Here is a 118,212-nt window from a genome sequence, read left to right on the forward strand (position 1 = left end):
TAATAAGAATGTAATGTTTAGTATAGAATGGTTAATAAGAATGTAATTTTACCGGCAGCATCTAAAATGTGAGAAAAGTGATTTTTTCCTTGGTTACTAGTACTTTGTATTTGATGGAACATACCTAAAACTGCCAGAGTATTAAAAATACTTATCAAGCCTGTACACACACATACAGGCATATCTATGCATGTAAGTAAATATATAAGCTGCAGAGAAGTTTGTAAACAGATAGATGATTGGCTCTAAGTAGCAGGTTGTACTTGCTGAAGTTGATTACAAAGCATCTATTAAGCATCAGCAGGGAAACAGGCTGGGATTTGAAAAGAAAGGAAGATATCATGCAAAAGAAACATTGCATACTGCTTTGATCCATTCATACTACAGTCTAGCTTCATTTCTTATAATGATGGGTAAGCGAAGGCCTTAGAAAGAATTTAGATCATTCTTAGAAGAAAACCAATAGATGCTCACTGCTTTCCTTTCATGGCTTCTTGTTTGCTACGTGTTCCTTACAGCAGTGCAACTCAGTGAGATACATTGGTATAGCTTGCGATGATAGCGTCATCAAATGCATATTGTTTTAGTGACAGCATTTCCGAAGGTTGAGATAATGGGTTAAGATACAGCATGTTAATGATTTCCATGTTATTGTCAGATGTTGTACTTCTTTGGATTGTTAACTATTTGTTAAGAGACAACGTGAACTAATGGCAAATTTACCAAGTGTGATTACTCAACAGTGCAAATGATTGCCCATTTCTCTCTCTTTAGCTGTTGATATGCCATGGTCGAGTTACTTCCTTGGAATTCTGCTGTATCTCTTGTTGATGACAGCAACAAGGAAACCATTTTTTTCTGATAATGCACAGAAGTATTTTGAAGATCTGAGAAATGGAAATGATTTGGTACCACTTCAGAGATAAAAACTGTAGATTCGGCCACTTACTATCACTGTTCTGCAGGAGGTGCATAAAAAAATAGTGAATGAGTATGTGCATATGAGCTCAAAACCAGCTATGGTTAAGAAAATTTGCATACTTTTAAGGATTTTAGTTCAATCACTGCAACTATACCAGCTTTCCAAGAGAGAAAATACTCCTAGTTTTTACGGGAATTTTTCTGTGATTACTAGGAAAATAAATTTGGTCTGGGTGAAAGCAAAATATTTTTGGAAGCTTTGGGGGAGAAGTCAGGTAAATTACATATTCTGAAGCTTTGTTTCATGTATAATTAAACAGGGTTTAGGCTGATGTGATTGAAAAGGCCAATGAAAAGCTGCTTAGCAGAATGCTTAATTTTCCACATAGATTTTCCTGGTCTTGTATTTTTCAGAATGAATTATAATCACCAAGATAAAGGGACTGTCTGACTCATTAAAATGGCTAGAAGTCTTGTTTTCTGTTGGTAGCACCTCAGCCGCCTTCTTGAAAGATGTTACACTATGGTAGTGACGGTAATGAACATTCCTGGTTCTTTGTGCTAGTTTTGGTCACAGCAGGCCTTAATTATACATGCTGCAAACACTCAGGAATTACAGCAACAAATAATGGTATGCAACTGGAAGCCAACAAGCAGTTTGTCTCTAGCAAAGGAAGGGTAAAGAGGGTGAAAAGTAAAGAAACTAACTGAGGGAGAAGGACCCCAGGAAACAAATAGTGATGAGGTCACTAGAAAGTGGATACACCCATATTATCACATATAACAGAATACAGTGTGAGATAGAAGCTTAGCAGCTTTTGCAATATACCAGTGCCAAGACATACAAACAACAATCCAAGGAACTTAACTGTTGATTATGGGAAGATATCCATCAGCTTCTGATGAGGCTTTAAATCTCCTTCAGAGTGAGTGCATCTGAATTAAAGTTGTTTGGAAACAGTGACAGCTGACAAATACTGGTTTGGTCCGATGCAACACAGAGCAGGTCTGGAGCACAAATTCTTACAAATAGATATTCCTGAACCACCGTGAACTCTTACTTCATGGCGGCGCATAAAGACTCAAGGAAGTGTTTTCCCATGCTAATAAGCAGTTGTTTAGCTGTCAGGTCCCTGTAAGATGAAAGGGACAAAATCCTAAGGCTTTTATTTTGTTGTTACTCAGTTCAGCTGACAATGAAGCAGCCTCAGTCAGACATGTTCATCCCATCCTTCTGCTGACACACTCAGGCTGAGAAACAGTAAGCCAGGAACAGTATCTGCAAGAACAATCCTAGCTCACCCCAAGATCTGCCATGGAGTTTACAGGGGAGATTAGTAGGAGGCAACATGCTGTCTTTAACCACAGGGACATTTTGAATTTTTCCCATACAGCAAATCAGCTTGCACCTCATACTCACAGCACTTGTTTTTTCTTAACACAGCCACCCTAGAAGGCCCCAATTTATAGTGAGTGAATCAATAGCAACTATCAGCATCATCCGATTGTGTTTTCATGCCAGATTGTTGAGACCTGGATAAAAGCAAGCAAGACCTAAGTTATAAAATAGAATTGAGCTGCAAGACCTTCAGAGAGAAAAAATTGCCTGAGGTAGGAGTTCCTTTAAGAACTTTATCACTTGCCAGTTTACATGTAATTAATTGCATCCCCTTTTTTATTTCAGCACAATTAATAACACATTGTCTCCTTTACATTAGTAATTTCCAAATGTTCTCCATAGTGTGACCTATGCTAGAGATTCTTCTGTTTTCTCTGTCTTTCCTCCACATACTAATCCTTTCCTGCCCATTTCCTCAAAGGCCAAATGATGCTACAGCCTGTTAATTAAGAAGCTTGCTGAAGCAGACAAGTATTGCAAATTTGTTGAAGCTAAACATCAGCTTGGCCCATAGTGGTATTTCACCGTTTCTGCTGCTATCTGAAGGGAGGAAGGAAGCTACCAGCAGCCCTTTCCTAGGGGATCCTGTTGTTACAGGTGGGACGTATCTAAATTGGAAACACTAGCCTGTTCCCAAAGGGCCCTGTGGCAAAGCATCAAAGATAAACAGTACCTGTTCAGATAATCTGTCTGGTTTTACATTTTCTAGAGCTTGAGAGCATATGGGAACAGGTAACATCTGGTCTACTACAATACCAATCCTACTTGGCTGAGGCATCCAGCCCTTAACATGCTCTTTGTCAGTTGCTGGTCTTAATAGCTGTAGGGACCGTGGGTGAAGACTGTGTCTCTTATGTTGATACAAAGCTGTGCACAATGGCACTTTTAGATATATTAATATAATTTAGATAATTAACCACAGTAGTGCAAGAGTGAGCAGATCTGTTCTAACAATGCTCTTGTCTCCCTCCCACACGGTAGCAGAGCACCCTTGTAGGCTGTGGCTGCCAGCAGAGGCAGCTGGGGTGGGGTTGCTGAGTACACTAAACTGTGTGTTTCTATGCTCATCCTGCTTTAGTGTTCCCTCATCTCTTGAACATGTAAATGGTTTGTTGCATGCTTAACTTTAAGCACAAATTCAGTGCCATTGAAGCTGATAGCCTTCTTATAGTTTCTTGTCTGCTTCCATAAGATCAGGATTTTGTATTTTGTCCAGGCCCAGTAACCATTTTAAGATTTCATTTATACATTTTGCTGCTTGAAACTATTTCTGCAAGTTGATGAACACACAGCAAATGAGTTTTTCTTTGGGTATTTGAAAAAAAAAAAGCAACCAAATATTGCCACATGCTCAAGGAAAGAAACTTCGAATGAGCAACTAAACGTAGTTGCCCTGGAAAGCTGAATTTTGCAGTTACATTCAGGCAGCCAGGACATGGAAAAATTTCATTTCATCAAAGCATCAAATGTTACCTGCCCAAAGTTATGTTGCATTTGTTTAATATCAAATTGCCTATTAGAGTTATCAATAACAGTCAAAGGAAACTGATTTGTCTACAAAAAACTTGCAAACTAAAAAAGAAGCAAATTCAAGTTATGTATGAGAATTCTTTTGATTAAACACTTTAAGTGAGAATGTGTAACATTTGAAGTGGCATTTTTTATAAGTGAAAACTTAGGGAAAATACTGTAAAAATATCTTGTGAAAACAAAGAGAGGAGCTGATAAAACCTGTTAACCTTTTACTTTTTTGGAAAGCTGAAAACATTTTTGGAAGGTATTTTTAATATAAAAATATGTACTACTTTTCTTTAGTAGGATGATATCTTTCAGCAGTGGTTGCTTTGTACAAGTATACAGCTATGCATATAATAAAACATCACCATTTTGACTCTAATCCTGTCTTGGAGCTAGTGGAGGGTTTTGGCAACTTCCTACTCTGCTTGTCTATGTTTTATTGAAGGATCAGTTGTTTCCTGTTTTGGCACCCAAGAGACAGTAGTTTGAATAGGTCATCACATGCATTATAAAAAGCCTGATGTACACACAGATTAAAGTAGGCAACTGCTTATAAATCATGCAGTTTATTAAGGAGACTAAATTCATAGGTAATTAAAAAAAACCCCACAGGTCCAAGTTAATCAGAGATACAGTGCTCATAGTTGTAGGCCTTCTTCCGCCATGTAAATTAACATCAATAAGGATTAAAATGCAAAAAATAAAGAGAAGTAGTTAAAAAATATCTACAAATCAAGATCTTGGACTGAATGTGTCATTTCCTCTTTTTCCCTAGCTCTCCAATGATTCTTCCAAGTACTGTAGATCTACTCTTATGCATGTGGATACTTGTTAAATCTTCAAAGGAGTCTTTCTTCTTCAGAACTGGCAACATCTGAATATGAGAAAATATCCCTGAAAAGTGACATGAAAATGCATATAAGTAATCAATTTCCAAACAGCAAAGAGCAGCTGAATACTCAGTTTCCCACATCCATGTTTCCTCCATCTTTAGCTGCTACTGGTCCCTATTTTATCAGCCTTGCCCCCGAACATCTTGTTTTGGCGATAGCCATATCCCTCCATTTGCAAGTTGCCTTTCAGTGACAAATTACTTTGGTCTTTTCCCCCAGCACAGGCCTTTTCCTTCAGTCTTCCTATAAAACTCTTCCACTTGTAATTAGCAGAGTCAAAGCACTTGAGTCTGCTCAGTCTTACTGACTCACCGGCTTGTCATCAACCTCCTTGCACAGTGGATGAGATCTCTCATGCTATTTAGTAGCACATTTGTTATTTCCTTGAGGAACTATGGGGCATTTTCTTTGCAACAATCTCCAAAAGCCAGCAGATTGACTTTATTTCTTTCAACACATTTGTCTTCTGAAAAAGTAACTGGTTAACACAGTATCTGTTTATTTACCAGACCTCAAATGCATAATCCAGCAGCCTTTGCCCCACCACCCTCCTTGGCACCCTGCAGCCCAGCAGAGTTGGGACAAGAAGTTGTGCCTGTCCCTGGCAGTTGGGCCAGGTGCAAGGGCTGATCTGAGCCCAATTGCCTGCACCTGTGAGGGAGGTGTGCACAGCTGTGGCCACTCTGAGTGGTGAGGTAGCAGGGGGACTGCTGGGTGAGGGGAAAAGAGGTAGAGAGGTTTTTGTGTTTGTATTCTTCAAATTCCCCCCTTATACTGGGGACATGCTACGTGCCTACATGAGGAAGCTGCTCTTCAGGAAGATCTGCTGTGAGTACAAAAGCTGTATTTTCCTTGTGATTCTTAAGTCTTATTTTGGCTCATTAAGAGTTGTTATAATGTATCTAACTCCAGTGTTGTAATATATTGGAAATGGTTTTATGAAACCTGCTTTTTCATGGTGTTTGGCTTTTGTTAGGGGAAAGGAATGAGCTACTAAAGATACCTTAGCCAGGTAACTGTAAAGGGCTCTCCCTACTTGTCTCAGTTTAAAGCTGACTAATACTTCTTTGCAGGATACCTAGGGAAGTTGTAATGCTGTTGCGTTAAGTAGGGTGTTAGCTGGCTGGAGGTAGTTTGTCAGATAACTCATATACAGCTGTTCTGATTTTTTTTTGTGTGTTTTTCACGGATTGTGTAGTTTGAAGAGTATTGTCAGACCTGTTAGTAACTACAGTCAGGAGCCTGGCAGTACTGGATGGGTTCAGAAAACAGTGTTTGAACCTATAAGTCTGGACCTGGGCTGCTACTTCTACTGTCTTGGTGTACACTCAAACACACTTGTTTCCCAGGAGGGCAAAGTATGGGGAACTGTGCAAGTGCTTCTTAGGTGTGATGGAGTAGTTCTGTTCAGTACTACTGAGAAGCTTTACCAAGGACTTCACTAGGTTTTTTGGCTTGGAGGACTTTTCTGGTTTTTCTTAGAAAAGCTCAATTCCTGATACTCAGTTTTCACAATGACCTCATGGGATTTATTCTTAAGTTCTGAAATCTGATACTAGAATAATAACACCCTAACATCAGCATTTCTGTACCAAGTTCAGATCTCTGTCTTGCTTTTCCAATTCAATGATATGTTTAAGGAAATACAGTGAATGCAGCTTACAGATTGTTCCTGATTTATGACCCTGTTTGCAATTAAAAAAAAAGAAAAAATTGAAGTTGTGAATACTTAAGAGGAATAAGATGAAAAACTTCAGTATGGAGTGGAGCAATAAACATGTTATCAACAGTTGCAAAAGTAACAGTATAACACAAAACACCTTACTTTATTGTTTGAGTTCTAAAACAAGCCTACTGAAAGCTATTCATACCTGCCCATGGACATGGAGTGAAGTACATAAGGTCATTCAAATGCTGTTAGTGCTGCTCTTTGGGCTAAGAAAACAGGCTTGTGCATCTCTCTACACATAAGCAGCAGTAATTCTATTCCTCATCATTTGCTAGGATGTGATTTCTATCTGCAATTATTAACAATTGATTTCTGCTTTCACTGACAAAACAAGGCAGTAGGGTCAAGGGTTACAAAGATTAAAACAGCTGGCTTTGTTAAGAAACTGGGAGACTTGGATGAGAGGCTACATAGCTCCTCCAAAAAAAAAAAAAAATTTAGGCTGTCACTGCTATAAGCTGCCTGCTACTGACTGCTGTTAATCAATTGTATGGAGAAACCAGATCAACTGATTGTAATTCACAAAAAAATAGGTAAAAGAATAGAGAAGGGCAGGAATCCTTGTTTGTCTTAAAGTTTGAATACTTAGCAGTGGCTTAAAACGTCTCTGTATAGGAGTAAACAAAAGTCAGTATTAATCACAAAACCCATAATTTGATTCTTCAAAATACATTGGACTGTTACTCTTAATCTTGACTGGAACAAAAGCTCTTTGTTTAGGAAAATCACAGTGTGACATAGACATGAAGACCCAGATGTAAACAAAAGGCTAAGGGGGAATTTAGACAGTGGCATTCAAAGCTGCAATCCTGAAAACAAAAATTCATCTGGTGCTTTAGCCTGATGGGTATCTCACTTTTTGATAGTCCTACTGCCTCGTGTGTCTAAAGCTGCATTCTGTTTGCACCCAAAAGTGCATCAGTCTGGTCAGGACTGAGCAACTTGTTGCCTTTGTGATGTCTAAGGCCACTTGGGAACCAGAAGGGTGTTCTGCGCTGCCTGCTATCAGCATATCTCAACACAGCGAAGATCTTCTCAGAGCTATGTGATAGCTCAGATTCTTTGCAGAGCAGGATAGGATCCACTCCTTGCTTTTAAAATGTAGATAGTGGTTGTTTGGCTCAGAGTTCAGAAACTGGCCCTGCACACATAAGGACTTCTTTAGTCTGAGAGGATTGGTTCAAACGTAACTCCTGTCTCCTACCTTAATGGCTAGGATACTCTCTGTAGGTAATAGGAAGGATTGAGAGGTCCTCACCCCCATCTCAAACCCTGTCTTTCAATACACAAAACATTTTAAGGTTTGTGGGCAAGAGCTGGACAGTTCAGTGGTATAGTGTCCCTGGGGTGGAAGAATCCTGAGTTCAAGTCCCTTTTTTAGAGTCACTCTAATGGGTAACTGCCCAGAGAGGTTCTTCATTATTCCATGGACATTCCCCCCAAACATCTTAATAACTAAGACACTGATCTAGGAAGTAGAGATAAGGGTTTGAATCCATTCAAGTGGAAAGGCAGTTTGCCTTCTCCCCATGGGCCCTATGTGCTACAGTGTTGGTGACGGCAGCAGCACTTCTACCCCTCCATCAAGTTATAGCACCTGCCCCTTTCTGAAAGTGGACATTCTCAAGGGAAGGATGCATCTGTTGGTAGCAGGATCAGAACTGAAGCCATGGAAGGGACTGAGATTGAGGAAAACTATGCTGTATGTTCCTCCTGGGAATGAGGAGGTTAAGTGACATGCTACCTTTTGCAGATCCTGCTGTGAGGTGCCAGCTCTCACCTTACGGCATAAAGAGACACTTACTTTAAGCCTGGGGATTCTGCTCTGGGGCTGGGAACCTGGAGATTAGGAACTGCAGCACTTGGTGTCATCAGTAGTGTTCTTCCTCCTGAAGCTGTAGCTGTGCCTGAAAGCCTGCATGCATCTGAGTCCTAGGTCTGTTTCCATTGTGTGTTGGGCAAAGTTAGCAGTATGGAAATAGGAAATATCTAGTGGTTGACTACGAGATAGTGAGTGAACGTATCCTTACTCTTCTGCTGAAAGACTGTCGCTCTCCCCAGCAGCACCAGTGCAGCACGCTCCTGGGGTGACGTACCTCTCAGAATGAGGAATCAGAACTAGCCTGTCCATGGCACAATAGTGGTAAAAATGCTGGTGTGGAAGACTATCTTTGTATGTTCAGTTGCTGAGCTGCCTCCTTTGTCTGAATCCTCCTATGTTTCACTTTCTGCTGCCCCTCCTCGCCCACCAAACTGAAACTTAAAAGCTGTCATTAGAGTTTAGGTTATTTGGAGGCCAGATTTTTACTGAGATCACTGTGAACATAAACATAGCACTGTACTGGATTGGGGTGAGCGGGGGGCAGTTGTGCAACACTGTCCTCTGTTTCTGTACTATCATGACATAACACAATAAGCCTGTATCTCTTTTCTTTCCTATTAGACTCTAGTTACTGCCCATGAGACATGTATTAAAAGAGTAGTAACCTTGGTTTCTCCCTGTGAACTGAGAATGTAGAATAGCGATCTTCTGTTCAGCTTCTGCTAGCTGCCTTCTTCCTAGGCCATGGGTTCTGGAGAGCACGCAATCCACATAGATATCCCAGAAGAGCTGAGCCAGGTCCCAGAACAGAGCCCCATGTTTCAAGTTCTCTGATGATTTCAGGAAGATCATGAAGTCCCAAAAGCCACTGACAGAGTCAGAAATGCGAGGCTTCCTCATCTCCAGTAAGACAGCTGAGGAGGATTCCCAACACTGGGGGTCTGCTCGCCCAAGAGCTAGTGGATCAATTTGGCTATGGCAGAGGAAAGGTGTCACGCAGAACACTCCCATGATTAGCAGAGAGCAGGTGAGTCTCATGTTGCAGTGGATTCTTCCTCTGCTCCCAAGGTCCATTGTGTCACTGAAATGTAACAAAACCAAAAGAAGCTGAAAAACTTCTCATTGTTAGATGCAGGAACAAAGCCCTGGTACCTTACATGATATAGAAGGCACTTCAGATGTTGATAATTGTTTCTCTGCGCTTTGAAAATCTGCTTTTTTGCATGTATGAATATAAATACTAGTGGAGTTGCATTACTCTGTGCAGCAGAAGCATGTGTTAAAATTTCTTAATCATCCTCAAATCCATATAATGAACTCTTATCTGGAACTTCTTCGTATTGAAAGTTTTTGGCCTTTCTTGACTTACAGATCCCTAACCTTTTTCAGTAAAAATCCATTCCTTTTTACAGAGAATTTAAGCCTTTAAGCAGGCTTGCTTTCCTCAAAATTTTATGACCCCTTTAAAATAGTCTGCAGACTCACAGAGATCTATGGACAGCAGGTGGAAATCTATTTGTTGAAAGTGTGTTCTAATGAATTAATGGTAGGTTGCAAAATCATCCATTGAACAGGGGTGTTTTACCTGCTAAAATGCAGAACTGTTCTGAAAAGAAGGTATAGGAAAGCCACAGCATAGCAGCTGTATTATACAGCACGTATACATGTATATAGAACGGTTTGGGTTGGAAGGGACCTTTAAAGGTCATCTAGCCCAACCCCCCTGCAATGAGCAGGGACACCTTCAACTCCATCAGGTTGCTCAGAGCCCCATCCAACCTGACCTTGGATGTTTCCAGGGATGGGGCATCTACCACCTCTCTGGGCAACCTGTTCCACTGTTTCACCACCCTCATCGTAAAAAATTTCTCCCTTGTATCTAGTCTGAATCTACCCTCTTTTAGTTTAAAACCATTACACCTTGTCCTATCGCAACAGGCCCTACTAAAAAGTCTGTCCCCATCTTTCTTATAAGCCCCCTTTTTTAAGTATTGAAAAGCTGAAGTAAGGTTCCCCCGCAGCCTTCTCTTCTCCAGGCTGAACAGCCCCAGCTCTTTCAGCCTTTCCTCATAAGAGAGGTGTTCCATCCCTCTGATCGCTTTTGTGGCCCTCCTCCGGACCTGCTCCAACAGGTCCATGTCTTTCCTATACTGAGATATATATGTATAAAAGTACAGATGCTTATTGCAGATCACTGTAACAATTGTCTATTATGTTAAAACTGTGAAACTTGATAATTAGCAGCTATAGTGGGAGAAATCCTGAGAATTATAACCTTTTGCAGACAGAAAGACCCATCTGTCTCCATCAGATTTCATTTCTAGTATGTGCTTCTATTGTGCATTTTCTAAAATGTTTCTAGTATTACATTTCTGATACACATTTCTCATGTGTAACAGGTTTGGGAATTGGTTTTAGTGTAGCTCATGGCATATAGAGGACCTCCCATTTGTGGAAATCGGCAACATCTGAGATCAGCTTTTAGGACAAACAGTTCTGTTTAATGTGTGTGCTGATCTGTTGAGTATTCATGCTTTTATGTTTTCAGTTTGATTGCTGGAGGGTGTTGTGGGGGGAGAAGCTACCTCTCTTAATGAGCTTAACTTAATAATCAACTGGCTTTTTGTGTCAAAAGCCTCTTCTATGAGTGATCATCAAGAGCACAAACAATGTAGCTCTGCTATGTGAAGAAAAATGTCGAAGGCAGGATAAGTGTGTGCAGATGGATTGTGTGTGAAAGGTAGCCCAGCCACAGCCAGCGTGCAAGACCAGGGAAGGGTAGGCTGCTTTGTGGAACATATTTCATTGTAAAGCTAAAGGACTCTTCAGAGATTTCAGTCCTGGCAGTGATATTCTTACCTAGCCCCCTTTCTGGCTACCTGGTCAGGTTGTGGGAACGTTTTGGAGGTATGCAGACTTTACTTTCCAACTCCTTACAGTCACTTTTTAATCTGAGTTGGGATCTCATGAGGAGAATTGGTTTGACAGCCTTGCATCTGAACCTTGCATTTAATGAATAGGAGAGGGACAGCACACTCTTCCTACACTGCTCTGCCCAGTGGGATGTCACTTATGACAGTGGTGGTAGTAATGTGGTTGTCCCCATGCTGCTCCCAAGATCTCCAAAAGCATCATTCTTCTGTACCCTGCTGCACAAGGCAGGTTTTGATTGCTTTCTCAGAAGCAAAACCGAAGACATCCTGTGAGTCACTACTCTACTCTTACTTGTTTGTGCATCAGAGCCTCTCCGCTGGGCTGCAGACACCTGTGCATATACGCTATGCAATATGCACGTATCTATCTGTTTACCGAGACTTTTTCAAGGGACATAATTAACTTTGTTTATCAAGCTTCTAGTTTTCAAAACAATTTAGCAATCTCAGATATGACCATGGGGAGGACACCCCTCCACCCCCCAACAGATAGTTCAAACAAAGGAGTAATACTAAAATTGACTTTTAAGGATGGTTCTGTCATTTGGACAGGGGCCATCTGGTTTGCACTGGTAAATAATTGAACTGGTTGCTTTGCCTTCTCTGCCCCCCCAGCCCCTTTGGAAACTTTGTAAGTTACAAAACTGGGTAAGACAAGGACAAGGGTTCCGGATTTGTCAGAGGTGTGAGCAACGGGAGCTGGCAGGGCACTAGTATGAGGGTGGGTGCCGTTTCAGGTGTGGTGTGAATGGCATTGGTCAGGGCCAGTATTCAGGACTACTAGTCCTTATGGTCTGGTCAAACTCCGGCAGCATTTTGCTCTTAGTCTTCTGTGAGGTTCAGGATTCTTTTTAGAATCATAGAATCGTTTAGGTTGGAAAAGACCTTTAAGATCATCAAGTCCAACTGTTAACCTAGCACTGCCAAGTCCACCACTAAACCATGTCCCTAAGCACCACATCTACACATCTTTTAAATACCTCCAGGGATGGGGACTCCAACGCTTCCCTGGGCAGCCTGGTGCAGTGCCTGACCACCCTTTCGGTGAATAAATTTTTCCTAATATCCAACCTAAACTTCCCCTGGCACAGCTTGAGGCCATTTCTCTTGTCCTATTGCTTGTTACTTGGGAGAAGAGACTGACCCCCACCTCGCTACAACCTCCTTTCAGGGAGTTGTAGAGAGCGATAAGGTCTCCCCTCAGCCTCTTTTTCTCCATACTAAACAGCCCCAGCTCCCCCAGCCGCTCCTCATATGACTTGTGCTCCAGACCCTTCACCAGCTTTGTTGCCCTTCTTTGGGCACCCTTTAGAGGATGCTCAAGAAACATCAGTTTTCCTTAATGTCTTACCTGTGCTTGTGGTGAATGCTTCCATGTAATTCCCCCCTTTTGCCCTCCAATCTTCAGGTCTTACTGTCCATAAACTGAAGTTCGTGTGTGTGTGTGCGCTATTTACACCTTCTGGCTCTGACTTCCCCCCCCCCTGCAGTTGAACCCCCCATTCCACCTCCCGTCATGAATAGTGCCTTACAATAACAACAATAAAAAAGTTAAGTAGCTCATTCGTTATCACTATTTTGCTTGGTTGGAGCTATCCGTTATGCCTAGGCACTCGACCCTAGACCTTAAAGACGCCGAAGCCGGTCCCGCGGAGCCGCGGCGGGTGCCCGCATCGGCGGCGAGCGCCGTTTGCCGAGCGGGGCGCCCGGGGGGCTCCGTCGGTTCCGCGCCGCTTCACCCCGAGCGGCCGGGCAGCGCCGCCGCTCCGCCGCCGGCTCCCCGCTCCCAGCCCGTCCCGACCGCTCCGCTCCGGCGCCCGCGGCCCCGCCGCCGCCCGCGGCTCTTACCTCGGCGCTGCGGCGTGCAGGGCGGGCCGGGCCGGGCCGGGCAGGGCTCTCCGCGCCCGCCGCCGCGCTCCTTAAGAAGCCGGAGCCGGCAGCCCCGCTTCGGTTTTACGTCAGGGCTCGGGGAGAAGCCCCCACCCCCGGGGCCCCGGGCGCTGCTCCCGGGCACCCGGCCCTCCCTCCTTCCCTTTGCAAGGCGTGCTCCGCTCCCCTGCTCCGCCTGTCCTCCTCTCCCTACGGACCCCGGCCCTCCTGAGGGCCAGCCTGGCAGCGGTGTTGCCTCTGGCCGAGGGGAAGCTGTGAGCAGGGGTGGCGGACGAGTAACCGACCCGGGCGCTTGGCAAAGCTAGCAGTGCCGCATCGGGAGGGCCAAGGATAAAAAGCAAGTCCCCACCTTGGAGCTCAAGTTGTCTGGACCTGGCTTGGCTTCCAGGCATCTTGCTTGCTGCGCTTGGCTGCTGGAGATCCCTCTACCCCAGAGCAGGAGTCTGTGTGGCACAGCTGGAATTATTTGCTGGCTAGGGCTCAGCCCATATAGCAGCAGATCCAGCTCTTCTGGGAACTGAAGCAGAGACCCAGAGAAGAGCAGAGTCCCAGAAGAAAGCCAGTAAAAGCATTAACTGCAGCAGTGGGGCTAAGCTACTCACTGCAGCTCAATTCGCACAACTTTAGGTAAAGGAGAGCTGCCTTGGAGGGCTGCAAACCCTCTAAAAGGAGAGGGCCCTGTCTGCATTTTCCCTCAGGAAAAAAAAAATAATAACGTGGTCTATTATTGTTGCATTTCCTCTCTGTGAGGTTCTCGGCTGCAACCCCTCTGCACTGCACCCCCTTGGAACAGCTGCAAAACCTCTGTATGCATTAGGGAAATAGGCCAAGCTAGTAGGGAAGGGGGCAGAAGCCGTTGGTGAAAGGGCCATCTCCTGGTACAGGCAGTGCGGAGAGGAAAGCCTGAGCTCAACTCTGCCTACGTTCACTGTGCCTGCTGTGGCCACCCCCTTGCACGCATAAAACATACAACCCAAAGAGCTGGGGCTCTGGGAACAGGCTGCTAACCAGTGTCAGGCATAACTTTTTTAACACTAGCTATTTGAAGCAATAGCGAGGGTGAGAACATTCTTTTTTTCATAACTCTGTGTAGTCTATAGGGCAAATCACGTAGCACTCGTCTGACTGTCTGAAGTCAGTGCAGCTGCACCAGTCCATACCAACTGGGCAGTAGCCCATTTTTTTCAAGACTTTCACTGACAGCTCCCTTCTGTCTTTGGACTTTGAACCGAAATCCTTTCTCCATGAAGCATCTGTGCTTCAGTAGCACCACGCTTATCTTTGTTGAAGTCAGTGGGGCCACATGGGTTTATACCAGCTGGAAAGTTGGCTTGAAACACTGATTTTTCTGTTAGTCATCTATATCCTTATAATTTACATCCTTCTGTGCATCCAATCCATGTAAACGAAGCATGTTCCTTTCCTAACCCATGATCTTACGATGCGTCTATGACAAGAAACACTGTTGGGTTTTTCTTCTGATGCTTTATTTCCTCTTCTCAATGAGCAATCCATGTGAAAATATATTTTGTGTAAGTAATGTTATTTTTTAACAAAAGCGAAAGGAACTTTTTGGGGGTGAGAGACCATCTGGCTAGGACCAATATAGATAACTATATTGTAGGACTTTGGCACATTTGCACATGTTCCCTCTATTTCTCAAGAAGTGTGGGGTTGGGAATGGGGGAACAGTGAGCACCAACTGCTGAAACAGACTTCAGGAGGAACTGAAGAGTGCAATGCCTTGCAAGGAGTCCTTGCAACATGGCGGGGGAAGCCTCTTGTCGCATGTAGGATCTCCAGTGTTTCTTCTCTCTGCTATCAAATGCAGGCTGTTCCAGTAGACTTCCTTCTCCCTGGTTCTAGGGCTAATATGATCCTTAGCATTTTTTTTTTTTTTTTAAAGTCTGCTCTGTAGGAGCTGATTCTGGGCCCGTGTGCTCTCTGGAGCCCCCTTGGCAAGTGAGTTACCAGTGTGCTTCTCCTAGCCTCTGCGTTTGGGGGTTGAACTGGGTAAGGGAGAGAAGGAAAGTGCGCCGGTAAGACGTGGATGTTGTGATGTAACCTAAAGGCAGCTCCTGGGTAGAAAAGGCTCTGAGGCTGCTTGTGTTTATGGCTGGCCTGGGTGCAGGAGACCAGACCAGAGCAGGACTAAGATGCCGTAGGAATGTTTTTTGCTGATGCTGTTGGATCTGTGGTGCCTTGCTCTAAGGACTCTGCCCCATGCTGTTAAGGGTAGAGCAAAAGGCTGCAACTGGAAAGGAAAAGGCAAAATGTTTCTTGTGAGTTGATACATTTCTGCCAACCTGGACCCTTTCTGGATTCATTGTTAAGAAGTGAGTTTATTTAATTGAGTCCCCTTCTGGGGAGTGCTTTATCTGGTTTTGGATCAAGAACGACATTGGTTTCATTCCACTCGGAATCCTTCTGGTAGACCCGAGGGTGCTGAACCAGGGGCTCTCAAAGGAATGAGAGTCGCTGCTCAAGGGAAATACTGCTACAGATAAAATACTTGGCTCCACAAATACTTACTGAGCCTACTACACTCTGTTCCCTCTGAACCAGAGCACTCATATTCTATTTCTGGGAAAGAGGTTTTTGATAATTGGATTCATCACCTCAATCTCCTAGTGGAGAAGAAACATAGAAGGACTGGCCATCTCACTCAGTTCCATGTACTCTCCCTCAGTAAAGCTTTCTGTGCCCTTTTTAGGCTATCAATAATCTCTCTTTCATTGCACTGCATGATGTATTCCCCTGACAGCCAATGTTCACATCTTCAGTGGGTCTCCATATCTTATGAATGAATTTAATTCAGATGGGCTGTAGGTCATATCCAGAGTCATTTGCAAAAGGATATTTTTATCAAGAAAAGTTGATTCCTTAACTCGTAGATAAGAGAGAGATTTCAGATCATGTAATGCTATGGAAACGCCATTATTTCTACCAGAAAAATATCAACATAAAATATAAGCAAATGTTAAAATGATCAGGCTATAGGACTAGGGGATGGGAAGAGAGAAAAGTAGGAGGCCATCTCATTGGTATTTGTATTTTTGAATAGAGTAAAGGCATGAACAACTATGTGCAGAGTTGCTTCCTTCCTAGACTTGCTCCCTGCAAACCCTCTGATGTGGTTTAACATTAGCAGTTAATAGGCAATGGCTTATGGTTGCTTGAGCTAAGCAAGCTCAAATTAAAAAAAAAAAAATTGGATTCAGCACTGAGACTGAGAGGCAGCCATGTGTGATGGTACGTAGAGCTTGCCTGTTACTTCCATAAGCAGCCACACCTGGACCCAGTGCTAAGCTTTGTAAAATGATCTGCATGATAAAGAGACCTGTTTAAGCCTTAATCCAAAAAATGCTTTAAAGGCATATTCTTAGCTGAAAGTTTGTGTTTTGCTGAATTGGGTTCCAAATTATCCCAGCTTTGTGTGAAACGTGGCTAAGTGACAGCAAAGGCAAAACTTGTGATTCTCAGAGGGGGGAAAACCCAAAGGTCTGTTAGTTTTTAAATTCATAGTACATGGCAGAGACTTGATTTTTCTTCAAAATTCGCAAAGGCAAAGTGGGGAATCTAACTCCCATTTATACCTTTTAAAATTCTTTTTTATGCAGGAGATTAAACTGTGCTTAAAATTGGCTCCCTGACAAATATATCTAAGCGCTTCTTGGAAATGAAATACTTACGCTTGATCCAAAGTCTGTTTGTGGGTATTTTTTATTAATTTTTAAAATGATATTTAGAGGGCTTTGAGTCAGGACTGTGAGTGGACTCACAGTTACACTACTGCCTAGTAAAGAACAATGAAAGCCTCTGAATGCAGATCTTGTTTGAAAAGTAGAGTACCTGTTTCAGAAAAAATAATTTTAGCTGGGAAATCATATAAGAGAGTGAGCAGTCTGTATCCTATTAGCAGGATACTGATGTTTTATAAGTGGAAAGAGGGGCAAAATGGAACAAATTCTTCACCCAATTATTTGACCACACCCATACCCCCCATCCAGGATGGCTTGTGTAACTCTTGACAGGCAGTCTATATCAAAGTACTGGTATCAAAACATGGTTTTTTACACTTTCGATATTAAGTCTTCCAATTTTTTTATTTTTTCTGGTGGATTGAATCTGCAGTCACAAAGTGTTTGGTGACCCCACACTGCTCTAAACAATCCTCTGAATCTATTCTCTATTGAAATGGCCAGCAGGAAAGTCAGTGGATGTGATGTGACGCTTAACTAGTTCGAACTGGTAGAAAGATGTAGTCACTTAAACATAGAAGTCTTCGGTGCTAAACACTCTTGGTGATGAGGTGAAACATCTCCATGGAGCTAGCAGACATGACGCGGGACAGGCAGGAGACCACGATTTCTGGGCCAGGAGCTGGAGGCCTGTGGGGCACCCTAGGATGTCTCTGGCCTGTGCCTGAGAAGTGGACTCAAGCCCCTGATGGCTTACACAAACTTTGTGGAGCTCTGCCTCTGCTGTTTTCCTCCGCCAGGACATACTTCTGCGATCTGTTGTATTTCATGGAGTTCAGGAAGTGTTGGTGAAAAGTCTTCTGGAGGTCTGTAGTTCAAACTTCTGCTTGAAGCAACACTAGATGAAGTCAGCTGTGGCTGGGCTCCTGCTGGAATTTTTTTTCCCTCCTAGCTAGCTTGAGTTTCCTAATTTGTGGCTATTGTTCCCTGTATATCTCTACCAAGAAGAATTTGGCTCTGTTATCTTTGCAATTACTTGAAGGGAAGTTATAGATGTTTTTTAGATCATCCGTTGGCTGCCTCTTTACCAGGCCCAACAAGCCAAGTTACCTCAACCTATCTTCATGAGGTATCAGGAGCCTGTCTTGGTTGCTGTCTGTTGTTTGGCCCTGTGAGAACATATATCACCACCATTGGTGATATCAGAGGGCTTCAGCATCTCACTTAACAGCTTGTTAGTACCTTTGCCTTGTCACCTTTTCTGGCTAAACCTTAGCCAGTTGTAAGTTGCAGTATTCTGGTTTTTCTTTCCTGATGCATGCTATATCTAGCTATTCTCCTTGCCTGTAACTTTAAAAGGCAATGTTTTGATTACTGTTAAGTCCTACCTTTAAACCTGCCTAGAATGTAAAGTCTAATTTCTTGATTAATTTCTAGACAATTTGAATGCATAGATTTTTGTGACACTTAAGTTTAGAACACAGCTTGAGTTATAAGCAAGTGTTTGTGGTATTTGTCTGGAATACCACTGGGTTTTGCCAGTTGCTACTGATTAGTAATATCTTGTGTACTCTGAGAAATGTGTGTGCGCATCTTCAGTGTGAGCTGGTGCTGCAGTCAGTATTTCATATAAAAAAAACCTAAGCCAAAGCCTATCTAATTTTTTACAGGATTTCTAGCTCTTAATATTTTCTTGATAAATCTGATGTTAGGTGATTATTTGTGTGTCATGCAAGCCATGCAGCATGTTTTGTTTGTTTCCCCAGTTGTCATCAAATGGCTCATATTCCTGTTCTGGTTTTCCTACTGTGTGGCAGATATCTAGATCTTAGCACTCAGAGGTTTAATTCCTACTGCTAGATCTTCTCGTCCTGTTTCAGCAGTGTGTAGGGACCTTGTTTATTAAGGCCTTTTGAATCACTGGTATATTTTGGCCTTAGTGTAAATGGGTTGAGTGTGTGTGCTTTTATCTCCCCAGGTTTCTGCTTCCACTAGAAGGAACTGCAGTTCCTTATTAGAAGAGATCTATGTTTCTTTAATAAAGAAGTTTTCCTATCTCTCTTTGTCTACTAGCTGTCGTATGTGAGCAATTCTGTCACCAGGGGCGTATTTGGAGTGTTTTCCCAAGAGTAAATTTAGGTGCCGTTAGTCAGAAGTTTGAAGTGGCTTCATCATTGACAATGATTTAAATTAATTTGTGAAAGAGGTAACATTTCTTGTGGCAAATGTATTTAACACAACCTTTGAAAAGACATTTGTAGCAGGTATTTTACAAGTGCAAATTAAGCAACGTTGGTTAGAAAATGAATATATATTTTTGAAAATGTAATTTGGTGACATGTGACACTATAAATGCAAATTACCTCTGTAAAGAATGTGACTATGAACCTCCCATATTTCTACCCAGACTGAAACATTCAAAGAAAAGAATAAAAAAACCCAAACTGATTAATATAGTACATTAAAAGTTAACTGTTCATGTCCTGTGAGCAGGTTGTCTTATTTTAACCATTCAGTGCAGTTTTTAGGGAGCTTTTGATTAATTTTAATGGCATCCAGGATATTTATATCCAGACAACTATTAGGTTTTGAATGAAGGGATTCATTGCCATTTGGGTGTTGCACTGATACCTCCGTGCTCAAGAATAAAGTTGTTGGTTCTTCCTGATTCCCCAACCCTCGCCTCCTTCCTCAAGTACACACAGGCAAAGAAACCCTTCTTGCCTTCAGGCCCTCCAGGCAGAAGTGAGAGGCACCCTGGGTATGTCACAGTGAAAAGAGCAGTTCAGTGAAACATGTTTTCATGAAACTGCCATTAACATCTAAGAAAGCAAACCTGTTATGGGATCAGTTTCTCCTAGCGTGTTACAGCCAAATCTTCTGGGGAAGAAAACCACTTTCACAGTGTGTTCTTGCTTGAAGATGAGTAGGATTGTAATGATGTCGTCTCCTACCTTTTCATGCTGTAAGGCTGTTTCTTTCCTGCAGCTCTTTGGAGAAAAGGGTGTTTGAGTGTGCTTGCCTCAGGGCAGCTTCTGTGCCATGCCGGTGTGCTAGCCCTGCCACTGTCACGCTCGCTCCGCGGCACGGGCACTCCCCTGGCAGCCGGGACCCGATGCCAGGAGCCTGTACATTCAGATCTGAAGCTGTTTGGGGAAAATAATCTGCAAAAAGAAATTGGGGGGGGTGGGGAGCAGCAAATTATTTAGGGCCAAGAAATGGTCCATGGAGGTTCTGGAGAGTAACGAGGATAATTCTGTCTCCTGTGAAAGGGCTGGACTTGTGGGATCTTCAGCTTTCATTAGTTACCTGCTGATTCTCAGATAGTCCAGCAAACAAGCTGCTTTATTTTATGTTCTGCTGCTAGTTCTGGCCTAGAGTTCCTTGGCACTCATGAAGTACTTCCATCTCACTAAACCAGAGATGTGATGCCTTATACATACACTAGTGCTACTGCTGTCATCAGAGGAAAATGGTTGTTTCCATGTAAAATCTGATTAGAAGTGTTCATATGTTGTCATGCATAACTTATTGGCAGGGAAATTCACCACCTTGAATGATTTTTTCCAAGTGAAGTAGTACAAGCTCTGTTATTTAGTATACTTAGTCCAGACAAAACCCCGTACATTTTCAGTAGGAAACAGTGTGATAGAGGCAGATAGAGCATTGGGTTGTTTTTTTGTTTTTGTTTTGTTTGTTTTGTTTTTTTTTTTAAATTTATTTTATTTTTATTCTTTATTTTTTTGATAGCTCAGACCACTCAGCCTTTGAAACCCCCATTTTTATTTCACAAATGTACCCTTTGAAACCTATTCTGAAAGGAGGTGCTGCAAAGGTGATACTAGAGTGGAAATTCTACATAGTAAGTTTAAATCGGAGCTTCTGGAGAGACTGTAGTTTGATTTAACAAGGTCCTTTCTCTCCTGTTCTATTCTTACTTAGGCATGCTTAAAGAGCAGCATATTTGGTGAAGAATTACAGTTGTTTTGGATGCCTGTGCATGGGTTTGTCATAAACGTATTGGCCAACCAGCTCTGCCTAAAATCAGAGCTCGCTGGGCTAGGTGCTAAAGGTCACCTTTGAGTAAGATAGTTCCTGTCCTAGAGATCTTATGTTTGAAGCGAAAAATACCCAGCCAAGCCAGAGGAAGGAAAGCTGAAGCAAAAAATAATGGGACCTCAATGTTTTACCTACCTGTCCAGCCCTCTGATCCAACAGCAGGCAGTCAGGATCCTGCTGTGTAAGGGAATTGTTTCTTTCTTCCTGCGAATGAGGCAGTTTTGAGTCTTGAGTTCAGGGCTTCCTCACTAAACAAAGCAGAACTTAAAATCTTTAATTTCCTGAAGCTTTTCAGTGAATGCTGGGGAGTACTGTAATAGTTCCAGTTTCTTGGAACTGCTTTCTCATTACACAGAAATCCTAGTCAAGCACGCGTTGTCTGTAAACTATGTTATTGTTAATAATACCTGTAAGAGTAACTTCATAATGGAGCAAGCCTTGCAACAGCAATAGGGAGTTCAGGTGTGCCTGAAAGGAAACGGGAGAAATGGCCGACTCCAAAGCAAACGGGCTTGCTTGTGCACTTTGCATCCATCTGGCTTCCCTGCTGTCCCACCTCACTTGGAGGGGACATGTTGACAAGGGAATGGGTCTGGGGAGGAAATGGATAGTCAGAATACGTCAAATGCCTATGTAAATATATGAATGGAGTACGGAGGCTTAGGCTGGGATCCTTGTATTATAGAAGTACCTTGAGCTTTCTCTTTGAAAGCGCTGATTGAGACTGCTTAACGCGACCACGAGCACTGCAACAGCAAGTTCTGTACGGTCATTCTCTAATTGTATAGTTATTGCTGTGTGTTGGAGCAAACTAGACTGCTATAAATCATGTTTTGGGAAGAGGTCCTTGTTAGGAAGAGAAACGTATTTGTTTACGTACGCTGTAGAGATGACTGGAAGCATACTTTGTGTGACTGCGCTAAGGCCGATATTCAGGCTTTGCCAAAGGTAAGTGCTACAGACAGTTGGAGCTTTAAGTGTCCGTAGAGCTGCTGCCGGCAGCTCAGCACACTGACCGGTGGAAAGCAGGGCGGGTGTTGTGCCAGCGTGATCTGGGCTCTTCCTTCAGCTTGACAGCAAAAGGTGCCATTCAGCACAGCTCCCATCCCTTTGTGCGCGGGCAATTAGGATGTGGTCCGTGGCGAGTCAAAGCTGCAGGGTCACAGGAAAGTCGGTTGCTGCTGCTAGTGCCATTTTCTTCTGTAAGCCCCTGGGTGAGGGGACTTCCCCTTGAGCAGGGCTATAGCTCGGCAGCCCCCGGAACAAGCTGACCTGGCAGGCCGGCAAGGAGGGCGTCGGTCACTGCGGGGAGCACCGCGGGTTTCCCGTCTGGGCCCCGCTGCGGCAGCCTGCAGACAGGGAGGGCTCTCGCAGAGAGCAGCGGGGTCCTGCGGCCCCCGCCTCAGGGGAGGCGCTGGCACTTTGTTCGCCGTGACGGAAGGTGGCCTGGCCCAAGGCTGCACCGGCAGCACTCGTTGCTGGCCTCTGGCAGTGATTGGGAGCCCCTTAAGGGACTTTGCCCCAGGTGTGTGCTCGTACAAAGCAGCTGGGAGGGGAAGAGGGGTGGTCTCCCTCCTCTCTCCCTCCTCTCTCCCTCCTCTCTCCCTCCTCTCTCCCTCCTCTCTCCCTCCTCTCTCCCTCCTCTCTCCCTCCTCTCTCCCTCCTCTCTCCCTCCTCTCTCCCTCCTCTCTCCCTCCTCTCTCCCTCCTCTCTCCCTCTCATAAGAAAATGCCTCTGCTGTTACAAGTACCGTGAGTTAGATCTGTGCAGTTTTCTGGAATACTAAATGCTCCTTTCTAGGAACAATAAAGCTTTCATGTACTTATTAGGAGTGTTTCACGGTTCTGTGAATCCATAGCATCCTAAGTAAGATGTGTATTGGAGAGTCTCCTCTAAAGAGCAGATACATAGTAGATATTTAAAACCTCAGCCGTGACAGTCTGAGGACCCCATCTATGGATAACTGTCCTGAATAAGGTCAGTGCTTATTCTGTTCCAAGGCAAATTGTCAAATTTACATCTTGGATCTAACGTGTGAGGGCAACATGCATAAGGATATTGATTCTTGTTTCCATATAGCCATGACTCTGCACAAAATACTTTGAAAGGAATCAAATGGGAAAACTCAGAGCTGTCAGCTGTTAGCCCAGTGCTTCTCGCAATTGATACGGAAGCAAGTTTGGCACAGCTGCCGTGAAGTTACTGTTTTTTAATTTCTCTTACTTTCTCTTAAATTAAAGCTTATGTATAATAGCACTAGGTTTCAGGTAGCTAGACAATTCTCATTCTTGAGAAAAAAAGTGGTTGTCATCTTGGCTGGAGATAGGAAACCAGTCAAAAGTACTGTTTGCTTGTGCCATTTAGCTGGGCACCGCCCAGGTTAGGCGGCGGAGAAGCAGCGCACGGTTATGTGTGGGAACGCTTCCTTGCTGCAGAAGAGGGGAAACTGATGTTGCGGAACCACAGCACGTTACCAGTCTCTAATGTATCAGTGTGCTGTGTGCTCACGCCGTGGCCTTCAGTTCAAAGCATGGCTGTGCTCCTCTCAACTTCTCCCTATGTCTGCAGGACTTCAAGCAACAGACATGCCAGAGGTAGTGCAGATGAGAACCTATTGCTACACAGCCCCAAAAGCAAATTCAAAGCTTATATTTGGTCTGCTGGCTGAGGAATTCTGTCAATGTACAATATATGAACAATTAGAGAAATTTTTAAAGCGGTGCTGCGTTGTGCTTATGAATTCTGAGACCTGGACGTGGACCAGGAGATTTGTTCTGGTTTCTGCCTCTCCGCAGTTAAGTGCCTCGTAGCAGCGCGTGTCCTGAAGAGGACCAATTCCTGGGTCAGCGCTGCAGGCTAAACCCAGCCGTCGGTGGTGGGGGGCTACGGGGGGACTGAGGCGTTGGGTAAGTCAGTGCCGAGGGCAGCAGCTTCCCCCCAGGCTGTACGATGGGTGCTGGGCACAGCTGCGTCCTGCGCGCAGGAGCAGGTAAAAACCGCTGCTAGTTCCTTCAGGCTTTGAGTTACCAGCTTGGCGGGGAGATTCTTAGGCTGGCTCAGAAAGTGCCACACTAAAGCATGGCCTGTTACAGTGTTAGTGGTAAAGAGGAGGAGCATCCTGTGACTTATGACAAAAACAAGCTCTTTTAAAAGAAAATTGTAACAAGAACAAATAAACTGACACCCGATTGCTGGGTTTCTACAAATCGGAGCATTCTGAACTGTGCTACCTTCAGCAGTTCGTGGTTGCTCAGAAATAACACACGTTAAGTGGATGTCTGTGCTGGTCTGATGTGGAGCCCTTGTACCTAGCTAGAAGCCATGCGTCCTCCTGCACTACGCGCTTCCATTAAATAACTTAACAAACCTACAAAAATGTGAAGATGTGCTGCTGTGCTCGCTAAGTTCTGAACAATAAATCTCCGAACGGAATTGTAGTATGCACAGCTTTAAGATAATGTCTTTGTGACCTTTTGCTTTCAATAGCATTGGTTTGAGCATCACTACTACTAAAATTCCTAGTTACTTACTTAATTTTTTTCTTCAAGCTTTCTGAGGGCACTTAACCAGTCTCTATTGTATTTCTGAGGGATGATTCACGTTAAATTAATTTTTCAGCTCTTGTAGGCAGGAAGCTGTAGTAAGTGCATTTGGAACAAAAGAGGGGTTTTGGGTTTGTACAACACGACTTGCTGTTGTGTTGTGTTGGTTTTGTTCTTACTATTAAGTGCCCCAGCAAGATCACTCTTCAGTATTTCATGCTGTAATTGTGAAAGTTTTCAAAAACAACTTGTCCTGGTTTCAGCTGGGATAGAGTTAGTTTTCTTCTTAGTAGCTGGTAGAGTGCTGTGTTTTGGATTTAGGATGAGAATAATGTTGATAATACACCGATGTTTTGGTTCTTGCTGAGCAGAGTTTACACTGGTCAAGGACTTTTTGGCTTCTCGTGCTCTGCCAGGTGCACAAGAAGCTGGGAGGGGACATGGCTGTGCTGACCCAGACTGGCCAAAGGGCTATTCCATACCGTATGACATCACGCCCAGTATATAAACTGGGGGAAGAAGAAAGAAGGGGGGGATGTTCGGAGCGATGGCGTTTGTCTTCCCAAGTAACCGTTACGCGTGATGGAGCCCTGCTTTCCTGAGGATGGCTGAGCACCTGCCTGCCGATGGGAAGCAGTGAATGAATTCCTTGCTTTGCTTTGCTTGTGTGCGTGGCTTTTGCTTTACCTATTAAACCGCCTTTATCTCAACCCACGAGTTTTCTCACTTTTACTCTTCTGCTTCTCTCCCCCATCCCACCGGGAGGGAGTGAGCGAGCGGCTGCGTGGGGCTTAGTTGCCAGCCGGGGTTAAACCATGACAGTCCTTTTTGGTGCCCAACGTGGGGCTTGAAGGGTTAAGAATTTTTCTTGTAAAATCAAAAGCAGATAGGCATCTATCTATATATTGCTTTTGTATTCATATACTGCAAAAAGCTTAACTCCTGTTTTAGGAATGACTGTCTACTATAATTATAGCCAAAATGTTGCATGTTCCTATCGAGTTTATGGCTAAAGCCTCCTATATTCAAATGACAGGAAATAAAAGTGGATGATAGTGGATCCGTTAATGACAGTGTTCCCTCAGTCTATAGTTCTAAACAAGAAGCAGGCTTTCATACATAACCTTGGGAGAGATTAAGACAAAAGTGTATTTCGTTTCCCTGTCTGGAGCTGGAGAAAGCAAAAAACCTCTCGGTAGTTATGTGGTAACTGTGTCATGCATGTGTTTAGTTTTCCCAAGCTGGCTTTACTTGAGTTAGTCTGGCAAAAAACCAGAAAGGGAAGCCGAGCTTCATTCAGTAATCCATTAAAATGATGACCACATTATTTGGTTATTATGAGGCCTTCAAACTATTTTTTAAATAATTACATCATTTCAGACTTTTTGCAATTACATAATTCAGACTTTTGAACTGCAAAAGGCTTCCCTCAACCAACCAGTGCCACAGGGCTCGTTCGCTCAAGTCAGCGAAGCCAGCGGACGGGACGGCAGCAGGCCCAGCAGCCGCCTCCCGGCCGCCTGCTCAGCCCGCGGGCAACGTCCTCTCGCTGACAGAGCCTCCCTGCGAGAGATCTTCAATAAAAGAAAACTCCAGTCAATTTCCACTGCTATCAAGGTGGTGATATCTTGAACACAGAAATCAAATAAAATGGAGAATAAATAAGGAAAAAATGATTGAAAACTAAAAACTACTCCATTCCATGTTCATGACGTTTTTAATACTCATCTTGCTAAGATGCAGAACAAGGACTATTGAATTTCCATTCATTAGCAGCCAACAAGATATGAATGAGTATTAACTTCAAACAAAAACTGATTTATAACATCAAGTTGTGCACTTAAAAAAATAATTACAAAACATTTTTAAAAGGAAGAGTAACAGTGGAAGCAATAACGAATATAAACCATGACTGATTAGGCTTAAAACACAACTTCAAGTATTCTATGGCATTTCCTCAGACATTTGTCTTAAATTTGTTTGTGCAATACCCATCTTTGCATAGTAAAGAAAAATTGGTTGAACTCCAGCCTTAAGTAATCTGTTTCTTTTTAACATGCCCCTACACAGCTGTTAATTTGCCTAGGAGACTTCTCTTGTAGGAGGATCAGACCAAATCAGTGAGATCACGCGGCGAACTGGAACGAGCCATACAGATACCACAGGTTCTTGTCCAGATGAATGGATAAATAATGGAGCGAATGTATAGTGGATGTAAGGGAGGCAGTGCTGACCAGGTCTTCTTTTGATGATGCTTTGCAATGGACAAATTAACGCTACACGGATACGTACTTGCCAAAGCACAGCAAAGGCGAGATGTAGGAAACCAACGCCTACCCAAGCCAGTTTTGTAATTGCCTGCCACCGCAGAAAGCACTTCAGCCTGTACCTACTCTCAGCCGTGTTGCCACTTGCGTTGCGTACACACAGGGCAGAAAGCAAACGTGTTCTTGCACACGCACACAGCGGCTGATGAGTGGAGCATAAATTCAGTCAAGAAATCATAATTCCTATGAAACTGCTGGTGTAAATAAAAAAGTTAGTCCAGCACTGAACATCCGTACGTAGTAGTTGGGGACCACTGTGGTCTGATTTAAACATCACATCACACACTAACAATGTTGTTTGTGAAACGCTTCTCAAAGGTTTATTACACAGGCAGTTTAGGTATATCCAGTTGATTTTACCGATTTTAATTTTTGGTAACCCCTGGTGTTTCTGTTCTGGGTTACACTTGCGTTGGAAGCGGAACCCTAACAAAGTGCTTTTAGAGGACGATAATACAGTTGCAAGTATTTCTGGTTTGTCGCAGAAGTATTGTCACTAACTTCATTCTGCTTGAAGCCAGGCAGGAATTTTTCAGACTAAGATTTATAACATATACATCAATGTTGGCTACCTGTGTGCAGCACCTCTAACTCATAACGTAGTAAGTGTTAATGTGATTATGTTAAAGCTGTTTAAAAATACTTAATAATAACTGTCAACCAAAAGAATATATTGCAGTTCTCTTGTGAGACTGTTAGATTGAACATTATACTAAGAAACAGAATTGAAATGAGATTTGTTAAGTCACAGGAAATCTGCAGCATTTTCTTAATGTTTTGGCTCTTAAAGCTAACTCAGGAACTGGATTTCCACTGAACAAAGATGGCGTAAGCAGTGTAACTGGACTGCTGTTGTTACTAATATCCAACCTTTAAATTAAATCCAAAATTATAGAAGTTTTTAATTCTGATTATCAGATGCAGCAATGGAATTTTCAGGTCACTTCGCTTACATAAACTGAATTACCTAAGTTTTAAGTCAAGATCAAAAGGAAGAGCCAGACTGTACAGCCCTCTACTTTAAGGGAGGCCTAAGCTAGACCTCTGCAGGCCGTTCTCAAGCCAGACGCACCCAGGCCAGCCTGGTTCCCAGGGGAGCGGTACTGCTGCCCAGCGCTCCTCCGCAAGAATCCGTCTTTGTAGACAAGGTGTATCTAGAAGTCATTGCAACGCAAAACCCCCCCTGAAATTACAGGGGCTTTTGCACTCTTTGTGATGATAACTAGCTATCAGTAGCCAAGGGTCAAAGTATTAATTTTGCATTATACGTTGAAGAGTGAGACCCATCAAAGAGATGGAGGGAGCGAGTCAGAAATGTCAGTCACCTTTGCAAGCCGGTTTGGGTGGGTGGGCAGAAGGCAAGAGCAGAATGACTCGTTCCAAGCTTTTAACCTTTTGTCAGTATTTTAAGGCTTATTTAAGTTTTTATTTCACAGGATCTAGACAGGAAATAAGTAGCTATAGTTTAAAAAAAAAAAAAAAAAAAAGCTTGGCACTTCTGTGATTAGTTTGAGTTATGGAAAATCTGTATAACAGCCAAAAAAAAAGTAATCCAGACTTACAGTCAATACATAGATATGCGTTTATACATTTTAATTGTTTTTGGTTTCAAGCATACAAACTTCAGATCACATCTGTTCGGTGTCAGAACTCCCTGCATCTGCATGCTATTATCTGCCTTTTTTGAGCAAGCCCAGAACATCCGCTGTACAACATGCTACAGGAAAAAAGGGGAGAAAAAAAAAACCCAAAACCAAACCCAACATCAAAAATAGATTTACATAAAGAATAGAACCATTTTATATGGAAATCCTTTTCTCTCATATATATATATATTTATATATAATCTGTGAAAACGATACGTCAAAATCTTATTTCCATATTTACACTTTTTCCTTCTTGGAAGAATTGCATCCATCACTCGATAGCTTCCACACCCAACAGACTCCTGGCCCAGGAGACCAGAAGAAGGTGGACAGTGAGCTCACAGAGCAGGGAACTCTGAAGCCGAGCGGCAGAACGCCCTGCATGGCTGGCACAGCTATCGGAGCCTGGCATCCGCTTCCCCGGGGTTTGTATCGATTGGGCTGCAGATTCTGCTTGGGGTGATCTTGCTAGCTTGGTTGGTTGTATGTGAGCCATGCAGGTTACCCTTTCAAAATTAGCTCCTCATGCCACTGGAGTTGGATAAGAAAAAGGAAGTCATGCGAACTCAAGTGAAGTTAGAGTGCCAGCAGGCTGGGAAAAAAATCTTCTGCTGTTTCATTGTTTTGGAACAGTTCTCTTATTGCACTTGGTCTGTGTGTCTCCTCCTTTGTTTGAGGAAAGAAAAAAACCACCTGATTTTGAAACAGTTTGCTTGTAATCCTTGTCAGTTAATTTTAACAAGAGAAAGGTGAATGGAGGAAGTATTTTGAACTTCTCTCCAAAAAGGACAGTCTTCTACCACCTCAAATCCTAACATCCCAACACTGTGTTTATAGTTACTATTTCTCATGTTCTTCCTTACTGGTTTAGTTCCTGTGCAGCTACAGCAAAGACATCGTACCCCAAATCCAGTAGTGCAAGAAGAAGCTTTTTGAACTGCATTTCTTCAGATAGGGCCTTGTTGACTTGGATCGAACCTTCGTTTTTTGACATTTCTTCCAGGTTGCATCAAAAGGAGTGAAAAGAGAAAAATGCAAGACATTAGTTAGATATAACAGGAACAAAGCCCTTGCCCAGGTCATAGTAAAGTAAAAGGCTCACGCTGAGACAGTTTAACAAGTAACTTTTCCAAGGGGTAACAATTTAAGGAATTTGGTTGCACGCTTCCTGTAGCGTAGTATCAAGTGTTGCTTTCCTTATGCAGCTTAAAGATCACGCTGGCATACAGAATTCAATTATTTCTGTAGTACTTCAAGTGGTGCTCTAAATTTGTAGCAGCTTTCAGCCCACAGTAACCCGTGTGTCCACTAGGCCAAGAAAGCATGCGTGTACCTAAAGGCAATGAGTCAGAAGTGCCAGTACTGGCAATACGGAAGCACGCGGAGACTTGAGTTCTCGGAGCAAGTGCCCATCTCTGGCTGTACCAGCATACCACAGCTCGGTTTACGTATTCCAGTGTGACAAAAAAGCGAGTGCCTCTGTGAGCTCTTACCACACTATTGACCACACGACTGCTGTGAATCTTAGTAAGGTGCAAGATATAGCAAAGACATTGCAATCGAAGGAGAGTGGACAGTTTTGTAAATTGTGTGATTAGAATTCAACGTTAACAGCGGATAGCAAGCTGGTCAGTGGTATCCAGTCTCCTGCGATACTGATGTCCTATGTCAAACAGCAAGACATTAGGAAGCGACAACAAAAGTTGGGTGCAACCTCCCCAGTATCTGGCTTTATGTGGGGCATCAAGCAAGGGGCTCATGCATTTAGTTTTAACATTGGGCATATGCACCACTACCGCCACCAAACTGACATGCAAAAATACAGAACAGGAATTCATAAATTCCCTAAAGCTACATACCAGCCCCGGGATTTTCTGTTTTCTGCAGCCCTGCTAACTACTACCACTGATACAATATTTATAAATATACCATACACGAGGTTTGCCTGGTGGTTTAAGAGACTAATGGATGTATGCAAAGGCAACTTCTTTTTGAGCAGACTTCCAAAGACTGGTAATTCTTGGGCATCCTTGGTTTTGTTTTGTGGTTTTTTGGTTTGGTTTTGGTTTTGGGTTTTTTTTTTTTTTTTTCCCCCCTTGGGTACCCGTGCCTACACTTTTGCAAGGTGAATGCTTGAGAACTGCTGGTTTCTGAATGATTGCTATATTCATCTTTCAATCATTTCCCCTCTAGGAGTACTGTACTAATGGTCCTTCTGAATTAGGCTGGCATTACTTCAATATCTCACTCCATCCTCCACTGTACTACAGGTAAATTTGAGATGAGCAAATCATTTTTTCAGGCCAACTCGCAGAACTGCATGATAGGAAGTATGACTATAATATAACTGGGTTAAATGTGAGTTAAAATCTGCTTTGCGTCTGCTTGTCCTGCCAGTTTCAACAGGGAAAGGACTTGCCTGCTTCTCTTCCTCCTCTGCCCCCCCGCTTTAAATACGGTCTAGCATACTTGAATTCAAACAACTAATTAGTCAGTCCCCCTAAAACAAGTCATCAATGCGTGTAAAAAATCCAGATGATGTAACTTGTCCCCCTACTCTAGGGAAAGTACCATATTCCAGTTTGCTCGAAGAGGACAAGTCATTAAAACATACACTGAATTACACTCTGCTACCTAGGCTTATTTTAATTAAAGAAATGGACTTTTTAAGCCTTAGAACAAGGTACAGAGGACAGATGCTATGCTTGCTTCCCAGTGCAGCTCTTGTAACAAAACTCTTTTGACTTTTATCCTATCAAATCTTTTCTAACCTGATCTCCACCAGCGGAGTATTCCAGTAAGGACCATTCGGTTGTACGACAGCTCAGCCAGCACCTGTGCCGCGGGGCAACAGGCAAAGTCGGCTGTGCCCTCGCCACGCATTCTGCGATCTGTCCGAACCACATATTTTATCCAGCAGAAATACACACTGCAAGGAATAAGGTACTAACCAAACCACCGCCTTTCTTCACTTAGGATATTCTGCTAACAGTGTTGCATGAGAAGGAAACGTGGAGAACTAAAAGAACATTTAACATAGGAGCCTCTGAATGGTCTCTGCAACACGGAATATCAGGTACAGTGTCAATGAGGGAACATAGTGCACACGTGCAAAGCGTTGACAAGAGCCTGCCGCCTCGCTCTGCTGCCATCGTAGCACTTCACAGAGGTGGGCGGGCAGGCAGGCGTTACCCTGCAGGAATCGGAATTCTATTCTGATTCCCCAACCTGCTTTAACAACTTCATCCCAAATTACTGACCATTTTAATACTGAAATGAAGACGGTAGTCTTGCTTAAATCAGCAAATAGAACAAATCTCTCTCTTCCCCAAGAAAATTACAACAAAAAGAAAGGAAACGAGATGAGTATCAGGTCCTGGGTATCTGCACCTCTTTATAGCTATGTATTATAGTAGTCCAAGGTTCCTCGCGGTATGCTTCAGTAAAACGACAGGGCGGGGGGCAGAGGAGTCCTCCTCTATGGAAGGACACATAGGAGAATGACGCTGTTTCCTAGGTCTGTCTCATTTTATGCGGAAGATCTTAGAGCACCAGCTTCTTTCTGCATTTAATGTTTTAATGCCTCTTTAAATAACGAGGGTCAGCCTTTCAGTCTGTAACCCAACCAGAAAGAGTGTCTCTAACAACGACAAAATTATAGGTGACTCTGAATCAAAAAAGCGCACCATGCTACAGCACATCACTGCCTCTGTAACACGGTCATCTTTACAAATGAAAAATACTTCCGAAAAGAAAACTGGTTTTGGAAAAGGCTGGATGAATACAAGAAATACCTTGCTGCAATCCTCTGCTTTTTTTTTTTTTTTTTTTGCAACTAATTAGGAATGCGGTTACACAGTATATTACTTGCAAATCTGTGCCTTTGTCTGTGATCACATAAATACAAAGCTTTACTTAAGTATTTAAAATTTTATCCAAAACTGGTATTTTAACCACTTGAAATAGCTGATGTTTTCATAAGCATTCCTAAAGCATGGTTCAAATGCTGAAGAACAGGTTAAATAAATGACCTTTTGCTACAAAACTGATTCAAATTAACAAAATGAAGGACTAAAATTAGCAGCTTAAAATAAGACACTGACCTGCCACTTATTCTAGTAGTTGGAAAAAAGTGAGAAAATCTCTCACGTTTGATTCTAATGCTGATGTTTGTGGGGTGATGACTGTATTTAGGGCCACAATCCATGCTCTACAGATATGCTGGTAGGGGACCGAAACCTCCTTCCTCACAACGTCGCTGTCAGCATTCCACTGCCTTATCTTGCAGAAACTTTTGGGGTCTAAATGCATCTGCACAGACCAGTTAAAAACTTGGCATCTGTAAGGACCGGGTAAGTCTTTGGTCCATCTATTAATCTTCCATTAAAGGGACAGAAAGCCCTGCAGCTAAGAAACAATTGCTGGAAATAGAATTGTGCCTACAATCAACTCTTCTCTGTCAGCCTCTTTTGCATTCTGATACAACGAGAAGCAGCTTTTCATATGCATTTCCACATCACTTTTGCTAGCCCTGCCTCTTAGCAGTGCTGCTTTATTACCAAAAATTGCTTTAATACTGTTAAAGTCAGCAACAAAAGCATTTCATTGGCTTATGTTACTGCAGTAGCTTTGCAAAAGTAAGTGAATATGTGCTAGGAAAAAAAGTGAGCATGGGCCCCTGAGACTGCGATCGCAGCCGATGCGCAGAAGAACTACTCTAATGGTAAAGATGCCCGTCCTACCATGGTCCTGTATTCAACACTGTATATCGAAATCTTGCACAGACCTGCTACCTCAAAATGAACTTCACATTTCATGAATGCCGTACTTCTGAACGTTACCCAGCAGAGTTCAGGTAGAAATATGTAGGGCTCCTTTACCGCAGTCTAAACACCAACTGCTTTAAAAGTACTACGCAAGGCTCAACTGAAGTAAAATCTACTTCTTAACAAGGTTTCCACCCACAGCCTCTAACTCTAAGCCACCTGAAATGTGTAATGAGGCTCTATACCCCCTAAAATTGTCAGTTAACTTTTTTCTTTCCTAGTCTATCCACACATTAACTTGATTAGAAAAATTAACCTTGGATTCATTCTTGAAACTGGAAGTTTTGGGTTGGTTTTTTTTTCCTTTGTTTCTCCAAACTTGCATCAAGCCTTCTTTTACACTCCCCCTCCAACCCCCGCCCCCTCATTTCATGAACAAAGTTTGCTTAGTTGCAGCTTACGTTTGATATGGACTTGACACCACAGTACCGTATGTTCATATGAACATCTGATAACCTGTGAAACAGAAATCACATCTCCCAGTTTGTAAAGCATTAGCTACCTTCTCTCATATTTGCAGAGACTAAACATATCACTTGCTTAAAAAGGAAAAGTTAAAATCCTCTTTATTATCCTCATCTGTCCCTCCAGATACATCTGAAGCAAAGTATCAGAGGGTCTACGCGTGCTAGCCCTCTTCTGTATACAAAAGCTGAAAAGCCTTTTCAGTTCCCCTCTGACCCCCAGAAGAAACATGCACTTCAAGCTGTGAGCTAGGCCAGGCCAGTGTATTTGAGGTTCTGCTACAGAATAAACACTCGTATCTTGCTCTTTTGGGAGTAACAGCTCCAAGAGACTTCTCCAATACAGATGCTCTATGGGGATAGCGAGCTTCTACATTTGGGCAAACAAACGACACCAGGATGCAAAGCTGAACACTCGTGAGAGTAGTCTGGGAGATGTGGAACGCAAAGAAGAAATAAACAATCAATCAGTTCAATGCTGGATTGTTTCAGACAGGGAGGGATTCTTCTAAAGATCTGCGGTCGTGCAAGCTCTCGAGCGTGGGCATCCCCAGGGGGCAGCCAGACTGCTCGCGCAGCTGCTAGCGGGTGCTGCAGCACTGGCGTAAAGGAGCCAAGGTGGTTGTGGCGCAAGACAGATTAAAACGATTCCGAGGAAGAAACTGCCTGAAGTTTTCATATTTTAATGACTTGTACCGTGTTTTCAACAAGTTACCTTCTGCAATACAAATGTAATATTTAGGGATGAGTGCTCTGTGTCTGGAAAGTACATGAGTTGCTATGTACCAGACATGTGTCTCTGATAGCAGAAAACTGGTCCGAAAGTATAATCTGACATTTATTTTTTCCAACAAAATCTAGCTTGGTTAATTCCCATGGGAACTTACAATATCAATGTTTCTAATATTATTGCTTTAAATGTGCATGCATTGTTGTTCTCAATAAATAAATAATTTTAACAGAAATGTTAACGCAAGCCTTGCAGAAAATTTGGCTGTGTTTATTTAAAAAAGCTAATTGCAGTGAAGCGCAGGGGAAAAAACCCTCAGTTCTGCAACTAACTGAAACCTTCATGTATTGTTTATATGCTTTATTTAGGTTAAAAGACAGCGCTCTCCTATAATTCTGCATCTAGTAGGATATGGTAGAAAAAATGTAAATGTACTTCTATTACTTAATGCTACAGAATATGTCCAAGATTACAGAGAGTCTGTAAAAAAGCTTTATTCCTAGAGCAGGCCTTTACACAGGAGAAATCTTTCAATCTATCAAATGAAAAGAATCCCAGTTCCTTCTTGTGTTAACACCAGATGCAAATCCACGTCTCTCACTGCATATTCTAACATACACGCCTCATTTGAATTTCTGCCTTTGAACGTAGATTTGATGAAACAACATAACAAATCAAAAATGCATAAATATTGAATTATTTTACTGTTTATAAATACGGAAAATACAAGTCTCAACCATATGAGAGACAATGCAAAAGACAGAGGACTGAATTAAAACTACGTTGTTTAGAGCTGCCCTGTAGTAACTTATAAATACTGGAGGCTGACTTAAGGGTATTTATTGTACAAATAAGTGGATTTAATTTATTTAACTGAGAAGAAGCTGTAAGAAAAAAAAAAAAAAAAAACCAGCAGCTCAAGGCAAGTCTATCAGCAGGAATTAGAAAGGCTTATGAAGATCATACACCTGTGCTTAAAGACGGATGTTCTGATACATTTTGTATGTAATCTTTTCTTACCAAAGCCCACAAGGAGCACTGACTCCCACAGCTGATGCCGGCAGCCCTGCAGCTCGGGCCAGCGTAGGCAGCGTTACTGCCCTCAGAACAAGCATTTAGAGAAAAATGAATGTGGCAGGTGCTGGCTCTTTCTGAAAACACCGACAGTGGCAGGCAGTGCAGGAGGAGGTAATCATTGCCTTGTCCAGAAGAAAGGGCAAAGTCTGTTTTCAGCAGGGCTGAAAGAGACTTAGAAATATTTTGCTTCTATATGCACGTGTAATTAAGGCCACTGGACACTATGAAAATGTAACAGTCTAAACCAGAAGTAAACACACATGTTTAGGTGACCTTTGAAAGTGAATTAACAGATAAACATCGCCCAATCACTACATTCTACTTTGATAGTCTTCGTTATCAATTAGGGAATAATTTTTTTTCTTCTCAACTCAGACATGGAACATGAATATAGGCCATATAAAATATTCTTTTAATTGTTATAAAAACCTGCTTGAGGAATTACAGCTTATTGTTGTACCATGGCTTAATCTTGATTCATGTTGTTGAAAAGAAATCGCAACTTGAATACCGTGAGAAATTACTTTGTTCTTTTGCTTAACACTTCCATGATTCGTAAGGTTATAAACACTGATTCTAAATTTAGATCCTTTTTATGACTTAGACTTGACGCTACAAAAAAAGGCAAGAATTAAATACCTTTGTACAAGACTCCCTCTTTGCTTTAACGGTCACAGGCAGAATAACTAGTATTTTACTCTTCATACTTATAAACCACAGTGAACTAGAATTGGGTGAGAAACGTTTTCATCTTTCAGGAGACAGTTCAAGATTTCAAAACGTTCTCTCTAAACCTGATTTTTTTTTAAAAAATTGTGAATTGATAATAAAAAAAAAATCAGTAACCACAAACAAAAGTTAGCTCTGGTACTTTGGAGTCAACTGTGTCAACACATTTGTTGTTACTGAAAACTACTCGGCTACTGCCACCACTTACCACGTACACATGAAGTCTTTAATTATAAAAACACGTACCAGTTTGAAAGGACTACTGCATCCAAAATAAACGCTCCTCAAGACACGTATCTTTTGAGGTTTTTAACCGCTGTAGTCAGCTTCTGAGAACAACGCTACTACTTGGAGGTGAAAAAAAAAGACCTTGTTCCCTGAGTGTTAGGGTGAACTCATGACAGTTAAATTCATTCTTTTATTGTTCTTCAACTTTGCACCCTGATGACATCTGCTAGTTTCAAATCCACTTCCTCCTCTCGTTCAGTGCAGACGTAATTCTTTCTTTTTAAAGCAGTTTGTTATAGTTTGGGGGGGAGTTACCTTGGAAGTCTTGTAGCAGGAACTCAAAATTTAGTGATGTAAGCAAGAAATAGAAATGCCATAGCCACTGAAGAGAAGACATGCGGCATTGCTTACTTAAAGCCCCATCCTGTCCCCCCAAGGACAATAGCTGCTACCAGGATGGCACCAGCGATGGAGCCTATTATAAGATTGGTGGCACTAGGACCTGTGATAAAGGATTATGGTAAGACAGACATACGAACCAACCACTTTATTCACATTAAGTGAAGCAACTGAAGGGTAGTCAAACAATTCAAGGAATACAGACAGCACACAAGGTGATGTCTCTAGACAGTTTCAGCAAGCCCAACTTACTTTGCTTTAACAGTAAGAATGAACAAAGCTGTTGCTCTCTGCATTGTGCTATGTTGACTTCTACCACAGACAAAAATCCAGTGTCGGACAGTAAATTCCACTGTGACTTACTCCATTACCTAGTGAATGAACTGGCAGCTGAGGACACTAAGATATTTGTGAATAATTCCTTAACTTAAAGGAAAAAGTATGAACATTGTATGACTACGGAAAACGAGAAGAAAAAAAAAAAAAAACATCAAAAAGCCTAACTTTTTTCATGGTGGTCCTGAAAGGTGGCAGATATTTTAATGTGAGCTGCGAGCATCTAGCACCGCTTGCTAATCAGAGTCCAGACTCCCTACAGTTACGTCAATGCTAAATTTACAAACAATTGTTTGACAAAAGCAAAGGATTATATAATAAGGAACAAAAGTTGAAATAAAAGCTGTATTCCCATTAAGCTTTCCAAACATCAAAGCATCTCTTCAACATTCCCAAGAAGCTACTTAACAACAAAGTGGGGAAGGGTGGAGCAGGAAAAAAGAGCAACAGAAAGAAGCAGCACAAAATATATTTGTGCAATTTTCTGAAGAGGGCAAGAGAACACCTAAATAAGATACTCATAATTGACCCGTAAGTGCTCTGTTTACACCGGGTGGAGGAAAACTGACAACAGGCTTGAGTAACATTTTAATTGCTCTGTACAAAAACTTCCTATTGAGCAGTCTTTGATGTAAAGCTAATTGCATCTGAGCTCAAGGCAAAATGAAACCAACCCAACAGTTCTTTTGCAGCATATTGCACTTTTTGTTTAAACGTTTACATACCCAGGAATAGCCTTCAAAAACAGTTCTTACCTCCTACCCCAGTCTCCCCAAACCAAGCAATTGAGATTTTCCTATTTTAAATGTTCTGAAACTGAGTTTGGAAAACTGTTGGACAGCTAACATAAGGAAGAAAAAGGAGCAGCCAGAGATCAGCAAAGGAAAGAGCAAGGGCAGCTGCAACAACTGAAAGTTTTAAGCTGTTAGGTGGGTATCACAAGACCTTCTGCCCAGTCCCAGACACGACAGTAAGTACGGGCCCTCAGTTTTAAAATTCACTGCAGCGACCTAACTTGATTGCATCCATTACGCGTTTCCCAGATCAGTGCTTCTGGAGATCAGATTAGCTAAAAGAAAACCAAGGTTTAAAGATTGCTTCCTGCAATTCCTACACAAAGAGTATTCGGGAATGTGAATAAAAGACTTGGACTGAAAAGAAATACAGTGAGCTTTACAGATATGAGCAGTGCACAAATTTGACAACAATAATTAATAGGTAATTTTTCACAATTTGGAAGAACGTATCTTACTTGGACTTACCTTTAAAGTCACACCTGGCTCAAATTGACAGGAGTGAGCATGGTGGAGCGTAAATGAATGCCATTCCACCGGCATTCTATCCCCAGCTGAGGCCTGCTTTCAACAGCAGCCTAATGAGCTGCTGTATCCGACTCAGATCTATGGCTCACTCTGGATTTTATCAAATGACTGCACACAACAAAAGACTGAAAACACAGCAACTAATTTATCTGTAATAAATTTTAGAAGCCTTGAAAAATTCCAAAGCCGATTTCTTTCTAGCCATAGAATGCTATCTTCCCACAAAAGCGGTACAATGATTAACTGAGAGTAACACAGTCGTAATTTAGATAAGGAAGTACCAAATGGCCACTTTTTTACATCCCTCTTCATACTATGTTCCCTGGTTGTTAAATGCTCAGGGGCGGGGGGCGGAATCTACTTCATAGTGCACATCCATTCAACAAACAACAGTTTGTTCTTTCAATACAGAAAATCAATATTGGTCTTATTTACTATAAATATGGAAGAGTTCAATCAAAATTTAAACAGACAAGGATAATATACAAAACAATTAGGTTCAGTTAATAGAAAAGTTACTAAAGCTATGTTAAATAATAAATGGGTCCTGACAAAAAACACTTTTCGGATCTGACCCAATTTTATAAAGCGTCAGTGACTAAAGAAGTGACGTTCATTTTTAACACAAAAAAAAACCCCTGAAAATCAAATGCCTGTGAGAATTAGCTTATCTGCTAGAGAGCCTAAGAGCAGAGTAAACAGATGGCTGTGGATAAAGGCATGGCGGTTCCTCTGGAAAAATTTTAAAACTGTTTCACACCATGCTGGGAGTGGCAGTTCCTATGAATGCAAAGAAACAGCTATTTTTCCTAGTAAAGAACCTGAAAAGGCTACGTTCAAAGTAAAATTTCACTGACAATCAACAAGTCTATCATCTCATTTCTGACTTCAGTATAAAAACAAAGCAGGTGGAATAGTTATGATTACTAAACAGCAACCACTTGTTTACCAGAACAGAGTCCTCCAATTAATAAATTCCAGTTTCAAAACAGAGAGATTTAAGAGGATTATTGGTAAGCCGTTTTAAGACCATAACAGACTGTGGACATAAAAGTACTTACAATAGAACTACCTGTACCTGTTATACCTTTACCTTAAGGATGTATGGCTTATGTTTTATTAAGTATTATCACGGAAATTGTGTTATTAATAAACCAGAATTTTGCTACCAGTATGAAGCCTACTTTGCCTCAGGTCGTTTTAGTTAGTGACATTTATGAAGAAAAGTATAAATCAATACGTTTCGGCTAAATAAGCCTCTCTAGTCACTGGACTCGGATACCTGACACGTAAACCGAAATTAAGAGGAAGGTTTTCACAACCACCATACCGTGGGGTCATTTTCCATCCGGACTATCGCAAGACGCAACACTTGGGGTGTACTTGTTCTTTCCGCCACACTGCTGCTATAACCTGCGGGCAGGGATTTATCAGGAGGAAGCTCCTGCAACCAACTGCACGGAAACCGCCTGGCACACCGCCCCTTCCTGCAAGGCGCCAGCTGCTTTGGCGTGGCTATCGCGGCATCTCTAGGCATCTTTTAGGACACTGATATAAATCCAACTGAAGGTGTTAACACACCTGTAATTTCAGTGGACTTCAGACTATTCCCTAAATCTTCATCACCATCAGACAGATTCCACAAGAATTAATACCCACTGCTTTGAAACCATTGCTAGTTGTAGAAGAGGCAAGGTTACCGCAGATTGTCCTCCAGGTAACACCACACTGTGGCAGTTTGATGTTTTCTTTTCTTGCCTGTCACTTTGCCAGCCAAATCCTCTGGTTTAAGTTATCAATGTTAAGTATCCATTTCAGGATGAAATCTGGAAAAAAACTACTCTGCCATTTTGTCCCCCATGATTACTAAAATAAATTCGTAAAGCATTAAGAAACTAAAGTTATTTCAGCACTTTGAAGAAAAGTTTGCCATTTGCAAGTGAAGCGCCAAGGAAGGAGGAAGAAGGGCAGGACTGGCATCAGGCTGTGATGAACACAACCTCCCCTGCAGCCACTGACGGTAACAGCCACCAGGGCCTGAAGGGCGTTAGGGACAGAGAGGGTATGTGTGTTCCCCACGTGCTTTCTTTAAACCAAGCAACAGAAAGTAGCAGCGGCTTGCCTTGAATGTACATTTGTATCTATCTGAAGGAACCAGAGGACAGAGAAAAGACTGATGGGATCCAGGAAAGAAGAACTGATAGAAACAAAAAGAAGAATGAGTCAGGCAGCGAGTGACAGAGGAGAGGAAAGATGAAGAAAAGCTGGGATTAGAGCAGAAGGATACAGGAGCAAGAACAAATGGTCAGGGTTGTTGGTCAGAGCTGAGTGGATTGAGACAGCAGGTAAGGGAAGATAAAAACAGAAGGGTACAAGGCTGAACGTAAGCGAAAGGCAAATGGTCCTCAACCTGTAGGTTAATTAATATTCTGCTCCAGAATCTGGGTCCCAAACCTCTACAATCTTCAGAGTCTTCAGTTTTTAGCAAACAGCTGTAAAAGCCACCAGCAGAACAGAGATGTGATCCTTCTCAAGCAGATGACCTATGACCTTCTTCCTTCTATTTGTTTTTCTATTAGTTGTCCTCTGTGAGTGCAAAGGTCTCTTCTGACAATCTAAGATGAGTTTCATGTAACAGTCCAGTTCAGCAAAAGCTAAAAAGGTTGTATCCAGGGCTGCAAGCTCAGACATGCAAAATGCTGCCTACCAGAAGACTGCCCGTGCAGCCGTGATTAGACCTGTCCGTGACTGCTTTGTCACGCAGCCTGATTAGAAATCACAAACTGTCTTGTTATGATTCCCCCTCCGGAGAGATGGCACTGTTGGAAATCCGGGAAGAGCAGAAGCACAGCAATTTATTCTGTAGTTGCACAGTGAATGCAGAATGAAAAGGGTTCTTATATGGGCATTTTTATATGTGTATACATACACATACACAGACACACGTATATAATTCATAGCCACTGTTAAAATTGAGGTAGTGGCCTAACACTTGAGATTACAGTTTCCTGAAACTATGAAAAGACAATAAAAATTGCACATACATATTCTTTATATATGAATTCTATACTTCAGCATTCTACTGCCTTGAGGTAACAGAGTCCTAGCAACGGAACATTCAGAAGCTTTACTGTAAAATTATCTGTCTATACTATTATCATCAGCTTTCATCTTCCTAGCTAGATCGTGTGACCTATTATTAGACTGAAAGCCCCATAGATTGTAATAAACAATTTCTGCGTTTTATGAAATAGTCCACGTTACTCAGTCTATGTTGCAAAATAATCACAAACTCCCATTTTTTCCCATTATTTTTATAATTTGGTGTAATGGAAACATTTAGACATTTCATTTTACTGTGACAATGTAAAAATTCACAAACTTATTGTTTTATGCCCCACATTATCCCAGACAGGAGAAGGTTCAACACTGCATGAGCAAACCACATGACACAGACACAGTCAAATCACATGACAAATACGGTCACCACATGACAAAGCTAATGGGGGAATACACAGAGGGCTCGGGTGCGTACGGTTACCTCACACACTAGGCACCAAACATAAAACTCAGACTAAGAAAAATGCTTACTCTATTCCCCACCCTGTGCCTCCAAAAATCACCCCCAAGGCCAGAATGGTCCCTGCCACTGCACCTATTAGCCTGTTAGTGGCCATGCTCACTGTGTGGAGGGAAAAGGGAAGATTTTTTAAGGAAATGATCACATATATGTCTGAAATGAAAACATGAAATAATTCCTCAAAGGAATATTTTATGCTATAATCCATCGTCGGATAAACAATTCAAACCTCCTAACAAACCATTATTTACCAAATACTGTAGCTTTAAAAATTCTGAAATGAGCTAGATTTTGTTTTCTTTGAATGAGTGCAAATACTTCAATGAGAAATTTTCCTGTAAATGTAAGACTATTCCTTTTAGCTTGTGATTCTATTATTTAGTTAAAAAGGGAACATCCTCAACCTACTGCTTATGTAGCCAAATGTAAATAAATCACCAATAAGAAAACTTTCATTTAATCACCAGAAACTTACTGTATCCATAATATAACTAAGCAAGTGAAAACTGTTTGGAAACAGTTCCATCGCAGGAAAAGAAAAAAACCCCAACTTTTAACTTCATTCCTTTACTAGTTAGTAATATTTTCCTTTGTTATTGCATTTATCAACAGAACTCTCTCTATTTATCTATATGACCTAAAGACAGATAACACCTTTTAAAGGGAAAAACCTACCCTAGAAATGTGCTTCAGGTAACACCCTGGAAGTGTCAATATGTTCATATAGTCTCTCTTAAGACATTGAGGCCTTATTTTTCATTTCTAAGGGAAGTCTTTGGAGAAAAAACATCTATACATTTCCTGTGTTAAAGAGTAAAAGCTTGACAGATTCACTGAGTCATAACAGACCACAAAGAAGCAGCTGAATTCCCTGTCTAATGGGAATTTTTCCAAGGGACAAAAAACTTATAGTCTTCATGCTGAATAAAGTCTGTTTTGAAATGGTTTCATAATTTTTTCCTGTTTCATAAATATACACAAACACGCACACAAGACACAAGTTTTATATTAAAAAAACCCAAACACACACTATTCCACTAGTCAAACAAAGGCCTAATTCTGCAAATGAAATTGCAAAGGAAAAATCCTGTGTGCATATGGAGTCCTACTGATTTCAAAACTACTAGCCAACACTAATGAAAAGTTTCTGCAGTAGCCAGAAATTAACAGCAAGAACTCTTGGTCTTCCCAAAACTGCTAGCATGCTGTGTAGGTCTGCTAGTACAGGATACAGTAGGTTGCTGAGTTTAGAGTAATTCAAGACTACTCATGTATTAATACCAACATAATTAAAGACCACTAATTTTTTAAATCCTGAAATACAGTATGGAGCCAAAAGCAACTGATGGATGATGGAAAGGTCTGAAAAATGCAGCAGGAGTAGCAGTCAGTTGACAATTATCGTAACAATATATAAATAAATAGCAATACTTCCTGGCTATACAAGCTCTAATTGTAGTAAGAAAAATTCTTGGATTTATGGTATGAAAAATCTTAAATCTATTACGTGAATTTTCACATCATGAGTGTTCTGTTTCTGAAATGTAACAAAACTCAAATTTAGGGCAAAGGAAAACCACGTATTTTGATTTCTGTCTCAGACTTGTAAATTGGCATATGACATAGGAAGTACCGCTAGTAAGGGGAAAAAACTTAATGGAAGCTCCTTTAGTACATTGGATCTTTACAATACAGCAAACTACTTCTGTATTCTTCTGACATCTTCTCACAAAGGAATTCCTCTATTAGCACACCAAAAGAGATGACGGTAGCTGTCAGTGTTTAGGCTCCTAAATTCATTTCTAGGTGCTTCAACATCAATAAATTACTACAACAACATAAGTAAAAATAATCCATCTTTTGAAATCATTGAGCCACCTCGTACAAAAAAATGTTCTGCCTTTTTGCAGAGGACTCCATTGAAAAATGCAAGCTAAACTTTATGTCTGTACTTACTGGCAGAAATCCATGCAGATACTACTCATTTAAGACTTTTTCCCAGATATTTCAGCATTGACGTATTAATTTTCACAAAGGTATTTCCATTCTGAATTCGATGAGTTAATTTTAATTACAAAAATCTAACCAAGATAAGCGTACCTTCTGTGTTGCCTCTCCTATAGACTTTTATACAGAGGAGGGAATTATTTCTTACCTACAGGATCTGGAAATAAGCACTATAAAATCCATGCACTCTCAGTGTCACAACTGTAAACACTGCTCCCCTCACCCACACACAAAGAGAAGGAACCAGCTCTATAGTGCTGTTCTCCCTATATTTTTTTAAGACTCCGTAAGCAGCGTTCCACAGTCAGGAAGACAGGGTACAAACCAGGCAGCTCTACACTGAACAGTGGTGGGGTCAGGAGTCCAGGAAGCACCTGCACAGATTCCCTAATACAAATCTGGACTGTTCTAGAGAGCCTCCATCACAGTGGTAACTTGTTTTAAGACGATCTCTTCAACAGTTCTTGGTAAAGGTCTACCGGAACCATTCTGCTAAGGGGCAAAAGAATAAGGCACACAAGACAGAAGTAGAGCCATTCTGGAGGGACATACCAAAATCCTGTCCTGCCTTGAAACCTTGGATATTTTAAAGAGTTTAGAGTCTGAGCTCTAAGGACTACATTTTAAAACAAGTCTATCTTCCTTCCATCAGCCTTGTACAAGGGACAGAAGGACCTGGAACTAGTACATAGCAGAAAAATTTTGTTTGGGTTTCCCAGTTTATTGGGAACTTTATCTGTAAATGCATAATAGTGGATAAATATAGTCTGATGTTGGACAATGTCCTGATGACAGGAAAGAAATACAAAAATTGGACAGCACAATCCAAAGACATTCTTTGGCAGAGAAGTCAGAGAGAATCTCAAGTGCTTTTCTTCCTCTTTGAAAAACTTTTTTGATGCGTTATTTCCTCACTAGCTCTTCTCAATAGCTCCTCTTTGTATTTATATTTCATATGCAGTTGAAATACCTACTAAATACATAAGAGTAAGCAATAATAGTCTTTAGAATAATGTAAGTCCTTAAAAATTTTAATTTATTTCTTTTAACTCCCATTGAAATCTGATGTCAAAGAATCAAAGCTTTTTTCACCAGGGACATTCCACTTTTCCCTTTTTTATGCCACAGCTCTCTGAATTAGATGAGAACAGCTAAGGGAACTGTAAATCTCTAGTAAAACACAAATACTCAATTATATAAATAATAAGAGCTACACTTAGTCAGATTTCAATCACAAAGAAAATGATCATAAAAAATAGAGAACAAGGGACGAAGGGAAAAACAGAAAGTACATATCATTACCTATTGAAATTTTCCCCAAATTTAGGTTAGAAAAATAAAAGTTTCATCAATTCTCAAAGCAGAAAGACCTACTTCATCTACACAAAGCAGAATTTTACTGTCTGGGTGTAAGCAGGACAGCACAATATTATTCTCTTTCTATATGCTACTTCCACTTGCATGTATCAACAGAAAAACATCATAAATACTTGAAAGAACATCAAAACTGAAATCACACAAACCCTTGGGTCCTTCATCCTTCTTGCCACCAGTATCCCTGACAGGATCATCAATACTGCAGTCTGTCCCAGCCCAGGAGAAATTACAAATGCAAGTGGCTTCATTACTACAAACCTGGAAAAGAAAATAAGTGACAGCGGTTGGTTTTTAACTACATTTTAGTAAGTTTATTTAACATGTAATTAGGTATTTAATTCATAGTATGAAACTTATCCATTTATATATTGTAACAATAGCACTAAGTGTTCGGAATGAGTATAATACATCAATAACCTGAAAGTTTGCTTTAACCCTCTAAATACACTCAGAGGCTAGGAAAAGCAGAAGTGTTCCCTGTGGTTCCATCATCACTTGTACTACACACCTGCACAGGATGTAAAAAATAACAGAAACTCTCACCAAAAAAACCCCTATCTACACTAGTTAGATCTTCACTAACCAACTATTAGACTTTGAGCCTGGATGTCCAGAAAGAATACAAGCATTTGCGTTTAAAAGGTTCAAGACATGGTCATGCTTTACGACCGCTCATTTACAGCTTGCTCCCATGTAGAAAAAATAGTAAGATTTTCACTGGTTTTGTCATAATTTTTTTCTAAGCAGCAATGAGGAGGGCTTCCTTATCTTCTATAAAGAGAGGAAATTGTTCTTCCTAAGTCTACATTTAGTCAAATGACCTCTAAAAAAGGACTTAGGACTCACTGAAATCGGCAGTACGTTTATCAGATACAGGAAAACCTATCCAACTGACAATACCTAAAATATCAGCTCAATAGTGAGAGTTACTAGCTATAAACTTTCCATATGAAAAAGAACGGAACACATGGAATGTGTTGCCAGAAGAGGTTACTAAGGAAAGAGCACGACATGAGAAATAGAAACAAAACACAGAATGAAGTTTTGGTTATGGGACTAGAAGTGAAGTCAACGTCTTTTGGACACTGGAACATAATGTCAAAAAAACCCCCAGAAAATAACCTACATGCTAATGATTACAGGTAAGTAGTACATGTGATTTTTTTTTTTTAATTTAACTTTTATTTCACTCTGCTTCTTAAAAGTATTCACTGAAGAATCTTATCTAGGAAGCTGAATATAAATACATCTTATAGCAGGTTTGATCAACTGAAGTATTCTTTTAAAATTATGAGTCGGAATCATCCAAAGCAAAACAAAAAAGGTAACATAGTTCTCTCACCGCTCATGCCACTCTCCAAAAGTACCAAGACAATTTCTAGATCCTTTACTTTCCAATTTTAAAATTTTTCTTCTTGATTTTGAACCTAATGCTCTTCTTTGAAGCACTCAAATTCATCTTCAATTACACATAACAAGAAGAAAAAAAAAAAAAAAACTTCTTGTGTAAAGTCTAGCCCCTTAGGCAAGCGTCTGTCCACTGAATCCCACAGTGGAAAGGTTTTATCAATACTTTATCAGTATCAGTTAAGACGTGTGTGGCAGGTGCACCTGCCCTGATAAAGACTGGGGCTTTCTGAGCGTTGAAACATAGCAGCCACCGCAAGCCTTTGATTTTCGTGCCCTTACTGCCCTACTGTGGCTGTTGTCACATACAGAGTCACCGGAAGATAGAGCCCTTGGCCAACAGGAACGGACATGACCATATATGACCACAGGTCAGATTTGACTAGAGTATAAACGGAGTCCCTCCGGAGGGCAAACTGTGTAGGTCCTCCTTGGAGCAGCAGGTCTGCAGCTGGGGACTCTCCCCTTGGGTCGGGACACCGCCAAGGTAACCCCTTGAGGTTGAGAGCCCTCGCTTTATTAGGTGAGTGATAGTGCATTTTTAGTCATCATTCTGAAGATTAAGAATTCTTAAGTCAGCTGTGTAGTATTAATTCCCGTTGGCATCCTGAACCTGTGGTTTACTAATGTTTGTCAGAGTACCAAACACTTTTGATTAGAATAAATATTATTTTGGGTTACATCACCTGCCTAATTTAACTTTGTGCACCTCTGCAACAGCATGGAACAGTGAATCTATTCATCAAAACATACCTAACGTCTTAGACAAATGGACTTATGGGTAGAATAACAGAATATAATGTGCCTGAATGTAAAATGATACACTTTGCATCTGTTCAAGAAGAATGTATCATCTCTGTTGAGGTCCAAAGTTTAGAATTTTAATTATTTAAGTCATGAGGTATGAATCCATGAGCACAGGACCAACTTTATAAAGGTGTTAGTATGCAGGAAAAAGTTTAACTGAAGATGGCAAGTAGCTTGAAATATGGGTAGGACATTACAGAAGTCTTTACAATAACGTCAAAGCTCATTATTGCTAGTAATGAAAACAACACTTCGGATATAATTGCAGAATTAGTTTGACAACTTTGCTTCTAAAATTTTGTCTATGCTTCACAGAATGGCAGTCTTTCCCTGAATCTAACATTTGTGTTTTCAGATCAACAGGTCTTAGGAACGCTTTCAGGTAGAGAACTCCACAGGGTACATTAAGATCAGATATCCCAGAGGTAGCTGAAGAAGCTTAGCTGCTGACTCCCAGTACAGACTCACCCCATGACCAGAACAGACTTTTCCATTAGAACCAATGGGACAGCTGCTTATGTTCAAGGACTGAATGGGCAGGCACTTTTTGTCCAGACACATCATGTGAGGTCCACATGGAGCTCCATCCTCCACATAACCTAAATCTGTATCATCATCTAAAAGAACATGAGCACCACTAGGAGAAATAAGTTTTAAGACACTATTAGTATCATGACTGGATTCTTTTGAAAATATTAAACATGTTAGTGTAGATACTGAAAGCCTCATATCTTTCTCTCATTCAAGTGTACAGACACACTGCACAAAATTATAAAGTTTTTCTGTCTGTCCACAGCATTGACAAGGTGTTCCCGTTGTCAGACTAAACAGAAGTCTACATAATGACTTAAATACTCAAAAAGGGCACCTTAGGCTTTGGGGTTTTTAACAGTCTTTGATGGGCCGTGCTTTTTTTTTTTTTTTTCTTTTTTCTTTTTCTTGTTCCAAAGGCTGTGAAATATTATTGCTAGAAAAATGTTAAAAAACTAACTTCCCATGTGATGACACTTAAATAAAAATACTAGTGGAATAATAGAAGAGTTAAGAATCATTGTTCACTCAGGACCTAACTATATAAGAGAACATTCTTAGCATGTCAGCTGTGTTCCCAACATCTTTAAAACACAAATCCAGTATTGTGCACGGTAGACTAAAACCAATTTACCTGCCCTTTAACTGAACTGTAGCTTAACATCTTATCCTGCCACAACTCTTCAGTTTCCTCTCTGCCTTCACTTCCCTACAGCTATTTCTCCGAGGATATAATACTCAAGAACATTACGTTTAATACACGGGTCTTTGGCAATTACAGACTCCCCCCCCCCCCCCCCCAAAAAATATAGCGCTGTGCATTAAACTCAGACTGTGAAGTTCTGCTCCTGGAGAGACCAGATAGAGTAATCAGGAGGATAAGGAGGATAACCCACATTTTGCCCTCTTTAAATGTGGAGTATTAGCCTTTTTTTTTTTTTTTTTTTTTAAATCAAAAGAAATACCACTCCACCAATTTTGCTGCAAGATGTTAATTACCTAAAAATCATACAATTTTACATTTGTTTATCTTAATTCAATTTGGTTTGATAAAGCAAAATCATGTTGGAACACTGCATTATCTTTTACCTGCAGTCCACTATTCGTCCTTGATGATAAAAAGAATTTGGGATAATTTCTCCCTGAACTTGACCAACTCGTGGAACTCTAGTAAGGTTAGTGCAGAGCAAAAAGCCACAGAAAACATCACTGTAAAATGAAAACATAAATCAAAAAGTTACTGGAAAAATATGAAAGAAACTTACAAAAAAGACTGACAATGTTGCTGCTGATCACCTTAAGTAATATATTACCATAAGCCACATGATAGACTTCCAGAGCACAAGTCTGGAAATAAAATATTATTTGATATAAATGACAAGAGGCAGCAACAAGTAATTGTTCATTCTAATGCACCAGTGAATGTTCACATCAACAAAAAATTTATCTGTGCTCTAAATACAATACAGTACAATTAAGAGGAGCCAAATTGTACAAAGCTTTGTCATATCAGGCTAAATTACATCTCCCTCTCTCTAGCAGCTTGGATGCTGTATGTTAATGTGAAGTTTGAATTTTTAATTGTATTTTATTTCTCTCGCAGGACAACAGAACCATAATAACAATCGTTAGCATGCAGTGTGTGCACCTGAATTTTGGTACAGAATCTACTTTATTTGATGTTATATGTGCAATCTTCAATAGAAGGATATCAGCTTAAAACTTCCATCTCTTACTCTAATTGTCCTGAGTCATAGAAGCAGCTGGATGAATGCTGGAAATTGTATTTGTTGAAATTGCAAAAAATTCAGCTAGACTATTTTTCTACATCTCTCTACTGACCAAGAAAAGCTTTTATACAAATGAGGTTTTTAATATACATATCAGAACAACACTATTCTCATCTAAATATAAAAAAATCCATGAACAACTACTTTGCTTATGATCCTACCTGAAAAGTGAATCATGTAATTATAAAAAAAAAGCCACTTGACAAACATCAGGTAGTCAAAGGAGGAAACCACCATTCTGAGACTGAAATTTTTACATACATACTGAAAAATTACAAAACAGTAAGTAAATCAGGAGAAATTTAAGTCTATCCACTAACGATCATTAACTGGAAAAGTAAATTTAATCATATATTTGTCTAGTAATGATCACATGCAAATGAATCAGCCATTTTCTCTGTAGCATCCAAATGTCTAATGGTCCTCTCTGGTCAAAATAAAGGTTGGAACAAACTTGAAATAGCACAATCTGGTATCAATCCCAGAGCAAGTGAAAATAGTGTGTGTATTTGCAGCCTAATTTTTCCCTACCAAGTCTGAGGTGTTTGTATATTATGAACTTGTGACTTTCTGCTGCCCTGTCCCCCAGCTCCTCTGAAAGAATTAAAGTCACAGTACATTCTTCTGAAAATCTGGAATTCTTTACAAGTGTATTGCTGAGTCACCCATGGATTTGTCAGAATGAGCTATGCAACTTTTTCAAGATGCAAACCTTGTGAGGGAAAGAAGATTTAAAATAATGCAAAACAAACTGCTGAAACATTCATGAAAAAGTAGACAACATTAAAGCAGTATTAATCTATTTAAAATACAGATAATCTCTACCAAGCTGAACTTACTGTTTGCTACACTGAATCCATCGGTCTCCATCCTTTCCACAGTTTCCTTTTTTTGTGCCTTCTGTATTAAGCTTTTCATAACAAAATTTGTCAGATCCTGAAGACTCTGTTGATGAAGAAAGGAAAAAGGGATGTACTTTCCAGTAGTGACCTGAGAGCTTTGAAAACCTGCATAGTTTATTGTAGCAGTTCTCTGTATTTTTTAATGCAAAACAGAAATCTAGCCACACATCTATGTACACAGATGGTGTCTTCCAGTGACTACAGTAGGAACCTAGCAGACAAACTGCAATACCTACACATGACTTTTCTAAAATAATGCTGAATGTTCAAAATTTGCTCTGAACTTTTTAAAAAAAGCAATCTCCACAGTGCCTTTATTGTCATCTGCATTTGAATTTATCTGTCGTCTAATTTTGTTCACTTCATAACAGTTGCACATAGATTTAATCTAGTTGTTTGCACTGCGATTATTCCTGATCTGTATTTCAGGAGATCAAAGATTTTATACATGGCATATACCATAAGCATATGTTCTGACATCAGCTCAATGTTTATTTTATTTTTTAGGTCACAGAGAAAACAGGGTTGAACAGTCAGAGTGTAATTTCTACTGCTTTTTAGGAGTAGAAATCTGAACTAATAGGTTTAAAACCACAATTATTTACTAACAAGCCCATTTGTTTTTTCTAAAAATCAATTAAAAATTAAAAAAGAAAAGCACAACAATTATACAGAGGAAGATAAAATATTAGAGGTAAATACGAGTAATTTCAGAAAAAAACCACTTGTACAGAAGACAAACCAAGTATTTTAAAATATAAGTGTGTAAGATACAAAGAAATAAGTTAACAAAAACATCTACTGAATTTAATATTATCAATAAATGTGAGGTGGCAACAAAAAACTCAAAAAGGCATCAGAAGACAAAGAAAATGTTATCTCCATCCAATTTTACACTTATATAGCATGTCTTGTATTGTACAAGACAAACAACAAATGGTAAAATTATATCCCTCCCCTCCCATCTTCCCTAGAATGGAATGATTCTTCTGCCTCAAACGGGCAGTGTCAGCAGTGGCAGTTATGATTAGACAAAATGCACAAGAAAACATTAAGTGCTAGAGTACAGGACATCCTGATAGTTCTGCTCTGCTGAACTGTCTCAAAGTCATTACATGGAGCATTCATCCCCTCTCAGCTGCAAGCAAAATCCATTGCAACAGCAATTCTATTTTATGCAACACTTCTGGGCTTGAATTCGTACTATGTATATTTAAATTCACACGAATGTACTAATTTTCCTGACTTGTAGGATAGTATAGCAAAGAGAGGCAAGGTGGAACAGCTTTAGCATGAACCACTGCTGGGATAATGGAATTGACAACTGTCATTAAAAAACCCCAAAACGTCTGGTTTCAACTATAAAAAACAACAAAAAAATCCTCAACCCTTTTTTTTTTTCTTCTTTCCCTGGTAACAGCAACTCAAAGTTGCCAATATTTTGTATGTTTTCTCACCTAATTCCACCAGAGTCCAGCATTTGCTGCCCTACCTATGTCTGCAACCACATCACGTCAGAACAATGTCACTGGCATCACTCCCAAACTCGAAATTTCATTTGGCAATCAAGCCACAGTTTCTCACTGCAGTCTACTCTACTGAGAGAAAACTAACTTACAGTGGCAAGACCAAAAAATAAAAGTACTAAAAATACAAAACAAAGGCAGGAATTAACCAGAAATAAAATACTTTTAAGGTAAAGTCCACCTACTAGATCCCCATATATATTTGCACTGATTATCTCTTGTCTTGCATTCACCATTATAGCAACGACCCTAAACAAAACACAACATGTTAGCAATAAGAACTGAACACTATTTCATTTCCTTCCCCTCCCCCAACAAATGTCTCATTTTGATTCTTCACCCACATATTGGGATATATTCATGAATTTGGGTAGATGGAGTACACATTTTGGCCCAGATTCTCAAAGTCAGTTAGAGTCTAATATGTACTGACATTTCAACAGTTGCTTTATACTTCTCATTTACATAGTTGTAAAGAACTTAATAACATAGAGTGCGATAAAAGATATACATGTAATACTTAAAGATACCAAGCAGATTTTACTCAAAGTAGAAATTTTTACTATTCATAGAGTGCATAAAGCACAAGCAACATTGATGTCCAAAAGACAAAGTTTATGAAGAAATATGGAAGACAGGATTTAAAAAAAAACAAAACCAAAACCAAAAACTTGTATTTGGTTGATTTCTATTTGCTGATGTCAGGGATTTTAAAACATTGCATACCTGATTAGAATCACAGGCATACCCATCTTGTTTATGAAGATTTGGTGGACACTGAAAAAAAAAAAGAATGTTTTTTTATCGTGTGTACTGTAACAATACGTCAAAGGATCAAATACAGAATTTTCCCGGTTTTAAAAGACAATTGCACAACATATAAAGGAGGTAGATAACATACATAGTGCAGGAATCCTTATAGCTACAAATACAAATGAAAAAATGAACATCTTGAACCATGAAATACAAGGTTTGATTCTAACTTTCTGCATATTCCAAGTAGAAATTAAGGAGGTGAGGCAAAATTAAAACAAACGTGTTTAGTAACAGGATATTTGGTAACTAATACCGGGGCCATGTTTGCAACACTGCCACTGCACTCATTTCAGTTCCACTAAGAAAGTAAGCGAGCACCTAGCTGTAGCCTACCAGTCTATTGCCTACAGAGCTGTGGATTTTAATGATGTTAATTGTCATGTTCTCTTGGCATTGGAAACTTTTTTGGTATGAACAAGTCATTAGGTCCAGAAGCCTCAGATTACTAAAGCTAGGAGCAGACCATTCTCAAAGCTTTTCCTTATCAGAAAGGGACCTGGGAAGATCTGGAAAGGGTATGCTGCTGCAATGTACCATATTAGCCAATACTTTGAAGGCAGCCTTTCTAGCATAAGCAAGCCCTTCTCGCTCCCATTAAGAATGCTCCGTCTACAGAATAAAAGATTTACAATAAAATCTCAGCAACAGCTACTTATCTGTAAGTGTGGATGTCTCAGATGATAATATAAAAAGAGGTTACTGTTAATTTATTGGCATCTATAATTACAGCCAATGCCCAGAGAGAGACGTGAATCTATCCTGAATCTTACTTCTTCAAAGCTAAAACCTGATGCAGTAGATGACTGCAGCAAAGTTATGAAGCTCTTATATAACCTTGAAGCTAAATACTCAGTATTGAAAAGGAGCATGTATCACCTAAAGTATCAAAGTTGCTGTGAAAATGGAAGCTGTACAGAAAGTTGATGACTTAGAAGAACTCAAGTTAAACCAACCTTTTGGTTGCTGTTTATTCCTATAGTGTTGCGTATTAGCCAAATGTTTTCAAGATAAATGCATAAGATCCACAACTTTTAAGATTATCATACATGAGCACACTCTCAAAAAACCTAACGCTTTATACAATTCTTATGAGGAGCGGCTGAGGGAGCTGGGGTTGTTTAGCCTGGAAAAAAGGAGGCTCAGGGGAGACCTTATCACTCTCTACAACTACCTGAAAGGAGGCTGTAGCGAGGTCGGGGTTGGTCTCTTCTCCCAAGTAGCAAGTGATAGGACAAGAGCAAATGGCCTCAAGTTGTGCCAGAGAAGGTTTAGATTGGATATTAGGATAAAATTCTTCACCGAAAGGGTTGTCAAGCATTAGAACAGGCTGCCCAGGGAAGTGGTTGAGTCCCCATCGCTGGAGGTATTTAAAAGACCTGTAGATGTGGCGCTTAGTGGTGGACTTGGTAGTGTCACATTAATGGTTGAACTCGATGATCTTAAGGGTCTTTTCCAACATAAATGATTCTATGATTCTATACTCAATTAGTTGTAATTTTCTACATTTATACTTTAAACTATTTTATTTCATAAAAATCTTACTGTTATTACCTTTTAATCCATTCACATTTGCAGTATATTCTTAGTACTTAAGCTATAGACCAGGCAAAGAGCAAAGGAGGGTACCTGACACCAATACCACACAGATACACGAAACCCCATGAGTTTTAAAAAACAAATAAACCTACAGAAGACATATTTTGAGTCCACCTAGATTAATTATTTTTGAGCTTATGGTAGTTTATTCTTATGTTTAAAAATTTTGTTAGGATTAAAAAATACTCCCCCTCCCCAGTTATTTTGGGTGTGTAAGTGTGCAGTTTTTTAATCTGGATTTTCCTCTTAAATTGATATAAAAATGAGCGCAAACAAGTATCAATAGTGTAAGCAGAGGAAGCTTCTGCATACATACCTGGCCAGAATCTCCAGTGCAGAACTCTGCAATATCACATTCATTCACTGCATATCGACAGTCATAGCCTCGTGGGACAAACTAGAAAATGAAGCATACAGTTCAGGACTAAGATTATGCCTCCATAAGCTGTTCCTTTTCATTCTACATAAAACACACTTTGAACTATAACAGGCTGCACATGATTTCCATGGACAACTGAAAAGAACAATAGATACACTGCAGCAACACTCACAAGACATGATGTATTACAGCAGGGTCCATCACTACAATGAGCTCCATTAGAAAGAGAGCACTTCTTACAACAGTCTGCATAGCATTCCTGAAGAAAATATTAAGCAAAATTTTTAGTTTTCCATTTTAAATAATTTTTTTCTTCATAATCTTTCCCATAAACTATAATGTACCAGCAGAGAGAAGATTCAGTTCAGCACTGATGACTTGCAATTATCAGCTGGAAGAATCCCTTCCAATGCTCAAACACTAAAGCAAAGGAAAAACAGTGACATATATCCTATAGCAACAAGGGGGTTCCCACCTTCTGTAGCCTCTTCACAGGTGTGGAATAGCCTGTGCCAAATGCATGCTGCTTAGTCAAACTGCATTCAATGCAGAAAAAAGATTAAGAACACTAATCATGAGTGCAATTATATCTAAATACTAGAATTAGGACTCAAATCTACAGGGCAGATATTTGCAAAAACATTATTGGAATATTTCTACTAGAAATATTTCTTCTAATAGAGAAGAAAACGACAGTTTACTTATTCTGTCCGAACACAGGCACCTATCTCCAAAGCATAGATAAGGAGTCTACCACTCCAGGCACGCTATCCAGGAAAAGTAAAGGGGTAAACACTTCTACAGTGCAATTCAAAAACTGCTGGGAAACAGCTACACCTTGTCATTAGCGTAACTGGAACTGTTCTGAGGACGCACTCTGTCTTCACACTCATTCTCACTTGACAAAATGTTTTAACACAGTCCTTTAATGAAGTTGTTCCACAACAACAGGCCAAGCAAATTCATTTCCATAAACCTTCCCCCTCTGTTACCAACCACATAATTTATCTTAATATATTTTGTAAGAAAGACTTGTGGAGTAATATATAACTCTACTTGCCATTCGGAAACCGCAATCACATTCCTCTCCTGCTTCCACATATCCATTTCCACACTCAGTGTTTTCAAAGAGCTGAAAGCAAAAAAGACAACCCCCAAAGTAAGAATAAAACTAATATCAAATGTCTTTCCTGTCATACTACAGAAACACGCTCTCAGAGAGAATGTATATGCTGTGCTACTGCAATGGGGAAGGCAGCATGTTTTTCAATTGCTGCTAGTCAGAATTGTTCAGACATGAAAGATGTATGGCTAAATCACTTGAATGTTAGCCCTCTTTAGGAGAATACTGATCTCAGAAAATTATGATAAACAGAGAGACAATAAAATAATACTCAAGGGCATAACATTTGAACTTCATTCCTATTCTAAGGACTCCCATTTCCCTGACAATTCCTTCAAGAAACCCATCAGCAATATGATCTCTGGGATCTGTTCAGGTACCCATACTTGCTCATGCAATTAGCTACTGTCTATTCCAGTGTAACATGTTTGCGCGTGAAAATAATAAACATTAAGAAACACTGCCAAAAGGAAGTTCTATGTGCCTTATTAGGAAGTTAGAATAACACAACCACATAGAGATAGTACTAAACAGTTAATCCTAGGACCAGATAGATACAATGCAGATAAATTCTACAGTTCAGGATGATATAGATTCTATACTGGTTTCACATATCATAATTTTGGTTAAAGGTGATTTAAGACATTTTTCAGTCTTGTCACAGAAATAATTTCGCAAAAACCTTATCTGTTTTCAATATAATAATTCTGCTTTAAAATCCCTTAAGAATATCATGAATCTCCAATTTAACTGGGATATTAGCAATAGAAACACATTCATCACTAGAATATGATTGAAATGAGAAGTCAAAAGTTAACAAGTTAAAATGAGACCAGATAAATCTACAGCTAGATAAGGGTGAAAGATGCAAGTAAACATGTTCTTTCTGCATGGGTTTAGTGGCAGTACAGCTGTTGAGGATCATCAAGATATGAAACATAACATATAATAAAACACAAATTATTTATAAACTTCGATGGAATTCCTCTTTAGTATTTGGGGAGGGCAGGGGAGGAAGGAATCATAATGCCCAATCAAAAAGAAAGAAAACATTTTACTTTTGTTGCATAAACCACATAGGCAATCAATAGCACCTACAATTTTGGGTGCCCGAAGCAAAACTACACTGAAGCAATACCCATATGTACTCGTCTTCACTAGCAATGTTGACACAAGTCAGAAAACTGAAATTTCTTTTTTTTTTTTTTTCCCCCCCTCTATAAGCCACTGTTACTACTATGCTTCAGTAGAAACAGCAAGACTTCTTATTCTGAACCTGAAATTCAGTTCTCTGTCAGACAGACTTGGCTATCGGACCTGTAGCCCATAAGAAAACAAAAAGGGGTCAACCAGAGAAATGCAAGAAAATAACAGAACACACACAAATTTCCTACGGCATTAATCAGGAATCATCAAATGTTCATATACATGTCAGAGCATAACTAAAAGTTTATAATTAAAAATGACATCATGGTGACTGCTTAACACAACTATGGTTTATTTACCTAAGGATTAAACACACCATTTTCTAGCTTAGCTCCCAACCTCAAAATAACAGGATTCTAAACATTGCATAATTTTTTTCCCCCCAAAGTACTTTAACTTCAAAGCTGTGAAACACTGACATAAATAACACAAAGATAATTCAACCATTCTCCTGGGAGCATTTTCACAGAAGTAAACCAGGTTTTTATTCTGTATACAGTCAATTTGACAATTTGTTCACATTACCTTGCTAGACAACCATCATCAAAAAATGAAGCTGTGTTTTTCTTTCCCCCTATTTACTCTTTTCTGTAAGACTTCTTACATTCTTATTCTATAAGCAAAGATTGTCACCTTGGGAAAAGTTTAAAAAACACTCTAAGAAGCAAAATTTTTTTAGTTAATTGTGCAAGGTGGTGGTCTACCAAAGGATACAGCACAGCAAACAGAACAGCCTTATAGTCTCATGTGGTATTAAATTCTACAGGGAGAGCAAGTTTGATGCCATGATTAAATAGAATATTAGTACTTTGGATTGATCTTACTTTGCAAAAAGAGCCACATGGAATATTTTTATACTACTCAGCTTTAGAAGGATGTCATGCTAATATTACCTTAGAAAAAACTATAACCTTGATAAGTTTTTAGGCGAAAAAAGCAATGGATGGTACAAGGAAACAGTTATAGAGAGTTTGCTAGATGTACATCTGAAATGAAACTGAACTTAAGTTAACTTTAAGAACAACTACAAGCTGCTACTGTCTGTACAAAGTAAGCTATTGATTTCTAATTCTTAGTCCGGTAACTGGCATTCTTTTTAACAACGTCAGGCAAAAAGTCCAAGAATTGAACGTATGTGGAACATGCGCTATGACCTCACTTCTGGATTTATTTTGCACTACTTCCATCTTAATAAGTAGTGCATTTATGCTAAATAGGGATGTATCTAGCTGTGAGAAATCAACTGCAATATTTGTCATTATTTGAGCATGGAGAATTGTGGAAAACAAGTTGCATTCCTTTTAAGATTATTTTTAAATACGGGAATGAACAGTCAGCAAATTACAAGCAACTTCAAGAAAATACTCACATAGACATTTGAATAAATTTGAGAACAGATGGGTGTTAGTGAAATTATTACATTTGCATTACAATGTTTAGCAGAGGTGCTGGCTACCAACATATTAATTACCTTTGTTGGCCTGTTGAAAAGACAGGCACCTCCCCCACGAAGTAAAAATTCTTTGTATTCTGCAATGCTGCATTTGGAGAATTTCCTGGAATGGTATACCCTAAAATGGCAAAGAATTAGCTGAGTAAATGCCTTGAAACACCAACAGTTACTGGAAGGGGGCAGAGGGGTCACAACATTTTTTTTAATACTGTAAATCCCAGTTTCTTACAACCACTGTGTGCAACAGTATGTCAGCTCAGTCTTATTCTCAAACAATACAATCAGAACAAAACAAATTTTTTAAACATTTTGCATTTTTATATTTCTATTGTATGGATCTACAGTATATGAAACTGCAGTCTTCTAATCTTCTTAATAAGGTGAAACCACATTATCATAATAGCTGCTATGCACCCTCTCAATTGCATGCATAATCCAGTGTTCTCTTGGGTTTGTTTTCCCTGAGCTTCAGTTTAAAAGATGGATTACATTCCAGATCCCTGATTTCATGCCAGGGTTTTAAAACTGTTCAATTAATTTGGTCCTGTTAATAAGGTTAATTTTTAAAGTAAAATTAATTGTAGCCATAAGAACAGCTGTATAGGGTCAGACTGAAAATTCACTTTACCCAAATCCCATCTCTGATTTTGACCCTGAGAATATGCCCAGGGACGAGTAGAGAACAGAGCACTGTACTACTACTTGCAGAATATTTTTCCAGCTTCCAATAATTTTCAGCTCAATTACTTTCTCGGGAAGCCTTATTTTGTCTTATTTAGTCTTATTTAATCATCTTCATTGTCTTTTCTCCCATGAATTTGGCCCAAATCTTTTAGCATCTACAAGATGCTATAGCAAGAAGTTTCACAGCTTAATTACAGACTGGTAGAAAAACAAATTAATCCTCTTTTTTCTGTCACATATTTGCTAGTCTCACTTCATGTCTCCCTAGTTCTTACACTGGAAGAAATAGTAATCATTTGCTATGTTATTCATGACGTTACAGACTTCTCTCATATTTCCTCATCTTCATCTTTTTCCCAGCCTGATGAAAACATACTTTGTTAGTCATTTCTCACACAGAAACTCTCTGATATTTTTCTTAGCCATGTTTTGAGATCTGGGAATGAGAACTATTCACGCTATTAAAGATGGGGGTAACCATGCCATAAGGAGGTTCTCCATTCCTTTCCTAGCAGTGAGCTGACATTTCCCCATTGAATTATTCTATATATAAAAAAATGTCTTCTGGCACTGATGGAGTTAAGTGAAAAGGCTTTACACTGCAGCTAATTATTCACTCATATCATTAGTCAGTCCTTTTTCAGCTTCTGGGTGACTATCATCTGCTCCTGACTTTTTTTTTTTACTGTTACCTTATCTACACAAGAGGTTTGTTCCACAACCTCTTCTACTGATATTTCCATCCGAAACTGATACTTTGATGAGTTCACCATAGGAAGGAAGCTAGTTTCTATTCTGATCAATGCCTTACTTCAGATTCCAGAAGCAAACTTACTGAATAATTTTCTGTTGCATTCATACGGTGGCTGACAATTACAAGTCTACAGGAAAGCCACACAGTAATTCTACCGAAGAACCAATTTCCAAACACCATATGAAGAAACTAAGCTCTTTCTGTCTTATTTATAACTAATTTTCTCCATGATTTTTGCAATAAAGCTTCCACAGTGAGCAAGAATTCTGACACAAAGTGATTTATAAGACTCAAAAACCTGTGTTTCAGAAGCTATCCTTTTCTAATCAATTGCTTACAGTACAGAGAAAAGAATCTCTGGCTGTGTGTGACAGTAGAGGGCAATGAAATCTGGTTTCCTCCCATATAGATGTGCTTCCTCCCCAGACTTGACTGACTGTTTAACTAAGGATTGACAGCACTTGCTGAAAGCTTCAGGTTTCTACTTTTATTCCCTGGAACAGAAGCAGAGAGATCTGTTCACTCAAAATTAGAATTTTGAAGGAATTGGGGGAAAAAAATAATGAAAATTTAGGAGGAAAATAGAAATATCACTTATCAAAACTGTATTATAACACTTTTTCAGGTGCATGTAAAAAGTACAACTGATTTATTTAATGGAAAAAATATACATACTTCACTTTTCAATCATTGTAAGTATAGCAAAGCATTAGTGAATACACTGCATTGCACTTCAACATATAAGATTTATGAACAGCTTCCTAAAATGTCAATAGCAAAGGGAATGAATTGCTGAAAATTGAAATCATTGATCTGTATGCTTGGGTTATTCCAACTGCTTCTAGTTTTTCATTTATTAGTACTAAAAGACACAGACAAAACCCAATACATAAATATTTCTGTCATAATGTAAACTATGAAGTCATTCCAGAGCCCTCAATTACTGATAGTTATGACATACCCCGTTTCCTCCATGATGCAACCACCCCAGGATTCAGTGCAGTCACACTCTTCTCAGAGAAGACCAAAATACAACAGAAAAGGAAAGCAGTTATAAATACGCTTGCAATAAAGTACTCACTATAAAAATGGAACTTGCCTAATTATACAAAGATTAGATGGTTGCTTGGCTGTACAGATTCTAGCCCTAAAAAGGAAACCAGCCCACTTGAAGAGATACTAATATACTTAATATAAATGCAGTACTTTCAAATTACCATATGTGCATATTCTTTGACTCAACACAAAGTTTCAGGAAGTATAGAAAGCTAAAAATAGCTGGCAACATTCTTCCCTACATGCTCTCAAAACAGGTAGCACAAGGGTACGTGCAGTATACGTTATACTGATGATTACAAACATCACATTTCCTCCTCCCTAAAATGTGTACAGAACACCCTGAAGGAGAATTGTTACTGGACAGGCTACCTTTTTTCCCTTTGGCATAGAATTATTAATAGTAATACATGAATCAGCCAATCAAACATTCATTAGAAAAAGTAGTTGAGTGAAAATGGATTTACAGTTTACTTACAGCTATAGCATGTAAGTCAAGAGTGACTAAATTCATAAAATAAAAACAAAAGATCAACATCTTGTGGTTGGTAAAACAGAAGTTACAAACTACCCATAAAAATTTTCTACAAAGAAGTAACATTTTCAAGAAGAAAGGTTCTGCATTCTAGTTACTACTGCAAATCCATGCTCTTTCTCCACAGAAAATATCCACAGATTATTTATATGGTTATTTCTGCTCTATCCAGGTCTTTCATTAATCTTTCTCTACAAAGGGTATCCAAACAAGGACACTAAGCTATCATTTTAAAAACCTCTATCTTACAGTTTAAAAAGATTCTGATTTCCAAATTATATGAACTCTGTTTTACCTGTAATCAAAAAACAATGACATAGAAAGTATTTTAGCAATTTGCAAGTTTACACAACTCAAAAGCGATGCCTTACAAAACAACATTCCCTAAACTTTTCCACGTTGTTTCCTAATTTGCAGATTTCTGAAGTGATTCCAAAATAAAGTCAGCATTATCATTCACATTTTTAAAGAAGAAACAAGGAGAGAAAGTAGCCAAATTGCTTACACGATGTGAGTGGAAAAACCCAACAATTTTCTTTAGCCCCAAAAAGGGCTTTTGCAGCAGCTTTTGTACCTACGCTCTACATGCGTTAAGGCCACATCAGTCTAATCTTCTGGTTGTGAAGCAGCAAGGTAACAAGTTGAGCAAATGTCACCCTGGACTAGATTACAGCTTCTTACCGTTTCTTCAATTATGAATCAGATATTTTTGTATTTTAATAAGTCAGTGATAGTTCTATAGGAATTACAGATTTCATTATTATAGATAAGGAGTTATGAGTTAAATGAAAGGTGTTTTTACCATTATACCTTTGAATGTTGGTTATGACTCTAACCTCTTGACACAGGACATCACTGAGGTCATTGCAAAATGAGTGCTAAACTGGTGGCTCTTATTTTGGTTAAACTCAAATTTTGGTGCGTATATTTCCAAAAGCAGCAATTCTTGTTCTACAGTTACAGCAAGTTCAGTATTTGTTTCAAATATTACAAAGGAAGTGTTTATATATTTAGCTAAGGAGGACAAAAGAAAACTCCAAGTCCATGTACATACTCGGTTTCCTGGCAGCTGGCTCCCATTGTATTCCAAGGTTCTGAGCAAGACTTTGTGCTAGTTCCTGTGCCATGGCCAAAGGGAGGCCATACTGCATTTCAAGAGGAGTGCAATTAAAAAAAGAAAAAAAAGAAAAAAAAAAGAAAAAAAAAAAAAAGAAAGAAAACGTACGTTATTGTAATGAACACTACACCGGCTCATTCTGGCTTACCACATACTTACTGCTTCAGTAATTCTGTAGAGCCAATCACAATTCTGTGTGCATATAAGGAAAATAAAGACAATGAAGTATGTAACGGAAAAAATTTTCTTCTCTTAACCTGAGGTAATCCCTGTCTGCTGGTTAACCTACAGAAAGGAGTCTGTTTGATATATATGTAATAGGTTTGTATAGTATGATTAGCCCATGTTAAAACAGGAGATTTACATTACCGATTTAATACTGCACTGAGGGAAAAAAAATAATAATTAAAAAAAAATCAATACATAGGGAGCAAATTTTTCTAGTTTTAATGTTAAAAAAAAAATCAGTGAGAATTACGTGTCATCAGCACCTCAGAAGATCAAGCCTTATAGTAAGAAGACCCAAAAGAATGTTCAGTGCTATATTTCAAATACTATTGTCGAAGATTTTTGAGTCTAAATTTCTGTCAAATATACTAAAAGTCAATTTAAGATCTTATTAAGAGAATAATGCAGACAGGAGGAATGCTTTTTAAAAAGAAAAGCACAGTGAGCAGTAGTTTAATGATGATACAAGAAGGCTGGCTGTGGGAATCCTAACTTTTTAATATGTAAGTTATCTTTAAAGCCCTGAATACTGCAACATATAAACTCGGAGGTTATAATGTACAGTTTCTATTTTATTTCACTTCAGTCGTGAAAAAAAAATTACCTCATTCACTCCCACTCCTCTGGTCACAGAGCAAACCCCTCCAAAGTAACTTAAGCTGCTCCTTTTGTAATGAAATGTCACATTCCTTACAAACAAAAATAAAGAAAATATAACACATTGACATCGGGCACCAAGAACTTATTGAAAGATCATACTTTCACACATACTAGGATACATTGCAAGCACATTAATCCTCATCTAGCATCAAAAGCAACTGCAAGTTTACAAACAGAACACCGACATCAAAAGAGTCGATAAGATACAATCTTTGACAAACTGTTTTTATCTTGTAGAGACAGAACCAGTCCCAACCCACAAACAACCCAAGCAGAGAAAGCTAGAGTACCAGATTCCTAAGAAAATACAATGATAACATTTCCTTTAAAAAGATAACAATATATTCCAATTTATGATTTGTCAGCAAGGAATTCTGTACTGAAATGTATCAGTGTTGAGATTTTTTTTAATTATGCTCTTAATCCAAACCAATTCAAGTTATAGTTTCAACTCCAAATGAAAAGACTGAGAAGTATACCTAAAAGGAAAGTAATTTAATACTGCTCTTCAACCCTGCCTCCTTTCATTTATTGCTAATAAGCCCCAAATAATTTAGTTAAGTTAATGTAATCTGGAAGATATATATTATTCTATAAAATGTCTATAAACGATTAGGAATGATACCTATTTTAACTTCATAGACATAATAATAAATCTACACAGCCTTGGGCATGCATAGCAAATTACCCTAATCTTTGAAAATGAATTCCTTTTACAATAGCAGAATCAATGTCCCTTTTGTTTTTTTAAATGTCAGATATGGATGCTCCAGACAGGTATATATTTATTTTTTCAGAACATTCACTACACTAAATGCTTAAAGCTAGATGCTTTGCAATAGACAGAACCACAGTAAGGGCTGAGATTGACAGGCATTTCTGAAAATGGTCTAGTTCAACCCCCTTGCTCCAAGGAGGCTCAACTGGAGCAGGCTGCTCAGGGCCATGTTCCATTGGCTTTTGAATATCTCCAAGCATGGGCACTCCACAGCCTCTCTGGGCAACGTGTTCCAGCATCTGACCACCTTCACAGTGAAAGGTTTTTTTTCCCTATGTTTAAATGGAATTTCCTGTATTTCAGTTTGTATTTGGTACCTTTCACCGTGCACCACTGAGAAGGGCCTGTTTGCCCACTGGCAAACTCTTCAGCAAGTGACACAATACATGCATAAAAGTAATTAAGAGTGCACATCATCAGCACTTTGCAAATGTTATGAAAAATGCAATTAGCATTGTGTTGTGATGTCTGTATTAAGGCAGTACAGCTATGACAGAAGCTGGAGGAAATTCTTCATCCCCTATTTTTATCTTCCTCTGCAAAAGATGAATGATAGGAGAATCACATGGAAGACATTTGTCACTCCATCCTCGTAGCATGTCATGCTGCTGGGAGAAGGCTTAAGATCTTTATGCTGCAAAGGGGAACACACTCTTCCTCCTCTTTGCTTACAATGCAGTGAAGTAAAAAAAATACTGTTGCTGAAGGTTGATGTTGTGCCTAATGATGCAAGTGGAATTTCCCCTCAAAATGCATTGTGTCTCAGAAAACAACTCATTACAGCTCTAAAGAAGGAAACCTTCCATCAACAAATCATCACTGCAGCTACATGTGTGAATAAATATAGTAACTGGAATGCTCTTGTGGCAACACATAATACTGTCAGCTCTGCCCTCTCCTGCTCTTTACTGGGAAAGCAGTACATTGCACACCTGATTAGCAAAACTAGGTGTCCTTAAGGGCTCATCAGAAGACACTTCAAGTATGTGACACTGTCTCCAGGTTGCAAAGACATTAAAATTTCATTATAGATATATATCAACATGACCATGGTATATACTACACCTATTAAAAATAGATTAACATGATAAAAAATAGATTAAGTTTCCTAAGGAAGGCAGATGTTGATTGATGTAGTGACTACCAAGCAAAAAAGTAAGCAAGAAGAGACAGGTAGACAAAAGCAGTAGACAGAAAAGTATATAAAACTGTAATAGTCTAAATCATTGTATAATGGTACATACGAGAGCAGGTGCACAGCATCAGCATGCTGTTTGATGTAGTGCTGTCGATATTTGGAGAAATCATGAAGCATCTGCAGAGGGTCAGGGTGAATATTAATACGGTCTTTCTCTGTCCAAGTTTCCACAGCCACAAGAACCACCCTTGTGTTCAGCTGTTCCTTGTATATCTGAGGGCAGAGACAGGACAGGCACAGGAGTAGAACACTGGGTCAAACATGCACAGTTAGCCAGTAAGAGTAAAGCGGAAGGACAAGAGGGATAAAGCAGGAGGGAAACATGGGGAAACAGTTAGCTGGTAATGCCTTGGATTTCCTAAAAGTCAATATTCTGATCAACCTAAATTTTATATTTTAGAGGAAAAAAAAACCAAAACAAAACAACTTTTGCTGCTCTTTTTTTGAGCTACTCCCTTTTCTTTAAAATTCGCATGTCAATAATTTCACCACTGAGTTTTGCAGAAAACCTGTACAAAAATCAGCAAAGAAGAAATGTAAAGGTACACTGGGTGATCTCAAAGAAAAAGAAAAGAAAGATCTCAAAGACAAAGAATAGCCAAAGCCAATTCTTAAGTCAAGATTAAATAATTTCTCAGTTCTCCAATACATCCAAAATTTAATTCACACAATGCTTGATTTTCATTTATAGTATGATCACTTAACGCTACTCAAGTAATGTGAGAATTAAGTAAGAATATTAATTTTCTATTAATTTTAATGTCACTGTAGCAATAGACAAGGAAACAACAATCCGGCCCTAGTAATTACAAAACAGCTTTAAAATATCCATTTTAACTTTGTGCATGATACTTGATTCTGAAATAAAACTGCTGCTCTCTTTAGGTTCAGGTCATAAAATGCCAAATTTTATTAACTAAGGTTATTCAGAACTTGCAGATCTACAAAAGATGCATTCCTTATCCGCAATAGACAGTCTGCCCATCAAAAGTCTTACATGGGGCATGAAGAACACTTACTGATTGGACTTATTTATGACCTAAAGGCACTGGATAATTAATACATTGGCTGCCCAGTGCATAAAATACACAAAAAGCAAGTTATTTGGTCACTTCCATGAGGCACCATATTAAATATATGCTTTTATTATCTTTTTGCCAAATTATACCTACAATACACAACATGAATTGCAAATATCCTCCTGCAGTTATGATAGATATTTATACTGAATAAACTGGCACTGACTAGCGTGCCAGTCTTTTGTATCAAGGCAGCATTATCCTTATAAAAAAGTCAATGTATAATACTCAGCTTAGGAAAAAAGGCAATAAATGTAAGAGCAAGAGAGAGCAACCAGCTAAGCTCAATTTTGTCCAAGCACTTTGAAGGAAAAAAGAATATTAATATGTTTCAATCTGAGGGAGACAGGCTGAGGACATACACAAGAAAATGGTTACCGACGTGAGAAAAATCAATAAAATTAAACCCCAGAAATTACATATGGGTGGATCAATAAAGACTTTACTTGTGTTTGCTGAGAGGAAAACCATATTTCCTGAAGCAAATAGGAAGGAAAGAATGGAAGAGGGGGCAGAGAACCTGGAAGCCTCTGAAAGCAAATAGTCTTTTCCCAATAATATATCAGTAAGAAACACAGACCACTCCCTATGAACACAAGGGAATAACAAGGCAGAAATTTCTGCTCCTTTTCATGCTTTGTTTAAAGAAAAGGCCATTAAGATGTCATTTTGCAAGATCTCTATGAGGGGACTGAATTCTACACTGGAGAGAAGCTGAATGCTTCTGTATAAACACATGCAGCAAATAAAAATGGAAAAACAGAAGGAATAGTCAGAGAAAGGAAAGACAGATTAAATAACTTTTGTTAAAATGCAGAAGAAATACAATGAAATAATAATCAGCTGAGAAAAAAAATGAAGATGTCACCCTTTCCTTGGGAATGTCCAATATAAATTGCAGAAATATTATTTCGATTATTTATATTTTTATCTGCTCTAGTAACTTTTCTTCAGACTACTGGCATTTTCAGACCATTACATGAAAATATTCCAAAACACCCAGTATTTCATGTACTATAAGTATATTCACCTAAATTTTCAATATACATACAGAATACATAATAATTTATATGTAAGATAGTAAGAACAAATACTGTATTGCTTCCTCTGAACTAAGCAAACTGTTGACAATGTTTTGCACTGAATCATATCACACAGTTCTATTGGTACCAATAATGTCACATGGAAAGGGGACTTAAGAGTCAGAATTTTGCTAGCCTTTGTATTCATCACATGAATCTATCCTGTTTTCACTACGCTGCTCTGAAATGTGTGTGGTTATTACATGTATATCAAAAAGAGAAAAAATGAAATTTTACCACAAATCTTACTTTTAGTTTATACGCTGTATGTGAAATTGTTCTAAATTTAGTCACAGATACAAGTTTGGTACCTGTGTCAGTGCCACCCATTTATAATGTACTACAACAGGATTTTGTTTGGTTTTAAGCCATAAATACAGATTTATAATGGACAATTTTTATTCACACACTCTTTTTCTCCCAATAGATATGTGTATCCTTTGTGAGCTATACTCCCAGCTTCAACCACTTGTGGTTAGATTTGTTTCACAAATCTAAACTCAAGTAAATCTCATTCTTAAGCAGTGACAGATACTGAAAGCTGCTTCAAGTCTGAAATCCCCCCTGCCAAGGGCAAACTCTGGCAGTTGTAAGCTTTGAGAAAAATGCCAAGGATAATTTGGTGGTTTCTTAAACATTCACCTCAGGCTATTCTTCTGCAGAGGAACTGGAAAAAAGTTCCAAAATGTAATTTTTATAACTGTTCATTTTTTTTATCCTGGTATCTGCTAATGTTAACTTTTTAAATATAGTGCTAAACTAAGTCAGTGATGCAGTTTTCAGAAGAAACATTGATACTTACAGCATCTACAAGGTTTACCACAGACTTTGCAAAATTGTTTGCATATGCATTTGAAGAACGGTGCTTTTTGAACTAAAAAGAGAAGAAAAAGTAGAACACAGTGAGAACTTAAAGATTTATTACTAATCCTTTATTTTTACAGCAAGAAAGGAAAATTAGTATTTTAAGAAAGTGTAAGGGGAAAAACTCAAAAAGCTTTTCAGATCACAGCCTATATCTCACATTCAAGAATCCCTGGAAGATAAAGGAAGCCATGTATGCTAGACAGCCTTTCACATTTATAAAAGGAGCATTTAGCCACAAGAAATATCCTATTTAGAATCATAGTTCAAATGTTCCAGACAAAATTACAGGTAAACATGAACATAAACATGAGCTCAAAATTGAGAGGATGATGTAGCCGTTAAAACTGTCCTTAACCTGATGAGTTAAATATCAGACTGTACCAACCACATTCCATGACTATAATTATGAGACATGAAGATGAAGCATTTACCACTTGTCCTGTGTACAGCTCTTTGCAAAGGCCTCCTTTCTCTACTATAGCACAAGACTTCTATGACAAGTAGCATGAGTTACACCAAAAGGCAAAAAGGAAGAGGGAGCGCATGGTAAAAGTGGAAAAGAGTTAAGCTGAATATCTTAAGTTTTAAATTCATTTTTTTTTCCGTTTCTATAGACTTAGATGAGCTGTATTACAAGCTCTGCTTCCTAATTTCTATGCATGTCCTTACAATTGTTTCATGTCTTTCCTCATCCTGCCCCACAAGTGCCCTCTGTTCCAAGTCAAATTTTCCAAAGTTGCTGCCATGGTATCTGAACATGAATCCATGACTTTCAAAAAACAGTAAAATTATAAACCAAAAGTGCATTACACAATATGATTTGCAGGCAGAAAAAATAAGTCTTCAAAATTTAACAGAAAAGGAACACAAAATTGCATAGAACAAAGAGGGTAAAAAGTCTTCATTAAAAAACTCCTATTAATTTCAGCTACTGGTTATAAGCAACAAATCTCATCACCTCATGAGCAAGCATTATCAAGTTCCATGAAAGTGTCAGCTATTCCTACTATGAAACACAGTACTCAAAAAGAGGTCTTGAAACAAGAGGGTCTGACTCTTCTCTGAGCAACTGAGTAGCTACTCTCATCAAATAAGTTAGATGATTAACTACCTTCCCAAATCAGAATTACAAAACAGACAAATCCCATGTTCCAGAATTATGCCTGGTGTGAAGGCAAAAGTAAAACTGCAAGACATCTACACTTTTAAAATTAAATAATCTGTTTCTCAAATTGAAAGTCAGAAGAGTGACACACACACAGTATATTATTAGATAACAAATTTTCCATCCCTTTAAGTTCCACTTATTTTTGCACAAGCAATCTAGCTTTATATGGACAAAATGCCATAGAGATTAACAAAAAGTTCATCAAACTTGATGACACTCATTCATTTGACTGGAAGAAGATAAATTTTTTACATATGCAGTTATTCACTGTTAAGTTCCACAATGCTTCAGCACATCCACAGTAGGTTTTAATACCCAAAGATCCTACAGCATAGGTTTGCAGAGATCCCCTCCCCTGTAACTGTTCTCAAAACAAAGCACTTTCTGCTACAGTGCCAGTAGGCCCTTAGGATGTACACTGAGAAGAGTATCTGTATCACGGGACTCTGTTTGCTCCCTAGGGAACCATGATGCTAGAACAAAATAACAGGGGGGAGGAGGCAAGGGTGGCTTTGTCTTTTTGTTTTGAGTCAATCCCAAACTTCCCCATAAGTGGAAAGGTAAAATAATATGCTTTGGAAAATGTTCTTTGTTTTCATGAAAGTATTTAAATGCCAAAATCAATAGCAATATACAACATAATGTGTTTAAACACAGCTCCTAAAACAGAAATTAAGCTAAGTCAGTAAAAAGTGCAACAACCTAATTAAATAGGTTTAGCTGTGTCTTTAGTGTTACAGGAAAGCAAAATTTTGTGAAAATACATAGTATTAACCACTCAACAACACAATGGCCAAAGAGGTTTAAGATACTTCTTCTGACACTGAACCTTGCTGCAGGAGAAATCTGCCCTCTACTGGTAAACAGAAAACCTTAAAAGTAGACTTCGTGAGCTTCTGGATTGGCAGGATTTAACTCGTAATTGCGAACACTTCTTCAAGTATATCCATTTTATTCCTTGAAAAGAATTATTATCTGCTTCTGAGTCACTGACAACTCTGAAGCAAAAAATCTTGAATGCTTGTGGTCTAAAGTTCTAACAAATAAAGCCTGAGAGGAAACAGTTAGTGTCTGTAACAAGTGCAGTGAACAGGATGGTCCTTTAAGCATGTCTGTAATATGAGAGGCCAGAAGAAACAGACATAGAAATATTATCTCTTCATAAGGAACACTAACCACAGACCTCAAACAAGACAACAAAATGCCTGTAACTTCACGTTACTCTGCCCTACCCTAAACAACTAACACGTGAGCACTCTTAGAATAGTTTCCTACGAGGTGGCTTTACAAGTGAAAACAGTTGAAGAAATTTCTGTCCTACTCTTTCCACCCATTCGAATTCCCCCCACATGGCTGAATTGACAGAGATTAATATAGGTTATATTTGCCCAGACTATTTCTATGATTTATTAAACAAATAAGGGAAGGTTGTATTATCTGTCTATTCAGCACTGGAACAAGTACAAAATACTGCATCCTGTTCTGGTATCTACTATTTCTGGCTCTATAAAACCATCCTTCAGTGTTGGCAAAAGAGCCCACAACAACATAAAGCATTGGGAAAACATGCAGTAGAGCGAGAGATGCAAGGAGCTCTTACAGAAACTTAAAAGTTTATATTACTTGCACATAAAAAAATCAGAAACTGTTTATCAACAGAATTTGATTTAAAAGAAAGGACTTGTTCACACAGAAGCAAAGTCATACTAAGAGTTGATGATCCTTATTTGCCTCTTAGTCAATGAACAGCTGAGAAAGCTAAGGAAGACAAGGGCTCAGAACAAGGCACAATCAAGTTGATTTTAGAGTTACTCACTGTTGGTTGTAGTATATTCTTTGTTACTAGAAAACTTTTAAACCTACACTGAGTATTTTTCCATAACAGATATGCTCTAATTAAAATGTAGCTTGCTTTTAGACTCAAATTTGTGATGCTTTTCAAAAAGGGTCTATAAAATAGGTGTTTAGGTTTACAAACTTATTACTCCCCAGGCCCCTCTCTCTTGATTTTTCATAGGGGTAACACATGGACACTTTGATAGCCTTACTTGGCATAATTAGTGAAAGCAGTAACATTTAAATAACAAATGTCACTTGGTCTGATTTTTTCCAGTCATCCCTCAAGACAAGAAGAAAACAACAGTGGGCTTCCCCCCTCCCCCCCTCTTCTTTTTTTTTTTTTTTAAATCAAATTACAAACACTTTCTGAATTGAACAAACAACTTATCTTGTACTTCATTATGAATCCTGTTTATAGGTGTGGAATAGCCAGGAAGAACAATCAGATAGTTTTGTCTATATGCTTTGCTGCATTAAAATTTAAGTTAGTAAAACTAAACTCAAAGTAACAAGTTCTGACCTCTTTCTTTATTACTTAAAGGATAGGATGTAATTTTAGAATGTTTAGTGTGTTTGTTCTGGACATAAACGTTTTGTTGCTTTACTTTATTGGTTATAGGCATATTAAATTATTCATATGATACCAAAGTGTTTCAGACATATTTTGAATATATAATTGCTGTAGAAAATCTTAGGTAACATTAAGCATTATCAGGTATTATGGCCTACACTGCGTCTTACAGTACAAATGTTAACAGCTGCTGATAAATGAAATATTTGACCCAAAAGTAGCTGATGCAGCACAGTGCTGTACATCAACCTACAAATTATAATCAGAAGGAAGATTACCACTGAACTGATATACTTGCCATTTTATGGTCATTGACTATCATGAGCTCCAGATACTTCATTTCTTCAAAGACACCACGAGATACCTGATGGATTAAAGAAATTCTTTGAGAAATCATGAAGATGCAGTGATTTTCAAAAATAACTGCAGCTGATTTAATAGGATTGCCCATAAATATTACATAGGGTGTGCAAACCTGGGTGAGACATTCAACTAGAGTAAATAATCATAGCTCCAGTAACTTAGTGAGTTATGATAGACACTGGCTGAGAATCTGAGTCAGATCATTGAGAATGTTTAGAGTCTATTCTTTTTGGTTCAGTGGAGAAGCCACCACTGCTTCCTTCCTCTTATTTTCACAAAGGAGAAAAATCTCAAACACTAAAAACTCTTGGGCTACTGTACTATTCATCCCAGATTTAATGAGGAAGGAAGTTACTAAAAATAGATATGCCCTCAAAAAAATGCTGTGGATTGTGCAACTCAGTGAAGAAATACAAATTAATCTTCTTTAACTCAATTATTCCCCTAACTGACACATATGCATGTACAGATCACAAGGACTGTCTACTTCTGCTCTCTCAATAACCCAGTTCTGGGTGTCCTCATTTGGATTTTTAATTTAATCATGCTACTTAACAAGCCAAATGAAAATAAAGTCAGATAACTATAAAGTAGCAAGACTTCATTCAAAATTATTCTTTATCTTCAAGCAGACTCAAAATTCTAAACTCATTTTCACTACTAAACTTCCATTCAATTGATGAATAGTATTGCTGTCACTTTAGAAAGTTTATCCACTTTTCTCCAAATACTCTATTTTTCAAGAATAATCATCTTGTTTTATCATTTGATAATTGTATTATGTGACAATATTAAGCTAACAAAAATATTTGTTTTCTAAAGCCTATGTTCTCTCAACATTAAAAAATCCAGAAATTAGTGGTTTTGGTTTTATAAATGGTCTTAACTCGAGGTCACACTTCTACTCACTGCTCTCTTTCTTCTCTTTCTCCTCAGCCACTGTAGTTCAGACAGAAAGGGCCATTCAGAACTAGATTCAGTCTCTGTACAAATTACAATTTAAGAATTTCATGGCATTATTTTAAACTACTTATGTACACTGTCCAAACCAAAAGTAGACTAAGATCATCAAAATTAGAAGAACCTTTGCTATTGAAAACTTCCTTTTTTAACATACACAAAACGTAAAATATCTCATTTCAAAACTCAAGGCATTTACAAATCTAAAGTTAGAATTAAAGCATGCAAGGGGAGGTAAAGAGATTGTAACCTGGGCTTAGAATGTATGTTTTCTTCCATCTTGTGTCCTCAATAGCATTAATATCACTTATTACATTAAATGATTTGCAGAAGAAAGCTAAATACAGGTCTTCATGGATGGAAATCTTTCAGCTGCTTTTTGACAACTCTAAATTCCATTGCAATAATTGTGAAAAAAGTCAGGTTAGTATCTATTTTCCAAGTTTTTCTAAATAATCAGCAATTTTATATAGACTGTTAGCCTAATATTCAAATTTTTCAAGTTACAAATTTTTCAAGTTATGTACAATTATTTCCAATATTGAAAAACTCATAACAGAAGCAAAAACATACCAAGGTCCTGGAACTGCTTGGAGGCTTGTGTTCCATAAGTTCTTTGGATGATATGTGGCCTACTATTACTTTCCTGATAAGAAAAATACATGACATTTTCTTCTAATTAATAATGTCAAGTGAAAAGTGAGGTAGTTCCTTCAGTATTTATCATTTTTATCATTTTTCCATAAAATGCAAGCAACCACAGTACCAATTTGGCACAGTACTAATTTGAAGCAATCTATTTGCAAACCTGAGCAAATCATGGAGCCTCTCTGCTTCAGCACATTTACTGGCCTACAAAGCAGAAGTATCACAGATGTCTTTGAGATTACTTGAAAAAGGTCCTTTAAAAGCCTTACTGTTAGAGAACACAGACTATTTATTCCAATAAATCAAATTACAGAGTATATATCTAGTTGAAATCTTTCTCCCACAGATGAAAAGCAACTATTACTATTTATGACAAAAATGTATCGTTCTAATTGCAGCAAAATGCAAGAAACTAATCAATACGCTATCTTTAAGAGGATTTTTTTCACCCTTTGTTATTGGTGTATACAACACTTAAACAGGAGAAGACTTCTAATGCGTATTTTCTTTAGAAGTCTGACATGCCCCAAATTACCACATTTTGGTATCTGCTCTAGAAAACAACTATCTTTTCTTCCGTAACACCTCCTCTGCAGAGCCTGCCAAAACAAGAAATTCTTTTCAAAGGGTAGGATGCTACTGTTCTGTAACTTCCATAAGAAATACATAACACGTTGAAGGAAAATACTGCATATTTTTGCTGGTTTTTTTTGGGGGGTGGGAGGACACGACTTTTATACAGCATCTACTGTAGTTAAGATTAATCAAGCTGAATAAACTACATGCTGAAAGCTGTGTCCAAGATATTTATCTCATGTACAATCAAAAAATGAGCCTCTGAAAGCTCTCTGTAGCTGTATTATTTTCGTCTTCAGTAGTTTTGAGAAAAATATTCATCTCATCTGTCTTATTTACAATTCCACTTGAATCCTCAACAGAGTTGGCAGATGGTATCTCACTTTTATAACTAGAACTTTTGCTCTACTTCCAAGTTTTACTGAAATATCACACTGAGAGAGAGATCCTGGTTTTCTTTGTCCAGCCAGGCAAGAAAACAGTTTAGACAAATTCTCTTCTGGCTACTATACGGATACCATTTTATAAATATAATCTCCATTAATTTACTGTATCTGTGCTGTCAGTTTTCAGCCTTACAACCTTTATGAATATGTGCTACACCAAAATGCATTACATAGCTTAACACATGGCACGTAATATTGTTCGTGAGGAGACCGAGAAATCTTTTTGGATGTAACATTTTCCTGTGTCTCTATAGTTTCATTTACAGCCCCATGATTGACCATCCTAATGATACCGATTCCTCTGAATGTTGATCTAGTTTCTCTGAAAGCGTCAGGAGTTGAAGATTTTGCAGATCTTTCTCTGGACTGTAAGTTCAGCTTTACAGTCACTAAAACATCAGTTCTGCAGCATTACTTTATTTGTCATATACTGGTAAGTACTAGATGGAGACAAGCTTGAGAGCTGTGATACAGCATCTGGAATATATCCTACAGACCAAGCAGGATACAAACCTTAAGAATTCTCTGTCTCAATGTTGCAGAATCATTTCACTGAAAATCACTCAAATCCTTGCACCATTCAAGAGGTAGAAATCTACCTGGTTTTACCACTGTCTATGAAATTGAGTCAGTTCTATTAACAGCTAAAGTTTTAGGAACAGCTGTATTATAATACTTAACATGAAGTATAAAAATAATAATAGTTAGCAAGATACTTGCGTAAATGCAGTCCTACATGCTGATCCAGCATAGTCATATATTTGAATATGCTGGATCAGAATCATTTAAGCTATAGAGCGACCACTGACTTAACATACATAAAGTGAAAGATACCCAGATATAATTAAGCTCTACTTCATTAAGCTTCTTGTGGAAACATGGTAGGTCAAGAGCAATCTGATACAACTATTTAGAGAAGGATGAATAAATGACTTCCAGAGATCCCTTCTATGAATTTATAAACCCTTCAGTTCAAGTACTAGAGCAAATTGATAAACACTTTTCAACAGTCCATAACCATTTGCTGTGGAAACAGTCTTATTAGTCTACTCCCAGCATCTAAATGATCAACAATAACTAGGAAAAGAAAGATCAAAGAAAAGCAGAGAAAAATCTTAGGTAATTCATACTTACACACTTCTTGCCTTAAGTAAATTCCAATCAAGTGTTTTAAAATATTTTCGTTTTTCATATGAATGCATGAAAGAGGTCATTCATTTATTGATTTATTCTAATACTTTTATTTGCTATTCCTTGAGCATTCTCTTTCCCAAACCAAATAAATTGGATAAAAATAAACTTACCGAGCTGTGGGTCAGATCCATCGGTTCTATCAAGTACAAATAAGTACTATCTTCAAACATGCCACTAGAACATAGAGAAAAAGAAGTGATATTTAGGATTACATGGCAATTAATTTGACTCCAGGATATGATTTTTTGATGGGACAAAATCAAACTTAGGGATGAAAAACTGATCAATATTAAAATAAATTCCATATATGTTCATTACTACTGCATGTGGCTAAAGCTAAGAATTTTTTTTTTAAGAGATCAGGCGCATTTTAATGAACTAACACTGAATGTAATGGCAATCTAATGATAAAGCACCAAAGAGAGCAAAGAATTGACCTTGGAAAGAGGAAGTCCTAAGGCACACATTAGCAGGCAGAATACAATCAACAGGTGAGTTGCACTTACTAGTAATTAATCCTAGTAAGGACTAATTTCTTACATTTTTTTCCTTGTACAATCTAACAAAAAGATCAATTTTTCTGTTGGCTGACAGAATCACACATGAATACTGAGCATGCAAACTGCTAAAGTACAATTCTCATTTATGCTTTACCTTAATAAGTTATCTGGTGAAATATTTATTTGCACTTACAATAATCAAAGGTTTCATGAGATAGAATCAAAAGACTTTAATCCCAATGATACTAAAAAAAAAAATGCAGGCAGTTTGGCATAGCTGGTACTGGCATTTCAGAACATCAAAAATCTTTGGGCCTGTAGAGTTTCAGTCCCTCACATATTAAAAGATAATATTCAAGAGTAATAATTAGTTAATAGCCTTGTTTGAAAAATGAGAACATGTACTTACTGAAGTCCATTGCAAGTTGAAAGAGCAACTTTGGAATCCTTGATACCTCTGATATTTCCATGGTAGTAACAATGCTCTCCACCCTAATAATGTTTAAAAACAAACAAAAAATCACACACACACAATTACTCTGATTTAATGTCTGTTGCTTAAAACCAAGGCAAAAAAAGATCTAATACCTTGCATTAGGTAAAATTTCAGATAGAGCAGTGATTAGTAAAGTAAATACCAATGAGTAGCCCTAATTGCTTATAAGAGAAAAACTGTGCCCAGTAAAGACTAATTTATATAAGTCTTCAATCTATAACATGGGTTATTCTTTTGTTGAAGTCACAGCATTCTTGATCTTTTTTTAAGTGCAATTCTTTGCTGTAAACTGATTCTGTAAAAATGTTATGTAATGCAGGTTACATGAGCATTGAATTGTTTCTTGATGCCTTCCAGGTCTGTTAAAATTACAAGTGATACAGTGTTCAATCAATCACCTGGCATGTATTTGGCTTAGATCTGGATTCTACCAATTTTGTCTCACTAAAAATTTATCAGTTAAAATATTACATCATTACACTGTAGGTACCAATATCGCTAATGATGAATGAGCCAGAAAGTGAATCCAGTTTAGCAACGCTAAAGTGCACAGTTGCATTTTTACTGTACATATCAAAAGGGTACCAAAAGTCAACTCTTAATTTTAACTGCATAAAATTGCAAATAGATGCAAAACCCAAATTATTCAAAAAATGGCAGGATTTTTGTGTTTCTCTAAGGAAGTCAGCAATCATGTTTTAGACAAGGTCCTGCCTTTTATTTAAAAAATAACAACATTTAAATTACCTACAAGTGTGTTTAAATATTAGAGACTTTAAAAAACAAACAAACAAACACACACCAAAATTAGGCAAGCTACATCCAAAACTGTGATCCAAAACCTCAGTTCTCAAAGGCCCTAATGATATCAAGAGTAAGGGAGACCCTGCTGAATGCTGCAATGCAAGATTTGAAACAGTCATCTGATGCAGGGATTAGGCTGAATAGAATTAGTGCAAAATGTGCTACCAAATGGGAGTGCAATGAAGCTCTGTGTAGTCTTCCACTTCTCCACAAGAGCATAAGGGAAGTTGCAATGCATATGGGGGGGGGGACGGGACGGACGACACAGACGGGACAGGACAAAGCAGGAGACCAAAATACCACACAGGAGAATTGGTACATACTTAAAGTTCTGATCCAGAAAAGCCTAGCTTAGATGCCAACTAAACTGTAGTGAATGCTACATGCTTTCCTCTGAATAAAAAGTGCAGGTTCCCTGAGGTTCCCTGGACCTGCCTGGTTTTTCATCATAAAATGAGCTAAGTTGAGCTCTCCTCTCCTGAAGCAACTAGCTCCTAAGCTCTCCTTAAAGCGGACAGAGAACTTCAAGCATGTGCAGAACACACTTAAGACAGAGTGACAAGACAGACCCTCACAAAATGGAGTTGCAGTGCCTTTTTTTTTTTCCAAAATATTGACAATTACATGCCAATGCCCCTCTCTGGCTAATAACTACAGCACTCATCCCAGGTTCCCCAACTGCTGAACAATTTCGCAGGTCACCTTGAGGAGTGTCAACTCACATCTCCCCACCTTCTAAAAGCGTGCTCTGATCTCCAAAGTTACTGGCTACTTTGCGTCAGAGCATCCCACATGAATCAAGCTAAAGCAGTCTCATTTTGTAGAAAACACAAAGATCTATGAAGTCAGAAAGAGGGAGCATGATTCTGTACCCCAGAGACTAGGAAGCTTCTAGGAAGAGGCCTTAACAGCAGACTACAATAAATAAATTATTCAGATGAGAAATTAAGAAATAATTATTTTGTCAAAGCATCATCTACTCACATACAAGAATTACTAGTGTTAAAATTATTTCATTAAGTTCTTTTTAAATCTCCAATTTTTTTACTTTCTGTAGTTTTACAATTTGACATTTTTCTCTATATGTTCTAGTTTTCTTCTATGTACTAAATTTGTGTGATTTAATTTCTCCATGTAATGGAAGTAGAGCTCTACTGCACTATCAAGGGTTTTGTATTATTTGATTGTAAATAGCTAAATATGTATAAAAACCTAAAAGCTTTAGCATATTTTTAGGATTAGATACTATAGGCAGCCACATGGCAAGTTATTAAATCCTTTCTCTCTGTTCTGATATAGAAATTAATTCTATCCTTATTGCTGGACAGCAGAATTACTAATATGTAAAATTCCATAAATCGCTGAGGAATAAATCGATTGGACTGTTAAAGGCTTACAGAACTACTTATCGCGACTAAGGGTAAAATAAACTGGCTTCATAGGAATGGTTCAACTGAGTAAACAAGAAGATTATACTTTGCTTCTGCTGACAGAAAATAAATAAAGAGCAACATTAACAGACTGTTCAAGCTATGAATGTTTAGAAAGAATCCAATGACTTTCTAAAGCATTACTTTGACTGTTCTAAAGAAAAAGGACTAGTGAATTTAGAAGCTGTTAAATACCACAAATTCTGCTGCTATATGTCAGTGAAGCTAAAATGAGGAAAACTGAATGATACTAGTTTACCTCATTTAAGTAGTTCATCTTTAATGTCTATCAACAATAACCCCAGCTAAACTAAAGATAAAAAGTATTCTCAAAAAGTTTTATTAAAAACCCCTAAGTGTGGTCGTCTCTCTCACATATTGTTTGAAAAACATAACATTCATCATCAAAATATTCTTAATTCTGGTGTTGTATGTCATCTGAATTCCAACAAGCATATTGGACCCATTCCTTCTGCAATTATTATAACTCAAGAAGTACCAAAAATGTAAATGTTCTTTGTTTAAGTATGCACAGCATTATTTCCATTTTGCATCTTATTTAATGAGTTATTCAGATTCTGAATGAAATTCCTAACAGACTATTGTGCATAATTAAATAAAAGTACTACACAGAAAGCAATCACTACATATTCACCTTTCCATCAGTGAGAATGCACAAGCCATGCTTTGTAACAACTAAATCATTATTATCTTTCTCACACAAGTAGCTTTTCAAGATTTTTTTTTTTAAAGACAGTCCTCTGAGTAAAGAAATTGCTGTTTGTTCTTCAGTGTTTTCGCTCTTGTAATAAACTACCCCTTTCTAGAAAATACAATACTTTTCATCAAGATCTCATTTCTTTACACTGACATCAGGAAACAAAACAATCTTTTACTTACCCAGGTCTAAAAGGGATTATAAGATACTGCAAAAGACCAGGATACAGTCCTTATTTGATCTCCTACACGAATTGTGTGTGTGTTTTCTGAACTTATAATGAAGCCTTTTACAGATTAATGTGACCTCAAGAGCTCTATTAGTGTTTCTAAATAAATCAATTCAGAAAACATCCCCTAGGAAGTTTGGATCAAGTTACTGCAGCATGCAAAGGTAGTCCATTTGCTGAGTCTAAAGTTCTAATACAATTTTCAGTCAGATTCATGATTCAGCAACCGCAGTGCTCGCTGCTAGTGCTGCAGCTGACAATTGCATGAGCTTGTCTAAATGCCAGAGGGAATTGTTTTCTTGCATCACTTACCATTTTTGCCTATTCTGCAGAGTACTGAGTCTTAATGAAACAACTTCCTTAGTATGTTACGTGAAACTATTTTACTTCTTCAGTGGAAGAAAACAAAACAGTATATTGCAATGATTATATTGCAATGTGATTGTTTAATTTTGCCCTAATCTACCATACATTGTTTTATTTAAGATTCTCTATAACAAGAGCAAAATAACAAACTAGACATGTAATACCTGGACAAACAACAATCCTGACTTGCTGACGGCATAAATGCAACTTGAATGCTTGCTTTCCACCACTCTAAATAGAGATATATTTCACATGTAATAAGCTCACAACAAATATTCCAGCCTTCATACCAAATATGAAAAAAGTAATTCCCTGAAAATGTAGTTTATAACCTTCCTAGGAACCTACCAGTCCTCATTTTGTTACAACAAACAAAAAGACTGATCTGGTTCCCTTAGTCAGGGCTGAACTATCTTGCATAACTTTAATCTCTTTGTCTTTGGATCAATAGCCTATGGCACTGAATTCAATTTGGGGGCTGGTTTGACAAATATAATTAATTGGATGTCAAGCAATATGCTGGTTTTGTAATAACTGAAACTTTAACCTCTAGAGTTAAGTCTTTCATTTTCTGTTTCACAACTGTGTAATTCTTGCAAAGAAAAGTCACTGCAAGTGTTTTTGGTTTGTTTGAATGTCTTACACTACCATTATCCCTTCCCCTTGCACTCTGTGCTAAGGACACGTCAATAATTAATGAAGACTACACCGATGGTGACTTCATCCCTTACGTTTTACAAGATGTAATCGTTCTGGCAGTATGTGGATCATCTTCACCACCACCACCTACCACTGCCTATCCCTTACCCTGACACACAGCTTTCCTTTTTTGTACAATTCTTCTTGTATTACTGAGATATGCTTACAAGATGAGATCACAGTTACCCTGTATGTGTGGAAAAAGGCTTCTGGTGCTTTTAAGTCTTGCAAAACTTTTTTTCTTTTTGTAACATTTTATTGGCATTGTTCCCTCAGAAAGACCATTCTGACACATTTTAAGAGCACAATACCTTAGAAAACTTTGGTTTTCCATCTTCATAGTGAATCTCCACATAATTGGAAGATAACAAGTCACTGTCAAAGAAAGGAAAAATCAAGATGAGAAAAAATCTGAATATTCTTTCTACTGTTATGGGTGGGTTTGAGTTTTTTTTTGTTAGAATTTTCAAACTATTTTTTCTTTCCTTCTAGATTAGTTTAAAGAAAATCAAGCAGCTTGTGTCCAGTAAATGGTTTGCTGGTGCACTTGAAGTCAGAGTGTGTTACAGAAGGGGGAATTTCATTCTGCAAACTAATCCCCTGTATTTTAGCTTTACAATTAGATTATCAGCGTTTTAAATATGCAAAAAATATGGCTTTAGAACTTTCCTTGCTGCCAGTACTTGGTACTGACAAAAATGTATGTTTAGTTCATTATTGTTTTCAAATAAGTTTTATATTTTATCTAAAAGTTAAACAGAGTATATGTAAGGCTGAATTGTTCTGAAGACAAGAGTGTATACTTTACCTGTACCTCACTTTCACAACTGCAAATACTCTTTTTTTTCAAAAAACAGTAGTTCTTAAAAACAAAACAAAACACACACACACATACTACCCCATACTACCTCTTTTCTTCCTTTCACGTTTTCTTCTCAGATTGTTTTCTCACTCTTATTTTTTTTCTAACTCTAGAAAGACAAATTTCTGAAGCATAAAAATTTCCCATACTGTATAATTTACAGTTCAAATGTCTTTTTTTTAAATAAGATAAGCTAGCCTGTACATATCCTGGGATAACTTCAATGTCCTATTCACCTCTCACCCCGTCATAATTGGGGTTGCAGCATAGCAGCCCAGGGAGAGCAGAGCAATTAAATATGTTAACTGGCCCCATCATATATACAAGATAAGCATTTTATTTAATGTGATCCAGAATTCCCAGCATTTTTCAAGCTTCTAAGAGCCTGTACCCTTCCAAATTAAAAAAAAAAAATCATTAAAGGGTCTGATAGTGGTACATATATCTAAACAAAAATATTGTTGCTATGAATAAAAAACCATCATCATTATGGAAGCCTCATCTGACAAAATAGCTCTGATGGGAATTCATGACTAGCAACAACTTATGATAATGGGTATCTCAAACTCAGATTAGGCTATTAGCAGTCGTGATAACACTTTCACTCCAGGACTACTGGCTCATAAAATCAATTCTTCATGCCACATTTATCAGGCACTACACTTCTCAGAGAAGATCCTGCAGAAGTCAGTTACCAGCCGTTCTCTTAAAAGTCCTTTTTCATGCAACTGAGAGACCACATTATGGGCACTCTGTGCCTGCAAAACCAACACTAAGAGCCATGAATAATTACTGAAGTCTCATCATATGTCTTAACCTTCATTTTGATAGCAATATTTAATAGATATATATTTTTAAAGTGCAGATTTAAAAATAAATTCAGTTGCATTAAATCATTTTAACTTTCTCTATTGGTATCATAAGAAGCTATAAATTTTCTGCAAGAAAATACAAGTGCTTTACAAATAGTATAAGCACTTGACTACAATGCAAACATTCACTTCTTCAATGTGGCAAGGTTTGAAGCTTCTAAAGAGGATTACATATACAAAACAATTAAACTTTGGAGTGTTGATAATGTCCTTTTCTTCTTTGCATTTTTCATACTTGTTACGAAGCATAAGGACTGCCGTCCTCAGTACTTAATGGGATGGTATAGACAAGGCTAGAGGTAACTGACACAAGTAGGAAAATGGAAAATTCTGATTAGATGCAAGTTTAAAAAAATCACTGAGGATGGTTAAACACTGGTATTGTGCTCAACTTGAAAGGGCCTTGACCAGATTCCGATTTTTACAGACACTTCTGCTTGAATTCATGGAGACTTTGGTTTCCTCAAACCAATTCAAGGATCAGCACTTACCTACCCGTTTCCAAATCAAGCTCACACTCTCACAACCCCTTTTTTGCCCTCTTCTAGTACCCTTACACAACTGATCTCAGAACTGCTTTCAGTGCTATCTAGTGCTTTCGGCAACTCATAAGACTTGTAGTAGGTGATTTCCCACTGTGTCTACTGACTCACAACTAACTGTAGTTTAATTACAGAATTTATCTCTTAGATTTATCCCATTTCATGTGACATAAGAGCTACTCAAAACTTCTTTGCAGAATCTTTCCAGAGTTCAGTGCTGTTTTCTTGGATCTTGGTTGAACTTTTGTTGTAACCCAGTTGTTTCCTTCATCTGCCAACCTTTTCCATTTTTTAGCTTCTCATTACTTCCAACTGCAAAGGGATTCCTGATTCAGGTAGTAAATACAGTGTCCCACATGGCAGGATATCTAACATGACATGCTTATGATGGAATACTCCTATATATATATATTACAAATACAAAGCAAGGATGCAGCAGACAGTGGCTTTTCCAGTAGACTACACTTTTCTCATTGCTGACTTTCCAACGCTACTGTCCTGTGCGATCTGCTGGATACAAGGCACATTGATGAAATTCTTCATACTGAACAGATTCCCTCCAAAGAAAATTGAGGCCTGCTATTCATGATATACTTCCCAAATGCCATACTATAAACAAAATGCACTTTTTGCCAAATGTAACACAGTATCTACCACCTAGAAGTTGGAGTAGAAAATCTATTATAAGGCTATTGTCTTTCACAAACCCGTTCTCATGCTATGCTGTAATAGGGTATTTAACACTAGTTTCTGACCATTATTACATTCTTAAGCTTGTCACACATAACCACCAATGTACTGCAAGGGCATTTTTCTCTTAACATTTCCCAGAGGGCAGCAAGATTTTGAACTTTCCATTGAAAAAAAAAAAAATCAGTCAGCTTCTCCTTAAACCGTATGCCTCTGCCTGGGTACGTACCTGATTTTTGCCAGGTACTTTGTATCACTTATTCTTCTTTCAAGTATCTGTCTACACTAGCAAACATCCTAAAGAACACCTTACTTCCGATCATCCAGAAATCCCTCCATGTATACTGCTAACCTGAGACAACGACAGGTTGCCTCCGGGCAAGAGGCGGGAACAGGAGGGGGACAGTATGTTTGCAGGTGTTTTCCAACATGGCTCTGCTAGTACACACAACCAGTTGCTTCTATAATAAAGCTAATCTCAGTCCTGTTCTCTATATTCATAGCAAAATCAGTATAAACACATCCATAACTATGCTTATAAATGGTTAGTATTGAAATGTGATATTGCAGAGAGTAGTCTAGGACTGAAAAATTCAGCAAAAATGTTCCACTACTGCCACAAAGAAAAAGGCAGAATTTGGGTAAGGGAGTTTGTTCTGTATTTTGCTAAAGCTCCAGGAATAACAACAGCTGTAAACATAAGCATAAAACTGCTACTGAAAATTTTCCCTACCAAAACTTTTACCTGTTATTAATGCTGACAAATCTGACAAAAGACAGGAAAAATTATTTAAGGAAAAGAAAAAAAAAAACACACTTAACAAAAATAACTTTCAAACATTTTTTCCAATATGAAAGACACATACAGAAGAGCACTGTAATTTTACCAGTAGGTGTGATGGGATCATTTATGCAAGCGGCATCAAAAAGAAGGGCCTGGCATACACTGATTAAGAGCCCATGTAGATGTACAAGTGCCTGAGGAATGAGATACAGAACTCACGCATAAAGTAGGGGTCTCCACATCACAAAATAACTCTTCTTCCTTCATTATCATTTACAGAAAGCCTAAATTTACCTCTGAAAGGCAGCCCTGAATTTTAGAAAACACATTTGTGCCTCATCTACACTGGACTGTGTTTTGTCACCTTTCAGTTTATCCATTTACATTTTGATTGAGCAGAAATGCAGTACAGCAAATTTGGTTTTCCATATTATAAGCACCAGAAACAGTGCAAGCTTTAATTGAAACAACCGTATAAGTCATGATCACATCAGAGTAAAGCATATTTAGGCTAGTGAAACATTAGCATGATGCCTTACAATGAACACATCAAATTGCAACATGTTGCATGAACTCATGAAAAAAAAAAATTTAGTCTGCTGTGTCCTCTTCTATAGTTCCTCCCACCCTGCCGTGTTTGTCTTAGGTAATTGTTTTTATTAAGCTGTCCTGCAACACCAGCTCTTCTATCTGAGTTACACTGAGACATGCAAAATAAGCAACAAAGGGATGTACCATTCCCAGTAGCTGCTGCCTTTGAAGACACAGGCCAGCTGTTAAAGCAAGCAGCAGATGCTTTCTGAAGAACTCACATCCACTTCCTCAGCACATATTTCACTGCTGCTGTTTTCATTAGCAGGAGAGCTGCAGTGTGAAAAGTGGCTTAGCTTAGCTGGCACTTAACTATCCTGATGAAAAGAATTGATTTGGGTAGGTAAAGGCTATGAAATGACCAAAAGATATCTCATATGCAAGTAACCAAGTTAGCTTCCAGGAACCTAGTACGGAGCCTGCGGAAAATCGCACTACAGCTGAATTATCTTTCTTGCATACTTTTTAAATTATCTTTATACTAACCTACTACCAACCAATAATTTATTTTTTTAAGTATTCTGAAATTATTCAAGCTCAGTACCAGTGTCTGAGCAACCTAGTTTAGTTTAATTACTTAATAGAACACCCATCAGATGTTTTTGTCCATTTGACAGATATAGTTTAGTAGGACATAAAGATGTGAAAAACAAATTGAGACCTTGCTACGGCATTTTGTTAGATCATCAAGACACTGTCATCTAATGAAATAGCCATCTATATAGCCTTGTTTCTCTTACAAGTTTCAATTATATCCACAAGCTTTGTTAAATCAACTGTTCTTATGGGAATTTATTATTAAGTGTCTAGTATGTATTTACAGTAGTCTTTACTTGGCTGTTGTCTTTGAAGCTGCTCTGACAAGAGTGTCTCCAAGGAATAAATATACTGCAAGTATTCATTATTATTTTTTAAAATACAACAAGGTTTCACTACTTTTTCTTACGTTATCTTGAAGGAGCTTAAAAATCAAAATGTGATACTGTGGATGAAGCATCTATGTTTAGAAGCAATTAAAAGAAACGACTGATGACACAGATGTATAGGTTCACTTTTTCATAACTATGGAATCAAAGGAAGTCCCCACTCACTTCTGCTACTAATATACCATAATGATTCTGAAGCATGTTCTGAAGTCATATAGAATAGTGCAGAAAATGCTCCAGATTCTTTTCTGGATTAGTCTGCCTCCCTCAGTGCAAGAAGCCTTGAGTCAGTCCAAGGGAGTTCAGACAACAAATTCTTCATGATCCTTTCTCTAGTTATGTCCTGAAGCCCTCCATCTGAGAACAGAGCATGCTATATTTTAATGGATACTTCAACAAGCATTTTGAAAGTAGGAGCCTGAAGAGGTCTTCAGAATATTAAGAACAGTATGTTGCTCAATTTCCGCCATATTTTCCTTTACCATAGCACTGAAGATGATACCACTTTAAAAAGTGCTATGTAAAAGGATACGAAGAAATGAATGGCTCGACAATATTACAGAAGATATGAGTACTGTGTCATGGAAAAAACTTCAATGTAATTTGCTATAACAGAAATTTCCTAGAAGAGCAATTGACAAAAAGATTTCATTTAAATAACTGTTCAAGTTCATTCAACACTGCATTTTAATTGATCCCTTTCTTCCATCACCAGCTTGGAAAACAGGTAGTTTTGAATTATCAGTAAGAACTTTATTAACCTGTAGTGTAAGGTTGAGGGCTAGCATCTGTCTTTGCCAGAATGGTCTCATTCAATGGTAACCATATTTGCCAAAGCTTCCTTCATTTAAAGCAAGCTCTTTTATATACAAAAGAAATTTAGTTTCTTCTCCTGTTAAAGAATTCACTGAATGCTCCACATGTTCTGATACTTTGTGTCTAATGATAACAGTCCAATTTAAACCAACTCTTACTATGAAGGAAAAATCCAACCAGATGTGGGTGTGGTTTTTTTTTTATTATTTTATTTCTAAAACTAGTGAAATAAGTTTATTTATACTTATAGAGAGCTGACGACCACCTTCAGATTAGATTAACAACTATAGCAGAATCAGAGATACGTTTCGGTATTCCAGCAAACTAAAAGTTTATTTTGGTTCCCTTAATCCATGCTTCCATGTTGAACTATATTGCACAACTTTAGCTCTGTCATTGAATCAAGTTAAACTCAGTGATACAGGCTCTCAGGAGTTAGCCTGATGAACTTAATTAATCATATGTCAAGCACACAGGCTTTATACTAGCTCCAAATGCAAAGATTTCAGCCTGACTATAACAGAATCTGAGATCTTAGTAATTCACTTCAGCATAAAGATCTCACTATTAACAAGACTGGGCCATCTCAGAAACAGACTGAAAAATCTACTAGATTAGAAAGATAACAGTTCTTCACCACTGCCACATTACAGTGGTTATATGCGAGCAAGGAGTAAGAACATAACCTAAGAAAGGAGGCATCAAGTCAGACAACTGCTTAGTATGTTGTTTGACAGCAAATACACACACAGAGCAATTTTTCAGGGAGTTTTCTCAGCACCCAGGGATCTGTGACACCAGGATTTCATAAACCAGAGTTAGTATAATTGTTTTCAATGGCCCTCAGTAGATTCCTCTTCTGTAGGTTCTTCCCATCCTTCAACTCCTGTAGATAGTTTAATACGCACAATATCCTGTGACAAGTAAGGAGCACCTCCTTTCAAACCTCCTCCTGTATTTGATACCTGTAGCTGTTATACAGGAGGAGGCAATAAACACCCTCATCCTGCCACACAGAATTTTATAGCATTGTCATATTGCCCCACATGCGTATTTGCCTTGCCCTGAGCTTGTTGACCCTAACAATCCACCAAACCAATGGCTGTGGTTGCATCTCAGCTGACAGGCAATCAAAACCCTGTTCAGAAGGGTGTGAGATCCACACTTAATCAAGTCCAGGATCAGGAGTACACAGAATAAAGTCTTTTCACTCCACAAGCAAGTGGTTTGACAAGAGGGCTAACATTCACAACACCAGTGTCTTCATTTTAAAAGATAAACAGCATGTCCTCTCAGGTTTTTGGGTTGGGGTTTTGGTTTTTTTTTGGTTTGTTTTTTGGTTTTTTTTGTTTTGTTTTGGTTTTTTTTTGGTTTGCTTGTTTTTTGGGTTTTTTGCTTGTTTGTTGTTTGGGGGTTTTTTTGGTGTTTTTTTTTTTGTTTGGTTTGGTTTTTTTTTTTTTTTTTACAAATTCTTTAAGATGTCTCTTTGCAGAGGCTCCCAGATCCCATGCAGGAACATACATCCCAAGAGCTCTTACATTAGCATAAAGAAAAAAAAGTAAAATTTCAAACAAATTAGCCTATGCTGAGTTTCCTACAGTTTTGTTGAAATAAGCTCTGCTGTCAATGATTTTATTGATAGCCATTCTACAGAGCACAACTCTACTCATGCATTGCACAGCAGGCATAGGGACATACATAATTGCTACAGGGGAATCCAAAACTTGAGTGCTTAAAAGTCAGGGACTGCAGCATCAATTTCTATGGCTACAGTTATGAGTTCTCCCCTATAAAACATATATAGAAACAGACACACATACAAACTTCTTATTTTATAAATATTTTCTCAAGAGAAGGGAAGGAGATGAAGAAAAATGAGATCAAAAAAGAAGAAAAAAATATTAAAAGGACTGATCTGGAAAGTTCTATGAGGAATGAAAGAAGTCGATGACAACAAGCTGGAAATACCGCTGAGAAATATTTGAGACATGGAGCCAAGAGTGCAAGGCCTTGGTCAATGGCAGGATTGGTGCTGCCTCCTACTGTACTCCTGGAAGAGTGAATGAGTAAAACACTAGACAGTGCACATTAGCAAACCTACAAACGCACATGCATACATAATATTATAAAATACACATTTTTAACATAACCTTAGCAACAGGATGGAAAAGAATACCTGATGAGGGTTGTACTAAACACTTAAAATTACAGAAACAAAATACTAAGAGAAGACAGAATAACTGAAATATTGCTTATAATTAATGCTTCTAATTTACAGCTGAACACAGTAATTGAGAAGGAAGCTTCTTGACACCATCAAGTTTTTATAATTTTTAAAATGACAAAAGAAAGCTTTTTTCACACATTAATATGTCTTGAAAAATATGGAGAGGTTTTACTATCTGTCTCTAAGTCTTTTTGCATATGAAATGCCCACTGAGGCAAATGATAACTTTTAATAGGTTGCCTCCAGTTCTGGGAGTGGCAAATAAGGCAGTAAAGCTCTGTTATCTACAGCTGAGACACTCAAGACTGCACTTACTTGCAGGAGTACACATGCATTGTTGTAAAATCCTAACGCTTAGTTCTTTGCATCTCATCTGTAACAAATTTTAAAAAGCAGATGAGAGTTAAACTTGCCACAGTAATATTATCACATTTAATTTACACAGCTTGTGTATCTTACAGGATCCATCTAGTACCCTAAACGTTTAAGCTTTTATTTAAGAAAATGTTACAAATATTTGAAGTTTCCCTCTGAAAAAACTGTGACTAGTTTTCCCATTTCCATTAAAAAAGAATTTTGAGAAAAAAACAAGAATCAAATAGATTCTCAAATAATCCAGTTACTGCCCTACTGTTTTTTAAATTATGCTAACAATGTAATCTCCTCTGGGACTATTCTCAAGTTAAATTCAGCCCTAGAGAAACATGCACCACAAAGACTACACAACAATTATAAGCTTTAAACTGATGGATAAAATTGGCTGTAATGCTGCACTTCACATCAGAGACTGCTCACAAGAGTCATCATATTTTAATGTCTCATATTTAAGTCATGTTACAGACAAATGTGGCGGGTTTTTTTTTTTTTCAGTTCATGCCGAAGATGCCAGATTTTTTTCATATTATCTCTTCCTTGAAAAGGAAATCCATTTTCCTGGAAATGGATTTTCCTGGAAAGGTGGACTTCTACAGGGAAAAGAAAGAAAAGCTGAAAAACACAGGCTGGTTTTGGTGATTTTTTTCCCCCTCTCCCCAAAATCCTAAATTTTGAGGGAAGTTTTCAGTAGGAAGGGAGAGACGTTTTTGTCTTTGGTTTTTATCTTCTGTTTCTGTCCAGGTCAGGTACCTAATTCCCCTTTCCTTGTATGTGCCTCAGCCACCACAGTCCCAGTGGGGGAAGGCTCTAGCATGGCCCCAGCCCCCAGTGCTGGAGGAGACTCCTTTATTTAGAGACTGGTGCTAGACCATTGGCTGAAAACTGCCAGACAATATAGCCAACTTCCCTCATCACTAAAAAAACAGGAAGTAAACATTTCTAATTCACTGCTTTTGGCAGTATTGCTCTCTAATGTGTTTTAGTACTACACTGGAACATAAAGACTGCTACCTTTATACAGGATGTAAGAGTTACCTGCAGAAACACTTATCCTTCAACAGAAGAACAGCAACTTAAAAGCCTTTTATATGTTGGTGGAAAAGAGATCATTAAAAAGCAATTTGTTAGCACCTCACAGACATTTCTTAATGTATATAATATGTAAATGAAAAAATAAGAAATTGTTCAGATATACTAGGATCACTGATTACTCAAATACATTGTTACAAAAAGTGAATTGACAGTATTGCTTGAGGACAAAAATACGAACTTACTGAAATTAATGAACAGTTTTAAAGGCTTTTTATACAGATTGTTTTTAAGACAATGCTACATGTTACTTGTTGCATAGGGAATTTATCGAGTTTGGGCAATCATAACTGAATTATAAAAAGTCTAACTTTTCAAATGAGATTAATCGTTACCCCACTAGTACCCTATAATCTTTCATTTTTGTACTAAAAGCATTAACTAAAAACATTATTTAATCCATTACAGAATAGAAAAGATATTATTTTTTGCATTATTTCCATAATCCACATATCTTCAATTATTATGCATTGTCATAAATGACATCACACTGACAGCCTGAAACTGGTCAAACATTTAAGTGTAACGAGGGGCAAGACGCCTGAAACTTCAGAGTGGGCCACCTTGTTAAAGAGTTCAAAACTAATCTTTTTTTCCAGAAAAATCTGCCAACAATGACCTATAAGGTAACAAATTATATTTCACCTAACACCTGTAGGCCTTGTGCAACTGAAAAGTTAATTACCCATTCAAACTCCATACAAATCTTACATTTGAATTGTCTCTGCACACTGGATTCAAGAGGTTTGATGAGGTTATGTTTCCTTCAAGCTGTTTGTGCTGTTGCACTATAACAAGATAGAAAACATGAAGTAAAAAATTTATATTAATATGCTTCAGAAACTTTCAGACTGCCACCCGTTCCTCTTACAAAATCTTGACAGTTATTAATGCAAGTGAATATCCAATTTTCTTCACCTCCTGGTTATAATACTTGCTGTGAAAAAAAGAGCAGCTGGAACATAGAAGGTAGGCAACCACACAGGTTACAACAAAGGTAAAGAAAACTTAAAACTAGAACCTGTTTGTAGCCAACAACCATCCTCTGATTTTAGCTTTATATACCTCAAAGAACTTTCCTAAAAAAGGCAGGGACAAAACCAGAACACACAGAATACATACCCAGAGTAGGCAACATTAACTCACCTTAGAGTAACTGATACAAATATATATTCAACGTATTCAAGGGTGTTCTGGATTTTGAATATGTATTCCACACGTGACTGGATTATTTTGGCCAATAGTACATAACAGCAAGTCTGTGGCTCTGCTGCTCTTCTGCCATTCCCTCTAACTAGTCATTAGTAATACCAGTATGCCAATTAAAATTCATTGTAATCCAACATAGTAGCAAAAGGCAGCATTTTGCTGAACACATAAATAACTGAGATATGAAAATGGGTCTTTTTCAAATCGTTGTCTATGGGCATTTAAAACTTGGAACATCATAAATTGTATGACTTACGGTTTTAGTGTCTTAGGTCAAAAAGCAGGACCAGTTTTTGAAGTCATTTTCTGGAGCAGAACCAGACAGAGAGTCAAATGTTTATGAATCAAAAACCACTTAGGAAGCTAGGAGAAGACCTAATGTATAAAGAGGCAAACAGTTGGGATACCAGTAAGGCACGTGAACACCCTGCACCTTACATATAGCCAGTAAGAAAATTCTTGATACCCCAAGAGCAGAACTTTGCATAAGGTGCACAGCAAGTGATCTCCCTCTCTCTTTTTGAAAGACATTACATTTCTTGATTGCTGATAAAGCAACCAAAGTTGGAAAAAATATGTACATTTACTTTCTTTATGGACCATTTGTTATAAATAAGCAAGGACAAACAGCAGGGCTGACCAATGGGTAACATTGCAAGGACATGGGGAATGTAAGGCTATCGGGTTTGTGATGGTATTTGGTTAACAGCCATTCAGCATAAGAGACTAGGATAGGAAAAGTAACCAACACCCAGACACACAAACCCTAACGAACAGGAGATAAGAGTTCTGGTCTTTGCTATTATCTCTGTTAGGTCACTGACTGACGGGCCATGGAAGGAGCCACTCAGGCATGGCCTTGAAGAGGTTCAACCAGATACGAAGTGGTAAACAATGTCATCATGGGCCTCCTGGGAAAGAACAAACTTATTAAAGGATGTCTGCAGGGACTTGTGGAAATGTGCAAACATTTTTATGGGATGTTCAGGGGAAATGCCACAGGTAGGGAAGGTGAATCAGGATGGAACAAGTGTGGGAAAACTGAGAGGAAGTGGCTTAAAGAGGAGTCATTAGTGTAAGCTGCAAGTCAGTAGGTTTGTTTGGCCCAGCCCTGCACCTGATCACTGCAGTCTGTCCTATGTTTTTATTGAGTCCTACCTGTACTATTTTCTATGTGACTTTCCTCTCTATTCTGCATAGGTGTAATGTGCAAGCAAACTTCAGAGTCAGCCAACAACTATGAGGAGACCTGTATCTGGAAAGATCTAAGGTCTAAGCCAGTGACCAAGTAAGAGATGTCAGGCCTAGATATGAATGTTTGATGAACTTAAAGCCTGTGTTAACATTTGAGTCTGTGCACGCGGGCATGCTTGCGAATCAGCAGAGGGCTGGTGCGCATGTTTCACTAGCAAACTTCCAATTCCCATCAGCTGGAGAAGAACTTTATCAGGCTGTTTGTATTCTTGTTCACCTGAGTGCTGTTTGCATTTATATGTGCTGCCAGTAAAGGCAATGTTTTTTCTCTGTGATGGTCTGTGTGACCACACATATCCTATGAATAGTGCCATCTTGGGAACATGTGCTCAGTCTCACTACTGGCTGGATGTACGAACAGGAACAGCGGCAAGCAGACCAAGAGGAGGAATCCCCTGTAGCTTAGAGGCTACTAGATATAGGTTCCCTTCACGAATATGTCGTGATTACCCCACTGGAATTACTCTGCATGGATCCAGCTCTGACTCTCATAAAAGACCATAGTCTTGCACTACACTACAGTTGTTCCAGAGGCTAGGAAACATCCAGTTATCTTCAAGCTTCCTTTCTCCTTCCATTCTGTGTGCCATTCTCTGCCTTCATACTAACTCATCTTTTGCCAGCCACTCAAGACTGTGTGTCACCTTTTAAAAGATGGAACTGCAAGAGCAACCTAACTTCAAAATCACACATGGATGAAACAAAATGTTTCTAGTTCACCTTTACAGCAAAACATACGGTAACTAGTAGCCAAACAGCAAAATATGTGAATAAAACAGTTCAGCAAATTTTATAAAGCCATACCTTGCTGCTTTGAAAAGCTATTTGATTTAATAAGCTTGCATTTTTCTCCCTTACAAAACTGTCATTACATGACACTTAAGACCAAAATAAGACTTCATATGGACCTCAAGACCAGAGGAACATGTTGGGTTTTTTTTTTTTGTTTTTTAAACCAGTATGTAATTGTTTCTGTAAATTTGTGTCTCCTTTAAAGCATGCTAAAAGGCTCAAAGGCAGCAGAAGGGGCAAATGAACTTTTAAGCAATACTGTAGGTAATTTTACCTGTCCAGTATTTAGTACTGATTTTATACTTCTACCTTATTCTTAAACTTTCTCAGGGTAAACTTTCAGTGGCAAAAAAAACTTCATGTCAATCTGTAGAAAAACATGTAGTTCCGTACCTTCAGGTGGGGATATAAATAGATGTGATACAAACAACTAAACAACCATTGACCTGTATTACAAATCAGATCTTCTAGACCTAACCATTATGTAAGATTGTCTATCTTACTGGTAAACAGACACTAGCCAAACCATTAGGATTCCCACCTCATTAGGAACTTCATGATTATAGTGACAATAGCATGTTTTCCAGATCATTAAAGATAAGCCATTAATACAAGTATTTACAATTTTCCTACGCACTGACTTGAGCAACTAAAATAACACCTGCATGACAGTTCATCAATAAGTAAAAAAATGCACAAGAAAATCCACACCTTTCAAGCACTACTGGTACTGGAATCTCTCTATTTATCATCATTTATTTTATCATGAATGATAAAATTTTAAAGGTATGTAGGTTATGGGCTTCAGCAAGGGTAACAGTTACCTCGCTTAAAAAAGGAAGTGTTATTTTGTATTAATAAACTTGGATAACAGCATATTTTTCCGCAGATCTTAGGATTTCACGTGCCCTGACCTTGTACAATAAGTTAAAGACAATAAGAGCAGAAAAGAAAGAAACCTCAAATTGTGCACTTACTTATTCAATGTGAGGTCAAGGATGAATTTGGAGCCAAAGGCCTCAATCTGGAAACTTGCCTGGGCCAGATGTACAGCCTGTAAACATGAACACACAGGAGTACGATACAGTTTTGCAGAACATTTGAAGTTGTCAAAAGAATCACTGAGCTTTATATGCAACAAATATGTGACAAAGACCTGTGAAAAACAAAGTTATTAGAAACATGCTTATTTTCATTAATCTCATAGGCATATGGAAAACTTTGCCCTTGTACTAAATTCTGATTCAAAAGGATTTGTCTTTTTAGATAGCAAAGGAAGAGAGAGAAGCAAGCAGTACCTGAAAAGCACGCCTTCAAATACACACTCATTCCTCATAAAAACAAGGGGGGGGGAAGATTCACATAAATATCTATATTTTGCCATAACCAGATGGCTACGTAACAAAAGCGTAAGTAATGTAGTGTACTGTTCTTTTAATTATGTTACTGCATTCATTCACTTTAAAAGGCCTGAAATAATTAAAGCATTTGTAATACACACCTTCCAGTAAGAAAATCATGGCACGGCTTGTATTAAATGTTATGAAAGACTCCTTCAAAGTAATCCCTTCACAATTAAAGGCTTTGTACTTAGCATTGTAGCCAAACTAGTGTACAGAAGACTGATGCTGCTCAACACACAACAAAAAAACAACATTAGCTTGTCTCGCATAGGGAGGTAACTTTAACTTTCAAGATATTCAATTTTTGTCAGATATATAAACACCATTCTTTATTCTTTTCTATACTGTTGTAACTGAAGCCAAAGACACTTAAAATATACTGATCTGTTTTCTAGAAAAATAAGAAGATAAGAGATGACCCAAGAATTTCTTTTTCTGAAGACACTGTTCTAAGCAGGGTGGAAGAGACTAGATCTGAATTTCATGGAACCTCTTCCCTGATAATGTTCTAATCAAATCATGCTTACTTATACACTAATTTGATACAGCATTAACAATTACATAAAGTTGGAATATTACGACTAAGCCCTTTAATCAAAAGACAAAAAAATACTATTTTTTATTAAACACCACAATGAATCTTCAGGTATGTCACAAAAACTATATCATGTTCTAGCTAGTTTATGGCATAACTTAAATAATATGAAGGTTAGCTTTTATGGCCCACAAGGCCTACAATTTTATTCTCCTTTGGAAATTTTTCCACAAAGGATAAATTCTTTATGTTCTTCTTCCATTCTTGCACTACACAAAGCAGCACTGATTTTCATCTTATTTTGCAGCAAAGGTATCCATCATCTTTCATTAAACCCTTCAGTATAATTTTAAAAAAATATTTCTAAAAGTTGCTATAGTGACTAAAATCAGCTGTGATGTTGTTTCCTGTGTTGGTTTACCATTTTTGCCCCCAGAATTATCATTTCCCTTTCAAGAGGGTCACAGAGGTTTGTTGTCAAGCTTGTCTAAAAAAAAGTGTGTAGTTACAAAATATTTTAAAGATCTTTAATATCATTAAACAATCTCCTACCTAAAGCCTGTTTTTTGTTTATTCAAAAAATACAATAACTTTAAACAAGAATTTTAAAAATAATATTCCCAGGTGATATTTAAAATAATATGGAAGCAAACCAGTATCAAGCTTTCTGTCTGTTACATTTTTTAGTGAATTAATATTAACAGCTGTCTCACCAGTTCACCAATTCACTGACATAACACTGGCCTGGCAAACTGAGCTTACAGCTGCTCTGAATCACCAGAGTGAAAAAGTTTCTGTATGAGGACAAACACGTGACTTGACGGAGAGAATCTGAGAGAATCTGCAAGGATGAAAGCTAGCATGTATATTTAAAAAAAAAAAAGCATAGCATCTCAGTTTAAATGCATGCCTAGCAGGAAAGGGTTTTTAGCCCTTGCCCCACTTTTTTTCCACAGTGAAACCAAGGAACAATTGTCACAAGGAGCTTTTCAAGCACCTGTTTGTGACAAAAACCTCATGTTTTCAACATGCACATGTATTAATTAAAAAAAAAAAAAGCGTGCACATTTGTTGCAGGAAAAGGGTTGCAATTAGTTTTATCCTATAAAGATTCCACTTAGAGTTACAGGAGCTATTGCTTTGAGTCTCCTTCACATGTAACATTTACCTAAAATTATGTGTCTTCATATATATATGCCACAAACAAGACTTCAGTATTAACTATCTGGAAAGTTTAAAAGAGCATGTACCATTCCATTAAGATAATTCTCATTTCTCATGTTTCAGAACTACAGAATTTCTTAAAGTACCTAGTTTTTATTATGTTTTTATATGTATGTATATACATCAGTTTGAAAGTTTTTCAAAACATCTCCTGCTCGAAGCTAAACGTGGTAATTTTGAGTATATTGCATTTTTACATACAAACCATGAAGACTCAGTCTTGCCTTTAAGATAAGATTATTGTTTACAGATCTATGTCATAACATTCTTAACACACCTAACATGGCAAAAAGTGATGGCCCAATCAGGATTTACTTAGTGTAGTATATCATTAATGATGTTTACAAGTCGTTTTAGAAACAATACTACCTACCAGTGATCCCAAATGCTATACTTAGCCAAGTTGAGCAAAAAAACTAATATCAAAAGTGACTATATACTTTTTCCAGGGCCAGTTTATAAAAACACACTCTTTTCAGTTTGATCAAAGTGCAGCATTTCTTTCACTTCTCCTAACAGACTACGCATTACTTAAAATGTGTATTCTTTGAAACACTTTTTAGAACAAGAGCAGCATCAATGCTAAATAATCACCTGCAAGAGAGAGATACCCAAGTATTTTGTTTCCCACTTTAATTTTTTTTTGTTTTGTCACTGTTGTTCTGATTGCCAATTCCAAACCAACAAAAGCCAAACTCTTGAATATCTTTCCTTTCAAGCAGATTCAAGCTACTTAACTGACTAAGAAAATGCTTAAGTGTGGAGGATGACATACAACTTGAATAATAAAACACACTTCAAAAGCAATCATGGTGTACTGAAACATGCCAAAATCCTAAAACTTCAGCACATCACAGATACTAAAAATGTACATGTATAAAAAAAAACCGGAAAACCTCAAGATCTGGAACTCCCATCAAGGGCTATTAAATCCAAAATACAAGTTCTGGTTCCCAGAAGATCCTGTGCCACAAATTGCTGGAGTCTTGGAGATAAGTCTAGGAAGTAGCACCCTGTGACTGTTATGCTCCTATATACCTCCCTAGGCATCTGCTACTGATTGCTCTCAGAGACAGCTAGATGGGCGCCTCGTCTGATCTGCTACAGCTTTTCTTTTGTCCAGCCAAGCCCATTCAATGACACATGTATATCATCCTTTAAGTTTCTAAGCCATCAACCATGTATTCTTTATCTTTTTGCAATTTAAAGTAACTTGTATTCTCAGTCTACAATATCATAAGAAAAAGTTCATCTTGTAGGATTAGATGGAATATCATTGCTATTTCTGAAAACAATTACTTCTGTATATAAAAACACCACTTGCTATCTATTACTGTGCCTCACTTAACAGGTGTAGCCTGTACACGTAAGCAAGTAGCTGACACTAGTTGCTACCCTGCAGTAGGGCATGATCTCCACCAAACTCAGCTCAAACCACTGGTTACAAAAAGAACACTGGATTTTAAATTCCTGCAGTTTAGCAAAAACAGTTTTGAATTCAGGCGAATGTCATACACCACTGCTGCAGCAAGATACAGATTTTGTTAAACCAGATTAATAATAGACACCACCTGTGAAAGCCATAAGCCAGAAATCAGGTGAAGGTAATGAGACCAAAGTATTTGATCCTGAAACTGACTTTTTTTTCTGTAACAAGTTAGCACAGAAAGCTACCAGTGAGTTCTCACCAGGTGTTTCAGCTGTTACAACCACCATGTACCACCATGATGGGAGGAAGTATTTCAGGAAAGTATTTGTGGAATTCTGTTATACAGCTTATTGTTTCACAGTATTCTCTTATCAGCTACTAGGTAATACAATGTCTGAAGTATGATCTGAAATACAGTGTTCTTCTGATAGGCATAGAAATATAAATTCAAGCAAGAATATAATGTAGATTAGCATATATTCTGAAGAATGTTATAGACTAGATATCTTGCCATGTCTTTTCACAGGAAAAATATTACACATCGCCTTCTTGTACCGCTTGCATACATGTATATGTTCACATCTGCATGAGTATTCTTTACTTACATAAACAGGAGACCAAGTTCCTTTTTTACATGTTTGCTTATAATTTAAAAACCTCTGCAGAGGTTCCTGCTTTGACAGCTGTAAGCTACTCCAATGGCAAAGCTGCAAAATTACATAAAGTTTTTCTGCAGCAAAGACTGATGATACACAGAGGAGCAGGTTGAAGGAGGGTCTGGGTCTTTAAAATTTTTCCTGCCCCCAAACCCAAATTTTAGACAGAAAAAAAAAAAAAAAAGTCTTTTTTCACTGTTCTGGAAGCTCAGATTACTAGCGTAGTCACTGTAACAAGAGATTCTTCATACTAGGGACATTCTAAGAGGGCTGTAGCTGCTTGTGCAAAGCAGTAGCTCTCAGGTTTTTTCCAAGCTAAAAATCCGTATACATAAAGAATTGCAGTTTCTTTCAAATCAGTCATTAGCTTACTGTAAGTTTCAAGATAAAAAATGGACTAGAAGGCTGTAACTGCAATCTCAGTTCTACTGATTCACGTCAAAACTTGAATGGTTTCATTGTTTTTCATTATTGCACTTGGGCATCATTTGTCCATAATTCACTTTTTCCAGACTTTTGTGAATTTTACAACCATCATCACCAAAAGTAAAGTACTATATTGGTTTTACTTTCTTCACAGTAAAACTATGCCAAATGCAATAATGTGTTACCCCTTCAAAAATACTAAGTTCTGTCACAAGTCTTTAAACAAAAGTAACAGCATTATTTAACTGACTGACAGTACCTATGGGTTTTTTGTTATATTCATGCAGATATGATCTCCAAATGACAAGCTCACTGCTTTTAGAAATTTATTTTTGCATATAGTTCAGCTCACTAAAACAATAGCCAAAAACTGCCTCTCATTTCAGTAGCTGAGCAAGGGGTTTCACCACTCCCATTTTGGAATTAGAAACCTAAGTCGGATTCAGATGGATTTTACACCATTAAAACATTTTTTGATCTAGACCTTCATTCTGATAATAGTACAAGTTTTGTCACAAATCAGTGTGACTTACTATATATTAGTTCCTTACTCTTCTTTTAGCTTGTTTGCCTATCCTCAGACTTCATACAGAAGCCATACTTCTTCAATGTTTGGAAAACATCTACTATATGGCACATATGCTGAGATAACCTTCCACTATTCATTGGAAATAAAGCATATCATACTGAAACAGCATACATAAATGTCACAGTAGGATGTAAAAACTCATGCTTAAAACTTGAACCACAAGCCTTGAAGACTGTTCATTGAAAGAATGGTTGTCAGCATGTGAACAAAGGCTCAGGCCTACCTCTGAAAGCAATCCTACTGTTGCTCCTTTAACTCCCGTTGCCAGAACCCACCATTCTCTCCCAATATGACAATACTTAGATACCCATCTGTAGCGACACTGGCCTCTAAAATTATATCCTTCTCGGGGTTTTGTTCATCAGACTTTACAAAATAGTGCATCCATATCTTGGACCACTTTCCTGCAGTACCCAGCTTCCCACAAATGCTAGAAAACCTATAAACATTTTTTTTATTTCAGAACAAGGCCTAACAAGTGCAAGTGTTGCACTACCTAACACTTAAGAACTGAAACCTTTTATGTTATTGCTTGAAGCTCATGAGAGGACCCAGAAATAAATTAAAAAACAAACAAAAAACCCAAAAAACAAAACCACAAAAAAAAGATTGAAAAAGTTTTAGAAATATCATGACTCACATTTCAGCTAGGGAACAAAGATGTAGATCTACTTGATGAGAAGCTGGCATAAGGAAGATGGCCTTCTACTCCCAGAAACCAAAGAAGATAGGAAGACCAATTTCAACCCGCCTGTTAGTCAGTAACTGCTGAAGATGCAGAGTCCAGATAAGCTTTTCGCATTAATATAAAGTCAATATAGAATAGAAAGAAAGACAAAGTACACAAAATCATCCATTTGCAAGTAGTGTAAACTGAAGCTGCACCACAGAAAATTCAGAAAAAAAAAATGCAAAGCCAGCTGACATACTACAAAGATTCTCCAACAGCCTTAAATTCATTCACCACATGAAGTTCATTCATTATTTTGAGCAGTTTTCATTACATGGGGATTAAAAGTGAAGACCTGGCCTAAGATAGGTAAGGGAAAGGAAGACAATAATTAACGCACAGGATTTTTATCTGGATTTTAGTAAGAATTCATGTGATGCCACCTCTTGAGAGATTATTAACCATGATCGTTCATCTTTTACAAAACAGACCTGCTTTTTCTTCAATACAACCTCCTTTGCAATGGCTGTGATACAGTTGTTTTCCCCTCACCTTAAGGATCCTTTCCTTCTCAACTTTCGTACGCTACATACCAAAGTTGCATAAAGGACTGAAACAGCACTGTATCTCAACCTTTAAAGCAGGGCAATATAGCAGAAAATGTAATATCCAGCCTGGCAGGAATATTTTCTTTACTTAAATGACAAACAGCTGAGCTGAACAGAAGCACCTGGAGTTCTCACCCCAATAAAAATAGCCCAAAATGAATACAATTTTTTTGGAGGGTAGAACTGTCTTCACAGTCAAAACTACTATGACACATTATTTTTTCCAGTCGTTAGGGTCTGCAAAACAGTTTTCTTAACACCTCCCTCCTTCCCAAAATTACACTAACAGCTTAGAATTATGCATGAAGACATTGCTTCTTTACAACTTCTGAAAACTTATGGTTCAGTAACCTAAAAACAGTTAGAAACTGTCCAGCAGATACAGTCTTCCTTCATATGAACCTAGTTTAAGCTATTTTCCACACAAAATTTGGTAAGGTTGCCCTGAGCTGTGTTTCTCTGGCAATCCTGTTATTTTGAGATGACATCTTGTGTTACGAGATTTTTCCCTCTGCTGGCCACCATAAGGACTTGCTCCTAGCCTCTTGTGACAAGTTGTGTCCCATGCAGTCTTCCCGCTAGGTCCTAACAATCTTTTATATGCAGTCTGCGAAAATTAATCAAAGCAGTCATCTGGTTCAATGAAGAGATTACCAGTTCATTCAAAATGCCACTTCCATCTGCAGAAGTTTAGAAAGACAGAGCTGCAGAACACAGATGACTCGGACCTCTTCAGCAAGTTTAAGGATTCTTGTGAGCTCCTTCAGTGTGTTTTTATAAACCGATGCTTGTTTTTGAGCATTTCACCCTAAAAATAACTTCAGAAGAACTCAAAACCAGCTAGCTTTAATTTGGCTATGAGGAAACAGGTATACAGATTTTAGAGTCTTCAAGCACCAAATATTTAAAATATGCTTTTTTTAGAGCACAAAGAGAAAACAGATTATACACTAGTACTCTGTCCACCTTGGAGATAGACCACTTCACTTGTCAAAACTATGGTGAACATTCCTTTTTCTCAACAGTGAAAAAAAGCTTCTTAGAAGAATAAGAAGGAATGAGAGAGGTTCTACCAACAGTTTAGATCACATACGCCCTCTCATTATGATGGCATTTCACCAAGTTCAAAAGGGGATAAGGAGGATCAGTGCTAAGAAAGCAATTTATTAGATAAATTAGATATTAGATTATTATTTAAATTTTTGATTCTCTGGTACACTGTTTTCTGCTCCAGCCCTTCATTTCTTCTTCATTTCTTCTTCATTTCATGAAGAAAGTTGTAGACACTTACCTTTTAGGAAGAAACTTTAAAAAATAAAATATTTTAAATAATTTTACATAATTACATTTCTCTAGCTTTGCCTCTTTCTTCCCACATGCACACAGTTTCCTTTACTCTTCCCCTCTCCTTATAGTGACTCAGCATTTCTGAGGTATTCAGGCCTAATCCCACAAACTATCCATATGGCTTATATTCTTCTGTCCACTATAATGAAGTTCCACAGAAAGGGGTCTACTGAATAATATCCATAGTTAGGGAGTATATCCACATCATATGCCCATAAATGGTATATTAAGGCTGACAAGAAAATACAGGTTAAAGGATGTATGGTTCCAAGAACAGTAAAAAAAGAAAAAAAATGCTATTTTTCTTCCTCAACTGTCCACTGTGTATGTATATAAGGTCATCATATTTGTCTTTACTTTTTTCACATGCTAAGAATCAATCCTAAACACAGATTTCTTTCTTTACCTAACTATAGAGGTATTTTTGTCATTTCTTTTTATTACCAATGTGGAAGACAGCAAAATCTTGCAAGTAGGATTTACTACAATATAGCATTTATTTTAATTCTGGGAAAGGACAAAAGCAAGTACTAAAAACTCCCTGTGCCCCGCCCGTCTGCCCTGCCCCGCCCCCCCCCCCCAATCAAAACCCTCGCATATCTTGCGCAATCGAATTGCATTCCGTTTTCTTTATAGGTTGTTTTCCTTTTACATCCTAGACGGACTTCCCCCGCTCCCCCCCAATTATTGCTCTACAGAGATGATTATAGTGAATGTTAAAAGAACAAAATAACCAAAATATTTGTTATTATATTATTGGTAAACTAGATAGAAGGGCAAAGAAATTTCTTCATGCAAGGAAAGAGACAAGATGCAAGTTGGGGGCAGGGGGAGACCTCTATGGTGCTCTGGAAGCAAAACATGCAAAAATCAATCCAGACAAGGAACATAATCAACCCTTTCCTTCAATTAAATGGATCAAAGCAATAGAAGTTTCATGCCAGAAGAATGAAGTCAACATAATGTCACTCTCCATGAAGCCCCAAGCTTAAAGAACCTTCTGTGGGAAAAACTGCAGCATTAGCATTCCCTACACTTAAAAGGGACACAGTGAGTAGAAAGGAGATCCACTTTACACAATACTCAGCAGCAAGCATACCCAAGGAAATCAATACCAATTCTGTCAGCACCAATTTCTGCACAGCTTTACCGCAACAGGTAGATATAAGGTAGGGCATAGGAAGGATAGGCAACGGCAGCAATATTCTTGTGGGCAAGTAAAGAGATTGGCGGACATACTCCTCTGTGGATTCCCAAGAAAAAACTCACGTAGAAACATGGAGGAAGCGCTATTCCCAAAGGCAGTTCTGCAAGGACTTGCAAATTCCTTTCTTCTCCCACCCCTCTCCAAAGAGGGGAACGGAAAGTCCCTAGCGTTTATTTAAGAGTGGTCTCACTTTAAAGGGGTATTAGTTCTGAATGTAGCTTAATGAACTTCTCTTAAGTAGCTCCACTTTCCAACAATCGAACAGTTTTTCTGTGCCATCCATAACATACCGGTGTATTTAGATGCATCCGAAGGCACATACTGGTATCCAGGTTCAATAAGCTAGGCAGCAACCTTTCTTCCCATTAAAACATCAAAACTATACAACTATCCCATCTTTTTTTCAAAGATTATACAGTGCCTCCATATTAATGCCATATCTGAAATGGCACATGACCAATATCAACAAAAGCACATATAATGCATAATAAATTCACTTTCTAAAATTTCAAAAGAAATGCAATTCAATAGGTAGGAATTCCATTATAGTTAAGTCCTTCAGTAATATCATACACACTGATCTGCTTTGCTGTCTCTCTTCTCTACCACTGCAATCTCTTCCTATACAAACTATCTCTACCTTCATTTTACCTTTTCAACCTGTGGGAAGAAATTAATTCTTTAAATAAAAATTTATAAAAATAGGATGGAATCATTGTAAAGGGTGCCTCCTAAGCGATATAGTTTAGAATAGGTTTACTTCTTTAGCAAGTTATTTCATAAAACCAAAGTTTGTTCAATCCCATACAATTTCAGAAAAAAAAAAAAATTACTATCTGCATCTATACAAAATGAAATATTAGATCTTGTCATTAAAAATGGAAAATGTTGGTATTATTTGACAAAAACTGGTAACAATTTACAGTGGTCTTCACTGGTCATATACTGGCAGGAAACCAATACTGCATTTATTAGGTAGTGCATGATACACTCAAAGCCAAGTAACTCATGCTGTAAGTTCAGGATTCTAAAGAAACTCCCTATGCAGACATTTCTGCAGTCTAGAGCTATTCTGGAAGAAGCATTTTGTCGATGATGGTATACCATAAGTCAGGACACCAGAATCTACGCTGATCAGGCAAGTCAACTTTGCATAATTCCCATTCATTTTATCTACAGTTCAGCTTCTGAACCATCCTGAAATTCAAAATAATTATTTTTATATTGACACAAGGGAAATTACATTCTTCTTTAATTACATGTCCTCCTTTAATTCCTAAAAACAGTGGTAAGGACCACCATCAAGTCTCAAAGATCTACAGAATAAAACCTTCAAACACAGTTCCACATCACGTATTACCGCTTTGAAAATTCTGCGGATGAGCCTCTTTTTACCCTACCTTGTCATGTTTCTGCTGGTGCCTTGCCCTAGTATCCAGGATATGGTAAGGGGTTTCAGAGTCTCTGTTGATGTAATAGATTAGTCTTGAAGGCAGTGTGATTTCTTTCTGGATTGCATTGCTGTAGCTGTTATTTTTACTGTTACTGCTTTTATTCTGTTGAAATGTATTCTCTTCATCTGCCAGTACTCCCTCTATACCGCCTGCCGTTTCATTCCAATGCAGGTCTGAGGAAGAAAGATATGCAAGCCATAAATTAGATGGCAGAAGGTGTTTATTTCCATAAAAAGCTACATATTTAGCTTGCAGTATTCTAATATTTTATTAATCACTCGAGCAAACAAAAAGCTTACTCATTGAGCTAGATCTGATTCATTTTTCACACATAAAATGGTTTCAGAAATAACATTATTTATATGCATATACATTTTCATATGCAGTCATAGATTATAAATATTTTAATGCCTCTCAACCTCCAAGAGAAAAAAAAAAGAAAACCCTTAATGGATATGTAGTTACCCCCTACACCCTCTTTGATAGCTAAGTTCTCTCTCAAAGACACACACACAAAAAACCAAATATACATCTACAAAAGGCTAACAATACTCCCCATGTTCCTAAGAGAAACTGAATTCAGAGTCCATGCGCACTGAATGCTAATCAATCGCCTTTACATAATAGGAAGTTTTCTACCTCTCTCTTTCAACTTTGACAAGAGCCCTTTTCTTCAGTGGCAGCTTTTCAGAAGAACTCCTGTATCCTTCCTCATTAAAATTTCAAGATACAGTCAATCAACGAGCAATGTAGCAATAACAGTAATAACATGATGCACAAACCAACGATATTCAGCATTCCATGTCATCTATATGCATTCAAAAGCAAATAAACAAAAAGCACACACAAAAATCCAACCTCAAACAAACAAATTAGCTTCTCGGTCAGATCCCCGTACACATGCATCCTAACACACGCAAAAAACACCTAAGCCTTTTTTTGTCGCATACCTCACCAGCGTATTTCTATGCACACCATCCTCTATCTAGAACACTGCAGCACTGGCTTCAGAAGAGCAGAGGGGGGAACCTCACAATTCTCTCTTTTTTGGAAGCAAGCAAGCCAAGGAAACATTTTCCGAGCCCCGATCTTCTACACGCCGAAACAGACACGTACAGAGAGCTGGAAGGGGCGGAGGAAGAAATCCGTGCAGGGGAAATGGATGTTACCGGGGTTTATCACCCAGGGCGGAGGCAGGGGGGCCAGGGGAGGGGGAGGACGGGGACCGAGGAGCCGCAGACGCCTCACGCACACGAACACACACACCCCGTCATACCCACCGGCGGCCGCTGCAGCCGCGCGGGCCCGGGGGCAGGAGGAGCCATGGAGGAGCAGGAGCAGCGAGACGAGGCGGCCGAGGAGCGGCAGGAGCGCGGGGCGGCGGGCGGCGGGGAGGCGGCGGCCGCAGCGAGGCTGCCGCAGGGAGATGCTGCCGGGCGGCTTCATGGCTCATAGCGCCCCGGGGCGGCGCGGGGGGCGGCCGGCCGGGGGGCAGCGCGGCGCCCTCACCCCCGACGGGCTGCACCCGTGGGGCCGGGGGCGGGCGGAGGCGGAGCGAGGCGGGCGGCTCCCCACGGCGGCGCCCGCCCGGCTGCCTCCTCTCTCCACCGTTACGAGGGACCGCTACCTCAGCGCCAGCGGCTAGCGGCGCGCGCGCACCTTCCCGTCACCCCCTCCGCCTCCAACCGTCAACCCCGCGGCAGGCGCACGCGCGCCGACCTCGTCCCGCGGCGGGCGCGCGGGATGGGGCGGGGCGGCGCGGCCGCTGTCCGTTGTGCTGTCGGCGGGCGCGCGCCGCTGGGGGGGGGGGGGCGGGGGACGGACACACGGACACGGCCCCCCCGACCCCCCCGCACCCCTCAGGTGCGCACCGGGGCCGGGCGCGTCCCGCTCGTGTCACGCGTGGGGGCGCGCGCTGAGCAGCGCGGGGGCCGGGCGGAGCGCGCAGGCAGCAGCCGCAGCAGGGGCACGGCCTCCGCGCCGCCCGCGGGCGTGAGCACAGGGACGGGCGACGCCTCCAGCCGCCCTGGCGAGCGGTAACGAGCCCCGGCCGGCACCTGGGGCCGGCAGAGAGCGAGGGCACGGTTTCCCGCTTGGGGTAACCCAGAGAAACCCACTCTTGCACTGTGCACTATTGCAAGAAGCTGAGTTTGGAAACATTCAAATTATTTTAAGACCCTGAGGTAGAGTGAAATTACTTTGAAAACTGGCAGCCCTGAGCAAAGCGTGGAAGAGACTTTGGAGAGGTGAAGCAGCAGCCATGGGTCAGGTTCTTACACTGGGAGCTGAGGCAGGCGGCTCTCCTCTCCCGGGGAAGCTCTGCACCTGCACAGATAAGGCAAGTGAGCCATTTCACAACCTGCAGTCCTCATATGCTGCAGAGGGCTGCGAGGGGCCCTTCCCATGAACCCTCCTCTCCTCCAAGTGTTGTGTGGAGCTTCAGGCTCCCTTCTGCTCCCTCCCAACGCCTCCAGCCAACAGATCTGTTCCTCGCATCTCCCCTCTTGTTCTTGTCTTTAGTCCCTGTGACCCACCCATCCTTACTGACGGCAGCCAACCCGCAATGAAGTGGTTGTGGAGGTAAGAACCAAATGTTACCAAGAGAGTGTACGTATATTGACAAAGAAAATGGACATGCGTACATAGACAAAGAGGAACACTGCAGGAAGGTGCACAATCAGACCTTGACCTGGTGTAAATCCCCCTGGCATGCTGTGTTCAGCAGCAGACAGTCTGGAGCACGCACAGAAAGAAGTATTAGTGCATTTCTGTACAGTGAGTATTATCTCTCATACTTCAGTCCAGCATGCCTGGGGTGAACCACCAATATGAAGAATATTTGCAAAGATAAAAATAACTTCAAAGAGATAGATACAAGAAGATGAATCTGCTGCTTTGTATTCATTCCATGGCTTCAGGAGTCAGAAAACCTGGAAGCTGAGTTCAGAGACAAGTTTAGATATTGAATTCTTAGTGCACATTTTGCCCAGCAGACTTCTAATACCCAGGAATAGATATGTTTTATTTTGGTGCAGGTCTCACTGCTGAGAAAATAAAGATGTTTCTCCTTTTTGTCTGGATATTGCTTTTTATTTGTCAGCTTATTCCTTCCACTCTGAGTCTGCATACCACATGGATTTCCAGAAAGATAGGAATTTTCTCTGCTTCACAGAATTTTCTTTAGATTCCAGTCTGAATTTATTATCATTGTTAATTTAGAAAGTATAAGCAGTTTTACAAATCACTACCATGCAGACTACTTCATAGCAGTAGTGTTATTACTTTTAAAAAAAATTAATTCTGAATTCTCATGCTGGTCAAATAGGTGCTACTTGTGGAAGCTCAAAATCTAAGCATGTAAGAGCAGACAAACACATAGAAGACATAGACCCACAGGATGGCCAGGTGTGAAAAATAACAGAAATGTGCCTTAGGATTTCTCCATTGTCTGGGTCTAGGGAGAAAGCCGTATCAGTTTTCTATATAAAATAGTCTTCCTTGGTGCTCACATTCCCAAACACTTCCCGTGCAGCCCACCTAGCCCCACTGTTCCTCATCATTAGATATCACTAGAACATTTCAACCAACAGCAGCTCCTGTTTCTCCCCGTAAGCATACAAACAGATCAAAGGACCAGTTATGTCAGTGCATCTAGATCTAAAATAAATACAATTTTAAAAAGTATTTTAGGAGCAAAGAACAAAAGAGTAGAATGACCATACAATTAAAAAAAATAAAATCCAGAAACTAACTTTCACCACACAACAAAAAACCAAGTCTAGCAAAAATGAATGCTGGAAACACCTGCTCTCTGAAATTAGCAGTTCTTATTTTTGCTGTCCACATTTTGAGGGGAGAAAATAATGATTGCCTCTTTCCACAAAGGTTGTCTAGGGCAAAGATTTTCAAAAGTTCTTTTAACTCATGTACAAGACTGCAGCAGAAATAATCACCTGAATAACCATCTGAAGTGGACACGCCTAGTCTCCCAGTCCCTGATGGACATGTAACTCAAGCTGTGTTTCATAAACCTGCTGCAAACCTTCAGGTGGTCATGTGCAATTCACAGAACATAATCAGCTCAAGATGAAATACCCCAATAGGAATGACAGCTACTGTTTTTTTAAACCTGCTTTCATCTTTGAAAGACACTATGAAATAATCCCTGATAGATTGCACTGCAGATTCCCGAAAACAAAATACCAGAAGTGTGGATTATTGTAGCAGCATCTGTACCGAATGAAAGAAATTGAAACATCTAAGTCAGAGGCACGCAGGAAACTGCCGATAGCCGGTGCTTCAAGACTGGCTAGGAAGCAAAGGCATGCTATGCAAGGTATATACATGTTTTCAATCTCGGTGATAAATAAACTTTATATCACCTCTCCAGAGGATTGCCCAGAGCTTTTAAATTCCTTCCCCCTTTATCAGGATAGGGATGAGTGACCACATGGGATGAAATTTTGTAATGCTACAATTCAAATCAAAAAGGCTTCAGATGCAAAACTGCCGATAGTACTCTTGGCTGTTCATATTGACAGCCAGTCAAGCTCTGTTAGCCTAGTGCTAAAGATACCACTTTCCAGCACAGTCAAATGCCTTTTCTGATATCACCTGAAAAAGAAAATAATCAGCCTGTCACTTGACTTGGGAAAGTCTCTATGTAGAATACGTTTTTAAAGAACTGTCTCCTTACCAAGGCATAAAAAATATTGATCTTGCTGAGTGAGCACAATGAGTCTGTGCCTTACTAGGAAATAAAGAAGATTTCTGGATTTCAACAGTAGTCTCTTATCTAACACTGATTTCAAGAATCCAGTTAGGTCCTGTAACACACAAAAAGGTGGGGTATTCCTGGATATTCCTCACAAACTCTTTACCATTTTAATAGAAAGAGGAATATTTCTGTTGCAGATGGAACATGAAGGAGACAAGTTCAGGAGATACAAACATGGATGACTAATTTATCAAAAAGTCTTTGCAAGGATGCTATAAGAACACTGGCTATCAAGTTTACAATAGCGATGATAATTACAGAAGAGGAAACCGCAACATCAAATATTCAGTTTAACAGGAGGTTAAGCATAGGAAGACTAGCATAGTTACTTTGGTAATAACAGGCGATACCAGTTGGGCAGCTCAAGACCGGCCTTGGGTGATGAAGAGCATAACACCACAGGGAACAGGCAGCACAAACAGCAGAGTAGAAGCAGCCATTGCTGAACTCTGCTATCAGGTGAGTGCAGTAGTCAAGTATGATTATGATTTATTCATACTACTAGCACGCTCAGCCGTAGGCCAAGGCCCCACTGTGCTCTGTGCTGTACAGACACAGGACAAAATGACACATCTGTTAGAGAAATTTCCTTTTGATTTTCGATAGCAAATAAGTCAGCCAGTGCTGTAAATAACAGAAGAAATATAACAGCTCTAGGAGGGGTCCCAAGCACACTGCAGGTCTAAAAAAGCAGCAATTACACAGGGGACATTGAACAATAGAACCTCATTAGCTGGCACATAACTAATCCACACAACCTGTAATTTGCATGCAAAAGAAGGTGGTAGCCATTCTCTGTTTCTCAACATGGGGTTAACAGCTAAGACAAAGCTGTACTGAGACTTCATGCCACTCATGTTTCCTTACTTTATATCATATGCAGTGTAAGTATGGATAATTTATACTTAGAAGAAACCTGGGAATTGCAATGAATAATACATTGCATTAGTATAACTTTTTTTTAATCACACATGTTTGAATGCTCACTGATTCTCCATGTTCAGCTATTCTCAAACAGCTCCTCAGTCATTATTGTGAAAGAGAATATTTGTATATAGAGGGCTGTTAATTTTTTTTTTTTATAATGTGACCATCTCTTGTTACACATCCCACCACCTAGCAACCCAGCATTTGGTCAGAAAAATAAGTACTTTTCATTTATTCTGTTTCTTTTAGCTGCTTTAAATTCTTTTTAGCAACTGGGGGGAAAAAAGTGTAAATGTGACAGTAACACAACAAACACATAAGACTGATTCAGGAAACAGGCTCTAGATTCTTCTGAAGCAAGCATCACTTTCCAAACTGTAGATCTAACAGAACAGGATTTCCATTGCTCTTCACTTTTCCATCTTCTTTATTTCAACCTCATAGTCTTCAGAGGAAGAGCTTTCTCCTGCTACTTAGTCCATAGTTCAACAGAGCCCTAAAGCCAGCTTTCCCCTCCATGTACAATAGTGGAACAACGTACAATATTGGGCACAACACTATTTTAAACACAGTAATATTATAAAATAGAATACAGTAAAAATGCCCCTTTTCCATCAGAACTGTCACTCATTTGCCAAGCTCTGTGTGCACATCATGATTAGCTACTCCTCTCATCAGTAGTACTACACAGATGAACTCTTTTGTGAGTACCGTATATTCCAGCACTACAAGTTAGAATATACACAGTAATTAGGATATACTTGCCAGCCCTCTCCCCTCAACATTGTGAAATATTAACAGTAAAGCCAAGGGAAGAAAGTAAGATGATAAAAAGAATATCTTACCAACATTCAGCAGGGAAGGGAACACAGCTGTGCTACTAATAGCAAACAAGTCAGAGGTTTTAGTAATTGCAGTTCAATTTGTGTCCAGGTGAAACTTAGCATCAGTAATCTACTTTTGATTGCAGGAAAAAATTGTTTTGAATAAACCACACCAGACTGTAATTTCAGAATTAACTCACTGTGTACTCCATGTAATTAATGAAGCATTTATAGCCAAAGGATTTTACAAGTTGTTTAGTAGGATTCCTCAGCAACATTTAAACAACTGCATGTAAGTCACTGTATACAAGATACTGCATTGAGGTATTTTTGCCATCAATGGAAATATTATGATACTAAAGGCTCCAACTATTCACCATATTGTCCAATTTATTAATAAGAGACAGAGAAGCAGCAGGAACATGCTGGTCAGTGATGCTATCTAGAACACTTTTGTCAGCTGTTCTGATATGGATATACTTAGCAAGTAAAACATATGCCACCAGCAGGAGGGAAAAAATGCTGCTTTTCTAATAAGCAAGCACTTCTAACTGTGGCTGTGACATCAGCCTGCTCCTTGCTAGCTTGTTTCACTCTTACGAGTTAAAATGTACAAACAGTGTCAAGAAAGCAAGAGGAGGCGGCAGGGGAAATCTTACTTAAATATGTACTTTGATTTATATTTCCTTCAAACTGAATACATGCTCACATCCCAAGGACTTGCCACAGCTGATCAAATACTTCCAAGTGGTGGGTTCTAAAAGGGCCAGATTGCAGCTATTCCAGCACGACTTTGCAAAGGGCGGGGAAGATATCATCACTCTTTCCCTGACCCACTTGCACATGCACAAGGCAGAAGAGGGGTGCAAGGGATCTCCTGAGTCATCAAGTTCAGCCCCCAGCTACCACTATCTATTCCATAACACATTTCCTTTCATACATTGCATTTAAAAGTAATTGGGGTTTTAGCCCTTCTGCTACCACTGGAAGGCTGTTCCAGAAGCTCATTGTTAGAATCACTAAGTAAATCCTCCTACTTCCCAGCCTAAATTTATTCATGCCTAACAGAAACCCATTTGTTCCTGTGCCAACACTAGCATTAATAGCTCATTCCCCCTGCTGGTAGAAATGACCAGACTCTTGATGCTTACAGCATCTAAGCCCAAATGATGGGTGAAAATTTCATGAGACTGTAGTTGAAAACATTAAAGATGTTGTCTTCAGCACAGAGATGCCCAGAACAGCAAGGACTGCATTAGCTTGAGAAGCAGAAGGAATATGGCCATGCCAGTACAATGCATGCTTGAGCTACTAAACCTCACTGAGAAAAGGAACTTACCTAGCTATAGCTACTACTACTTGGAAGCTGGTTCACTGGGCATGGACATGCAGTGTTTCAAGGTGTTATAGTTGCTTTTCTTATGTTCACCAAAAAATAAAAATAAAAAAATTCTCCCTCCAATAATTTGCAGGTGCTGAGGCTGCTGCTTAGGTAAGAGACTTCTACACAGTCTTGCCTTCTACACAGTCTTGCCTTCAGCAGAGAGACCTGTGCTGATACTGTTGTCATCACTGCTGTCATCCTATGCTATAAAAGGTAGGTAAAAATGCTGAGAAGCAGCAATGTTAGTCAGATGGGGAAAATCCTGGCATTTCCATAAAATGCGGCTCTATGAAATAGGAGAAAAAAAAATAGAAACTGCTATATCCAGTTAGGCATCCTGCCTTTTCTCCATAGACAAACTTGGACCAGTTTCCCTCCTCCTTCCCTAATTAGGCATAGGGATGAATCAGACATGAAACACACTATCCTGAAAGATTCGTATTTGAGGATGTATCTAGAATTTGGCACTGATTCCTCTAGAGAGCCTAAAACATTTAACCATCGTTTCTCTAGAGAGATGGTCTGAATTTTTAAGAAAAATCAGTGCAAAGTATTATCACAGTGTTGCACTGAAGTCCTAGGGTGTCCCTGACACATTTGAGTTCCTAAGATATATTTTTTGTCACATAAATAACTTTCCGTGTTGGATGTGGATCACAGATTGGTGTGTTATCATCCCCCCCAGCAAAGTCCTTCTAAACTGATTTCCTTACAAGTTTGATATACAACCAAAGAAAGTCTTCTTTCAGCTTCTCCCCACCAATCTGTCTGCACCTATGGATTCCCAAATTTTAAAGAGGTCAGCCACAGATCTGGTGATTCTCGTGACCCATCTGCCAAAGACAGCATCTGGTAATGTCAACATAGTTGTTTTGTAACATTGCATCAAAATTATGCACAGATCCTGGTGAATACTTTGCACAATTTCTGCTGTTAATTCCTTGAGCAGATTCTTGCTTCCTAAGGAAGCTCCAGTAAATTTTCCGTCTCCCAAAGCACAGAAAGAATCACAGCCCAATAGTATTTTACTAGTTTACTAGACTCGAACTGCCAGTGTCATAATGCAGCAAATACTTCAGGGGATTACTTCTGCTTTGTCAGCTTGGTACAAAGGCAAATAAGACCCAAACAGTCTTTCCCAATGTAGTATGCACCCCTCAGTCTTCTTGCTAATTTTCTGGACAAAAGTCTCAGCCACAAATCTCTAGAGCACAAAAAACCCCCAAGTCCTCACAGCCATGGAAGTGGATACTCCTTTCTCACACCCACAGGAGCCACACACAGCCTGACCATGTGGATTGTCATGTCGAGAACCCACGCTTGGGGCATGTAAAATTATGCCCTTTACCCTGCTGCTTCCATTCTTCTTCTCGCCCACATGAACTCACACTTAGTCACCCTTCAAAGATCTTATTATTTCTCTATATGCATATGTTCCCGATGATTTTCTGGAGTTGCTTATCCCACTAGTTAACTATAAGTTTAAACACACATTATTATTTGTTGTTACTGTGGAAATGTAGCATTTTTAAAACTTCCTCGGAAATTAAAGCAGCACTATTTTATCCTGCACGGAGTATCTTTGTAGCATACATGATTGAAAAAGTGCTAGTTTTCCTATACTACCCCCCCCCCCCCAAGAACATGTTTATTATTCAAAGCGATATTTCAAAAATAAGTTTTTCTATTATTACTTACAAAACTGCTTCTTACAGGGAATTAATTAATTTGCTTTTCTCCCTTAAATTCCATCCATATCTTATGGCTAAGAAATGTTCCAACTTTAACCATCTTTCAGTTTCTCATCCTCTTCATCCTACTTTTTACATATGGGCACCAGAAGTGCCATAAATAAAGAAGGAGGTCACTTCCTTTCTCAAGACTGTTGCCTTGAGAAACCAAAGGCTTCAATGCATGATGATGCCAGAACAATTTCTTGCTGCAGAAGACCTAAAGTGGCATGGCAACGTTGTCTGTATGCATACATGTGCCAGCTACTGCTTGAAGTCAGACATCACCAAAAGCAGTTCACACCTCCAATTAAGGTTTAATTGCACCAACTACACTATCACAATTAAATAATTTCACGTAAGTATTAAGAAAACCATAGGAATGCATTAACTTGCAGCAGAAAATATTTGCTTATTGTAAGCAACTCCAGAAAATTAGCTGCTCCTACTTATAGCTGAAAGGGACCAGTTTGCTGATAATCACAGCATTGCAAGCGTAAAGTGCCTGAGCGAGAACCAAAATCAAAAGAAATCTCACCTCTGATTAAATTGGGTTTCAGACCAAATCCTCTTCCTATAACAAACGCATACACAAAACTTGGATCATGGAGCTGCAAAATAAAGAATTTAGTCACAGAAACTTGAATAATTTTTCATTTTTATTACTGTTCTCATGTGTTGATACTGCATGTGGAGCTTGGAGTGCGAAAGAGTTTCTTAAATAAATAAATACACTTCAACTGGTAGAGCTTGGTGAACTGAAACATTAAACAGCAGGGGAACATGCCCAAAGGTACAAAGCAGATTAACTGCACAGTCCAAAGGACAATCTGACCTCTGCAGGCCAAAGGCAGTTCAAGGCCCTTCCCACTGGACAGTGTTTTCGTGCCTTTATTTTTTTATATTATTTTAGCCCCATTCCCAAATGTATGTTGCTCTGCAACACAATAATCAATTATTATTACATAATACATAATCAACGAAACTTCCATTTACCAAAGAAATCCTGCTAAGCACAAAATGTCTCTTTTTCCTCATTCTGCCTATAGATAAATTGACTTTTCTTGTAGAAAAGAAAACTGTTTCTAAACAGCCACAACCATCCATTGATTCGGCAACTGTTTAAGCAATACAACAGTCTTTCACAATATTATACAACCTACAATCTTTATGGGGGAAATAACAATAGCTGAATGGATACGGACAAGGAGCATCATTAAAAAAAAGTATATAATTCTTAGAATGAAAGCAATGCAATCAGAGTTACATCATCTCTTTTGCATTATTTTGCATTCTTATAACCGCAAGAAACCCATGCAATTCTATTTCTGCTTCAGGAAGGCTGGCCGCTCAACAGTACAGTTCAGAATGTCAGCCTGTTTTATGATAGCTAAAGAATCACCCTATTTTCTTGACCCCAGTTGTCTTAAACATGACTTTCCCACTCTATACTGCAGTGCAGTACCCAGACCAGTGTAAAATAGCACTGGTTACCACTCAGGACCTACCACACATGAAACCTCTCCCTAGTTTCCAAGTGTGGACACCAACTAAGACTTTCAGACTTTTCACGTGACCTTGGATTCTGTGGTCCTATCTTCAGCAGTACAGCAACCCTAAATCTGCCTTCATTGCTTTTTTAAGAGTCGCTTTTAGAGAGGCAAATTGCTGGGCAGAGCTCACATGGTACCTCCTCTTTGCTGCTGGGCTACAGGGAAAGATACCTTGCATTTAGTAATTCCTAGTGCCAGAGCAGCCCTTACAGATGTGGCTGTATGGTAACAGTCCTCAGTCTAGGCTTAGAAAAGTACATTAATAGGTTTAAAGCGACATTTAAATGCTGGTTTCTGGAATCCTTTTTGGTGTCAGACATATGTGTAAAGGCAACAATTTGCAGAGCCAAAACTAGAATCTGTACTGGAAGCACTAATGTGCTTATCCAGTTAGGGTATAAAAT

At 38.7% G+C, this 118,212-nt stretch overlaps 2 protein-coding genes across 2 annotated transcripts; both read right to left on the reverse strand.

Annotated features, from left to right (window-relative positions):
- Positions 1–4,592: 4,592 nt before the first annotated feature.
- On the reverse strand, positions 4,593–9,356 carry FAM237A (family with sequence similarity 237 member A; the record flags this gene model as incomplete). The annotated part of the gene is made up of 2 exons (XM_082311787.1): positions 4,593–4,732; positions 8,948–9,356. 2 exons carry the CDS (start codon positions 9,354–9,356, stop codon positions 4,593–4,595), a joined length of 549 nt encoding a protein of 182 aa, XP_082167913.1.
- Positions 9,357–29,262: 19,906 nt separating this feature from the next.
- On the reverse strand, positions 29,263–108,059 carry ADAM23 (ADAM metallopeptidase domain 23; the record flags this gene model as incomplete). Its single annotated transcript, XM_082314723.1, has 27 exons — positions 29,263–29,376; positions 33,608–33,662; positions 36,846–36,936; positions 45,602–45,713; positions 48,138–48,306; positions 49,290–49,409; positions 50,830–50,935; positions 52,604–52,667; positions 53,145–53,195; positions 55,147–55,227; positions 55,382–55,468; positions 56,270–56,341; positions 59,010–59,109; positions 61,391–61,439; positions 63,075–63,165; positions 63,970–64,054; positions 66,048–66,214; positions 68,965–69,036; positions 72,906–72,971; positions 73,880–73,953; positions 74,504–74,576; positions 76,905–76,968; positions 77,704–77,786; positions 82,348–82,411; positions 96,043–96,119; positions 106,560–106,786; positions 107,894–108,059. The coding sequence occupies 27 exons, from the start codon at positions 108,057–108,059 to the stop codon at positions 29,263–29,265; spliced, it is 2,580 nt and encodes an 859-aa protein (XP_082170849.1).
- Positions 108,060–118,212: the final 10,153 nt, after the last annotated feature.

This window comes from Platalea leucorodia, assembly GCF_965183815.1.
Source record: "Platalea leucorodia genome assembly, chromosome: 5".
NCBI classification, from domain to species: Eukaryota; Metazoa; Chordata; class Aves; order Pelecaniformes; family Threskiornithidae; genus Platalea; species Platalea leucorodia.